Genomic DNA, 117,750 nt, shown 5'->3' with positions numbered 1-117,750 from the left:
GCGAGGCTTGTCACTGGCGCCCCGTTGGGGGAGAGAGGGGGATTATTGTGGATTACGACCCTCTCTTATCCTCCACTTTTCCTCGCCTCAGCACCTTCTCTCGCTCCCTATGAGTTGTCACAACAGGACAAGTTTTCATCCTGAAATCTCTACAACCGTGGTGGTGTGGTTATTAGGCAGATCAGTTAACTTCAACTCTGCCCCACTGGTAATGATTTTCACTCAGCTGTCTGACTGAAGTGTTTCTTTATCATGTAAATCTGGTTTGACTGGTTTTCTTAAACACAGCTGCATTCCTGGTGTGTGTTTGGTATCTGCAAAGCAATTTGTAATGAATACGAAACAACACGCACAGGCAGTGTTGACATTAATAAATGTCACGACATTTACTGCTTATTAGGGCCAGAGCCTGGCCAAAACCTAAGGCCCCCTTTATTTGAATATAAGAAATGGAAATAAAGAGAGGGAAATAAATAAAAGTGGCATTATGAAATAAAACTCCCCTGAAATAAGTAAAAGTTGTCATTTGAAAAATGTCCTTTTTTTAAAAATAAAAAAACTATTTATTCATTGAACCATATTGACTACTTACATTTAAGTCTTGATATTTTATGGGTCTCATGCTTGGATGAAACCAAATACTTGATAGTGCCCCCTACACGTTTCAAAAAAGTAGCCCTCACAGTACATTTCACCTAGATGTATGCTCCCAGTCTGGGTCCGGGGGGCAGGCACCGTCACCACATTTAAGAATAAACTTAAAACTCTCCTCTTTGATAAAGCTTACAGTTAGGGAGTGAGGAGTTGCAGCGTTCGCCTAGACCGGCGGGGGAGGGTGTATAGCTACAGACACGGCACCCCTTCTCTTCTCTGCTTCTCTTCATAGTCGTTAGACTCATCTACCATATAATCAATGATATAATCAAAGTAGAGGGAGACAGGCCAGTACAGCCCAATCCAGCAGGGGAGAGTTCTAGGCTGACCAGGCTCCTCTCCTTACCCTGTCTCTCTTAATTATGCTGTTATAGTTTTAGACTAGTTGCTGGGGGACTTCCTTTGACACACTGAGCTTCTCTCTGCTCTCTCTTTCCATCTGTGTGCTTCCATGTTCCAGAAATACTTGTTACTAACCTAGCTCTGGGGAGCTTATTCCCCGGAGTCCATATGTTTTCTTTTCACCCAGCATGTTTCCTTGGATTAGGGTGTCCCCTAAATCATGGTCGCAGCCTGTCGCCGTGGTCCTGCTTCGAGTCCTGCTATGCCCTGTTACACCTGCTACGCTCTGCAGTGCCCTGCTACATCCTGCTGCGTCCTACTACGTCCCGCTACGCCCTGAGAGGGATTTTTTTTCCTCGCCACTGTCACACTGAATGCTTGCTCTTTGGGGAGTTACTGGAATTGTGGGGTCTTTGTAAATTATAGAATGTGGTCTAGACCTACTCTATCTGTAAAGTGTCTTGAGATAACTCTTTGATACTACAAATAAATTTGAATTGAAATTGAACTGAATTGCATAATACACACAAAATAATTACCACTGTTCATCATGTCATTCCATTATACCCACTGCTATAATTATTACGAGTCATATTTCTGTGTCTCTGTCTCTGTCTCACTCTCCCTTGTTCCCTCTCCCCCAACCGGTCGAGGCAGACGGCCGCCAATTAGAATATAAATCTGAGCACTTTTGTGAAGGTAAATACAAGGTGGATAATTACCTTATTAACTTACATTGTAGCTTGTTTAGCTGCTGCCGACTGCAGCGATCTTGCTTAATACTGGACCAATGTCAAAGATTGTTGTTCCCATCAGTCACTTAGACACAAAAACATAGGTAGTTACCCTTTAAAGAGAAATGTTCCCTTGCCGCTGTTCCCAGACCTACTCTATCTGTAAAGTGTCCTGAGATAACTTAAGTTATGATTTATAAGGTCCAGCCAGCACCCTCGACTAGCAGGGAGATGCAAGGACCCGTTCATAGCATGCAACTTGGGGAATCTATATAAGCCTGGACATCGTAAAATGTGCATTTTTAGAACAAGACGAATATATCTAATTACTTGTGGCATGTGCTGCAAAATTATGAAGATAAAGGTAAGCTAGACAGACAGCAGGATCTGAACTATTTGTTTTGGCGGACATACAGGGAATGTGTGTCTGTGCAACCAGACAGTCATTATTACACCATTGTTGAACTGACACAGCAGGAGAGACAACAACAGGTCCGACGTTTACATAAAGAGCTTTTCTCTTAAGCAGGTTGTTAATGCAACACTGTTCCAGTTTAGAAGGACGCTTGAAGGACTTTATGGGCCATAGGTCTACAGTAAAGTATAGAGAATAACATGTCTGTCTGTTTTTTTTAGTTTGGGTTCTACAGGATAGACAGAGATTAAGTTGGTATGTTGCACAGAACTTTAGCCACTGAAATGTTCTGTTAACACATAATAAAAACCGAGTTAAAAGAGACTCCAGTAGCAATGTCACTCTTACAAAAATACATATTGTACTGTATAAACTAATTACAGGTTATACTGAAAACCGTGAACCATCACCTTATCGTGGTGGAGAGGTTTGTGTGTCTCTGTGAACCTGAGGGCTGTGTTGTCTGGAGCTTTGTGCTCCTGGTAGGGTCTCCCAAGGCAAAGTGGTCTCAGGTGAGGGGCCAGACAAAGAATGGTTCAAAAACCCCAATGAAGAAGCAAGGTAGAGATGGAGTGACCCTGCCCGGAGGAAGCCCGGGGCCCCCGTCTGGAGCCAGGCCCAGACGGCGGGCTCGTCGGCGAGCGCCTGGTGGCCGGGTTTGCCACGGAGCCCGGCCGGGCACAGCCCGAACAAGCTACGTGGCTCCCATCTCTCCAGCCCATGGGCCCACCACCCGTGGGAGGAACCGTTGGGGTCGGGTGCGATGCCACATGGGTGGCAGTGAAGGTCAGGGGCCTCGGACGGACCAGACCCGGGCGGCAGACGCTGGCTCTGGGGACGTGGAACGTCACCTCTCTGTGGGGAAGGAGCCGGAACTGGTGCGGGAGGTGGAGCGCCACCGGTTAGATCTGGTGGGGCTTACCTCACGCACAGTCTCGGTTCTGGAACCATACTCCTGGATAGGGGTTGGACTCTTTTCTTCTCCGGAGTTGCCCAGGGTGTGAGGCGCCGGGCGGGTGTGGGGATACTCACAAGCCCCGGCTGAGCGCCGCTGTGTTGGAGTTTACCCGGTGGACGAGAGGGTCGCCTCCCCACGCCTGCGGGTTGTGGGGAAAACTCTGACTGTTGTTTGTGCATATGCACCAAACAGGAGTTCGGAGTATTCGGCCTTCTTGAGACCTTGACTGGAGTCCTGCATGGGGCTCCAGTGGGGGACTCCATTGTTCTGCTGGGGGACTTCAACGCACACGTGGGCAATGATGGAGACACCTGAGAGGCGTGATTGGGAGGAACGGCCTCCTGATCTAAACCAGAGTGGTTGTTTGTTGTTGGACTTCTGTGCTAGTCATGGATTGTCTATAACGAACACCATGTTCGAACATAGGGATGCTCATAAGTGTACCTGGTACCAGAGCACCCTAGGCCGAAGGTCAATGATCGATTTCATAATCGTTTCATCTGATCTGAGGCCGTATGTTTTGGACACTCGGGTGAAGAGAGGGGCAGAGCTGTCAACCGATCACCATCTGGTGGTGAGTTGGGTCAGGGGGTGGGGGAAGACTCTGGACAGACCTGCTGAAGCTGCGGCGAGGAGCTGTGGTCTTAGGATCTTAGGTGCCTCAAGGGGCGGTAACCCACGAACACCGTGGTGGACACCAGTGGTCAGGGAAGCCGTCCGACTGAAGAAGGAGTCCTTCCGGGATATGTTATCTCGGAGGACTCCGGAGGCAGTTGCAGGGTACCGAAGGGCCCGAAGGGCTGCAGCCTCTGCCGTGAAAGAGGCAAAGCAGCGGGTGTGGGAGAAGTTTGGAGAAGACATGGAGAAGGACTTTCGGTCGGCACCAAAGTGTTTCTGGAAAACTGTTCGCCACCTCAGGAGGGGGAAGGGAACCATCCAAGCTGTGTACAGTAAGGATGGGACACTGTTGACCTCCACTGAGGAGGTAATAGGGCGGTGGAGGGAGCACTTTGAGGAACTCCTGAATCCGACTAATACGCCCTCTATGTTAGAGGCAGAGCTGGAGGATAACGGGGATTGTCGTCGATTTCCCAGGCGGAAGTCACTGATGTAGTCAAACAACTACACAGTGGCAAAGCCCGGGATTGATGAGATCCGTCCAGAAATGCTCAAGGCTCTGGGTGTGGAGGGGTTGTCCTGGTTGACACGCCTCTTCAACATTGCGTGGAAGTCTGGGACGGTGCCAAAGGAGTGGCAGACTGGGGTGGTGGTTCCTCTTTTTAAAAAGGGGGACCAGAGGGTGTGTGCCAATTATAGGGGTATCACACTTCTCAGCCTCCCTGGTAAAGTCTACTCCAAGGTGCTGGAAAGGAGGGTTCGGCCGATAGTCGAACCTCGGGTTGAGGAGGAACAATGCGGATTCCGTCCTGGTCGTGGAACAACGGACCAGCTCTTCACTCTCGCAAGGATCCTGGAGGGAGCCTGGGAGTATGCCCAACCGGTCTACATGTGTTTTGTGGATTTGGAGAAGGCGTATGACCGGGTCCCCGGGAGATACTGTGGGAGGTGCTGCGGGAGTATGGGGTGAGGGGGTCTCTACCAGGGCCATCCAATCTCTGTATGACCAAAGTGAGAGCTGTGTCCGGGTTCTCGGTAGTAAGTCGGACTCGTTTCAGGTGAGGGTTGGCCTCCGCCAGGGCTGCGCTTTGTCACCAATCCTGTTTGTAATATTTATGGACAGGATATCGAGGCGTAGTCGGGGTGGGGAGGGGTTGCAGTTTGGTGGGCTGGGGATCTCATCGCTGCTCTTTGCAGATGATGTGGTCCTGATGGCATCATCGGCCTGCGACCTTCAGCACTCACTGGATCGGTTCGCAACCGAGTGTGAAGCGGTTGGGATGAGGATCAGCACCTCTAAATCGGAGGCCATGGTTCTCAGCAGGAAACCGATGGAATGCCTTCTCCAGGTAGGGAATGAGTCCTTACCCCAAGTGAAGGAGTTCAAGTACCTTGGGGTTTTGTTCGCGAGTGAGGGGACAATGGAGCGGGAGATTGGTCGGAGAATCGGGCGCAGCGGGTGCGGTATTGCATTCAATCTATCGCACCGTTGGACGAAAAGAGAGCTGAGCCAGAAGGCAAAGCTCTCGATCTACCGGTCAGTTTTCGTTCCTACCCTCACCTATGGTCATGAAGGCTGGGTCATGACCGAAAGAACGAGATCCAGGGTACAAGCGGCGAAATGGGTTTCCTCAGGAGGGTGGCTGGCGTCTCCCTTAGAGATAGGGTGAGAAGCTCAGTCATCCGTGAGGAGCTCGGAGAGAGCCGCTGCTCCTTTGCGTCGAAAGGAGCCAGTTGAGGTGGTTCGGGCATCTGGTAAGGATGCCCCTGGGCGCCCCCTAGGGAGGTGTTCCAGGCACGCCCAGCTGGGAGGAGGCCTCGGGAAGACCCAGGACTAGGTGGAGGGATTATATCTCCAACCTGGCCTGGGAACGCCCGGGATCCCCAGTCGGAGCTGGTTAATGTTGCTCGGGAAAGGGAAGTTTGGGGTCCCCTGCTGGAGCTGCTCCCCCCGCGACCCGACACCGGATAAGCGGACGAAGATGGATGGATGGACTGAAAAAAGTTCACGATGAGCACTGCGTTGGAGCAGGTCCTGGATGCTATCAGAGTTTAGGCAAATGTTGGCAGCTCTGTTCTGCTCTTTATTGGGTTTAGGAAAGTTTAAACTTCAGCAATCCCAGCCAACACCATGACCTAGGTACAGTTTCTAACCAACTCATGGAGTTAAACATTAGCTTAATCTAGATAAGCTACCGCAACAGTTTTCATTTCAACTGTCAAAATCTACAGTTGCAAGCTAGACATGAGTGGCTTTGTTTGTCTACAACTCTAAAATCAAGGACCCATTGTTTCTAAAATGACGCCGAATTTTGAGTAAATCTTCCTCCGTTATCTTTGGTGCGGAAAGCTTAACAGAGGTGGACGGGGCTTAGCAAACAGATAAATGCCTCACACTGGGGCATCAATAGTACTTGATTTCCATCCTCACACGGGCTGACATCAACTGTTTCGTGAACTAATGTGGAGACAGCCTGTTCCACGCAGACAATGTGCTGATCAGCAACAATCAGTGGGTACGAGCGGCTGCCGGCTGTCACAATGCCAGCATGAGCATTTATATACGTCCTTCCTTTGCCTCCACATGGACACACTCAGCATTTACAGTTCAGACAGGAGGAAAGAGAAGTCTCGACCTTGTTTTACCCAGTAATGTGACCTAAAACCACAGCGATCTCAAAAATAGCTTGAACATGACCTGATTGAGAAAGGCCTGCGTTGACAATTTTTTAGGTCAAACCAATCCAGTGTTTGTATTATTAATGCTGTGTGTGCTAGAAATCATTTCTTTTCCTTTTAATGCAAAGTCTGAGGCCTCTTAACACAGTAGCAGCACAGATCTGGTATACCATAAACAGCCATTTTTTTTTACTGAGATAGATGGAGCAGATCTAGGTCAGTCAGGCACGAAGACTCTCTCTCTAATAGGTCTTCATTCATTTTCAGTGCTTCTGAAACTCTATGTCTGTGAATACTCTATGTCCTCAAATCCTCATTCAGCCAACATTTGGGTACATCGTGTTCCACCACACACACACACACACACACACACACACACGCACACACACAGCTATAAACATGCACTGTCTGAGGTCAGCTTCTATCACTGCAGTGTTTCCTGTTTGCTTCCTACTTTTGAGACAGGAAGAGAAATCAGTCGCCTTCAACTTCTTCCTCACGCCGTCCTTCACTTTTCACCTCAGTCTCGTTTCCACTACCTTTTTTTTTTTTTTTTTTTAAAGGGGAGTGGGAAGACAAGCAATTTCTGACAACCAAACCACCACTATCACCATCATTATGCATTTTTATACTTATTACACTGACCTGCAAATGTCATCTTCAGCATCTTTATTTTTTCTCCTTCCATATCTACTTTTGATAAATAAAGTTGGTTACGCATTAGGCTTTAGACAAAAATGGATTTTGCCTCAAATATGGTGATGTAGTTTCTTTATATACAGTCTAGGTTTTGTTTTTTTTGCATTTTAGTGTCATGTGAACGTTAAACGAGCAGACAACTAGATAAAATATGACAAAAAAGTACAGAAAGTCATTTTCACAGGCTCCCATATTTTTGAAAACGTCACAACTTGCAAACTGAGCTATATTTTCCCAAATATGAAGTCATAAATAATCGGTCAGATGTTCAAATTGCACACAGTAAACACGAAGGCACCAACTTTCATGTCCCTATAAATGATGAGAACATGGATATCAAAATTTTCACCTTTCATGCATGCACTTTAATCTTAAATCAGAATCAGACTTTTATTTTAAAGTTGCAATACAGTATGTCATGTATTTACTGTATTTAATAGAAAAATGACCCCAATGTGTCATCAGATATTAAGAAAACAAAAAAAAATTCCGTTCCGTGACGGAATGTGTGTTTGTGTATGGGCCTGTGTGTTGGTATCAACTGCCCAGTTTGACAGCCAGGCTGGTTTGCCAGATATTCCTGTAAAAACGCAAACCTGGAGCGCTACAGCTGTAGTACAGCCATGGAAGAAGCAAACAAACAAATGGGATCAACGGAGATAGATTAATTGCACCCGCACTAATAAAAAAACTCGCCATCTTTCTAAGGTTGCCTAACCAGAGACGAGGTAAAACACGGGAAAATATTGGAGATGCATTTAAAAGATGGAGACAGCTTAGAGCCTAGAAGGTCACCGAGTTGACTAATTTCCTTCTAAAGAGGTAAGCGTTGAGCTTCATTCATTTATATCACGGCTAACGCAGGGATTGTCATTTTCATTCATGTGCTCACATTAAATATTATATAGCGTAACATTACTTGAGTTAGTTACACAAGATCTCATTTCTCTCCTTCATCCAACCAACACTGACACAAATACTGTATTTGTAACTTTAGAAAATGTTGGAATTGAAGTTAGCACAACTCACACCAACTCGGACTGATAAATGTACACAAAGAAACGCGCGCGCACACCAGCGACAGTAGAGGCTTTGAGAGCAAACAGAAGCAGAGGAGAGGTCAGTGTTTCAGCTGCAGTCAGGATATATAGCAGAGCGTGGGCACAATGTGTAAAATACTGTAGATCTTAAAAAAAAGAAGAAAAAAAACACTTGCTTTTCAGGTTTGTACCTGCTCAGCATTGTCTGTTTGTAGCTGTATGTGATGTGTCAAAGCTAACGTGACATTAGCTGCCGTCACGGCTTACAAAGACGCTCCGAATAAGAAGAGAAAGATGTGACAATAGAGCTTGTAATGTGACACGTTTTGAAGGATTATTTCCTGAGGACTCTCTGTAGGTGCCAAGTGACTGACATGCCGGTATACATCACCTCAGCATTGTGATATAACAACAGAGCTTCTATGTTTACTGGAATGGATTTTCTGCAGTATTTTTGGCTCGTCTCTTCATGTAAACAAAATGATTTCTGGGGCCTGCAGCTGTTCAGACCTCTGATGCTCTTTTAAAAAAAAAAAAAAAAACACCAGCAGTAAAAAAGGCAAATATTGGCGTCTAAACACCCACGCACACCTGGTGTACGGTACCAAGTGGTAAACAAGCAGCCTCTTCACAAGCACGAGTTGAAGAAGGTTGGTGGGTCTGTTTGCATGATGTGTTTATATCGGTCTGGAAACCTTTTTAAAGTCGCCTGTAGCGAGAGGGATGTTGTAAATGTCCAATATTTAACCTCCATTTTCTAATGTTTGAAAAAGGGGTTTGTGGTAGTCCGGCTATCACCAGACCAAGCTCAATCTTTTAAGATTGAACATTAGTCTGGGGAGTCTGCTCTGTACCTTCTACTGCACAAGGGGCGGGATCAACGGGCACAATTCAAATGACTCTGTACGCAATTGGATAGTCCTTCAACCAATCAGACCAACGATCCGGGCGACGTAGCAGCGACAGCGGCATCAACGGGTTGCTGCGCTTCGGTGGCCGCCATGTTTGAATTTAAGCCAGTTTGTGATTGGTCCCCGCAAAAATTGTAACGGAAGCAGGATAAACAAACCAAGGGGGTAAGCTTCGCTTCAGAACTTGAACCTCCTATGGCGCCATTTTGATGCTACAAAACGATCACCTCCTGTTAGCATTCCATTGACTCCCATTCATTTTCACGTCACTTTGACAGTGAATAACTTTACATCTGAAGCGTTTAAAGAATCTATTTGTCCATTGTTTATTTCTAAAGAAACACGACAATGTATAAAAGGCTCCATTACCTTGTACCTCACGTTATGGCTCCGTAGCAGACGATTTGGTAAAAATAGGATTAACGATTGTGTCATAACCACGCAACTTACTGTCGCACAGTAGAGGAATTACCGTATAGTACAGGAGAAGCTCGCAGGCAGTTTCGACTTACATTAGCTGTTTAGGTTTAATTACTAATGTTAACTAGCATTTTAGTTAGCAATAATTAGCCTGTGTCTATGTTATCTCCTTACATATACCTACACTCTCCGTCTCTGCAAGATTGGGAATGATTGAGATTTCTCTTGGCACAGCTACCAGAAGACTTCACACTTTAAGACAGGTTGCTCACGTCACATCTACGTCGTCTCTCTCAGTTGGAGGCTGCGCAGTAACGCTCAGCGCTCACCGGAAAAGTGCTTCTAATATCCTTCACTGGTCTCCGTCCAGAGCAACGGGATCTGTTGGTCCAGTTTATATACTGTCTATAAGACAAACGTACAGGTTTCCAGCCTGAGCTGCAGGGCGAAATCAAATCACCGGCAGATCGGGCTGGTTTTACCCAGTCTAGGTTTGCGGGAGATAAAGTTGAGTCTTTTTTATTGATATACTGAAGGAGAAAACATCACTTTGTAGGAACTTCTTTTTGCCACATTTAGCTGAGCAGCTTGAATGAGTCTCGATAAAGTACGACACAAATATATTAATAGTTAATATACCAATATCCATGGAGGATAATAGCAATATGACAAGAAGTGTAGTCTAAGCCAGGAGCACTGCCATATCCATTAAGAGGACTAAAGCTATTCTAGCAGCTCTGTGAAGCGGTGCTTTGAGCTAAATGCTAACATCGAATAGAATAACTAGAATGAGAATAAGAATTTGCTAACTAGCTCTGAACACAAAACAAAGTCGAGGCTGATGGGAACGTCACATTTAAATACTGAAGAATGAAAAGCTTAATTCTGTCGGAACTTCCTTCTGATAGAAAAACATTTCCTCAGAAGTCATATAGGAACATTTAAGGAACGGAACAGGGCGGGTAAAGAGGAGGATGTTGTTCATGTTTTTCACTGCCGATGTTCAATGCCCTGTGAAAAAAAAAAAAAAAAAACTCACTGCAGAGTGATAAAACTGCAGCTGTGGTTTCTGCGTGCCTGCGCGAGCGGGAATAAATAAGGAACAGTATGTACAGGACAGCGCACAGCTTTTCCATCTGTATGTGTGTGAGAAAAAAAAAGTCACTGGGGGTGTGGGGAAGAGATGCTTGAGTTGTACTTTCTCCCCACCATTTCTTTCTTCTCAGTTTCATTCATAATTTACTGTCCCACTGTTCTATCTGCAATTAGGAAGCAGAGAGGAAACAAGCTGACGCGAGAGCCCCCCTCCTCCTGCTTAGCACGCACACTTCTGCTTATGATGTCATGCACGACCCGGGACTCCCTGCTGCTCCCCGTAACTGCCCTACTTTCTAGCTGCAGAGGAACTAAATGAGCCTCCTCATCTCTTGTGCCGCAGATTCAAAGGAGGCCAGAGCTTTTTACCGTCCTGCACACATTTAAGCATCTTGTGTCCTAAATTGTTTATTTACAACGCTATTTATAAGTAGCGTGCCAAAGATGTGCTGGCATACAACAATAAAGGCTATCTGACTTTGCGTTTACAACCTTGGATCAAAGGTAGTAAAAGTACAGACGCCAGGCTAATGTCAATTCAAGTCATTAAAGTTAGGACGTTTTTGGAAAAGGCACATTGGATCAGCCTGAAGATTAGCTGCATAGTAACCAGTGTTGTGGAGTATGTTGTTATAGGAACGTCATAGGATTTCCTTTATATGTTACACAATAATCAAAATATTTACTTCACTGTATGGAGGACGGGTGTAAAAATACCCAACGCGCAGCTGGTGGTCTGTGACCTAATGCAAACAGCTGGTTGTACAATACTCCTGCTGCAGTCTACTGAACATGCACAAGCAAATGAACAGCTTAATCAGAAGAAATACATAAATACACTGAATCACGTACATATGCTAAAGTGTGTACTTTCCTTGAGCATTTAAAATGTATTCTGCTTTATGGTCTTCACTACATTTAAGAGACATATCGTACTTGTAAAACAGATGTTATCTGCCATGGATACCATGAGTGTTTGCTCAGGTACATAGCAGGGTGGGGCTCTGTTACAGGTGTGTGTGTGTGTGTGTGTGTGTGTGTGTGTGTGTGTGGGTTAAAGGTTTTGTTTATTACATCTATTTTTGGGCTGGGTTATTTCCTGGAGTTAAGCGAAACCTTTTAGACACGTCATGCTCTTAAGTTCCCTCATCCCACATTCCCGACGTGGAGTCACACTAACGCTGTGGACCATTTCGTGCCTGTGCAAATCAATACATTCCTCGGACTCATGCCCAGCCACACCCTATAATAGCTTTGGAACACCTTTATCTGGTTTCTGTGTGCAGTTAAAAGGGCACACCTTTGTGACCCACCCAGTGGGCTTAAATTGAACGAATTAAGGAGAAGCTTTTGGTCATCACTGAATCTCATACTGACAATTATTACTGCAGATTAAAGCAACGTGAAAATAAGGTTTAGAAATGAGCAAGTTTATTTTGTTCATAGCAAGCTGGTGTTGTTTAGTCTAACAAGAACCAATGGGAGCAATTAGAGGCCAGCAGAATCCCAGTGGTTTCGCCTGTGTGTTCAGCTCTGACTGCTGAGGGATATTCCCTCCTCTCTTCTTTTTAATTTGGTTTTACACACACAAACTACTCCCCCCCCTCCCCTCTGCACAAACACACACCAGGGAACTATTTTTAAGTCAGGATTAGTCAGCTTTGTGAGACAGTAGCTTCTCTGTGAGTTGTCTGGATAACTTTACAGAGACAGTAATTACTTGTACGAACAAAAGGAAGGTAAATACACTCTCTCAGGTCTCTGGAGGTAAAGCCATACTCAAGTTGACTGAGCAATTGCCTGAGGGGCACTAAGCTTCTTAAAGCCGCAGCAAACAATTACCGGTAGCATTGAAACATAAGTTTCTCTGGGGACTTGATCAGCCTCTGAAACAAAGTTCATCAGTCTGAGATCAAGAGCAAACAAATCCTGTGTTCTCTCCTGACTGCTACGACATGGAAAGGACAAGGGATGGTCCTTTGGGGGGCGAATTTCCCCGTATCGGGTGTGACTGAACTGCTGAAGTCACGGAGGAAAACTTTCCTCGGTGTGTTAAAAGAACACAACAGCTCAGCTGACTGTGTACACACTTGAGTCAGCTGTGCCACCCACCACTCACCAGCTGCTGGTTGGGAGTCCGATGTTAATGACCATAAGATATCAGCAAGGTGTCTGTTTTGATAAGAGTTGGAAGCAGAGCTAAAATGATTATTCCATAAGCTAAAAAAAGTCAAGTTTGTCTCTGTTATAATAGCAAATTTGAATTGAATCTCTTTAAGTATAGTTAGTATCATTTCTGAATGACTTTGCTGATAAAAAACTGGAAGCATCTCAAATCTGGAACCTGGGGCTCATAAAAAACAAGTGTTTTTCTCAGAAAGGATTCCAGTTGCCCTGTTTCTTGGAACAGTCCCCAGATGTACTTTGCTGCGAGAGGGCATACGCCCAAAAAGTTAAATAGCAGGCGGTGTTGCTACAGCAGCCGATGCAGATGAGTGACAACACATAAATAAGACATATTTTCTTAAGAGGATTATCTTTAGAGTGTGTCAGTCACAGGAGTCAGAGAAAATGTTCCACTAGCCACCTGCACACACACAAACACGTACTACACACAGATTGTTCAGTTGAGATAGAATCAGTAAAGCTCTAACAGATAAAGGTGCGCATGAAAACATACATACATTTTGAAGACCGAATGAGATTTTCCTGCAGTTCGGATAATAATTGTTTTACACCTCTACTGTTATGTTGGCCGCTCTGCCGAACTCTGCAGTAAATACACCTCAGCCTACAGTAGTTAGAAGTTCAGGAATTTATTACACAAAACCCTCGAGGCATGCACATAACAATTTCTCATACAATCCAAGTCGGCTGTGTTTGCCTCCACGCAACACACATGGGCAGCGAGCCACAGGAGGTGCAAGCAAACATAAATTCACGAGTCACGAGATGGAGCACAACCTTAATGGGAGGTATGCAGAGCTGCGACTGTGTGAAACAAAATGCAGCGGAGAAATTACAGGCTGTCATTCTGCTTACATGACAAGGGTAAAGATTTAAAGCCTGGCATCTAGTACAAACATGCGACCATTAATCAAGGATGGAGAAAGCATGCTTTCTGCGAATGTACAGTACGTTTACAGTTATGATCTGTTATTCTGTGAAGCAGAATTGTAATGTCATGTTACATGTAACAAGATATATTCTTGTCTGTATTAAGTATTTGTGGTATCTTAAAAGCTCATGCGGGCATGACACAATAACTAACCAACATTACTAACTCAATTATCTTGTGGATGCCAATGGATGGGAATCTTTTGATGGTATTCTCAGTGAGAAAATTAAATGCAAGAATACAATTGGTGAATGGATGTCAAATTTCTGTAATAACAATCAGAATTTGTATATAATTTAGTAGTATAGTAAATATTATAGTGTAGCAGTTTGGTATTTGTACCTTTTTGCTCCAAGTCAGTCTAAATGTTGCTTTTTAATAAACTTTATGTTTCATTTAACATCACACATATCTGGTTATAATGTTGACTCACTGAAATACATTATACATACGACAACTAATTAAACAGTGGTTTTATCTGTACTGAGTTATTGCAATCTATAGATATTCTTACCTCACCTTCCACTACTTTCTCTATGGACCCAATATTGTTGAAGAGGCAAAATGATTAAACGGTGCACTGCATCAACTCAATATGACACAGTTGCACAGAGAAATAAATAAATAAATGCGCTCAGCCCTCTTGCAGAGAGCTTCTCAGTCGATGTGAAAGCTTGCCGAGCATGTTTTATTGGCATACTCATTTATCAAAGAGGGAGCACAAAGTGAAAGAGATGTTTCTTGTAGAGAGGCAGGCCAAGTTTAAAATAAGAAAAACTACAATTCGTAATACATTTTTTTTATGGGAATGGTAAAAAAACTCTCTTAAAGTTGCAAAAATGATAATATACATGATATATATAATGACATACCTAATTAAAGATGACAAAAACAACAACTCCCCCCCTCTATGTTCTCTATTTCAGCAGCCAAGTGACGGCTGATGCCAGAGTGGAGTAGACAAATGTGTCACAGCCGAATAAATAAAACCAGCATGTGGTTGAGGGCTGGTGTTAAATTAATTTCATAATCAGCTAGGCCTAATGTGCTTGGACTGGGAGGATGTGACTGGCAATTTCTTACAAAGGAACTCGCTGCAGGAACCGCTCTTCAGAGTGGGAACCTCCTGATATGTTGAAACAATTAATGCACACTGAATTTTAATTTATCAGCTCCCCACTATGGCATACTGGAACCTTATTTCTGACTACTATATGAGTATAAAGGTTATATGTGACAACAACAAAAAACAAAAAAAAAGTGACATTGCAGTATGTTTCTTTCTATATATACTGTCCATCCACTTTCTAAGAGGATGTTTTGGGCAGTTTGATGCACATTGGACTTTAAGCGTGTAATATTGGGATTGCGTGTTTCAACAGCTTGAGTGGAGGGGCCCGGGGACTAAGCAGCGCCAACAGGACAGAGCAGAGTGCTGTCAGGCTGAGCACATGCTAATAAGGTCAGCCAGACAGAGCAGTACTGCGGTAAAGCAGGCAGCCAGACTGGCTGGATAGATTGCCCAAGGGCACCTTTAAGGAAATGGCCCACTAAACTATAATTTGTGGTTGTGAGTGGGTAATGAAAACACTCCTAACTATTGGGTAAATCATCACATGTTGTCCTTCACCTCCCACACATTCAACCAGACTCCCTAATAGTATATTAAAGCTGTAGGTACTGTGGGTTAGTACACGCACAGTTTGGTGCTCAATACCTACCGCAAATATGTTATAGATTCATTGTTTTTAGATGTCAAATACTGTAGTTGCATGCATTTGTCTTGAAATTGGTCATTTTGCTATTTAATGGTTGACTTATTATGCCAGGTAAGATTTGGAAAGCTGACACACACATCATCTCAACACAAATCTGCACAAAAAAAGTACCCGCGCAATGTTATCTCATTCATGACATGACATGACAACAATTTTCTGAAAAAGGCAGTTCCATTGTTTTATTAGTTTCGAGTTATGGTTGAAGTGGCAGAGTCACGCCCTTGTTAGCCGGCAGTGGGACTGTCACCTCGCAGACCATCAAGCGACCCAGTGAAGCAGAAGCTGGAACAGCGTGTACCAAAACAACAGCATCACACTGACAGTTAGAGTAGACACTTGGCTTCTGTTCTGCATGGGTCATTGTTGTGGACACTGACTGGACAAACCGATTAACTGTCACAACCCGACCTAAGAGCCCATCCCACACCAGGCTGATGTTGCCCGCAATTCAATAGTCTCAGAACAGCCGCCCTGTTATCAAAGGAAATTCAAAAAAATTGTAAAACATTTTAATACTTCTACTGTTATCTCTCTGACAAAACGTTGTGCATTTTAAAGGAACACATTTCGGCAATAAATGTTATTATCAAATCAAATTAACAGTCAAGGTGAGGGTTTTGTGATGAAATAAAACAGATAGATAGACAGTTAGTTAACAGTAAGATTTCTAGTTGACGCTGCTGCCCCCAGCTGTTCATTTGTAGTAACAGCAACCTGTTACTTCCTGTAACACACAGGCCCATAATAACTACAGGCTTACATTCAACCTGATAAAAAATCAATCCAGATAAGATGTTATCATAAACCATGTTTATCCGATTTAGACAAGCCTGACACTGCATGTTTAATGACCACTGACCGCTGAGTCCTGAGATGACACCAGTTGCCCTTTGAGCTGGGCGAGCTCTCTCTCCATGTGGTAGACATCTTCAGACATTTGCCTAAAAGTAAAGTAGGCACAGTTTAGCAGCGTTTACAATGTGGAACGTTTTTGCACTTGGGGCAATTTTCCTCCAAATAGCCTCCCAAATGACAACAATTGAAAAGGCACAATGAAATGAGATGCATATCATTAACAATAAACCCCTGGGTGGTAAAGTGAATTGTTTTCTTCACTCATTAATATGATGTTTTGAACATTCCCATTCTAAAAAAAATAAAAAATGTCTGCTGGCTTTTAGAGCTGTAGCGTGTCATTTTGCTATCTTTACTTTACTTTTGGTTTATTGTCAATACATTTAGAATTATCATCTGTACAAAACGCTAAAAAAAATAAAGTATAAATAACATGCATTTATTTTTACCTGTGGGCAGCCTGGGCCCTGCTCAGTTGGCAGCGGAGGCGCTTCACGATGGCTTCATAGCGCCTGTTCTGGATCTGAAAGAAACACACAGTAACAATTCAGTTTGATGAGATCATTTGGGATAAAACAGGAACTCAAACTATGAACTTGTTCTCAAGTCCTGAGATCTTTGTACTTCGAAAAATCTGTAGATTCATAGATGATGAAAATCAGTGTTTCCTCTATGTTGATTTGACCCCGGCGGCCCCCCACGGCAACATTTCTGCCACCCACGGTATCAGAAATAGGGCTGCATTGTTAGAGTGCATGTCGAACGTTTGTATTTGACGTGCATTATTTACATATTGAAGTAGTGACACTGCATTAAGATAATGTCATTAATAGTGGGTTTATTGTTATTTGCTACAGAATGCTTAGCCTATATGTCAAGATCAAAGTTGGCCTATATAGTAACTCAAAAACTACAGTTCAATCACAACTGAGAATATGCCTCATTGTGTGTGAATAGAGGTGAATAAATATATTTGTGTTGCAGCGAAGTGTCAGTTCCGTTTAATGGGGGGGGGGGTCGGACCTGCCCCCACTGCTAAAAAAAATCCTAAAGGAAACACTGAAAATAATTGTTAGTTTTAGGCAATAAATTCTCCACTTCTCTTTGCCATACCTCTATGTCTTTCTTTATCTGGGTATGAGTATCAAGCTCTTTTTGCACTTTCTCTCTCGTTTTAGCTATAGTTTCCCTCATCAAAGAGATCTCCCCCTTCAGAGCATCAATCTCACTCTGCGGAAAAGAAGATTTATGTCAGATTAACAATAAACATGACATGTAACGTTTAAAATGTCAATATACATTTAGTATCATTCAGTTCATTTTCTCCACCTTTGCCATTTGCACTGTGTTTCCATTTGGATCCTCCAAATCTACCTTCAGCTCCTCTTTCTTCTGTGTCAGCATCCTGACCAGTGCTCTTTTCTCCTCCAGCTCTTTATGGGCCTCCGTCTGGCTCGCCGCATGCAAAACAGCTGCTCTGTGAACCTCCATCTTGTTTCGGTAAGCGTTGAACCCTGCCAGTGCCTTGCGAGCGTTCTCCTCCTCCTCGCTTATACCAATCTGGAGTTCTGTATTTTCTTTGCGGATGGATGCACAGCGGTCATGCAGTACTCTTGTCTGCCGCTCCAGGTGCTCCATCTCACCCTCAAGCATTAGGAATTCCCTCACTTTAGATCTCAGCTCCTGTTCTGCCATCCCACCTTTCTTCTCAACCTCTGAAAGAGTTGCCTGACAAAAGGAGGCAAGACAAAATGTTCAAATCAATGTTTACTCCCCTTGTGAGACCTTTGAAATAGGCAGGTAGATGACACTCTCCCAGCTTTTTAAGAGAGAGTAGTCAGCTTGTCTATTCCTTATAATTTTATTGCATGGATATATGCATATTCCTTAATAATAAACTATATGTATTTGCAAGAAACACAAATAAAGTTGGACATTTTATTACAATAAACCCTATTTTTTTAATGACTGCAGTGGCATTGGTACACACTCCCTTCTTTTTCTTGCAAATTGCATTGCACACCTAATGATCAATTTCTGAAAATATGGCTACAATGGCTATATCGTGAGCTTAGAATTATAAGGTTCTATCTCCACTTTTGGCCAAAATTGAGTTTGTGACATAATCTGATCCCTTAGGTGTTTATTAATGCCTGTGTGGTGTTATTTTTGTAAAAAAATATTTTCTTAGTTAGTTATTAATAAAATAAAAAGGTTCCATCTCACAAAATAGCTGGGATGTAAAAACTTTGATGCTCAATATCTCAGAACTACCCTAAACGGAGATAGAACCTTATAATTCTAAGCTCACGATATGTTAAATAAGACCAGCATATTTGTATTAATTATTTAATTGCCATCTATTATGTATCTATTAAGGCAGCACTTCCACTGTGGTACCCACTACTTCTATCTCTGTTACAACTTCTGCTGTCACTGCCAAAAGGTAATGTGAACACTTTGTTAAAAAGTGTATAATGGAAAGAATACTTAATAATTAATTTGAATAGTTAGTTTAATAGTTAATTGTCAGAGTTAGCTGATATTAGTTGTATGGTGAACCTGCAGGGAGATGAGTGTCTTCTGTTTCTCTTTCAGGGCCTCAGTCTGGGCACAGCCGTGTTGGCTGACATCCTCCACTGCCTTGGTTAGTGAAAACCCAGACGTATCCTGTGTTCCTGAGAGACAGTTTTTAAAAACTGTTAATAAAAAGTGTAATTCCAAGTTTTTGTTCAACCAGCTGACTATGCAGTTAATCAGGAGTCACATTTATAAAGTATACGTTGTCAGCCTAAAAGTATAAAGTCTTGCTAGAAGTGTTTCCAAAAGTCATCTTTTAATTATGGTCACCCCTAAACACAAAATGTCAACGTTTTAAACATGTAGCTAGCTAGCTACTGGGCTACAGTTAAACCAGCACATAAAGGTTAATAGCGAGTTCAAAGCTTCAAAACAGTAAAATTATGCTAGCTAATAATTGGCTAACATAGTGATGCTAGTTAAGATTATTTTTTTTGCATAATTAAATCGACTTTCATGAGCTCAGTAATTAACGTTAGACAGACTTCAACATCATTTATTTTTTGTCAATAAGCACGCTAAACTATAGTTAGTCAATATCTTACCAATTTCACTTGCACTAAAGTTTGACATTTTGACATCAGTTGGCTATGAAATGCACTGTAATGAAGCTTTGTTAGCTGACTTTGTTAGCTTAGTTAAAGAATTGGTTTTGTCGATACGATTAAACTACAAATCCCAGAGTTCACGTTTTCTCCTCGACCTCGTTTCCCAAACTACATCCGGTCTCTGCTGCGTCCTATTTACCTCGGAAGACGGAGGAGTCACTGAACGGCGATTTGCCGTAGCAATGGCACTTGTGAACACTTGAACAACAGGTGTAGCGTTATATTATTGTTTTACTTCAGTTATTGCTCTCCAAATGTAGTCAAATGCTCGTCAATGGCTGGTCTCGACTGTGCTCTTTGTGTAGCCGTGTAGTCTACAGCAGCAGAGGGACAAGAGCAGGATGGAGGACACTAACAGGACACAGCAGAACACAGGTGCGACATTGGGGTACAGTGGCACCAAGACGCCTCTATCACAGGGATGTGGGGGACTTGTACAAGACAGACTCAGTTCAGAGGTATCTTCAGCAGCTCATGGAGGAGTTCAGAGACCTCAGGAAGAAGTTACAGCACGCATATCTCAGCGAATCTGACAGAAAAGTGCTTAGTAACAAACACACAGAGCTGCTGCCTCTGGCAAATGTGTTTGAGGAGATTAAACAAGCCCTCAAAGACCTTGAGGAAGTCCTTTCACTTCTGCATAGTGAGTATTTTGTTTGTTTATGTCAGTAACAATTGTCCAAATATACATATAATAGTATTTTTTTTTCTTTTAGTGACATAAGAAAATACAGTTCTATACATGCAATATATATATATATACACCTAATATTTAAACTCACTAACAGTGCCACAGAGATGCTTTAAATGTGTTCCCAGGTTGCACATGACAAATTTAAGGTCTTAAACTGTATTAGAATGTCTTACAGGTAAGTCTGTATTATTTAGCGCATTTGGTGTCCATGTTCTTGTTAAAATCATTTTCTCATACCCTTATTTTTTTATTATTATTATTAATATTATTATTATTATTATTATTGTGTCACAATATCCATCATATATTTCCAGCTGTTAATTAGCAGATTTTTCTTTAATAATATTAGTGAAAGTCACTCATAAATTGCAGATAGCATCAACATATCTTCCAATGCAAACGCCATGATCTTTGCTTTCCCTTCTCACTGCAGGTTCAGCTGCAACCAAAGATGAAGATGACCAGTTGACCCAGCTCTTAAAGGTGGAAGAAGAACAAATCTCCTGCAAGATTTTGGCCTTGAGAAAAGACGTAAGAACACGAAGGCATGATCAAATATGTGTAGAGATGTGTTTAAAGAACAGCTAATGAGTATCTTTGTCCTCTCCAGTTGATCAAAGCTCTTGTGCCCATCGACCCTCTCGACTCCAGTAATATTCTGCTGGAGGTTGTGTCAGGACGAACAACGGGAGGTATGGAAGAATGGATTTTTTTTTTTCACTTTCGGCTTATTTAAAGACAGCCACGGTTTACCAGGTAGCTGCTGGTAAATAATTATTGCATCAACAAGAACAACAACTTCTTCTTGTGGTTTCAGGTGACATCTGTCAGCAGTTCACCAGAGAAATGTTTGACATGTACCAGGGTTATGCTTCTTACAAGAATTGGGACTTTGAGCTTCTGAACTTCACGCCTGCTGAGTATGGTAATTAATATTTTTTTGCCTGTTGTACAGTACTGTGTCATTCATCCTTTGCAGCCATCGCTGAGGGGTGTACACGTGACGTGATGTAGCTAATAACAATATCAGCTGCAGCATTGCATTGCAATACTTACTGTAAAGGTGCCATTTCTTAATGTTATTAGTTCCACCTGTGCTTTTCTTGCTGTGACAAAAAAAAAAAAGTCACTTTCAAGGAGTGGCATGATAGAAAAAGTTTGGGAACACCTACATGAATTGCCTGTGTCTCTCAGGTGGTCTGCACCATGCAGCAGTAAGACTAGTTGGTGAGAACGTGTACAGACATCTGAAGCATGAAGGAGGAACACACCGGGTGCAGCGGATCCCTGAGGTGGGCCTCTCCTCCAGGATGCAGCGTATCCACACTGGAACCATGACTGTCATTATCCTGCCTCAGCCAGCGGAGGTACACTTTACACTCTGTTCTTTCAGTCTGTGTTTATTAGCACTAAAAAAAAGTAAAAACACATGTCTCTATTTTTGTCCTGTGCCTTTTTTGTTTTCACAGTTTGAGGTTCACATCGATCCAAAGGATCTTCGCATTGACACGTTCAGATCTCGCGGTGCTGGGGGCCAAAGTGTAAACACAACAGACAGCGCAGTGCGCATTGTTCATCTTCCCACCGGTAAAACATGCCCGTTCTCCTCGAACTACTCCAGAATAGAGAAAGTTTTACGTACGTGTCATCCAAGCGTCTGAACTTTCCATGCTTATCTTACCCTCCCAAACAGGTATAACAGCGGAGTGTCAGCAGACTCGCTCCCAGCTGCAAAACAGAGACACCGCCATGCGTGTGCTGAGGGCCCGGCTCTACCAGAGCATGATGGGTAAAGAGACTGAGCAGAGGCATACGGCACGAAAGCAACAGGTGAGTGAACCCCTCTTGCAAGAGTTCACGATTAACAGCCCATTTTGACCAGCCAAAGTGATGTGACATTCAAAGATGTCTGTCCTGTTTAACCACGCCTTCATTTTTATCTGTACCTTACCACAGGTGGGCACACGTTCTCAGTCCGAGAGGATTCGTACCTACAACTTTAGCCAGGATCGTGTCACAGACCACAGGACTGGATATGTTACTAGAGATATTAAGGTAAGCTATATATTAAGGGGGTGTCAGTGCGTCTCAAAATTCTGCAAAAATCACAAGACACTGTTTATATATGTAATTTTTTGTGAATTTCAACCAGCCAAACTGATGTTAATAGTTGAATCTTTGTAGCCTTTTTTTTGTAAATCAATGTCACATGTGTTCTGCTTCATGTTTAGGAGTTCATGAGAGGAGGGGAGGCTCTTGATGATCTGATCTCTGATGTACTTGAACATGCGGAGAGGGAGGCTCTTTTGGAGGCGGTGGAGAGCAGCAGCGTGAAACCACCAGAGTCTGCAGACTGACACCCACCACAACACCACAACAGTCTGCCAAGTGTTCTTAACAGACAGCATATCGTTTAATGGATACATCAGGTGTCTTTACAGTACTGTGACAGCACATCAGGGCAGACACACATATTATTTTCATATTAATTTATGCTTGTGCAAACAAGGGAATGTAAGACCAACTGCAGTTTACCCATCATTAAGGATTTTATTTTTGTAATAAAATATTAAATTACATATCACATGTCAATTTTTCTCAACCTGTTTTTTGTGGCGATGATACGTTCCGTGCCGAACCTTCGAAAGCGCGTGTCGAGAAATCCCGGGAAGTTGTCTGTGAAGTGCGTATCGAGGCTTGCGTCGTTTTAGACAAATGACATCATTGATGACATCCGAAGCCTCGCTGCCCGTCCGTACCACGTGACTGGTTTATGAAGTGGTTTCGAATTTACACGGTTTTATTACACATCCGTGATATACACAAGCACATTCAGCGCCCTCTGCCCAGATAAACCATTGCCACTTTCCAGTTTCAGAACAGCTTACTAATATTGCCACTCCTGCTATTATATTATGACCAAAAGGATCGATTTACACACGTTTGATAGCCGCATTCCTCTTAAAGGTCCAGTGTGTAACGCGTTTAGTTGTTCATTATCAAAATCTGTGTTGCCCGTTCACAAACTTGTCCTTTTTCATGAATATTTACCACCACCATCAATTCCAAGTATTCCTATTGGCTTGACATTTTACATTTGCATTTGCATGAACTGAGGGTAGACGCTCCATATTCATGCGCCATCTTGAAATACGTTAGCCGGTAAGAGACGTACAGGACATACTGCTCCGCCTTTTGGGTTTTTGCTGCTAATGGGTATCGTAGCTTCCCGTTTGCAGGGTGGTAGGGGAAGACTCATGAATATTCATTAGGGAACTCATCCCTCTTTGCGATATATGATCTCAACGTTAGATGGGAGAAATTCCTACACATTGGACCTTTTAAGGAAATCCGTTTCTTATAGAGTTATGTTGATTGTATTACACCAAAAGAAAATACACACTATATTGATATAAATGGATTAGGTGGGAATTGATTACTGGCACAAAACACAGTCAAAAACCATCTCTGATAGTGTAGGACAGATCACTAGATCATCTGTAATAGCCTATAACTGCCTGTTTGACACTCTTTGACAAACGGGTGGTTTTGTGAGCAAATGGAGCCTAGACAAATGAAGCCTTTTGCGTACCACTTTGCTGGAAAGCTTCAATGCTTGGTGAGGCTTCATCTTGCCATCACTAGATTTTGGCATTTGTGCTCCAAGTAGACATTTGGTTGTCCAAGTCATCAAACCTTTTGTCCTGTCAGTTTGTAACATCTGCCAAGTTTCCTAAATGAGCATGAGCTGGGAACTTCTACTACACAGCGGTGAAACCTTCATACTGAAGTACAGTAAAGCTGACTTTATACATTGACTACATTAAATGTAAACAGGCATCAGTACTGTTTGTCTGTAAATATTCTTCATGGTTCTTTGCCAATCAGGGTGCGGTAAAACCACCTATCAGCTTTATACACACTCGCCAAAAACACGTCACACCCTGCACGTGTGTGCCAACTGACTAGCAAATTTTCAAAATCATTTTGCTGACAAAGTTGCTTTCAGTATCTGGACAGTCATAATTTATTGAGATCATATCGTCCCATCTTTAATCGCTTCTATCCATACTGCTTTATGACTAGGAAACGTTGCAATGTTTAATAAAATAACTTTTCATTACTAATAATGGTAAACAAATTCAAATATGGAAAATACAAAAAAGTTATTTAAATTGCTCTGTATGGGTACATCTGCCCTTACCAGAATATAGGATGAAATGACAATATTGTATACATAAGACTATAAAAGTGTTGCACACCTTAATTATAATTTTTTTTAGGATTAAAAACATTTAATTTAAAGAAACAGCATTTTTTACTTTGTCTACAATTTTTCCCCAAACATTTTGTTCCTAAAAAAAAAAAAAACATCTGTGCATCTTATGTAAAAAAAAAAAACACTCCTAATACATTTACACTTCAAAAATCTAAAAGGTTCATCAATATGTCAAAAGTTCAGAGAGAGAGAGAGAGTTTTATTTGTGTAAAAGTCTTCTACTGCATAAAGTTTTTCTATGTGATCGGGTCAGTCGTCGTCGTTGTCTCTCTGTCGGAGGCTCCGGGATTTGCCGTTCTGTGTCTTGTTTTTCCTGAACGACGCAGGTCCGCCTTCCTCTCCAAGAGAAGTGATAATGCGTTCCCTGAACTTTGGTTGTGGCTCAGGCGGCAGGTCGACATGAGTGCTGACGGCGCTTCCCTCCACTTGAGGCAGCTGTAAGTCCACCTTGGAACTGAAAGAACGTAAGGAGAGAAAAAAAAAGAACGAAAAAGGAACAGTTAGAGCCTTTTTAGTAGCTACTGCCACAGGTATTTAGTCTGTACCATAGTCTGTAGGCTGCATATCAATCAGTGGATCGATCCATGGTCCTATCAATATCCTAATCAACCATTTTTTTTTTTTGGCTGCTTTAATGTCTTTTATAACCCTGTACGGTGTCTTTGAGTACCGAGAAAAGCGCCTTTAAATAAAATGTACTATTATTATATTATTATTTAACCCTTGTGTTGTCTTCCCGTCAACATGCAATTTGTTGTCCTCCCGGGTTAACCTTTTCTTAAGATGCTTTTTCAAGGTTTCTGTCGTTATTTTCTGTGCTTTTTTTTCCATTAGTACCACCGGATTCACCACTGACCAATCAACTTATTACTTATAGTTTTACACTAAATTCATCATCAATAAACCTCATTCACATGACATTATACCTCATTTTTGAATTAAAATAAAGCTGAAATGACAAATTATTTCGACAAATAGTGACGAGTGAGTGGATAATCACAGACTGTCAAAGTCAGGGTACTATTTAGAAACCATTTCATTGTTTCTTCAAATGCTATACAATGTAATAAAACACCCAATATTCTATGAAAGTAGAGATCTGATCCCTTCATTTTCTTTGCGAAGAGCATTGTATAGAACCATCCGTGTTATTTTTGGGTAATTTGTAAGAAACCCAAATTTCTGATGTAGGAACTTTAAAAATGGGTCACATTTGACTCTGAGGACGACAGGAGGGTTAAACAGCACTTACTATGGATCCTCCTCTTCCTGGATCTCTTCCCATGCCCCATATGGATTGGTGGCTTTCGGCCTTTTGGTTCGCATCTTCACTGGTGCCACCTCTTCCTCTTTCTTCTCTTTCTCAGGTTCAGCTGTCGTGCTTTGGACATCTTGCTCTTTTTTCATCTCCTCAGGCACTTCTTTAGGAGCATCGTCACTCATTTTATCTTCTCCCTCCTTTTCTGATGGCTCAGCTTCTGCTTTCCTTTTCTGAAAACAAAAAAAGCAAGGGAGTGTGAAGGTCTGGAATTAATTTTTTCTTATTTAATTTTTTTTTTTTTTTACACAGACTCTTGACAGGCAGAAGTTAGATTAGTTCTTTACTAATTCCCATTCATTGCCAGGACTCCTCTCACCCTGAAGCTGATCTTTGAGGCATTGGTCTGCTGGCTGGCTTGTTCAGGAACTTGAGCCTCCTGAGATGCCGGGGCCTCGCTGGAGCTCTCCTCTCCTCCTGAGGCGGGCTCTGCCTGAGGGGTTAATGGCTCCTCCTGACTCTCGCCCTCTTTGTTGGATCCAGATCCAGATGATTCCTTCGGAGAAAAGCCCACTGGCTTCTCCCAGCTGGTCTCTGTGAGGTGAGGAAGACAGAGCATGTGATTATCAGACAGTATCTCCCATGAAGATTAAGAAATGGAATCCAGAAATGACAAGTGGTATTTAAAATGATAATTTCAGATGAATAAAGAAATATTCCACCTCCAGTCTCAGAGTTGTAGTAATATGTATAACCATCAGGACTGACTGCTTCCATCCAAGGACAGCCCGAAGTGCTCTAAAGCCAAACACAATATTAACGCAAGTCCAACAGAGTTTGGAAAAAATAAAACCAAACGACTAAAAATGCACAGAATCTAAAAAAATATTAACCTCAGTGTGTCCAGGAAGTGCAGAGGCTGAGTTTTCTCCATGAAGACCATCTGGTTTTTCCCATGTAGATTCTGCAGTTAAAATACAAATGGCAAAACCATGTTGGAAATAGTCACTTTGACCATATACAAGTATAAAGATATTGTGGGAGTATGTTGGTGTACAGGACAATGTTTGTGTTGTCAGGTTCTCCCCACCTCCAGTTACTGTGTTGTAATAGTACGTGTGTCCATCGTCTGTCTGTCCTTCAACCCAAACCTGCGCTTCTCTTTGGCCTCTGGACTTCTCGCTCGCTTTCTCTTTCTTCTGCTGTCTTTTGGTCTGGGGTCTGGTCTGGGGCCATGCCTGAGGTTTTGGCTGAGGTTTTGCCTGTGGTTTTGCCTGAGGTTGTGGGGGTGGCTGTGTTGTTGTTTGGGCAGATGAACCGGATCCTAACACACAAAAACATCAATTAAAGTTAAGCTCCTCATGTAGCCCACGTGACACATCATTTCAATAAAATGTCAAAAAAATAAATAATAAAATTACCTTTTGATTCCCTTTCCATCCTCTTCAGATCCTCCTCATATGCCTTCAGTGCAGCCTCCTCCATTGCCTTAAATTCTTTAGACATACGTTCCTCCTGCTTCATCTTGTCAACACTCTTCTTTTTAATCTGCAGAAAGAAAGATAAAATGAGATGATTGGCAGCAGCTAGTAGCCAATAAAAAGAGAGCTTTAGAGTCAGATTGTTATGTCTGGACCTTATCTCTCCGGACAGTCCTGAGGAGGGTGCCAAGACGGGCATGTTTTTCTTGTGCTGTGTGCGTCACTGAGAACCCTCATTTGAGGTGTATAGATTATGGGCAGAGTTCATTCAGAATATGAAACTTAACTCATGTTGCATGACCTGAACATTACATTTTTTATTTAAAAAAAAGTGGTGGTCTTTGGATGCTTTTATATTGGCCTTACTGGTCCCCTAATACTGTATCGGAAGTCTCTTTCCCGAAATTCAGCCTTGGTGCAGAATTACAGACACTAGAGCCAGTCCCACAATGTGCTTCCCTTAGTATGTGCCATTTCTGTGTCTGTAGCCATTCAGGAGGAGAGAGGGGAGGGCAAGGTGGAGGGTGGGGGTGTGGCCTTGACCAACTGCCACTTTGCTTGTTTGAAAGCCATGATGTCTCTCTCTCATGGGCAGGCCAAATTCTCTGGGCGGGCAAAGCAGAGAAAGGGGAGGTAACCTTGCTCCTTATGACCTCATAAGGAGAAGATTCCAGATCGGCCCATCTGAGCTTTCATTTTCTCAAAGGCAGAGCAGGATACCCAGGGCTCGGTTTACACCTATCACCATTTCTAGCCACTGGGGGACCATAGGCAGGCTGGGGGAACTCATATTAATGTTAAAAAACCTCATGAAGTGAAATTTTCATGCCATGGGACCTTTAAATGTGGAACAAAATTTACATTTAACAAACTTTATTGTTTAGTCAGGTTGCGCAGAACTGCAGATACGTGTCACACCATTACTAAAAATCCAGTTATACAACTCATCATTTGAAGTAAAACACTTATTTTTTAAGTGTAATTGATTTCTGGAGATCATATAATGTACTAAATTAGAAGTGGGCAGCACTTTACGCCTATGTGGAGTGATTTCATCCTTGCTTAAGAAAAAAAAAGGGAATATACAGCCTATAGAAGAGTTAATACCTCAGAGATTTTTGCAGCCACATTTTCTTTGTGATTTTTCCCCCTTTCGTGGAACTCAACGCTCTGCAGAGGCAAAACACACATAAGGAGACATATGAGCATTATGTGGATAACTTTCTCAGCAACATGAACTGCATCTTTTGGCCTACTCACAGGCTTATTGTCCGCAATCCAGCACTTGCAGTACTGACAGAATTTCCTTGGTTGGGACTTCCAGTAGTCCGCCCTGAAAATGCACACAACAATCATTAGCTAACAAAATATTTATGAATTAGATCGCCTTTATAATATGGTTTATACAAACTCTTGATCTAGCGCAAATCACATTGTCCTTTTTTATGTTTGAACCTGTTTTCTCGGTTGTAGATGTTTGTTTGCTTACATTGTTTTTGTCTTTGTGAACGATAAGAACTTTAACTTACAGATCACGTATCTGAATGTACCTTGTTACTTACATTTTAAGTCTTGGTGGTTAAAGCACGACGAAAATCTTTTAAAAAGAACCAAATACAAAGACAGCCGCTTCCCACATTTCAGGAATGACAACACTGTCCGTTTATGATGACGTCATCGCCAGTCGCCGTAGAGACGAGCGCTCAAGCTGATATAAATAAATATGTTGTTAAAGACAAAGTAAATTATAGATTTAAAAAAAAAAAAATTTAAATAGATACATACATTGAAATATAAATATTTAAATCTCATGGAGAGTTACGGGGTTGATAAAACTGGGTTTAGTTTCGAAGGACGTCGAGCAGTAGCTCCACCGGCTTATTTTGATCTTTGATTGCCCCCTAGTGGAGTAATAGAGGGATGACACATGGCAGAAACGGATCCCTCACGCAATCAAAAATGCACCACAACTCCCTTTGGAAAAGGGCTTTGCAGCAATTTGCACCAATCTCCAGTTATATCTATCAATATGTGCTTTTTTGCAGAGCCCAAAATAAATATCATAAAAAGATGACTAATGTATTTTCAATTTCAGTTCTCATTATATGCATTCACTCATGCATTCATATCCCTACACTCATGTGTTAGGAAAAAAAGTGATAACATGTTGGTTAAAGGTTAGTAAAATAAATAATAATAAGTTTTTTTATTGGGCCCAGGTGCCAAATTGAGCTGTGGGTCGCTAATGATTCCCAGGTTCCTCCCATTCTCTGCACTATGCATGTATAGTTGTCTACATGCAACATGTAAGCATAATGTCAGCCTAAATAATAGAGGTATTTAAACTAAATGGGGACAAAGCGTGGTCTAAAAAACGAGGTAAAATGCAGGAACCGACCTCACTGTTTTAGGTGATATTGCGAATTAATATTAAGTAATGATAATCCCATACGTATATTAACCAAATTACCACACAAATGGCCAGGGGCCTTTTGGGTCCCTGAGGATCTCGGTCCCTCAGTTATCTTGCATTTATCCATCCAATATTACCAATATTTTTATAAATAAAATGATTCAACATATCTTCCCATATGGTCTAGCGGTTAGGATTCCTGGTTTTCACCCAGGCGGCCCGGGTTCGACTCCCGGTATGGGAACTACTTCTTTTTGTTTATATAAAAAACTCTTCTAGTTGTCATTGGCCATATATATATATATATATATATATATATATATATATATATATATATATATATATATACATAAACTTTTTAATTTAAGTGAAAATTGTGCCACCAATCAATATACACAGCCTACTACTGCAAGAGGAATAAATTATGTCACATTAAGTGTGTTGGTATGTCATGAAAATGTTATTTTATTATCCAGTTTGACAGTCAGTTATAACGGAAAAAGAACAAATAAACTACTTCAACGTAGATTTTCTTTAGCGCTTTAACTCCAGTACTTCCCGATACCGATACCAGCGTTTTAGGCTTTAGAACATCTCTAGTCTGAATGTGACGAACACAAGAAAAAACGAAGACGGTAAATTCTCCCCAATGACAGGTAGCCTACAGAGCTTAATTATTGGCATGCTACTGGAAATGCTTGTGAGAAGATTACTACGGTGGCCCTGATTAGAGACTTTTGCACTTTGTTTATTATCTTTTTTTCTTCTTCATTTTTTGACAAAAAACATGGTAGCCTAAACACCATACAAAACAGAAAATGCCCGGGGATAAGAATGTTGATAAAAATTTGGTTGTGAGGTTGTGAGACGTATAATGGTTGCGTCATCACTGAGCGCCAGGACGACCCATACGTCGGTAGTCCGCGACTGATTAGCTTGAGCCCCCTGAGCATGCCCCTGAGCCGCTTTGCCGGTGTTGATAATTGGTTTCCCGTCCCTGCCAAAAGCTCTTGGGCTGCTGCATATGAACGACACCATGGCCGCGTCCTCACACCGGATAATGTTGGGGCCGCTGGTTGCTGCCATCGACCAGGGAACGAGCTCCACTCGATTTTTGGTAAGACAAACCGCAGCGGGACAGGGTATTAAATATTCTAGCTGTGTTATATATTTAATGTCCGGCTCATAAGCTTGTCAATCATGCGGTGTCCTTGGGTGTATTTTTCGCCGGCTTTTGTTTTTTTTTATAATGGAGAGTGTTGTCTTGCTACCACAGTGACAGTTTGTAGTCAGTGTGCGGTCTCGTTTAACGCTAATAATTATTATTTATGTTTTGACCGTTGCGGTACTTTGCTTTATTGTTTGTTCTCTTTTCATATGTTTATTGCACACCAAGGCAACTTCCATGCAAGGGAAAACTTAAACTTAAACCTAGCTGTAAATCTCATTCTGATAAATTAGCCTTGTTGTTGGTTAAAAAGCTGTTAATTAGCTAATAGCTCCAAATGATGCTGCCTTTCAGTGCACCAGAGAAGCTCATAGGAGCAGGGAAAGGTGTGGGAGTCACCCTCTGGTTGTAGCTTTTTTACATTCACAATAACAGAATCCCATTTACACATTACATATATTAATATTACATAATAACCTTTGGTGTCGTGAAAGGCGCCCTAAAATAAAATGTAAAATGATATATATATTGCAATATTAACGAATCAAAGCCACTAACATTTCTGTATTTATTTATAGTGTATTGATATTGTTTACTGCATGACACGCATAGCAAAACACAAGTGTCACTCTAACTAAAAGGAACAGATGTTTTGATTTAAATGTTAGAGCCAAGAGTTCTTTTATTGATATGAGTCACCTCAAACTGTCAGAAACCTAAAACAAGACACATAGCAACCTATCTCTCAACTGTAGATTACAACATTTTAGAGAAGTAAATATTTGAATTTGAGTTTTAACTTACTGTGACTTCTTATTTGAGTTTGGTAAATGCCACTTGACATGTGCAGAGATTTTTTTGGGCTCTTGTACCATGAAAAGGTGATTATTGGTTATGCATTGTTACAATTGCCTACGAAACCTCCGAGTATACTAACGACTGTTCAGTTAGTTCTTCAAAGAGCTGTAGCCTGGAGTCAAGAAAGCAGGTTTAGGAAACAATGGATGCCAGTTTGGATCCCTTCACTGCTAGGGACATCTAAATAAGAAAGGGACATCAGAAATCCACAATGAATCACCAAAAAGGAGTTTTTTTAGCAGGGTTAGAGTGACTGCATGCTCAGTCAGCTTTCCCTCGATGAATGGAGAATAAGGTGATGTGTTGTTGGCTGAAGCTACATTCTTTCTCTGCTATTTTCTCTCTTTGAAGGTGTTTAATGCGAAGACAGCAGAGCTCCTCAGCCATCATCAGGTAGAAATCAAACAGAGCTTCCCTAAAGAAGGGTAAGTGAAAAGATCCGATACAATTCCTTAAAGATGCGTGCGCAATTTAGTAGATCTTGTTTGTTGTGATTTTTCTTTCCAATTTTCAGATGGGTGGAAGAAGACCCCAAAGAAATTCTGCAGTCGGTGTTCGAGTGCATGGAGCGGACTTGTGAAAAACTCACCCAGCTCAACATAGACATCTCAAACATTAAAGGTATTCACACATGGATGTTTATGCTACCACCTGCTCTCTTGAGGTAGTGTTCTTTTATTTCAAAGAAGCGTTCACGATCAAAAATCTTTAGAAATTCTTTCGTTTGAATCTGTCTAGCTATTGGAGTGACCAACCAAAGAGAGACTACGCTCGTTTGGGACAAAGAGACAGGGGAGCCCCTCTACAATGCAATCGGTGAAGTTGTTTCCTTTTATTATGTATACACATCATTTGCATTTACCCTGGCACATATTTGACATTCTGCACTAGTGTAAGCAGTCTAAATGTAAACCCAGTCCAAAAGCAGATGTTGGATTGGAAAGATTTCTGGTTGCTATGAAATAACTGCAGTGTTTTTTCTTCAGTTTGGCTGGACCTGCGGACTCAGTCAACAGTTGAACGTCTAATTAACAAAACTCCAGGAAGGAATAAGAACCACTTGAAGGTGAGTCTCGTTCTGTTCTCTCTTGTATGGTGACCTGCAAACCTGACTGATTTTTATTGCTGGTACAGGGTTTTTCCGGACTCAAAATGGGCCTTTGGGGGGGTTACTACGCACAACAGCAAGCATGATCGGTTTGCGAAGAGTAAGGGCCCTATCTTGCGCCCGGCACAGTCCGACGCAAGTGTCTTTGCTAGTTTAAGACAGACGCAGTTGTCAATTTCCCATCCAGTGCTCACGCCGTTTAAATAGCAAATGCGCCTGCGCCCATCTTTGCACCCAGGGAGGTGTGTTGCTATCTTGAGGCAGAGGAAAGTGATCACGCCATTGACCAACAAAAACCTGGTCTAAAGTCAATAGTGCAGCATGTCATTGTTATTTTAACAGCGAATTAGTAAAATGCGCCTAGGCACGAGCCTAGGCGCAAGCATAATGTGTGTGCGCTGTGCACGAGCACAGCGCACACACATTATGCTTGTTACACACACACAGGGAAGTGCAGCAGCACACAAACATGCAAAAGCATTGTTTCCCACAGATTAGATAGCAATTTGCAGGGGGGGGATGAGGGAATGAGGGTAGGGTAGGGTGTCGCCCTGTGACAGAAATCTATGCATTTTCCTGTTATTTCTGATAATTTGATAAACAAAAATGACTATTATGCTTGAGTAAATGAAACCCCAATCAACAAAACTGCTTTAAAAAATAATATTGATATTTAAATACTACTGTTAAAATTCCCGGGAGAGTTCGACACAACCAGACTCTGGACTGTAAAACTGAGATTAGCGCTCCCATTCACATTTTATGTTCTGCTTGTTCAACAGTTTTTGGGTAAATTGCTGATAAACACACTTGGAGAAGATTTGAAGTGCTATTTCTTTTCTCAATTATTATCATTTAAGCACTGATGGTCCTTTGGGGCTGGCTAAAACGCCCTGCTATGCCCTTCAGTGCCCTGCTACGCCATGAACTACTACAACTACTATTTCTAGTCATATTTCCATTATCTTTATTGGGACTATCATTGCCACTGTTCATCACGCCCCCAATCAGCACCGTCAGACACCGCCTGCCAAGAGCCTGGTTCTGTCCGTAAAAGTCCTCCATGCAGGAAAAACCCTGCTGGTAGTACTGTTGATATTAATTGAAGCACCTTGCAATTTAAAAACAAAACGCAGACGTTTGATGGCACTAGTAGTTTATGTCATTGTCATCCTGCAGCATAAAACGGGGCTCCCGATCAGCACTTACTTTAGCGCCGTGAAACTTCGCTGGCTGATGGACAACGTGGACGAGGTCCATGAAGCCGTCGTGTCTCACCGCGCCATGTTCGGCACCGTTGACTCCTGGCTTATTTGGGTGAGTAGCAGTTGTATGTCATTGAAATGTTGTTGCGCAGGGATAGTGACAATTTGGAGCTTTTGTTTCACATTTTGTGAAAAACATAGATAGATGATGATGATGATGATGATGATGATGATTTTTTTTCTCTCATGGCTGTCCAAAAGTGTTTGACAGGAGGCAAGTCAGGCGGAGTCCACTGCACAGATGTGACCAACGCCAGCAGAACCATGCTGTTTAACATTCACACCTTGGAATGGGACCCAGAACTATGCAAGTATGACAGCCGTCTTTCATTGTCGTTTAATCCCATCGTGGTGCCTGTTGTTTGAAAAATATCATGTTGAAATTCATCACATAGTCATTTATACATTTTATTTATTTATTTTTTTATATATCACAGAAAAGTGGGAAGAAACATTGATAATTGCATTATTTGTAAATCGTAACTGTGAAAAATGCCTCTGTTGGCCTTTTTGTGTCATGTTTACATTAATATGAATATGTTAAAGCCACATAATATATTCAGAATATCTTTTTATTGCAATGAATACTACAAATTAGTAGCAAAAGAAATAAATTGTGTGGAAAGCAGAATTGGCGTTAATGATTCATTCCTCTAATTCCGGTCAGATATTTTGGTATTCCCATGGAGATCTTGCCCAGAGTGAGGAGTTCTTCAGAAATCTATGGTCTCATGGTGAGCATGCATAAATATAAAGTCTAGCCTACTTACAATTTCACTTTAATGATTGTATATATATTAACTTTTTAACAATTTCTTTGCTGTGTCTGGTGTGACATCAGTGCAACAGGCCTCTAATAAGATAATAGAGGGGTTGTTTTTTGGTTAGTGTGTTTTCTGACTGTTCTAAGTGCATTTTAGGCATTTTTTGTTTGCCATTGTCTCTCTTTTTCTCACTGGTAGAAAATATGTTCTAGCCTGGTAAGTAATACTCGCCATCACTATTTTCCTCCTCCCATGCAAAGTAACCCATTCTGCTTCTCCGTGGCCAAGGTGAATACGCCATCACACAGTGCATTTCCAAGATTCATATTGAACACTAATGTTTCAGCAGCTGAGCTGTTAATGTAGTTTGCTTAATTGCTGACTGGAGGAAAGAAGTATTAAATGGGTCCAACCAGCTGTCATTTTCTGCCACATTGGTGTGACTAACTCTTAACTAACAGCATACAATTTGCTTTTGTATATCTTTGCCACTGACAAAATAACATTTGAGCAAATTTGCCCAATATACACATTTGGATAGAAGAAGAAGTTTAAAATGTCATAATTTACCCAAACCAGCTAAAGTTGTTATTGCAGCGTTTTCACCCTGTGCCTTCAGACACAACTTGAGCTGCTGCAACAAACAAAACAATAACTAAATATTCAAATGAAAAGCTGTCCTATAACCAATAACTAGAAGTGGCTCCACATATCAAACTAACAAAATTAGTGACTAGAATGTAAACCCAGCAAAAGCGCACACATACACACACACACACACACACACACACACACACACACACACACACACACACACACACACACACACACACACACACACACACACACACACACACACACACACACACACACACACACACACACACACACACACACACAACGCTCTTTTGGAAATGTACTGGATGCTCCCCATTCCTCAATGCTTCTGTTGTGGCATGCCACTCGGCTGGTTGTTTACTGCTCTACTGACAGGCTATTTGCCTCCACAATGTTCCTAAATCTCTTCACTCTTGGGCACAGTTCTATTTTACCAACTTTATCTCTCTGTCTTTAAACATCACACCAAAACAACAGCCTCATGTGGAGGAGTGAAGACATTTTATTTTATACAGGTTCACACTTGCTCTTGATGTCCTCTTATTGTTACAGTACACTTAATGAAAAAAAGGGTAGAATTAGAGTCAGTTTATTTTTGTTATTTGGCTTAATGTAGTCAAATAATGAGTAATTAACTTCTGTTATCAGTGTTGTTGTCAGGGATGATTGATTTATATTTGGAATTTCTGTTTATTGCTTTGATATTTTAGCTACGAATATGTATGTAGAATTACAAATGTTTTTAATCTGTCAATTATTTCTGAAAAATACACTTAATTTCATGTCCCTTAATTCACAAATTTCCTTTACAAAAGGATCAGATATTAGAACAGTCATTAATATAAAAAGAAGAAACAAAACATTCAACGTTAAAATACACAGTTCACTTATTAAACAAGTTATTACTTTCCTTTGGCAGAAATCTGGAGCTCTTTCAGGTATCCCCATTTCAGGGGTAAGTTTATCTCTATTTTTACTTTTCAACATTGTCTCCGTGTACTTGCTTTGAAGTCTTTTGAGGCATTTGCAATGGTTCCACCTGATTTGATTTTTGGGTTATTTAATAACAGTGTCTTGGGGATCAGTCGGCAGCTCTTGTTGGACAGATGTGTTTTCAGGATGGGCAGGCTAAAAACACGTAAGCGACTTTGTGTGTTTTAAGTTTACGTGTTGTGGCCTTTCTATGTACGTATTTTCAAATGTATGTGTTGTTTGTCTTTGTCAGAAACTCAACTAATACTTTTAGTATGTGTTTCAGGTATGGAACTGGCTGCTTTCTCTTGCGAAACACTGGAGCTAAGGTACAATCATTAATATTTGTATGTTAATGGTGAAATCCCTGCACACATTTCACACAGAGGCATTTTTCTTGTTTCTGCTGTTTTGCAGCCTTTAATGTCAGACCATGGTCTTCTGACCACTGTGGCGTACAAACTTGGTCGGGACAAACCTGCCTGTTACGCACTAGAGGTACAGTACAGCATCTTAAATACAGCATCTATTCCCACACCTGTACCTCCTTTCATAATATACTGTATACTTCTAATTATAACTTTATTTTTACACCACTTTTCATACAATTAAATGCAACTCAAAGTGCTTTACAGTAGGGTTTTGACATTTGCCCAAAGCTTGTTGGTTTATTAATATTAATATTCAAATATATTCAAATATTTATTAATAATAGTTTGACTATTAAATGCCTGCAGTAAGACCTCTATTGGTATCAAACTTAAGTTGTATATGTTCTGTCCACCAGAGGGCAGTGTATCAGTCAATGCCAATAGGCAGGCAATGATGTTGTCAGAAGAAAAACCCACTTCCACGACTGGTTTTAAAAAAAAAAAATTAAAAGACAGACCCTGGATTGAACACAAACGGTATGCTTTCGACAGGAGTGCAAGCCACGGCCGAGTGACGTGCGTCGCCGCGACATGTAGTTATTACATTTTGAAATGCGTGAAAAAGCCTTGTAATCTGAATTGAAAACAATGTCTACAAGCAAACACATTTACAAAAAAGAATGCCCATAACAGATTTGAATATTAAGGGCTGCCTCGAATATGTTTGAATATTATTATTATTTTTTTTAAATATTCAAATTATATTCGAATAACGAAGTTCGGAGTCAAAGCCCTACTTTACAGCCCTGCTATACCCTGCAGTGCCCTGCTACGCCATGAACTACTACAACTATTTCCAGTCACAGTTCCATTATCTTTATTGTGACTATTATTGCCACTGTTCATCACACCCCCAACCGGCATCGTCAGACACCGCCTACCAAGAGCCTGGGTCTGTCCGAAGTTTCTCCCTAAAAGTACTGTCGCATTAATGCTTGCTCTTGCGGGAATAACCGTACTGAAATTGTAGGTCTAGAGTGTGGTTTAGACCTACTCTATCTGTAAAGTGTCTCGAGATAACTCCTATGATTTGATACTATAAATAAAATTGAATTGGTATTAAAAGAAAACGCTTTAATTAAAGAAAAAAACAATATACATAGAAATGACAACATAGGATAAATAAGTTCATAAGAGGCGAATAAAAAAGCACAGAGCTAAAAGTAGACAAAGTGGCATTGTAATCATTCAGTACTTTTTAATCTCAGATTTGTTTTTGTTGCCAGGGCTCTGTGGCCATTGCAGGAGCTGTGGTTCGTTGGCTGCAAGACAATCTCGGGATCATCGGATCATCTGAAGAGCTCGGTATGTGCTACTGCTGGTTCAGGACTGTGCTGTTATTTCATCCATGTCTAATAATCTATAAAGGGACAGTAGAAGCACGCAATTAAAGACGCTAAAACTACATGGTTATACCCCCAAAATTGGTGGGATATAAAAGCAGAGGTGGAAAGGAACAAAATACATGTACTCCCGTTTATAGTTTTGTGTAGTTTTTAAAATGTACTTGATTAAGTTTTGAGTGAAGTATTGTATTTCGCTACATTACAAATCCTATCCGTTACTGAGTTAAAATTAATGAGCTGTTATCCCTCAAAAATGTCAGCTCATGGGAAAGAGAGGTCGATACGGAGTGCCGAGTTTTTAACCAAACGTGGACTTCTATGTATTTATTTACTGAAGTCAAAGGTAAAGCCGTGTGCTTAGTTTGCAGAGAACAGATTGCTGTGTTAAAGGATTATAATTTATAATTTGACACTACACTAAACACGCAGAGAAATACAACGACTTGACTGATGCAGAGCAGGCACGGACATCTGAAGCTTTACTAGTTACGCTGCAAACGCAACAAGGCTTTTTCTTACCAAGCGTCAAGACCAGCTTTGTGACAAAATCGCCAAAAACAGTAAGCCATTTTCTGAAGGGGAGTTTATTAAAGAGTGTTTGGTGGACTCTGCTGCGCTAATATGCCCAGAGAAAAAAAAGAGACGTTTGAGAACGTGCCGGCTGACATAAAATTAATATTGGTCCGGCCCTCCACAATAGTCCCTTGTTTCTCATGTGGCCCCTTGGGAAAATTAATTGCCCACCCCTTCCGTAGGACGATGTATGTAGGAGACTGGCTAAAATAAATTCACATACATCTAATTAGCTGATATGGGCTACTTACAGCCCTTCACTTTTTTCCACATTTCATTATGTTACAGCCTTATTCCAAAATGGATTAAATTACTTTTTTTCGTCAAAATTCTACACACAATACCCCATAATGACAACATGAAAAAAGTTTTTTTTTTTAATGTTTGCAAATTTATTTGAAACAAAGAACGAAAATATAATATGTACATAAGTATTCACAGACTTTAATCAATACTTTGTACAGCAATGCTTTGGCTGCAATTACAGCCTCAAGTCTTTTGGCACACCTATCTTTGGCAGGGATGGTATTGGCCAGGTGATGAGCGGTGCCTGGTGTCCTCCAAACATAACACTTGGCATTCACGCCAAAAAGTTCAATCTCTGTCTCATCAGACCAGAGATTTTTGTTTCTCATGGTCTGAGAGTCTTTCAGGTGCCTTTTGGCAAACTCCAAGCGGGTTGCCATGTGCCTTTTACTAAGGAGTGGCTTCTGTCTGGCTTGGTGGTCTTGGATTGGTGGAGTGCTGCAGCAATGGTCGTCCTTCTGGAAGGTTCTCCTCTCTCCACAGAGGAACCCTGGAGCTCTGTCAGAGTGACCATCGGGTTATTGGTCATCTCCCTAACTAAAGCCCTTCTCCCCCGATCACTCAGTTTAGAGGGATGGCCAACTCTAGGAAGACTCCTGGTGGTTCCAAACTTCTTCCATTTACGGATGATGGAGGCCACTGTGCTCATTGGGACATTTCTAAGCATCAGACATTTTTCTGTACCCTTCCCCAGATCTGTGCATCGAGACAATCCTGTCTCGGAGGTCTACAGACAATTCCTTCGACTTCATGCTTGTTTTGTGGTCTGAAGTGCACTGTTAACTGTGGGCCCTTATATAGACAGGTGTGGGCCTTTCCAAATCATATCCAATCAACTGAATTTACCACAGTTGGACTCCCAATTAAGCTTTAGAAACATCTCAAGGATGATCCGTGGACACAAAATGCACCTGAGCTCAATTTTGAGCTTGATCGCAAAGGCTGTGAATACTTATTTTATTATTTTATTATTTTATTTTTAATAAATTAGCAAAAATCTCAAACAAACTTTTTATAAGTTGTCATCATGGGGAATTATGTGTAGAATTTTGAGGAAAAAATTTAATTTAATCAATTTTGGAATAAGGCTATAACATAACAAAATGTTGAAAAAGTGAAGCGCTGTGAATACTTTCCGTATGCACTGTAGGTGTGTAGAAGCTAGCTTTTCGTCTGGGCTGTGAACATTAGGGTCTAACCCTTTTATGGAGTCGAAACACATGATTTGGCCTTGATTTGCATTATAACTGTTGTATATGATTGTAAAGAAAAGAAGGATGGCCCTCAGAACTAAGAATGTATGGTACTTTCACTTTCAATTGATTGTTTGTTTGAAAACGTTTTATGGGATGAACTAAAATTGCACATTATACCTTTCTAAGGGTCTTAAATGTCATGTGTGACATGTGTTATGTTATTACGTGTGTATACATTTGTATAGATGTTTATACATTTGTGTACTTTTACTTTAAGTACATTTTATTGAACTGCGTAATAGGTATTTTTACTTGAGTAATATTTCATCAAAGTATTGGTACTGTGACTTGAGTACAATATTTTAGTACTTTTTCCACCTCTGTATAAAAGCGGTCTGATGATGCTTTACTGATTACTTGACTCTTCATATTTAGAGAAACGCAGGTAGAGATTTCGTGTCTGTAATGGCTTGTAATATACTTTCCCTTCATTCCAATTCCTTTTTTCTGTTTCTGTTGTGGTGCAGAGAAGTTGGCCGCGTCAGTTGGTACATCCTACGGCTGTTACTTTGTTCCTGCATTCTCGGGTCTTTATGCACCATACTGGGAGCCCAGTGCCAGAGGGTAAAGAGCTACTCTGTAGTGTAGTAATAAACCACAACAAAGCAAACTACTCTCTGATTCACTCTATCTTCCTCTGATTCACAGGATCATTTGTGGGTTAACTCAGTTTACTAATAAGAGCCACGTCGCATTTGCTGCACTGGAAGCCGTGTGTTTCCAGACCCGAGAGGTAAGCGCTCTCTCCTTCTCTTAAAGGAATACGCCACCGTTTGTTGAAATAGTTCTTATCACGGTCTACCCTGGCTGTAGATAGGTGGGCCAACGCATTTTTTGTCTCAGTGCAAGTAATTAGGTTGTTTTCTTGTCTTTTGTTGGCTGACTTTTACTCACAACATGCTAACCGGCAACATAGGCTTCCATTCACAACGCTAAGCTAACTAGCGGTGGCGCTGCCGGTGTTGCACCGGACTAAAACAATGCATGCACAAAAAATGCGTTGGCCCAACGATCTACAGCCGGGGGAGACCGTGAAAAGCCCGATTTCAACAAACGGTGGTGTATCCCTTTAATTGGTCATTGGAGAAGAGCACTGGAGTGTGGCACGGGCTGCACAAGCTCAGTAGAGTCTAACTTTTGAAACTCCTCCTCCTTAAGCGTGATTTTATGCTTCTGCGTGAAATCTACGCCGTGGCGACATACATAGGTACGTGGAGACACGGACCTACGCCAGACCCTACGCCGTAGCCTGACGCGCACCTCCCGAAAAATGTTACCACATGTCGCGGCGACGCGCGTCAGGGTTTGGTAGCGATGCATTTGCCCCGACTGATTTCTGGGTTCTTCTTCTCCAACAACATGAAATCAAGGAGAGGGCTAACGTTTCCTTCTCCAGATTTCCCACCGTGGTCAGAAAGAACAGGGGAGACACTTTGTTTCTCCCACCATGACTCTAGAGTCGCTACTCACGCCGAAGCTAATCACCGTCGCTCTCTCACTTCTCCCTCGCTCTACCACACACTCCCCACACACACACACACACACACACACACACACACACATAAACTCGACGCCAGCGCACAAGTATAAACTTCAGGCCACTTATGTAGGCTACGGCGAAAGCTCTGCGTGGAGCCCCCGCACCACCATAAATCACGCTTTACTACCATCTCATATAATACTCAGTTTTTGCTGAAAAACATTTCGAATTTCATTTAAAAGTTGTGTGAAAATCCCCCCTCCTAATTTTATTTACAAAACTGCTTATTTACATTATTGTATTATTTATTCGATTAGATGCAGGTATTTGCGTATTAATTGGGATATTTTTGGAATGCAGATTCTGGATGCCATGAATCAGGACAGTGGCATCCCGCTAACTCAGCTCCAGGTGGACGGAGGAATGACGTCCAACAGGCTGCTGATGCAGCTGCAGGCAGACATTCTTTGTATCCCTGTTGGTAAGATGTTCATTAATTTCTAATCTTATGTTTTTAGGTATTCAGTGAGTCAAAAGGGATCAGTGTGATTCCAGAGGGAAACTGTTGACAGCCACGTGGGTACGTAATACAAACAAACAAACTGACGGGTCACCCTGATGTCCAGTGCAAAACTGCACACACTAGCAGCCCAAACATAGTGGATGTTTACAAGTGGAGGCATAATTTGTCCTTGCATATGACAACATGTTTTTATAGCACAAGGAATGTCCTTTTTTAGACAACTGTTATATCAAACTGTTATGGTGCTACATTGGAAGCATTACAGCCCCCAATTCAATTTTATTTATACTATCAAATCATAACAAGAGTTATCCCAAGACCCTTTGCAGATAGAGTAGGTCTAGACCACACTCTATAGTTTACAAAGACCCAACTATTCCCCCAAGAGCAAGCATTTTAGTGCAACAATCGTGGAATAAATGATAACACACTGAATATGCATTTTAGTTGTTTTAACAATGTAAAAGTCTTGTTAATGGCCACAAATATTTGGAAACGTATGGTTTAAAATGAATTGTTAATGTGCCAATATGCATTACAAATACACATTATTTCATTTCTTTACAAAGTTGTCCCTAAATATGTCCATTAAAAAATGCATTGTTGTTATGACTACTACTAGTATTTGGTAACCTGGGTATTGAGTGGTAGAGTTTCCTAAACAAAGTAACAATTATCACTACATGATTTGTTATTCATTTCGTCGTTACTACCAGTAAAGATTGTATTCATCGTTATTTCCAGTGAAGCCGTCCATGCCCGAGACCACTGCTCTCGGAGCAGCGATGGCAGCGGGAGCAGCAGAGGGGGTGAGTGTGTGGAGTCTGAGCCCAGAGGACCTGAGTGAAGTCACCTCCGAGAAGTTCGAGCCTCAGATCAACCCTGAAGGTACAGTGAGCTGCTGTTGCCGTCTCTACGCAACTGGAAAATAAATCTCTCTCTCTCTCTCTCTCTCTCTCTCTCTCTCTCTCTCTCTCTCTCTCTCTCTCTCTCTCTCTCTCTCTCTCTCTCTCTCTCTCTCTCTCTCTCTCTCTCAGTAGCTCTTATGTGCTTAAAATGTAAAGGTGTTTCTGTACATTTGCAGAGAGCGAGTTTCGGTACGCTCGATGGAAGAAGGCGGTTCAGAAATCCATGAACTGGGAGACGACAGAGCCCGTTGGTAATGGAAACGGTAGGCAGTACCGCACTCACATATCAGCCAAATTCAGTCTCACATGCGTGTCTGTTCATTGTTTTTGTAGACCACATTGTGTGTGTGTGTGTGTGTGTGTGTGTGTGTGTGTGTGTGTGTGTGTGTTAGGCAAGCATAGTGTGCGTGTGCTGTGCACGAGCCTAGGCGCATTTTACTAATGCGCTGTTAAAATAACAATGAAATGCTGTGTTAACTAAAACAAAGAATCATGTACCTTTTGCGAAATGTATATTGCGGCAGTTGATATTGTGATGACGGTAAAAACAAACCTATATCGTGCAGCCCTAGCACTGATTGTCTTTTCCTTCCGGTGGGTGTGGTTTTCAGAGTATGACGCAATGAGCTCTATCTCTGTACTGGCCATTAAAAGACCCCTTTCCCAAAGTGCTTTTTAATGCGAGTGATAAGGGACAAAACCACAGTCCTATTAGCACCAAATTCCTCTTTGTGTCACTATCATTTTGCTGCATTTAAATCGATTATGCTGCGGATCATACTTGAGCGTGTTTGGGGCGTGACCTGCAAGTATGGGACATTTCTAATCCTTGTGGTGTTTTGTAAATTTTTGATTTCATGTGTGACAAAATCTGAAAGTCACTTAGTTTTCTTTTGGTCCAATTAAAACCAAACCAAATAGCGCTGATGGTTTCAGTTAATATTGATACACAATATATATATATATATATATATATATCTCTCTCTCTAGGCCAAAAGTTTGGACACACCTTCTCATTCAATGCGTTTCCTTTTTATTTTCCTGACTATTTACATTGTAGATTCTCACTGAAGGCATCAAAACTATGAATGAACGCATATGGAATTATGTACTTAACAAAAAAGTGTGAAATAACTGAAAACATGTCTTATATTTTAGATTCTTCAAAGTAGCCTCCCTTTGCTTTTTTATTAATAAGTGAAAAAATTCCACTAATTAACCCTGACAAAGCACACCTGTGAAGTGAAAACCATTTCAGGTGACTACCTCATGAAGCTCATTAAGAGAACACCAAGGGTTTGCAGAGTTACCAAAATATGTACTACACTACTCAGGCTTATGCATTGTCAGTACCACTATAAGCATGTGGTTGATGTTACACGTTCTGTCTACTAGAGGGACATCAGCCTGGCCTTGAAGGGGATCTACGTCATGGCGAGTTGCATTTCTGGCACGCCACTCTGTTTACATTATTTACATATTAGTGACAAACACAAATCAACAGAGAACTCTGTAATGAAATAACAATATATAACAATTGTATTAAAGCGTTACTCAGTACATAACGTTAGCTCACAATGCCTTGTGTTTCTCACTCTCGTACTTACGGTTCATCAGACGTGACCTGAGAAGAGGGAGATTAGCTAACGTTAGCCAACCTATAGTATTTACAAAAAAAATCACATTCAAATAGTATGGATTTTTTTACTTTTCGAATTAGATTCAACTTGCGTAATTCGTTCCAACAGCCCAATAGTTGACAATATCCATCAACTACAGACAGAGTAGGTAGGTTTCTTTTGAATTCAGACTTTTTAATAGTTTATTTTATTACGTTAGCATTGTTGTGTAATTACTCTTCTCTCTTTCCCCTCTGTGTTACCCTTATTTATACTGATGACCAAAAGGTGAAAGTAGTATCTTCAGCAGCGTCCCCCTGGGCTTTTACATCATGGGCAGCATGTTGATGTTAATTGGTGCAAATTACCTCGCAGGTCAGTGTCTACTTCAGTATGTGTATGAAGCATATTCTTCATTTTTTTTTGTGCACAAATATCCATGTATTTTTTACTTTTTTGGTAAATAACAAAGCAAATACATTTGAGTTACTCCTATTTCATTTCTTTGTATTGTATGGTTTATGTATTCACTAAATTTCTGGTTTATGGATTGCTGTTTTTCTGTCTACATCAGGCCATGACTAGGCTCAGACTTCTGGAGGCATTAAAGCAAAAAAGGGAAGTGGAAACAAACACTCTTCATGCCGGACCACCGCTTGTACTCGGTTACTTGGTTGCACTTTTTTTTTTTTTTTTTTTTCTTCTCTTTGCCAAAAAGGCATTCCAGGAGAAAGGCACTCCTGCTGAAGCTTACCGAAAAAACCAGGACAAGTTTGAACTGACTAATGGGATGGTTTTTCTGCAGCAGGCTTTAATACATTTTAGCAGGAGTGTGCATGCAGTATTTAATTTTTCATTATGTCGATATGGTGTGAATTTCTGCGCTAGAAACTACCAATGGTAGTTTACATTATTGTAATCTTTCCACATTTGTATGAAGTGAAGTGAAGCTCTCTAATTTGCATTACTTGTTTGTTTTGTTCTTCCCGACCCTCCACTATGAGCTACAGGGGATGTTTAAGAGCACTTTAGATTTTTTTTTTTGTCTTGTGGGAGCTGTGTACTAACAGAGTCTAATATATTATTTTTCTAACATTGGGGATTAAGACACAGAAAGCTTTAGTTTGTAGTGAAAGGAAAAGAAGAGCGGATTAATGAACTGACAAGGTTGCTTTTTTGTGACGTTCTTTTCCATACTATCATGTTTTTGAACTGTAAAAATATGTATTATGTAGAGGGAAAACATGCATTGATGGGCAATGATGAATCCGCAGCAGCAGCAGCTTTTTGGATTATATGAAGACGTAAGAATATACATATATTTGTATATTTCTCTGTGACACATAAACAATTCTCCCAAAGCTAGAACTATGTAGATCATTAAAGGAGAAAGGAGAAGAAGTGATTATTTATCAAGGAAGCTTTTTTGTTGTTGTTGCATTCTATCATGGTTCAGATTCAACTTTTGTCTTTATAGAGTCATGATGAAAATGGCAAAAACACTACTTTCCACAGAACTTGTACAAGTTTATGTGATCATTTTTCATAATTTATCAGGAGAAACCTTACACTGTAGCTGCTTTAGATTTTAGCATAAACATGTTCCAAAAAAAATTAACTTCCACGGCATGCAAAATGTTCAAATGCAAACATTTTATATGCACCCTTAAAGTTAACTCTAAATGAAGAAGCTGTATTGCACTGGACTGTTTGGCATTTTTGTCTGATTAAATAATTTTCATTCAAAGGGAGATTTATAAAAACCATAGAAACACATTCTTAAACTAGTCCCCTTTGCTGTAAAGTCATGGTTTGAAGAGTAAACTTTGAGGAAGTAGAAGTGAATTAAAGGTCCCATGGCATGCATATTTCACATTATGAGGTTTTTTAAGATTAATATGCGTTCCCCCAGCCTGCCTATGGTCCCCCAGTGGCTAGAAATGGTGATAGGTGTAAACCGAGCCCTGGGTATCCTGCTCTGCCTTTGAGAAAATGAAAGCTCAGATGGGCCGATCTGGAATCTTCCCTTTATGACGTCACAAGGGGAAAGGTTACCTCCCCTTTCTCTGCTTTGCCCACCCAGAGAATTTGGCCCGCCCATGAGAAAAAGAGAGACCTCATGGCTTGCAAACAAGCGAAGCATAGCAGTTGGTCAAGGCCTCACCCCCCCACTCTCTACCTTGCCCCCCCCTCCTCCTCGATAGCATTTAAAGACAGAAATGGCACATCCTAAGGAAAGCTCATTGTGGGACTGGCTCTAGTGGCTCTAGTTCAGATACAGTATTAGGGGACCACTAAGGCCTATATAAAAGTATCCGAAAAGCAGCATGTCCTAGGACCTTTAATGAATGTCTGTTTATTCTGTTGCCCAACATTTGTCATGTTTTGTCCTGTGTGGATCTGATTTGATACTTGATGAAAGGTGGAGGCAGAACTGGTATTCTGTTTCAGAAAATGATTTAGGGTTTGCTGTGTATACTCATGCAGTCATTTGTTGAACTGAAGGTATGAAATGAATGGGTTCATAGTGCTCTTTTGGGATATAAACACAAATTTACTAATGGATGTGAATTAATTGAATATAAGGGAAATGTCATTTTGAGTAAAGAAGCTGTTAAGTGTTTCTCACTGAAAAATGAAGGCAAGCATGAAAGCAAAGTGTGCTATCAATTCAAATGCAAATGTGAGACCTTTTAACTGAAATTGTTGGTTTTGATGAATTGTTTCCTATCAAAAAGTTAATGTCTCCACTTGCTACTTACATCGCGCTCTCATTCCCTTCAAGTCATTTACAATGGAATCAATCTATCTACACCAGGTACGGCTCAGTTTGAAATGTTAAGAGTTTAAAATGAGGAAACAATGTGTGCTTATGTCATCACCTTTCATGTGTGGAAACATGTTCTACGGGAGAGTAAATGTGAAAAATAAACTTTAGTTCTGAATTTTACTGTTTCACTTTGGTTTTATATGGTGCAAACTGATCAAACTAAAAGCACTCAAATTCAGAGATATTGTTGACATTAAAACTGCACAAATGATGTATAAAGTAAATAATCAACAGCTATCGAACCGTATCCGAGGGTTGTTTAAAATGAGAGAGAGCAGACATCGCTTAAGAGGAACTTTTGTATTTCAAAAGAAACTTATAAGAACAAATGCTAAATATCACTGCATCACAACCAAAAGGAGTTCATTTATGGAACAGCTGCAGTGACGAGATGAAATCATGTACAACAATGAGCAATTTTAAGAGGCTATTTAAAATGAATATATTGAATGGATACGAAAAGGACTCGAGGTGTTAGTATTGTATACTGACTGTGTGGTCACAACAACATAAATGGAACTAAGCTCCGATTCCTGCAAATCTATTTGTCTGTTCAGTGTCTCACTTCCTCTGCTATCATGATGACCAACATCACACACTCAAACAAGCATTCACTGCATTTGGACCAAAGCCAAGCACAGCACAGCCAGCCTTTCTTTTGGGGGGAAATCCCAACACATAGCTGCTGTTAACAGGGGGAGGGGTTTGTGCCAACAACAAATGCAAGATGCAAATTCAATACCTGCACTTTCACTTCTGAGACACTGAGGCTTCATCCTGCAGATGTTCCGATGGCTGCAAAAACTGCTTGAGCTGACAGTCCTTTACAGGTGTGTACCACTATTGATTGATTTAACAACCTTACTTACATCTACATCTTATAACTTATTCCCTGTTATATATTGTTCCTAATGTATTTTTTTTTCTTGTTTGTCATGCAATTCTAATTCTATTATGTTTACATTCTTGTCTTTTCATAGTCGTAGTTAATATTTAATAATAAGCTATTGCACTGTTCAGTCCCTGCGCTGTTCTCTTTTGCACTACCACCATTGCACACGTCTACCATAGCACCTTTAACTCTAAATTTCTGTGAGTGATTTTTAGAACTCTTTAAATTTCTATCCATCTATCTATCTATCTATCTATCTATCTATCTATCTATCTATCTATCTATCTATCTATCTATATGTGTATTTGTAAACAAAATTTCACTCATAAATACAAAGATAGTACAGGTTAACAACTACTTTCTGTTAGTTATCCATATAGCAGCAGACTTAAAACTTAAGAAAACAATTCTTAAGTTTTTAGTCTGCTGCTACATATATGGATCACTAACAGAAAGTAGTTGTTTAATAACATAAAACTGTTCTTTCTTTGCTATATGAGTATTTCACGTTTGCTCTGCCGTTGAGTTAAAGATTAACTTATAAAGGCTGTATTGCACAGTTGTTTTGCTTATGAATGCAGCACATTAAGCTCATTTGCATATTAACTGACCCCCCCCCCCCCCCCCTCCCCAACACCTTGTTTCTAAGTTCAAGTGGTGGACTTCAAACTGACTGGATCTTTTATTTGTCTTTTTATTATGAACAAACTCTTTACTACACTCGTTTTTCCTTAAAAGAGCTGGGAATTTAATGGAAACTATCTGCAATTTAAAAAGTGATAAAGTGTAAATTCACCGACTAGGATTAGTTCCAGGATTCACTTTGAGTAGTGAAAAGTTTATACAAACCTTACTGTTGAAAATGACACGACACGCACCTATTTAGTAACCTGTCAACCAGGAAGTTGAGCAAGGTGCGTGTGGGGGTGTTTAGTTTGGCATTTGCTTTGAATTTCTTGAAGACAGGTGAGTGAGTCATTTTATTATCGCACCGTGTTTTTGACACTTGATGAGTCTGTGTTGACAGCCACTCTGGCGCTACATTTCAGGTGTCTGAAAGAAGAAAACTATTAGTTCCAAGTGGAGCGGTGTGTTCATAAATGACTTCCTTAAACATGTTGGATTCAAGAGGGAACGACACCAGAGGAAGAGAAAATCTACCAATGTTGACCAACTTCAAACAGAACAATAACGGTCAGTTTGTTTAAACATTTTTTTATGATTATGGTAATTGCATATGCACATTCACCGCTTTGTGAAGTATGAAATTAAAACCACACACATGCGCTGTAATCTTCTTGTTCCTGAACATTTGATTCCACTTGTATTGTTTGCAAGACACAGGGGGAATGAGGAAGTCCACGTTAGAATGGTTGTGTGTTGAATTAGTACACTACTGACATTAGGAGAAAACTTCAACACGATTTTAACCTAACCAACATCGTGTGCAGGGCAGCCTTTAGTAATTATGGACAGGGGTACAAATGTTTCCAAATTCTACCAAAGTACAATGTTGAACACAGGACTTTTACTACTAATGGCATACTTTTACAGCGTATTGGTATTGATTTGGTACTTTCACTTAAGTAAAGAATGTGAATACTTCTCCCAATGTATGTATGATGTCCACTCATGATCATTTCCCCCCCTCAGGCTTTCTTATCACTGATCCCAGGCCCCCAGAATACATACACGCTGTGCACAAGAAGACTGTGAAAGAACTGCTCATGATGAGACGCAAGGTAAGTCACAGAACAGGTAATTCTACAAGCACAAGCACATGAACATGACAAAACAAGTTTAAGATAAGTTTAAGACAAGTTTTATTGTAGAGTTTGGTTTTCCCAGAAAATGCCATCAAGTTCATTATTCATGTTTTATCTGTTATCTATTATATATTACATTTCTTCATAAATGCGTTTGCCTATTTAGTTTTGTTTATGAGGTGAAACATCTACGAGGAAGAAGTTGAACATTCCTCCACTTCACTGATGTAACCGAATGCAAAGTACAAGTTCTTAGTATGCAAATCATTTACAGGCTGCGCCAAATGTTGGTTTGTTACAAAAATAGACGCAAAAATACATTCACATGCTTGCATGAAATTACTCGGGATTTAATTACAGCTTGGAAATTCGTTTTTTGTTTTTAGAAACTGAACTGCTCACAGGACGACAACAACTTGGAGCATACATTTAAATGTACAAAATCCGAAGCTTTTCCCAATGACCTGAGTCCTCACCTGTTGGGCCCTTCAGGATCGGTTAACTCCAATATGACGAATAATGTCCCCCATGCTCCTCCTGAAAATGGTCATATTGCCCCACAAGAACATCTGCAAAATCCGCCTCTGCAGGGACAAGTGGCTCCGACTGCTGAAGTAAAAATGACTTTATTTCACTGGCAAGTACAGCGAGAGGCACAGAGGATTGACAGAGTTTCTCCTGAGCTGCTGAACATGCAAGATGCGGATGGTGACACGTATGTATTAATGAAGAAAGTCGCCAGCTGAAATAGATGGCTAAAAGTAATGGATAATAATGACTGAAATCCAGCTTCTGCCACTCCAAGTGTTAGTAGTAACACAAAATATTTAGGTCAGTCATTGGTTTAAAAAAAGATGATTCTAGGGAAAAGAATTGATTACAAATACAATACACTATACAGACGATTTTTAATTTTTTTTTCTCCCACCCACCCCTAGTGGATATACATTGTAATTGTCCATTTTCTTTTCCAATTTCCAGTTGTCTTCACATAGCTGTGGCACAAGGTAGACGGGCTGTGGCTTATGTGCTTGCTACAAAAATGGCTCAATGTGGCTCTCTGGACACGAAGGAACACAATGGGCAGGTACAAACACTTAACAAGGTTGTATGTTCATCTCAATTTATAGTACACATCTAAAAAAAAACTATAAACCTTACCCAACTTTGCACACAGACAGCTCTTCAGATAGCAGCTGCCACTAACCAGCAGCTCATAGTTCACGATCTGCTGGCACATGGAGCACAAATCAACACTCGAAACGTCTGGGGCCGATCTCCTTTACACGTGTGTGCTGAGAAAGGCCATTTGTCCAGTCTTCAGGTAAGAATGAACTGTAATGCATCAACACAAAGTCATGTGCAAATGTCACTGAATCAACATCAATTTAGCACCCAACAAAATGTTGCTGAATCATTCTTTTTGACTCCCTTGGTGAAGGCTTTCAAGATCCATTCCAGGATTTCAAATGGGTTTAGTTTTATAAATATTTATAACACAATAGGAATACCTCAAATTAAGTTTAATTTTGACAACCCCTAACGTTTGGTTGAAGTTTTATGACCTAAAATGAAGATGCCGTTAATTCTGGCTAAGCAGAATAAGCGCATAAACAACTACATACTCTTTGAGGTTTCTTTGTCAGTGGGCAGTATTTTCTTAATTGTTTGAGATATTGCTTAAAGTGTATTCAGGAGTTTTTAGGATGTGGGTTTGAACCATATACTGTAGGTTTGTAGGTGTGCTGCTTACATTCATAGTTCAGGGGAATGTGGATTAAGGTTTCTGATGACATTTTTAATACATCCATGGTGAACTGCCGCTTTGAAGCCTTGAGTTAGGCGATACGGGCGTTGCCATCTTGGGTTCTTGCATCCAGATGTGACGATTTTTGACGAGAGGGTGGAGCTGAGGAGGATGACGTGGCACAGCCAGTGTAGTTTATGTTTGAAATGGCGCTACGCTAAACTAAATGCTTAAGGGGTAAGTTGCCTATTTTTAAGCTAGTCATACAGTGGAGATTTACTGGCGTTTTCTTTTTATTTTGTTTCTGTCGATGTTGCACCCTGATGTTGTCAGACACTTAGAATAATAATCTGAGCATACAGTATCAGTGGCTAAACAAGCACTTTTAGTGGACGTAAATTCAAGGTACCCAATTGCTCATTATTGTTACATTGCTGCTTATTTCGCCAATGCAGACTGAAGCTGTCTTGTTTAATACTGGACCAATATCAAAAAATGTTCCCATTAAACACAAAAACATGGGAAAATAGGGTCCAGGTAGAAAAATACAGAAGTTACGAAAACAAAACTGACATGTACATTGACTGACATTGAGTGCACGTGGAGAACATGCAAACTCCACCCAGAACACCCCTGCGCGGACCCGGGGCCAGGACCCGGGGCCAGGACCCGGGATCTGACTTTGCAATTCCGACTTGCTGTGAGGCAGCAGTGCTAACCACTGAGCCACCTTGCCGCCATCTTGCAGAGCTGTTGCTGCTCTTCTGTAACTGTATATTAGGGATTTTAATGTAAGACGCCACAAATGTTGTTAGTTTATCCAATGTTTCTTTGACCTTTGTCTCATCACGTGGCAAGGGAAATAAAAAGAAAATCTTGGCCTTTAACCCATATCTTTGCTCTATCTTTTATAACTCTTTACGATCAACAAATTAGGATGGCAATACCTTTTTTTTTTTGTCACACCTATGTATGACATGTTAAAAGGTTGATAAAAAGTTGTAATAACAATTTATTCAAGGTTGTTCTTTGTATTACTTGCTCTTGGGGGGAATTGTGGGGTCTCTGGAGCTACTCTATCTGGGAAGTGTCCTGAGATAACTTCTGTTATAATTTGACACTATAAATAAAGTAGAATTGTTATACATTTTTCTAAACTATCTTGATATCTTTCATACACACTTATTTCCGCAGAGCATCTGGAGGACCCTTATGGGGAGTGGGCAGCCGATTGATATTGAAATGTTCAATTATGATGGTGAGTATGTTTGATTTAACTTAAAACCTGGTATTTATGAAGCTTACGTAAAGTGTCTTTGTGATGAAATACTACTGTTCTCTGTCTTGAGGTTTTACGCCGCTACATGCAGCAGTCTTGTCTCACAACGCTGTTGTTAAAGACATGAGGAGTCTGGACAATATTTGTTCATTTATGGCAAAGGAGCTGGAGCAGAGGACACAGAAGTATGTTGAGTGTATTAAGACTCTGCTGCTCATGGGTGCCTCCTGTGGGACAAAGGTAACTATTACAACTACTGGAGAGAATTTGACTTTGGTCCATATAAACACTTCGCTGCTCGTGTTTCCTTTATTTTCTGATTTGGTGAAATACATTTCCGGTTCCTTTCAGAGTTACCTGCAGTCACATTTAAAATGATATTCCTTGTTGTCCTTGCTCAACGATACTGAAGCAGAAACACATAGCAGTGACAGTTTGTCCTACACATGCTTACGGAAGAGGATTAGGACCACATGTGAAAAAATGTATTTGAGTTCTGAGTTTAGGCAGAGTCAGAATTCTGAGAAAAAGTCAGAATTCTGAGTAAAGAGTCAGACCCTTCTCAGAATTCTGACGTTAAGCTCAGAACTTAATACTATTTTTTCACATGTTGCCCTAATCCTCTACCGTATACACACACATGTTAAACGTCCCACCTGCTTTTTTTTTTTTTAGGATTAAAAAAGTGATAAATGTTAGTAATATTGCTTCACTTTTTTAAGAACCAACTTTGACGAAAATGCCCTTGTTTTCATGCAGTATGTTTATTTTTCATTCCTGCAGGATCAAAAAAGTGGAAGGACGTGTCTTCACATGGCTTCTGAGGAGGCAAATGTGGAGCTGTTGAACATTTTCCTTGACCAGCCATCTTCACTGTATGTTGTAAATGTTAAGGTAAGTTGGTGCGTTGTAGTGAAATTAAAGTAACAACATGTGCGCAACTGTGTGTAACAATGTGCAACTCTGTGTCCGTACGTTTCAGACATTCAGTGGAAACACAGCCCTGCACGTTGTCAGCGCTTTGCAAAATCATAAAACTCAAGTAGAAGCAGTGAAGCTGCTGATGAGAAAAGGCGCAGACCCGGGGAGCAGGAACTTTGAAAATGACCTGCCATCTCAGATGGTGCCTGAAGGACCCGTTGGTTTAAAGGTAGGCATGGGCGTAGGAAGCACTGAAAAAGTGGGTGGGGCAATCTGATGGGGTTGTTTTTGAACAGAGTAGAAGTAGTCTCGCATTGCCAGACCTTCCTTCACAGCGCTGCGGAGGAGGGTCTGGCTAGTCCACAGGCATTACGTGATGGGAGAAAAACGTGCTCTGGTTTATTGGCATTTTTTTAAACCAATCACAATCGTCTTGGGCGGTGGCTAAGTGCCATACGGAGCACGTGTACGTTCAAAAGTAGTTTTAGTCGTGCGACAGAAAACTCAGAATGGACAGATAGTCTAGCTAGCTGTCTGGATTTACCCTGCAGAGATCTGAGGAGCAGTTAACCATAGTCCTCAGAAATCCACCGGAGGTTAGAATGCCAACCCAAATAAAGCCCAAGGTATCCGGCCTAAATCAGTGAAATCCGGCTGAATTTCTGTTGGCAACGGATCAATCCCGGAAGTGGAACGTTGTGTATATAGACTAAAGTAGAAGTAGTCGTAGATGTCATTTCCTAGTGCCGTTCAACGGGTGGTTTGATACTTTAATATGGCTAAAAAGTATGGGTACATTTTGCCCAGAGGAAGTAGTTGGCAAAAGATCACATATTTGAAAAAATTAAAGAGTGAGGCATTTGAAAACATACTCTAATGAGAAATGTTGTAACACAATAAGATGTTTTGATAGAATGAGTGATGATTTCTTTCGTATGTTTTAGGTGCGGCAGATCCTGAAAGGGAAACATTTTCATGCTTAAGTGAAGCTCAAAATCACTGTCAGTCAGACAGTCCAATCTATCATATTTATTATTTGCCAAACAAGGCAGATGCTAGTTGTTTCAGTGAAACATGCCAAATGGTTCATTACTATGTAATGCTCACAGAGAAAGTAAAGATATGATTTGTATTTTTTTTGTTTATTAACCTTTATTGTTTTAGGCATGAAGCCAATACTTTTAAGATTGCCATACAATGAGCACACATGCTCTGTAAATCTGTATGTGTTGTGTTTTGGATAATGATTTGGGATAATTGATGACAAGTTGTTCCATAGTTATGGAGGATTTAATCATGGGTTTTCTTTATTAGAATGTAGGAATATTATGCTTCATATCATTGTTTTTGGAAATGCATGAACAGTTAACATGTGGTTCTTATTCTTTAAAGCATTCTATTTTGGTGTCTATAAAGTCAGCTGTTTGTATAAAAATGTAAATGCATTTTCTCAAAGGTTTAATATTGTAGTTTGTGTAGACAATGTACACACTGACCACACTGGACATTTTATTGCGTGATGTTTTATCATGAATTTTCAACCTGAAATAGTCAGGATATTTTAATAGTCCATATTTTGTGTGCATTTTGAAAATGTTTAGTTAATTTAGAAATGTTATGCAACACATATTTTGAAGTAATCTACATAAAGTTAAATTAATGTAGATAGATTACATAAAACATTTAATATATATTGTGATGACACTTGTTTTTCTTTAACAATGTATACTTTCCTACATGTGTATGCTTGTTTTAATCTGAATGGTCACAATACAATAACAATGTTCCTGCTGGGGATCAATAAAGGTTTATCTCACCTTATTTTAAATGTGTAAGTTTATTTCAAACAAGATCTATATATCATCTTTCAAAAACAACAGACATCTGTGAACATGTACAATTTATTATTTTAAATGCCAGGAGGATTGATGTACAGAGTGATGGCAGCAGTCACAAGCAATCCAGGGAATGATTTTTCTGCTAACAATTGAACAATGATGTTATTATTGTCAAATATAAATATAGAAAACAATGATGAAGGACCACAATAGTTTTGAGAGTCTCTTCTCTTGGTCTTGGCTGGCTTAATCCACCAGTTCTGTGTCTGGTTTCCAAACGCCTCAGCTCCGAGATTCTCTTGTCCACACGGGCTCAGCGCTAAACCTGCTTTATTTAGGCGGACTCATTTCTTCTTCTTCTCCTGTGTGCTGGTGAACCACTGGTCGAGCAGCTTCTTGCTGTAGTAGATCTGCCAGGCGTGCACCTGCACAGCGATGACGATCACCAGGTACATAACCGTCACGGCAGAGAAGCCAAAGATGAATCGGTAGGCTTTGCCGTGCCGATACAGCTGCTGTGCCACGGGGAACATTTCCATGCTGCCATAGATCAGCGGGGCCACACAGAACAGGCCGGCACTGATCATGGAGATGACCAAGTAGCTGATGTTGTTGCGGGGCAACGCCAAGAAGCTGAAGACTGAGGGAATTATGCTCAGGAGGTAAGGGTACTCCCACTGGTACGGAGAGGCAACAACCTTGTGCGACACCAGGCTCAGCTGGCTGACTGTCACCTAAGAAAATATTGACAACACAAGGGTCACAACGAGCTCAAAATACTTGTTTTTTTTTTTTTTTTTTTTTAAGTTTGTCATTACCTGAGCTGCCATTAGCACCCAAATCAGCACATGAACAATGTTGAGTTTACGGATTTCAGACTTCAGGGCAACGCTGTGCAAATGAGACAGATGGGTACAGTCACACACAAAACAAGTCGTTTTAAGAGTTAACTGAACTCATCGATGCATTGATGATAAATCCTCTGGATCAAATTATTACAGATTTATTTTTAAAGGTGCCCTGCGTTACAAAACCGTTTTTACTTGCATTTTTTGAAATATTTTAGGTCCATATGTGTTTGTGTTATGTTGTGAATGTGAAAATGAACTGCTACCTCCTCTGTCAGCTCTAGCCACTGAAAAGAAATAGAGAGATATCAGGCCAAAAAGCTGGTCAGTCTGACATTATACTGCCTGAGCTCATTACTATTCATTAGCTCGCCCAGTTTGGCTGGGTAAAAGATTCTGACAGCCAGGCTCTCATTGGCTAGCTGTTAGCCAATCAGATTCAAACAGCTTAGCTTGTTGAATATTAATGAGAACTGGCAGAAATCGAGTTGAGTCTTCCTGCAGGCTTTCTATACCACGCTAGAATGGCTTGAAACAAGGTAACCAAGGCATTTTTTCCACAAAAAGAGTCCATGGTAGAACTTCAGACATGAAATACGTGTGGCAGGGCACCTTTAAGTAATATCTTATTTTAGTACTTTAATTACAATTTTTAGTAGTAGTTAGTTTAAGTACAACAGGCAAACGGAGCAATGAAACAGCACATTCTTTCAGCACTTTGGCTTGTGAATATTATGTTAAGCACTTGTCTGGATGTTATGGTTTACACTCAAGAGCTAATTAGTAAAACTCTTGAATTGGAATTTAAACTTAAAGGTGCAACATGTAATACATGTACTGTATTTAATCACACAATGAGTCATCAGATATTAAGGAAACATGCTGAGTTGAAATACTATGTTTTCTGACAACAATGCTAAATGCAGTATTTCCTTGAAATTTCCATTCCGTGACAGAATGTCTGTTTGTGTTTTGGCCTGTGTGTTGATATCAACTGCCTATTTTGACAGCTGGGCCGGGTTGCCAGACATACCTGTAAAAAACGAAAATCCAGCACGCTACAGATTCATTATACCTGCACTAAAAAAAAATAAAAAATAACTTGCAATCTTTCTATGGTTGCATAACCACAGTAAATACAATATTAGAGATGCATTTAAAAGATGGAGACAGCTTAGAGCTTTAAAAGGACACTGAGTTGACTAATGACCTCCTAAACAGGTTTGCGTTGAATTTCATCATTTATATCAAGGCTAGGGATAGTAATTTTTTGTCATTTCAACATTTATGTGCTCGCCTCGCCATAAATTACATAGAGTGCTCGTGTTAGTTACTCGCAACATTTTTTTTGACACAGCCGGTGAAGGGAATCTGACTGGTGCTAATGCCGCCATGCTAATACACGCTAACTGCTAATGTAGGATCCATGACATATGCCAGAAACCGCGAGTTTGACTTCCTCGTAATGGAAACATGCAATGTAAATTTGGCAAAACACCCCGTGCCTGAGTTGTTAGATTGGGACACAGTGTTCTCTACAGGTCCCTTTGCAATGTTTGTACTGCTGTTATGTTATGTTATTGTGACCAACGTTACCATCGCCAGCTTCAAGGTTATGATATGTTGGAAAGTAAGACGATTCCTACTTTCTTACAAACTGGCATGAAACCATAATGTGTAGTGTACTGACTGTACAGTGTATAGACAAGCTGTATAACGTACTGGAAGTAGTAGTACCGACAATCACCCCCCCCCGGCCAAAACTATTCCCCTGCTTCTGTCCAGCGGGCGTAGCCGACAGACAGTGACTGTGCCCTGGGCACAAAGCTCCGCAAGGTCTCGGCCTTTTTAGCTCCCGTTGTTGTTACGGTTAGTCAATAAAAGGTGACTGTCAGCCGGGTAAAGAGCTCCGTGAGAGCACAGGCTTTTATAACCGTCAACATAGCATCATCTAGCAACTCCGCTGCGCTGTGGATTAACGTCTGACATCGCGAGACTAGCATCAAGCTAACATTGACGTTGGATTTAGCATTCTCGACACCTGGCAACTCCCGTAAACTTTAACGCCAAAGAGGAGGGGCCGGGGGAGACGACTCTTTTCAGTATTTTAAATTTGGACTGCACTGACCATTTTAAATGCTAGCTGTCAGTATTACATATTGGACCTTTAAAACTCAAATGTCTCCTTTATTCATTTTCATTTCACTGAAACAGAGGTAGTCCTTAAGAGGTAGTTGGGATCCATGGCTCTGATGTTTCTTACCACTCGATAGGCCTCTGACAGATGACAAATACAATTACTTAAATGGTTAAAGAACCAACCTCATCTGGTAGTGTGCGGCAACCCGCTCCCGGTGCTGAAAGTCACTACCATCTGTGCCTGCTGCCCTCGGACCTGCTCGAGAAGCCATAACGGATATCTGGAAGCGAAACATAACACATTTAAACATCATTTCTTCATTGTCAAATTCACTAAGAAAACTATTTCAGAGAATGAGGTGGTTAAATGGGCTGGGTATTGTCAATGATTTTCCCAATCAATTCGATTGCGATTCACAAAGTCCCAAACCGATTTTATTCCAGATTCAATATCAATTAGGTTAGGAACATTTCAGTTATAATAAAAAATAAAAAAGTAGCTTGAATATGAAAGAGAATTTACAATTGAACAAGGTTCCCTCTAACCTGCTGCATTCTTAAAAGTATCAATGTTTACATTAAGAACTGACCCCGATGCAGTTACATTAATGTACTTTTTATTTAACATGAACACACAATAAAGTGCAGCTCTACAGTCAGTGAGTATTGAGTGATATTTCATTAGGATATATTGAGGTGACAGAGGGACCCCTTTGAAAATGGCCATGCCAGTTTTTCCCTCACCAAAATGTAGCCTAACTTTGGAGATTTTTTAATCCCCCTTGTAACTTGGTTTTGAAAAGTGCCATACAAATAAAGTTATTATGTGACACAGACAAACAGAGAGACATAGAGACATACAAAGATCGATTCTTGGATTTTGGTAATCGACTTAGGATCATTAAAATTAAAATAGATTTAAATCGGAAAATTGATTTTTTTTATAACCACCACATAGCACAAAGAGATACATTAACAGCCTACAACTATGAGCTTCATAGCTGCAGCAATACTGTGACTTGAATGTTAAGTTACGTTAAGCAGATGACTTGCCACTCAGTCCAAAATATATTAGCAAAAGCTTCATTTCACTTCAAGCGCCATCATAAATGTGGGCAGGTTAGGTTAAATGGTTGGTTAGCGAAGTAACGTTAATGTTAGCTTAAGAAACATGGCATGCTAAGCCTCCAAACTGTTACGTAACGTTAGTCGAAACATATGCGAGATTAGTCATAGCACTTACTTTTTATTTGCTGTTGTTCATTAAAAGAATTAAACCATAAATGTGCTGGTTGAAACAGGCAGACCTGTGCTAGCTGAGCTGACAAGCCCGAATAGGTCCATAAACAGGAGACGAGTGTTTTCTTCCTAGGATGGCGAAGGAATGTCCCATCCTACTCTGCCTTACCCTACCTCTGATTGGCTTATCCTGACATTCTTACCCTAACCCTAACCAATTACACTTATATTGCCTAAATCTAACCAATCCAACCAACAAAGGCAATGAGTACTAGCCAATCAGAGGAAGTGTAAGGCGGGTCATGCCTTCACCATCCTAGGAAACGCAAATTTGACATAAATATGACGTTTCAAACTCTGATTAGCCAGATTGTTCTTCGTGTGTTTTGGCGTATTGCAATAACACATTTAGTTGCATACCTCCACCTACCGTATCAGACTATGTAGCACAGGATCTAGTTTGCATTACTCTGCAAAAATAGAATACAACAAAACAAAAAACAAAAAACAATTATATTTTCATATATACTTTTCATGCAACCAGCATGAGTTGCAGAACATTTCCTCTCACATTGTCAGACATCTGTCTATTTTATATACCTGTCTATTTTATATACCTTTTATATACCTGTAAAAACGCAAACCTAGCGCGCTACAGCCATGGAAGCAGCAAACAAACTAACAGGATCAACTGAGATAGGTTCTACCCAACCTCTAGAACCTTGGCATGTTTCTAATCAGTTGCATAACCAGAGATGTAATAAAACGCGGGTAAATATTAGAGATGTATTTGAAAGATGGAGACTGCTCGGAGACCAAAAGGACGCAGAGTTGGCTAATTTCCTCCTGAACAGGTAAGCATTAAGCTTAAGGCTAATTTATCACGGCTACTAGGGACGGGCATTTAATGTCATATTAACATTTGTGTACTCACATTGAATTATATGGAGTACTCAAGTTAGTTACTCGCAAAAACAATTGAGACACAGCCAGTGAAGTGATCCTGACTGTTCCTGGCTAACGGCGCCCCGCTAACACGCGACAACTGCTAACGTTACCGGAGGACCAGGCAAGCGGGCCACGGCTGTTTACAATCACAACAGACCTATATGACAGAAACTGCAAGTTTGACTTCCTCATAATGGAAAAATGCAATTTAGCTTTGGAAAAACAACCGTGTAGCCTGTTCAGCGGCCGTAGCCGACAAATGGTGGGTAATTTTAAGTTTTAGCGGTTGTTGCAGTAGTTTTAAGCCAAGATAGGGTGGCTGTCAGTCGGGTACAGAGCTCCGTGTGAGCACAGGCTTTTATGACTGTCAACATAGCCAGCATGTAATGTTAGCTACTGCTGCGCTGTGGAGTAATGTCTGGCTACGTGAGACTAGCGTCTAGCAACATTGTGGAATGCTGCATTCTCAACCAAGTTGAACCTGAACTTCGTGTGTAGGTAGGAGGGGCCGGGGAGATGACTCTCTCCAGTGTTTTGAATTTGGACTGCAGTAACTATTTTAAACGTTAGCTGCCAGTATTACATATTGCACCTTTAACCCTTGTGTTTTCTTCGGGTCAAATTTGATCCGTTTTCAAAGTTATCATAAATATGGGTTTCTTTCAACCAATATATATATATATATATATATATATATATATATATATATATATATATATTGGTTCCAAATTAAATCCAGAGCCTATATATATATATATATATATACTGTGTCAGAGGCTCTGGATTTAATTTGGAATCCTGTTGAGGAGGAGAGAGACAAGGAGGAATCTGAAGAAGAGCAACAAACTTGCTGCTCTCCGTGACATCTGGGACAAGTGGGTGTATCGCCTGCAGTTTATGTACAATCCAGGAGTTGACGTGACTGTGGATGTGCGCCTGGTCCCCTTCAGAGGTCGCTGTGTGATGCTGAGTAGTACATGCTGAGTAAACCTGGCAAGTATGGCATGAAGATCTGGGTAGCATGCGATGCCAGGACCAGCTATGCTTACAACATGCATGTTGTACAGCCAGATAAACAACAGGGCAAGCGTGTGGTTCTTGACATGGCAGAAGGTCTCCGGGGACAAACCATCACATGTTATATTTTCTTCACACCATATGCACTTGGCCAGGAGCTGCTCAAAAGAAAGCTATTCATGGTGCGAGCAGTTAGGAAGAACAAACTTGAGCTTCCATCTGCACTGATTGCAACAAAAGACAGGGCCAGATATTCTTCGAATATAGTTTGTGTTCTCTGAGACACATACTCTTGTGTCCTATTGTCCCAAAAAGAGAACAAAATTTGCTTCTAATGAGCACGCTTCATCGGGATGCTGCTGTCAGTGCCAGGGAAGACAAAAAGCCCAAAATCATTCTGGAGTACAACATCAACAAAGGGGGAGTGGACAACCTCGACAAGGACTTTTTTCATTGAATATTTATCGTCATTCATGGATTTCATTTTTGTGTAATAAAATATAATAGTGTCAGTTTTGAATGATTTATTGTTTGTTTCTTTTTTTGCAGCTTACGAGTTTGTACACATGTAAGAGAAAGACAGTCCGTTGGTCCCTGGTGATCTTCTGTAACATACTGGACATGTTCGCCTACAATTCATTTGTACTGTGGACTGAGATCAGCCCAGCATACCATCAGTGGAAGTGCCACGGGAGGTTGTGGATGTCCAGAAGGATGCACCCTCTGCCTCTGCAGCAGCTCGTACTGGCCCAGCTGCTCCTCCTGACCAACTAGCCATAAGGAAAAGGTACCGATGATTGCTCTTGCCAGGGCATCATGTGCCAAAAATGCCATGCAAACATTTGCAAAAAACACGCCATTACCACCATAAACTGCCACTCATGCAAATGAAGGCACATTCACACAGACACACACACCCGCACGCACAAACAAGCACACACTGTTTTTCTGTGTTTTTGAATTCACTATCCAAATGAATTGAAATAGTTATGACATTTTGAAATGTTGAAACTTTAGGAAATAAATGTAAACTGCTCTATGATAATGAAATTGTTTTGCTCTTTGTTTGCTCTGATATTGGTGAATAAAATTGCATAACATTTTTACCTGGGGATATTTTTGCATTTGGCATATACCAGTCTGTTATAATCCAAAATAATAATTTCTGCTTATTTTACTCAAAAATGAGGGGTAGAATAAATGTAAGTGAGGTTTATTGACCATAAATTCCATAAATGAGTGTAAAATGAGTTGGTTATGAATTTTAATGAAGTTGGCTAGAAGGTTTAACACAGAATTGGGTGATAATTTATACTTTATGGTTTATAAACAGGCAAACCAGACCAGGTCAATTTTGACCCAGGAGGGCAAAAGGTGATACTGACCAAACTTTGACATATACCTCTCTGTGATTGTCAATCAACATTAATCATGTGATATTAACTATACTCAAAATAATTAATAATTTCTGCTTTTTAAAAAAAATTGGTATAGTTTCACATAAATTAGCTTTATTGACCATGAATTCCACCAAGAAATGTAAAACTGGTGGTAATGAGTTGTGATGAAATTGGTTAAGAATGTTTAACACATAATTGGGTGATAATTTATACTGGATGCTTTATAAACAGGCAAACCAGACCGGGTCAAGGACAAAAGGTGCATGGTTGACGGGAAGAAAACACAAAGGTTAAAATGAATGTTACACATAAGTGCATACATAATTATAATCCAGTTATAGGATATATACAGTATTATTCTGAAATGGGCCATTCTGCATAATAAGCACTTTTAGTTTTACTCAAGTCAAATCCGAATGCATGACTTTTACTTGTGACAGTGTACTGTATTTCTACCCTGTATTTACTTTTTGTAAGAGTACTTCTTCCACCACAACATGTAGCTCACACTCAGATGTCACAGACTAGGCCTTTGATGGCATCCCTGCAGTCAAGGCTGATTTTTGTTACTGTAAGCAAAGCACTTTTATCCAAGATTCTTGAACCATAAAATACGTGGCCTAATATAAATGAAAGGTGAAAAACATTGAATAGAAACAGATTGAGTAGAACATTTTGGAAATTTTTATTTTCAGTTTTGTTTATCACCACTAAACTGGTAAAAGTTATTTTTGATAAAATAATGTCCATTATATGCAGCACATATGTGAGAATAACGAAAATCAAGTCAAGTAAAATGTTTTTTTCTTTATTAAACCAATATGTAACCAATTAAAGCAACAACATTCACATACTTTAGGCACAGTTTCCAATGTAATGCTGTGCACAGTCCAAAGAAAAGAAAGAAAAGAATATCATTCCAAAATGGCACATCCACAGTTTAAAGAAATAAAGTACAAAATGAAGAGAAACTGACACATGGTGGTATGAAAGGGTATGAACATATTTTTGATTATTTTTATGTTTTTGGCCACAGAACATGTAAGTTCTGCATTTTGGAATAATTTTGGCCATTTACTGTCAACACACAGACACAATAGCAAATAATCAGTAGTCAAACAAATAAATTACAGAGAATACTGACAAACTGACAAAAACCTTTTAAATAATTCATGTCTATTACAAAAACAAATCATAACATTAATGGTCAAAGGCAAAGAATCCCAAACTAGTTCAACTGCTAAATTGTGGACAAATCTGTTTCATTGTGGACTGAGATATGATATGAAATTGGATTTAAAACTCACCCAAAAACTTATTTTACTGTCAGATGATAATGTAAGAATTAATTAAGATTCTGTTGTATTAAAAGCTGCATTTTCAAAATAATGTTAAAAGTCATACAATGACTTAACTGTATGATGACCCATACTACATAACCCAGCATTATGTACTGATAGCTGTGAGTAAATGCATTGTACAATGAAACCAATATGTTCTTATGTGCCCAGAATACAGTACATAGCTGTGAAGAAAATATAAAATTGAATTGAATTAAAGCTAAATTGAACTGAATTAAAGCAAGTGAAAAGTGAATACAATTGAAAGTGAATACAATGAAAAAACATAAAGCCTCATTGTTTTAGGAATTATTCCAGCTATGACATGAATACTGATATATTGTGTGGGGATGGATATAGGAGTAAATGCACAATGTAATGTAATGTAAAAGAATTATGACCTCCCCTCTACATATGAAACCTTGCTTTTTCCATATCATAGCCAATGGCCAGGTATGTTTATACAATGTATATACTCTGCCCATTATTTCATAACTGACTAACCCCATTGATGTACAGTATGTGATGCATGTAATGCAAAGAATAATTCAATGAAGTATGTTGCTACTATATATATAAAAAAGATTATTCAATTCCACTCATTGTAAACCATTTAACTTGACCAACAATGTACCTTTGAGACTGCCGTAGTTTTACCATAAATATGGTAAACAAAAATACCATCAATGTGTCATTACTATTGCCTTTGTTTATACATTTCTTACATTGGGTACAATAAGTATCCAGAAAATGTGGAGTGGACATATTGACCAGCATAAAGTCCTGCAGCCTGGTCAGATGGCAGCTGTATATGCACAGTTTCTCCTTGTCGTAACGGGAGTACAGCACTCCCTGATGCCTGATCCAGTAAGCCCTTTGTGTATTCATCATATGTGTACATTACTGGCTCATTGTTCTTCATCAGGGCCACCCACACATTACCCCCTTTGCAGTGGACGTGGTAAGCAAAGTAGTAGACCCCTGGTATGCTACAGGTGAAAACACCATTTTGGGGATTGTAGTCCTGATTGCCATTGTGCAGGAGTTTGTCAAAGATGACAGGAGAGCCAACAGGAGGGAATGGATTTGCAAGCTTAGCTGTGAAGGCAGGCATCTCCACGCCATTTCCACCAATGTCGCCTCCATTCTTTGGCTTCTTATAACCTTGTTTTTGGCCAGTGTATGGGCCGGTCACAGGGAGGATCTGTCCAAGGTCAGGAGATACAGCAGGAAGTCCTGGAGGACCAGGGGGTCCAGGTTGTCCTGGTTGCCCTGGAAGTCCGGCAGGGCCAATTGGCCCAGGGTTACCTTGAGGACCAATTTGACCAGCTGGTCCTAGCTTTCCCTCACCAGGATAGCCAGGTTTACCAGGTTGGCCTGTTTCGCCTTTATGCCCTGGCAGCCCAGGAGGTCCAAGTGGTCCCCCTGGTCCTGTAAGTCCTGGGATACCTTGTAGTCCCTGGTAGCCTCTGTCTCCAGGTTGTCCCCCCTCTCCTCTTGGTCCAGTTAATCCCACAGCACCAGGGGAACCAGGTGAACCCCTAATACCAGGTTCACCTTTAGGGCCAATGGGGCCTTGTAACCCTCTTGGTCCTGGTTGTCCACCCCCACCTGACAAACCTGGCTCTCCTGGAAGACCTGGGGGCCCTAAGTCACCCTTCATTCCTGGATTTCCTTTTGGTCCCCCAACACCATCCTCTCCCTTTTGCCCTGGGAAGCCAAGACTACCAGGGAGCCCTATTGGTCCTGGTGGGCCAGGCATACCACTAGGACCAGTGGAACCAATGACCCCTGGAAGACCTCCATGACCTTTATCCCCTTTTAGGCCTGGAGGTCCAGGAAGACCAGCATGTCCTTTATGACCCTTATGTCCTGGGAACCCTGGTTTACCATAACCTGGCAAGCCTGGACCCCCTGGTAAACCAGGAAGGCCTGTTTCCCCTTTCGCCCCAGGGATCCCTGGTTGCCCTCTGAAACCATCTTTTCCTGGTTTTCCAATTCCAGGCAAGCCTGGTGGTCCTGGTTGGCCTCTTTCACCAGGTGGCCCAGCTGGTCCTGAATCACCGGGAGGACCAAGTTTTCCTGGTATTCCTGGTTGTCCAGGGAGACCATTCAAGCCGGGTTTGCCAAACCCAGGGATACCCACATTTCCAGGTGTACCTGGTGGTCCACTCGGTCCTTTCAAACCTGGCAAACCAGGTTGACCATGTCCTTTGTCTCCCTTGGGGCCTGGAGGACCAGGTAACCCAGGTGGGCCTTTTTGGCCAGGCTCCCCTAGAGGACCCAACTGGCCGGGCAGCCCCTGACCTCCTGGTTTTGAAAATCCTGGGAGTCCAGGGGGACCTGGGAGCCCTGGAGGCCCAGGAAGTCCAGTTGGTCCTTCTCCACCATTAGGCCCAAGGTCACCTTTTGGTCCTAATAATCCAGGTCCTCCAGGTTTTCCTGGCACTCCTGGCATGCCAGGTTTTCCGATTCCTGGGTAGCCTTGAGGACCAGGAGGCCCTGGTTTTCCTGGTAGACCTGGCAATCCCTGGCCTGGTAGTCCAGGGGGGCCTTGTGGTCCTGGTGGTCCTGTTGGTCCCGGGGGCCCCTGAAATCCTTGTGGTCCCTCTCTTAGACCTTCTCCACCAGGACCAGGGGGAGGTGGACCTTTAGCCCCTCTGGGAAATGTTTGTCCTGTAAACAAAAGGGAACATTTGGTGGATAACAGAATAAAGAAGAATGATAACTTATAAATGTATTTTCCACTATCTAGTTGGCTGCACCTTTGCCTTCAGTCAGTGGCCTCTCTTTGCCTTTTTGGAGAGGCAGCTGAGGAAGCTCTTTTCCGTACTGAGGAAGTAATGGCATCTCGTTCCCCAAAAACTGCTGCTGAGGATACCCATCATTGTACTGTGGCAGGGGCTGGTGGTGTTGAGGTGGCTGTTTATGTCCATAATATGCCCCACCGTGGGCCAAGTGTAATAAACACAGCCGGAAAATTGTGATGAGTAGATAGAAAGAGTGGAGGGGTACAGTTGCCATTTTCTGCAGTGGAGAAGAAAATAAGTAAATATTTAACACAAATAGTTGTATATGTATACAACTAGGTCTCTTTGCAACTCAAAGAGAAAAAAACATTAATATAACAGATTATAACATAACAAATGCATATGATTGTGCAGCCTTATGGTTATTTTAAGATATCCTGACTTTAAGTATATTGTATTTGGCAAGTTAAAAAACCCACTACATCCTACACTTCCCATAATGCAACAGGATAGTGTGTCCAGACAGGTTTTTTGAATACATTTGTAGTATCCAAAAGTCAAAGCCAACATATCCCATATGACTGGGTTGTTTTCTCCCTTCAGAGCATAGACTTGAAAAAATAATGGACATAGCAGCAGTGAAGTCACCCATTGGTTTGTGGACTAACGATTTAATAGCGGCAATTTGGCTGTCACAATCTTGCTTTCATTCAATCTGGACGTGACAATTTTGTGGAGGTTGGGAGGATGATGCGGCTAAGCCTGTGTCGTGTATGGTTTCAATGGCACTGTGCTAAGATAAACGCTAAAGTTGCAGATTTGCAACTGGCTGAAACAAGTCATCTGGCAGAGTTTTACTGGCGGGTAAACACAGACCCCAGGGAACTGGCGCTGTTCGCTTGCATGTACGGCAGCTGGTTGAAAATCGTCAAACTTTCCTTAAAGTTACAGTACCAGCTAACATTAGCATTAGCTTTGTTGGCAAGGTGCTACCGAACGCTGAACAAGACATTTTTCGATGACCAAAATGTTCCAAATAACTTTCATGAAGTGAAAACACAACACAGGGTCAAAGTTAAAGACGAAAACATGGACAGCACCCCAAAACAAGTTCAGGTCAATTTTAATGTGTGCTAACGCACTTTGGCATTAGCACTAATAGCTAATCCTCTATCTTGAATGAATGCTTTATATCGTCGCTCAAGTTTACATTTACTTTCCAGCAAAGAAGTTTGTAATATGCTGCTTACACCACTGGGATACATAACTGGACACACACCATTTCCCTTAACAGCATGTTAGTCCATTCCAATAGGCTGTGCTCTTCAATCTTGCAGCTGAATCAAGAAATCATAAAAACCTACTGCAGCAAAACAAAAAACTTTGGTCCTTCTTTCCTGTTGTTTACACATATATTCAAACACACTGTGTCAAAGCCTCAGAGTCTCATATCCTTGACATGAATTACACAAAGCACATGCTCCTAGAACATATCGTAATTAAGAGGCCCCAAAGGGGACGTGGTCAGTTTTGAACATGCCAGGAGCACAGTGTAAAAACAGTAAAACAGTGATGGGTGAATGTATGTTTTTCTTAGCTGTGGGGTTTTTGGAAATAAGACTTGCACACATTTTTCTGGGCAATTACTAAAATAGCAACCTAAGGAGTGTCAGGCTGAATATGTCTACTGTACAATATTTTTAGCATGCACTCGCTAATCTGTGTAGTTCATCTGCACAAGAGTTACAGATGCAAATAGGTATCAGAGTACGCAACAAAGGTTAAGGTTGATTTTGACAATATTAAGTGTAATTTGGCTGCAATGTCTGGTTTACCATTATAAATCAATACATTTAAGTCTAAAAACAACAATATGTCCCTTAGTCATTGCAGCTAAAATATCCAAATTGTTCACTGAAGTCAGTAATGTACAGTATGTTGCTGCTATATACATCAACATAAATTCAGGTGACATGTTTTTGTACAAAGTTTTAAATACTATATCCAGGGTTCAAAATTGCTGGTAAAATACACAAATGGCTGGTAGGTTTGTTTTACTCACCAGCAAAAAAAACAATGGAAATCTTATTGAGTGGCTGGTGAAATTCGAAACTTCACTAGCCAATTTGGCTGGCGGACAAAAAAGTTAATTTTGAACCCTGCATATATATGTATAAATAGTAGAAATCAAAAGACATGTACCAAACACTGTTTGACACGTGATCCACCTTTTTATTTGATTTAAATTAATATGTTATGGTCAAACAGACACAGGTCCCACCATGCAAAACGACAAATTCTCTTACTTTGAGATTTTTCCTCCTCTCAAACTGAAGGTTGTCGCTCCCTCTGGCTGGTGTCTGGTTTCTCTTCTACTTCCCCTCACTTTAAGTCGCGTTTCTGTGTCTTTTCCAAGACATGAGTGGGACGGTGGTCATGCACAGGATCCAGCCAGGTGTTTGCTGCAATCCAGCTGGGCCCTGTGAAAATATTCAGGTTCAATGAATGTCAAGCAGTGACCTTTCGCAGAAACCTGGGGTTTATAACACTAAGCTGCCATCTCCACTTGGTAGACATATTTTAGCCTCGATACCGTTATGCTGATACACACCTCTTCCTTGAAGAATGTAAGGACAGAGGTTTAAAAAAATAAATGTAACAACTGTAAAGTAATAAAACTGTTTCTTTGCAGGAAGCTAGGAGCTAGATATAAAGCCTGGTATAAGGCTTTGTAAGGGAAGTGAGAAGTCTCAGGCTGCAATCTTTTTATATGAAAATAAAATGAAAAATAGCTGTGGGAATGGGAATGCACAAAGATAAATAGAAAAGAACAAAAAAATGTAAGGGGACATCTTAGTCATACACGATTTTTTCCATAGTAACATAGTAACATAGTCATATATTCATAACAATGTACAATAAATAACATCTCATACACATTTTTTTGGTCATCACAGCAATCTGACTGAATTCAGAGGATTTTCAAAATCGTGCACCATGGACAGAGCCTGCACACCCTGTCCACCTGTGAGACTGAAATCCCTTTCAAGTAAAGTCTGTAACTGACCTTTGATCTGTTTCACTTTCAATTTAATAACCACAGCAGAAGAATACTATTTATATTATATCATGTATATTATATCGTATTATATAATACAATACATGACAGCTATTTAAATACAGTATTAGTCCCAACATCTTAGTTTGGACCGTTTCACCACAATTGAAAATAAATGAACTTGTTGTACAACAAAATCTGAAATGAAGTACCCATTAACAAGATCATGTAATCAATCAAGTCTAGAGTACTAACTGGCAAGACCTTTTCAACCTTGGAATTGAACTGGCATTGTAAGAAAGCCAAAGAAAGCCAAAACGACTAAATGTGTGCTTTTAAATTCCCAAAATTGTTTTGTAGAGAAAATGGGGCAAATACAAAGTTTAATGGAATTTAAATTGAAAACTGCTTGGTCTGTTTCAATGCCACATACAGCTATTATGACCAGACTAAATAGCTTTTTTTGTATGTTTCCTCAAATCCCAGTGCTGGAACAAATCATTTGTTAAACATCAACACCAGCAACTGATGAAGTATTATTCCTCTAAATTGAACGCAATTTCCTACATGAGGATTTTAAACTGCTGAACACTCTAGTCAAAACCCCTTGTATTCCTGGCCTATAGCTCACCTGGTAGAGTGCGCACCCCATGTAGGCTCAGTCCTTGCCAGCGGCCCGGGTTCGTATCTGGCCCTTTGTTGCATGTCATCCCCCTCTCTCTCCCCCGTTTCCTGTCTCTCTTCAGCTGTTCTAAATAAAGGAAAAATCCTAAAAAAAACCTTTGCAAACTTTTCCCTGCACTCAAAGAAGGGAACATGTGCTTGGCGAGGGAAGGAGACTACCTCCGTAAAAACAAGAAGTCAGCATAACAAGGGAGGACAGAGCGGTGCTTTGAAACACACGTTCCCTCCTATCTCCAAGGATACGTCAAGTCTACATGGCTTACAGAGAAGAAGCAGAAAAAAAACACATCCTGTTCAATTTAGTGGAGCAGTTCTAGACTTTTTGCTGTATTGTATGACAATGTTTGCACTTTTGGCTTTAAGTTTATCTATATAATAAAAAAACTGTACTATACGATATTTACTGCAGAAACACTGTGCAGGTCTCTTCAACATCTAATTTCAACAAACAGTTTACAACAGTTTACACACTAAATCTTTACATGTCACATGATTTTTGAAACCTCGCACTCAAAGAGCAAAACTACACACCAAATCTCCAAAACCATAATCTATTTCTAAGCAATTCACTCCGTTTTCAATTGCATGAAACACTTTTTTCAAACACTACACACAATTCTCTACCTAGGACACAAAAATCTAACAGGAAGTGACTTGCCTTCCTTTTCCAAACACATCCAATCAAAATGCTACACTTATTCACCATGTTAACACCCATATGCAAACACTAACTGCCAAACTAATCACTAACCAATCACTGCTTTAGTATAGGCCGATAAATAGGTCAAAGGTCAGATTACCAGATCAGATTTGTTTTAATCAATGGATGCCAACAATAGACCGAGAGCAAGGGGAGTAGGACGGAGAGGCAGGGGGACGACAACGAGGGACGAGTTCAAAGAGGAAGGGTTGGAAGAAGAGGATGAGGAGGAAGAAGAAGAGGACGTGTTTGAAGACGATGAGGGCAAAGAAGAGGAGAGATCAGGGCCACACTTATTGATAACCCAACTCACAATATTCTTCAACAAATCATATGAATACATGAAGTAATACAGTAAAACATAAACGATAACAGTCATATATTCAAAAACAATTCCATCTCTTGATAATATAACATTCAGTTACATGACACAAGATAAACATGTTTTAAAAACACACAAATTTGTTCTTTATTCTAAATATGATAGAAATGATTCTTGTATGCTGTGTAACACTGTGCTACGGCTACAACAGTAATGTTTTGCCAAATAAATATTTTCTGTTTCAACATTGCATTGGTGTTTACAGTTTGCTTTTCAACCCCTCTCAGCAGAGTACTTTCACTCTAGAACATTGTATGGAAATGTAGTTATTAGCCTATGAAAGACAAGAGCTTTCGATTTAGAACAACAGTGTGTACATGGTATATCCAAAAATATACTATTACAGTAATAAAAAACATCCATTTGATCCACATGCTTAATTTAAGATGTGTTTATAGTATTTTGAATGCAGTGTTTCATTTTGAAAGAGATACAATGCATTTTGCATTTTATTTGTGCAGTTTGGGGAATTGCGTGTGGAGTTTTGAAAACGTGTGTAAGCAGTTATAAATAACTGTAAGTGATTTCACAATTTAGAATTAGGGGTAGATCATTTTGGATTTAGAGTTTTTGCACACTGAATCTTGTAAAAGCTGAGTCAAAGCAAATCATAACAGCACCGCTACCTGTCTAAAAGATAAGAGTCCTTTTTTGGTTTTATTTCTTTATTTGATTTGAACACTTAGAGAGAAGAGAGAGTGCTTTTCTTGTCAAAATGTCTGCTGTGAAAAAGTTCTATTGAAGTGACCATGTCTGTACCACAGGATTATGATTGCATTATGAAAACATTACACTTACTCGGAATATTACAATTTCTGATTACCCAGTATGGAAAATGTTTCAACACAACAAAATAAAATATTTTCCTTAATCACCCCAACTTCCAGAAACTACTTTCTCCAGCACAACATGAGCCTTCAATTATAACTGATTGATCAGCAAATAGCAGTGTGTAGTGATTTGTCGAGCTATTCAAAAGCACAGTGGAGCTGAAATTCCATGTCTTATCTTTCACTGTACAGCCAATATTTCTAACAAAATAACTCTTTCCGGAATTTGCTGGAGAGTTTTTGCCCGCGATATCACCAAGGGACTAGATTAGATGATCATGCATTCATATGGTGTTTGAGGCTAACCAGAGAGGGGGGGAGGAGGGGAGTGTATAATCTAAGTGTATCATGATGACTTTGATCTTTCAGATCTGACAAAAATTGCAAATGAGAAGCGAATCCTCTCAGATGTATAACATTAGAACATTGATTGAAGATGGCTCAGTTCCATTAAGTGTCCCAGTGAGCCAGTGTGCACGATACCGGGACCTCCCCGAAGTGGAACGCAGCCATCATAAATGTAATTAAATTCACCTGTGCTTTTCTACTATGACAGGTCAAAATGTCTGTTGTGAAAAAGGTGTATTGGGTCAGTTTCACCAGACAGTGTCCGCACCTTTTTCTATTTTTAGCTACTGAACTACTTTTCCTACAGTTGACAACACCAGCGTGTTTCCCAACAAGCAGCCCTTTCGTGAAATGCGCTTAACGTTCTTGCCGAGAGTTAGATGAGAAGATTGATAGGCTGTGTTCACACTTGCCGTCATTTTTTGACAAGAAAAAAGTTGACTCGCGCGCGTTGGTTGGTTCACACAATCCACACAACATTTTCAACCCGTTTGTCACCTCAACCTGGCAACCCATAACCCAGTTGCGCAGTTGATGTCTACACAAGCTTTGTGGAAAGTTCAGACCCGAAAGCGAGCTGATAAAAATGGCAGGTGAAGGCGGTGTTCCCGCAAAGAAATGGAAATATAGCTTTGAATTTCAACAGTGTTGGGCGCAACAATTTACATGCATCTTAACGAGTCATATCGACAACCTCCACGCTTTTTGTAAGGTGTGTTGCATTGATTTTAATGTAGCGCACGGCGGGAAAAATCACATTAACTAGCACATTAAAACACAGCGGGTCTTACTGTTAAGTGAACAGTAGCCCAAATCTCCTGGATTTTTGAAAACCAAATGTTGGCAGGTATGGCTCCAACAAAATCTTTTCTTGTTGTTATGAAAATGACAGGTCTGGCAACTCCGCTTGTCATTGGTTGGCTGTCAAAAAAGCGTATGACGTAGGGCGTTTGGTTTTTCCAGAACAGTTGAACTTTTTTCAACTTCAAGAAGACGCTCTGAGCTGCAAAAAAGAAGTCGGTGGTGGCATTTCAAAAAGCACTCAAGACTTTTTTGAAACCACAGTTTACTCCATAGGATTATAATGTCAAACAGGCATTGGCAGCGTAAAAAAAGACGCCAAGTGTGAACATAGCCTAATGTCTGTACAGTAGAAATGGTGCTAGCACCATCTTAGCTTAGCACAAAGACTGGAAACAAGGGGAAACACCACCTGTCTACCAGCACCTCTAAAGCTCACTAATACACTTTGTATCTTGTTTCTTTCATCTGTCATCTTGTTGTGTAAGGTGTGTTCAGGTGCTGTCACTTCCTGGAGCCATACCTATTTTGTAGAGTGTGTATGGACCAGATAAAATACGTTCTTGTCATCTGGCTAGAGAAGATTCTAAAGGGTGATGCATACTTACAGAACTAGTATATACCCAATGCCTTCTTATCGATGAGCCTATAAGGGAATTACGTTTATATTGAACCATCCAAAAAAAATAACACATTGTACAAAGTCTGGCAACTATTAGACAAGACAGCTAGGGTTCACGTGCTAAAATATATATTTATTTTGCATTGGCTGCTACAAAATGCATCATACTCACTGGATAATTACCATTGCATATTTGCACGTTGTGTAGTCCTTTGTACTTTTTTCATGCTTTATGTTATTGTTGCAACACTTTACTCAAAGAACGAAATTTCATCCCACTGTATATATGTATACAGATGGTTCGATATTAACTATCTCCTTGACTTGACATCCTTAAATCTCAACAACAAAGACCAAACAGGATCCATTTTTCAAACAACTTTCTTGCTTATTTTATTTTATTTTTTTAAATCTTTCATCTTGTACACACCATTTGATGAGGACTCTTTAGACACCTCCTCACCCCTTGCTTGATGACAATCCCATGCAACAGAGATAGTCTGCCCCAGAATAAATGCTGGTTCCTTTGAACCTCTTTGCCAACACTTACAACCACAGCCGGCCCCGCTTGGTGATGAGCCACACGTCTTTTATCACCTCCAGCTTGGCTTTGAAAATAATCAAATTTCCATTTCTCCTTTGTGTTCCTCTCCTGACCGATTCCAGATGGGGGGACTCTACCGCTCGATAAACAAACGATGAGGAAGAGAGGCATGTCATTGCTTACAGATACGGGTGCCAATCTTAATTGCTTGTGGTCGGGCCTGGCTTTTGTGTTTTAAACTGATTGCAGAGAGGCTCTCTTTTCCAATGAAAGCGGGCAGCTAAAAACAAACTGTCATCATACCTAAATGAAGACACCTTGGAGACACCCAATTATTTAGGGTCATATGTGAATGTAGAAGAATGTGAAATGGAAAACAAACACATGCTTACAAATTGTATCTTATTTATGATTTCCAAATAACCCTAGGAGAATATAAGCCTTGTATATATTTGTCTTTCTGAAAAATAAGCCAAACAGCAGTGTTTTTGAAATAATGCAAAATACGTGCACGTACTCTGTCAGTGCAGTATGAAAACGTTTATTTACACACACACACACACACACACACACACACACACACACACACACACACACACACACACACGCACACACACACACGCACACAAGAATGCAATGATCAGCTGACAGACGTAGCATAAGCGCCAAGACAACATCTGGGGAATGCACCTGTTTGTGTGTGTGTGTGTGTGTGTGTGACTTTTTCCATGCACGTGTGTGTGAGTTGTTGCCGTTATTACCTAACCTTTGTAAGAAAAACACTGTCCACCTCTACTTTGATTCTGTGGGCGAAGATCTGCAGTAGTTTGTGCAGGCAAGAGTCACAAGAGATTACTCCAACAACAGAAAATGTACTGGCAATTTTGATTAAAAACTATTTTTAAGCAAAAATGCCACTAATTTCCTGGTCACAGTTTTTCAAATTGTCTTTGAATTATATGATAACAAGTTAAACCTTCTGGTGTTTGGACTGTCGCTTGCACAAAACAAGCAACTTTTAGACATCACCTGGTTCTCTGGGTAATGATCATGGGCAGTTTTTATTTTCTTCTGACATTTCACAGACCAAACGATCAGCTGCAGCCTTGCTTGTATACAGTATAACATGGCTTACTGTATGCATCTTTATACAGTTAAAAGGAATCACTTTTATAAATAATAAAATGTAGATTTCAGATAAAGAGATGATGTGTCTCACTGCAAACAAAGCCAGCAGTGAGGATGGTGCTTCAATAGAGGGCGCCAAACTCTATCACTGAATTACGTCTTCAATCCATCAATACTTGTATCAGTCTGCCTTGTTTACTGGTGTTTTCCACAGACTGGGTGGAGAACTAAATGTGCTAGCTTGACACAGACTGTCTGCAGGCTGGTTTAAACACTTTTGTACAATCACATATTTTTGTTGTTGTTGTAATTAATACTGGACGTTGGTTATGTGCACCATGCCTGCCTTTTTCCATCCACAACAGTCTCTACTCTCACAAACCACAAGTCATATTCGGAGCATATTCTGGACCTGAAGCTGTTTTTCTTTTCGGCATCCATTGACCTTTCTGTCTCCAAGCAGGTGATTTATCCCGCCTCAATTTATCCCGCCGTTTTCTTTGTCTGCTCCAGTTCCTCTCCAACCTATTTTGCTCTTTTACAGCATTCCTTCACACCTACTCGATCTCTTTGCAGGGCGAAGGACGCAGTCGCCTTTTCGGAGACGCCTACAGCCTCAAACTCGACAAGGCCGACGAGGGGTTAGCTGACCTTTAGGTGGATTGAGAGGCCTCGTTTTAAGGTGGTAACCCATTTCAAACTGATGTTCCAAATAACCACGAGGGGAAGTAGCATCCGGATGAGTTTCAAATTGGCAACAGCAGTGTTTGCTTACTGCTCCTCTAACCTTTGACATACACGTACGTACATGCACATAATTGCACATACACCTCCCTCACACTCACAGTCTGTCCGACCTCTTCACCCATCTCATTGACAGATTTCCCCTCTCCTACAGCTCTGGGAACCACAAGTCACCCAATGTCTGGCCACAATTTTCATTTCAGACAAAATTCGGAGGAGAATTATTTTCCTATTAGCTTTGAGTTCCGTCAAAACAGAGTATCTAGTGTCAGTGGACGGCATTTAATAGCAGAACTAAGAAGCACTTCAAGTCTTTAGATACTTTAACAAAAAAAATCATATGCTTAGAGAGAAGGAAGGCAATGGGAATCAAGGAAGGGAAGACATGTTCCACTATCTTGCACAGCAGGAAGAAACACTTGTGAGGTTATCAGACTTTCAGACTGAGTTTTTGCCTGAACTTCATGCAATTTTGCCAAATTTTTTTTCTTGCTCTCTCATATGTTTGCACTGGCTCTCAAAGGGACACCCCACTAGTGAATGATTATTTTCATAGGCAATAACAATGTTTGGCCAATAATCAGATCTGATCACTTATACTCTGCTAAGACCACAGACTCCAGTGGGGAATTCTGCAGTTTGCAGCTGCATAAATATATTTTATGTACTGTGCAAATGGGAATGAAACAGCCCACACTGTGCAAGAGGCCACATGTTGTCTCCCTTCTGTTTCATTCCAACGAACAGTGGAAAGTAACTACATAGATTTACTCAAGTGCTGAACATCATTTCAAAAGTACTATTTTATACTTCTACTTACTGCATTTGAGAGTGAAATGTTGTGCTTTTTACCCCACAATAGTTAGCCACGATAGATAGCTTACTCATTACTTTTCAGATTACGACTTTACATAAAAACACACAACATATGATAAGCTTATAAAATACTGCAGATTGTTAGTAGTTCCACCAAAGAGACATTCCCCCTCTTAGCTTCTCGAATGGTTTTTATTAAAATCATTGTTTGAAGCCCAAAAAGGTCAAATTACCCAATATTTCACATAAAAATCTAAATGTTAGCGAAAAGTCCAGACAATAAATTAAGTTTGTGTTGTAGAACTTTTATTTTTATGTTTTTTAGACGCCATTAATTACATCATGACACCTCAGATTTATCTTGTGATCCTTTGGACAGGGCTTGGCGTCTGGTTTGAGAACTCCTGGTCAACTTAACTATATAGAAAATTAGTTCAAACTAGCTTCAACTCCACCAGCGACAACAGTAAAATGCTGCTTTCACATTAATGCAACAGTGTTAATGTCATATATGATAATACATCTGGCCATTTTACTGCAAAATTAATTATTTATATATGTGATGTTTTAAGTACATTTTGCTGCTATTACTTCTGTACTATACTTTTATGTAAATAAAGGATCAGAATAATTTCTCTGCCGCTGCCAATGAATCTGATAAGGCTAAAAAATGCCAAAATAAAAAAAAAAATAATCACAAGTTGACCACAAATAACTTTAAAGATTTCAAACATCCTTAGATGGATGCTTTTGCGATTCAAACACACAGCACATCAAAAATATAGTACAAGTGGGTATATGAAACCTTCCAGAGGAGTAGTAATTTGTGAACGTTGGAGGGTGAGAGCAGTCTAATGGTAATAAAAAAAAAAGGACTGGGTGGTGATCTTATGTTGCTTTGAGAAATGGTTTCTTAGTTTATTGCTGACAGTTTCCCATTGATGTTGGGTATCTGTAACTCTACGACTGCAAGTGATCAGTCATCATCGGGGTTTCCGCTTGTCTGCATTTACAGACTTTCTACTTTCTTACACACATATCAATTTATTGGGATCATAAAATGGCCCGGGATCATTTAGATCTTGCTGCAACATGCATGCGTCGTCTCACCGGTGACAGTAATGGGATATGATTACAGGCCCGGGAAGCTTAACGCATTATACAGTCACACCGTAAAATATGCCAGTCAGAGAAAAAATATGATCCTCCCTTTCCCTACTGTCCAGATGTTTTTGCAGTGCAGTATTTACGAGGGACAATAAGAACTCAGTCTACTACAGTTTAGATAAGAGATACTTTGCAGTAAATCTGCAAGATTTAAAGCTGTAATTCCAGATTGGTGTTTTTAAACTAAGGTGCCACACGGATCACTGTGGCAGCTAATGTGAGAGATGAGCAGAAACATGCGTGATTACCAATGCAAAATCGCCACAACTGCAGTTTGAAAGCGATTTATATTTCATATTTTGAGACATTTCTAAGGCCGCAGTGCTCTGCACGGTAGCAGGAGTGTTTGGAGACATGGCCTCGAGTCACAGAGGCTGCAGCTGCGGGATCAAGAGACACATTCCCTCTGAGCTACATAAACACTTCCCGTTCAGTAGGTGAGAACTGTGAGGGAGTCTGAGTGCGAGACTGAGTGGGAAAATACTGTCAAGAGACATTAACAGAGTGACAAATATATAAAGTCACAGCGTGCTTACAGGAGCATTTGATTCATTTCCTGCACATATTTAGCTACACAGTCTGGGGATTCAAACTTTGACACAGGTTTGCTTCTGCAACCTTCTCCGTTTCTACAGCTTCTGCTCAGTATCTCAACAATAACAAACTTTTATCTTATGAAAATAACAAACTTCATCAGATACATTCACATCCTTTGAAACAAAGGAATACAACCTTAATGGAATACTTACATTTTGGGAAATAAGCTTAATCCCTTCCATGATGAGAGTTAGATGAGATTGATATACTGTCATATCTGTACACTACATATAAAGCTACAGCCAGGAGACAGTTAGCTTAGCTTAGCATAAAGACTGGAAACAAGGGGAAACAGCTAGCCTTGCTCTATCCAAAGGTCACAAAATCCAGCAGTAATGCCCTGCTGCAACTTAATTTTTTGCCTTGAAGTGATGATTTACATTATCAACATGCCATTAAGGCCCTTGGACACAAAACAACACAATTGTACTGCAATGACCATGTTTGTTAGGACCTGCTTCGAAACGTTAATCCTGAACCAAACATCTTTAGGTAACTTCAACCTAATTTAGTGATTGAGCTAAGCTTCATATCATGTAAATGTACACTCAGACCCCTAACCCTAAACTGTTTGCTGAAGTAAGGAATCCTTTTTTCTTTTTTTTTTCTTCAATTTTCCTCTTTCTAATATGGAAAATACCTGCAGTCCAAAACAAACACTACCAATAAATGCATCTTGGTTGGTCCCTATAAGATACCACGGCGGATAAATGGCCCATAACCTCTTCCATAACAACCAAGCAAACACTTATGCATTGCCCAAAATTGCCTAAACTCTAGATTGTCTTGATTTGGGCTTTCATGACCTCCTCAATCTGTAAAACAGTGTTTTGTGTGTTTCCACGGTGCTGCTACAACATTTTGCTGATGCCAACAGTCCTTTCAGAGCACCAAGGATTACGCGACTGAGTGTTACGGTAATTAAAAACCATCAGCAACTTAATTGTGCAACCTTGTTTAGGCGCAACTATGTGAGCTTACCGCATTTCCCCCTAATTAAGAGTTCTCTCTACAATGAAGGCAAAGCATGATCATTTTAAATGGCAATAAAGGGCTAAAAGTTAGAATCAGCTGCAGAAAAATCTACATAGTTTCTCCCAGATCCTTTGCGGTATCTTACATTTTATTAAGACACTTGTCAAATCAACTCATCAGGCAGGCCTGTGAAGCTCATTAGCTGGAAGCACATTTCCACTAAAACTTGTCTGCTTTCATGCCATTGCGAGATATCTGGCACGGCAGGGATTAGAAAACATTTCCACCCACTTGCAGCAGAAAACAGAATCAACAGCTTCACCTTGGACATGGGTGTGAAACAGGGATTCCCAACTGTTTCCTGGCAGGTCCACACTCACACATATTCCATGATCATGTTATAGAAAGGATAGAGAGGCAGAAAATCTGGAAGCTTTTGAAGCTTCTGGTCAGTTTGCATCGATACAAGTTTGCCATTTTGAACTGACATGTTATCAAAAGCCATTTTAAGTTTGATTGGATTGGTCTGTGGTTAATCATTTTCTTTTAGCAAGGGACACAAATGGGATCTAAAACCTGACTCACGGTATATAATAAGAACACCAAAGACTGAAAACACACAGTTCTGCATGTTTTAGGTAGGAAGAAAGTTGCCTAAAAGAATTCCTGATCCCCAAAGATTCCATCTCTGACTCATTTCTCAGAAGCGAGGCTGGCAGAAAGCCCTTTTTTCTAAAACTGAGTTTAATCCTGTTTTCTCTTATTCATGTGGGACGGTTAAAACTACAATAACCTCAACACTGAATCATTTTCTTTCTCAAACGTTGCATGACAAAGTGCCTACACTTCTCCTCTGTTGAAAGACATGCAACTAAAATCTCCAAAATGTCAAGACATTCCACTAACTGGTGCTAAATCCTGTCAAGATGCTGCACCGTGCATTTATTTTAACAAGCTTATGCCTGAGTTATTCTTCCCAGGTGTCTCTTTTGGATGTTCTTTGCATTTGGAAAACTGTCAAATGTTATCTGCAGAAACTTCTGTCAGCAGAGGCTTCAGCGCAGTGGGCTTTTGTGAAGCAGGATGTCTAATGAAACATTTTGGAAGTTTCTGATGTTCTTTTCCTCACGTGCCATCCCAAACCTTACTTGTGTATTGTTCCAAGAATTCAAAGGGGACGTGCCTTGGCACTTTTTTTTTTTTTTTTTTCCAAGAGAAAAGGGAAAATGATCCAGTCAAGGCATTGCAATCGGACAACCATGCAAGAAAAACACATACGTTTCAAATCAAACCATAAGCTAATGAGGGCTCGCTGGATGTTACTGCTGCACCAAAAGACCTAAACATGGTGGCCATGCCAACCAAAACATCATCAAATCCTGTTGTGCCAGTGGTGACGCATCACTTACCTTTTTGTGTGTGTGTGTGTGCTGCTGCTGCTGCTGCTGCTGCTGCTGCTGCAGGGTGGAAGTATCACAAAGCTTTGAGGAGTTTGGGACAGACGCTGAACAGCAGCTCTGGCGAGAGTTTGGCTTTTATCTGCAGGTGGGAGGAGCTGCACGAGCTGAGAGAAGAGAAGCACTGGGTCTGTGCATGAGAAGGAGGTAGGAAAACAGAGAAGAGGATAACAGGATCTGTGTAAGAGAGAAACCGCTACCCAAACTGCATGTTTACAGCATTAGAAGTTATTAGAGACCGAAGCCCAATCAGCTGCACAACTACAGTATAGCTATATCACAAGGATGAAGATTCTCGTTTGACTTGGACTTTTCGCTGCATTCTTTGCATGCAGAAAGATTTAAAGGCATGGTCTCACTTTGGTTAGCCAACGTTGGCTTACGTCAAAATCTAGTTGTTTTTTTATCAACAGTAGTTGATAAAACTGTCTAACCACAAGGCCCATTTAGAAGCTATGTTCTGGAGCTTTCGAATGCATATTCCTCAGGAGTTGTCATGGATTTGTAAGTAGATGTGTACATTTCCACTTACAGGACAGTTTGGACGAGAATGGACATTGTTATTTCTCCCACTCTCAGTATTATGGTAATAATTTTCTCTTGTACCGTTTCCCTTCATTTGAGCATTAAAAAAAACAACAAGACAGACAAGGCTAGGATAAATCCCTTCTGCCAGTATATTCATGACATTAACGCCAGCATGCTAACATGTTGGTATAATGTTTACCTTGTTCACCATCTTAGAGCGATAACATGTATTAGCTGATTAGCACCAAACACAAAGTACAGCTGATGATGATGAATGTCATTAGTTTTGCAGGTATTTAATGAACAAAAATATTGGACAAATTAAAATTTTGGACCGGAATACTTTGAGCTGCTGGTGGCACGGGAGGAACCTTCAGGGGATCAAGATAGTCATTAAGATCTACCCTTCGGGGGGAATATGAATATCTGCACAAAATGTCATGGCAATTGTTAGGTCCCCGTTTTTTGAAACGGAGACAATAACACGACAATCAATTATTTGACAGAGTTGGAGTAGAAATAGTAGAAGTGTTTCATTTGCAGCTTTTCTAAATGTAATAAAAAGGCTCACAAAAGGTGGAGGATGATGGGATATAGACGTGCATAACAGATTAGATTATCATAACAAAACTAGGCCTAACTACTACTGTCGAGACAGTAGATGAATATAAATATTTAGGAACCATCATTGACAGTATATTATCTTTTGAGAGCAACACAGACGCTGCCTGTAAAAAGGCAGGATTATGATGACTTTGTTCTACCAGTGTTTAATTGAATCAGTCTTGACATTTGGTATTGTGTGGTGTGGTACAGTGGTCTTCCAATGACCAATAAGCGTAAGCTAACAAAGCTGGTAAATGTAGCGTCTAAGGTGGTTGGGGTACAGTTATCAAAGCTGCAACATATATATCATAAACAGGTCAGGGGTAAGGCTAACCAAATTTTAAACTGCCCTCATCACCCTCTCTTTGGGGAGTTTAATCTGCTCTCCTCAGGTCGCCGTTTTAGGCTGCCTATGTTAAGAACTAAACGTGCCAGGGATTCTTTTATTCCTGTGGCTATTAGGAACCTGAATTCACTTGAGTGACATCTTTTGAAATTTTATATACGGTAAATGTTTATTTATTAATTTATTCCCATCATTGTTCATTATGACATATTGACCTGTGTACGGTCCGACTGGATTCTGTCATTGGTTTTGGGGAAAGGAGTGTCTCTATTGAAGGTGTTGATGTGTGTCCTGTATTGTGTTTATAATGTTGCTGACATGTGTATGTGTTTTTCAGATATCCTGCTGCTCACCAAATTTCCTTTTCTAAGGATAAATAAAGTGGAACTTGGACCCTGTTTACGCGTACGTGGTTTTTTTTTTACAAACGGAGACATTTCCCTTCGTTTGTGACCTTTGTTTACACGCAAACGGAGAATTCTCCTCTGAAACCGAATCTTTCTAAAAACTCCGGCCAGAGTGCAGATTTAGGAAATCTTCGTTTGCACGTTTGCATGTAAACTGAGACAAACGGAGGTTTAGGCAGCCGAGAGAGAGAAAGAGGACGTGATTGGTTGCTGTTGTTGCTATTGTCGGGATTCTGATTGGCTAACGTGGGTTTGAGCTTCTCGTTAAACCGCCACCTACAGGTTTGGTATGCTTTTGACGGCATTGACGGCACATATACACTGGTACATATAAACTAACACTTTTCTGAAAACGGAGAGGTTGAAATGTCCGTTTATGAAACTAGCCGGCCACGTGTAAACGTAGCATTGAACTAACTAAAAGGGAACTAATGATCTGCATGACTGGGCTGCACAGGTGGAAACCAATCAACTTCTTAGCACCTGGCGAGAAAAACAGCGGAGGTAAAAAGAAAGAAAAGCACAGGGGAAGACAAACACATGCAACAGGCCATTTTGCCACCCTGCCTGGCACGTTAACAGGATTTGGTTTGCACGTACGTGTAGCCCTGCATGCGACTCTTCCCGCGAGCTTTGGGTGTAAAATGTGGAAAACATTCAGCTTTTGTCCAAATTCTTCACTGTGTCGAAGCAACAAGCAGAGGCAGAGGGGAGAACATTCACACTCTGAACAGCTGGTTCACATTTGAGGAATTATTTTCCGTGTTTTTGTTTGTGTTGCTATTTCATTTTTTTTTTTTTTTTTACATGTTCTCCCAGTGCAAGAACTGATTATAAAGAAAACATTTTGGTACCCCCCCCCCCCCCTCCGTCTGACTTTACCGTCAGTGCTGAAATTCAACCTGCTAATTTGTGCTTGTTAAAGTAATTTGCAATGCAAATAATCATGCCTTCACTCGCTGTTCATTTAACATGGTCACACACTTATTTGTACAAACCCCCTTCAGTCACATATACCTACTTTTTAAATCCAATCGATGAACCCGTTCTTCATTTTCCATTGTCTGTTTTGCAGCCATCACTTTCAATTTTCCAGAGCTGCTTCTCAACATACACCAGAGAGAAACAACAAGCACTCAGCTGCGTGGAAATACTGACCTCATACCTGTCTGCATGCAGACTTCCTATTCATGTAATTATTAACCTATCGACTTAGATCTCAAGGCCAAGTTGCCGCAGCAACGTGAATAGTTCAGAAAACCCTGGCAATGGCTCTTGTTACTCCCTGTTTCCTGTTTCCCCAATCAGCTTTCTTTCATCTTTGGATTGGGAGCTCGTAGTCGTGGGTAATGCTAACAGGTGGATGCTCTGTTGCAATAACATTAGTTTGGTTTGTGTGCTGAAGTCTTAAACAGAATGGCACTATTCATGGGCCTCACACACTAACTCTTTCCTAATGCATGTGTGATTGACTGAAATGTGATTAATGTAGTCATCATGAATATAATTTGTTGGTGGGCACGGGTTTCATCAACCATTTGGCAAAAACTAGAAATATTTTAATGCTTCAAAACCAACCAACCAAATACTGAAGTGAAGTGAAGTGGACTTTGTAAAAAAAAAGAAAAAATCAACTCTTCATGGGCACTCTTTTTATTTCTTTTCCTGGCACCTCTCTCTGACATGATCGTTCAAGGGTAACTGGAACATAGAACATGTACTTTATCCTCCATCACCTTGTTTCTCTTAATGGTGACTCCGAAAAGCTTAGTTTAGAAAGTTTTACTCTACAATATAGTATATAGATATTATATTTTAGAGTAAAACTTTCTAAACTAAGGCCCAAACTATGGTTTCTTTTACATGTGACATTTATACACTCATTTATGATATAAGACATTTTTGTTTGCTCAGTGTGCATTTCTCAAAGAAATAAAAAGACCCAGAAGCAGAAAAAGGGAAGAAAAGTTGACAGTGTACTCCAGTTCTGTAACCACGGATTTGAGTAGCAGTCTTAGCCCGACTTTTTTTTTTTTTTTTTTTTCCATTTAGCAGAACCACAGCCATCGATTTTGGCTGTCGATTTTGGCTGTCGACCCGTCTGTAAGAACATCTTATAAAGCCACCTAACGGAGACCTTTCTGCAGACCATCCCCTTCCGCCAGTGCGACTCGTGGTTATTTGAAAGATAAACTAAAATAATTGGGCATTTAGGAGTGAGGAAAGTTAAATAGGATCGGCTGTGAAAGATGTTAAAACTTTTCAATTGAAGTTTTGTGCTGATAGACTTGTGGCTGACATTTCAGACTGGAAAAGTGTGAGAATTCAAACTGGAGCCAATGGCCTATTTCACAAGCATTACAATCTTCACATCAGTCGGGTTCTGTAAAATGTGACCACTGACTTGGCAAAAAAAAAGAGAAGAAAATTAAGAAAAGGTCTTTTTCTTTTTTGCATTTGAGTGAGTCGGCCAACTCTAGTGACTCATTTTTGCTTTTGCAAATAATGACAATGTCATCTTTCTTTTCTTGCTTGATTTATCTGATTTAATGCAAGCTGCAAACATTAGCATCAGGGATGGAAATTAGCACCCGCCACCAGCCAAATGCGGGTGATTTTGTGTTGTGGCGGGTAAACTCGCTTCACCTACCGGCCACCGTGGCGGGTAAATAAATAAAAAAGACACTTTAGAGGCGGCGCACTTTAAAAAAAAATGTGGCGTTACATCGCAGGCGTTGAGGTCCGCTGAGAAAACATCTCAGGAGGAGCCAGTGGACAAAGAGGCGAAAGTCAAATAACGTTTTTTTAAAGAACGATGGAGAAAAGCAGACAATGGGGAATCCCGCGATTGGTTAGTTTACGACGAGACAAATCTGATAATGTACTGCTCTGTATGTCGTCAACACGCTTCAGAAGATGCCAAAACTAATAGTTTCATTGTTGGGACTAAAAACCTAAAACTGGAAGCCATAAAAGACCACGAATCGTCCAAATGCCACATCCAGGTAAAAAAGAGAGCACAGGGAAAAGCAGCCCCGGAGAATACAGCTGCCATGAAGGCACCTACCAGCCTGAAGACGGCCCAGTTGGATAAGATGAAAATCCTGTTTAGGAACTCCCACGCAATCGCGAAAAAAGGAAGGCCATTTCAAGATTACGAATGGCAATGCAAGTGTTTTTTTTGTCTATGAAATGTTGAATTGTAGATTAAATGCTGAATAAGGTCAGAAGAATAGAGCGCCCATGTAACTAATGTCAGTAGCTAGGCTAGTTTATATGCATAAAGTAGCCTATAACGTGAGTGCTATGGTACAATATTTACTTCTAACTGTACTTTTCATTGTTTATTTTTCCATTTTCATTTTATAGATTAGATGAGAAAAAGGGAATCAGCACAGGTAGCACATACGTGAATCGGAAGCAAGCCAGGGTGTTTATTAAGCACATAGCTGCAGCTGAGAGGAAGACCCTTCAGTCAAAGATAGCAGCAGCGAAATTCCTCTCCATTATGTCTGACGGGTCTACTGACACTGCCGTGATGGAACAAGAAATGTATACGCGCTTGTGCAACCGAGGCAAGGTGGAGGTCCACTTTGTAGGGATACAGGATGTGGAGAAAGCAGACGGTGAGAACATCGCTCAGGCAATAGACAACATGATGAGGGAGGTCAGTGGAGAAGAGTGGCAGGCCAAGTTGGTGGCATGTGCAACTGATGGTGCGTCGGTGATGACAGGGACACGTAAAGGAGTAGTGAGCAGGCTGAGAGGAAGTAACATGCACGTCCTGGGTATTCACTGTATGGCACACCGCCTGGAACTAGCTTTCAAGGATGCCATTAAGAGCTGCTCTATGGCAAAACGGATTGAAGATGTGCAGTCAGGGCTGCATACATTCTATTGTAAAAGTGCTCTCAACAGGGCAAACCTAAAGCACAGCTTCAAGATTCTGGGCCAGAATCCCCTTGTACCAACTAGGGTTGGAGGCACCAGGTGGGTTTCTCACCTCTTCAGGGCCATTGACCATTTTTTGAGGGGTTACCAGGGACTTACCCAGCACCTAGACCAGGTAAGCTAAATAACAGTGTAGAGAACTCGAATGTTAAGTTAAAAGGTTAGGTCCGTTTACTGTCAGGAATTTGTTCAGTGTAATTTAATAAATTGAACTAACTTACTCTTATAAAACACTTATATAAAAATGTTAAATTGACTAATAGACTTTTCTTTATTAATTTGACTGATTTTGTATAAAGATTCAGTCACCAGATGCTGAAGGGGTGAATGCAGTGCAGAAGAGCAAAGCACGCCACTACTTCCAAACCTGCCGGGATCCAGCATTTTTCATGTTTTGCAACTTCATGCATGATTGCCTGACTCACCTCAGCAGCCTCTCTCTGACTCTTCAAACCTCAGCTATCACAGTGGCTGAAGTACACACCTGCCTGACAGCCACCCAAACAGTGCTCACAAAATACAAAACCAGGTGAGTGTCAGAGAACTGTTTGCTGCTTAGCTGAATATCTTAAATAAACTTACTAATGTAAATGTACCACAGACAAGCTGAAAGCCTGTATGAAGGAGCACGAGACTGATGACAGCGTCGTTTCACCGACATGACCATAGGGATTCTCCAAGCTACAAAGTTAGTGAATCTGAACAGTTGGCCTGACGCAGATTGCTCTAAAGGTATGTATGTGGTTTAGGTTCATACATAACATTTCATCTACAAAGTCATGAAAGTATATAACTCAATGTTGTTTCATTATGTCCGTCTCTTTTTCAGAATTGAAAATCAGAAGTGGAGGAATTAACTACACACTTCCAGAGCATCCTGACATCCTCGGGGGTCGCTGTTGAGCTCATCCCAAATCAGTGGACCATACTCAAGACCAGACTGTATGAGACGGGAGAGAGTCTCCACATGAAGACCTGGCCAGAAATCAACAGGTCTTTGCAACCGCAGTGCCCCGACTGATCAAATGAAGTTAATGAAAAATGACTGGAGGTCCCGTCTTACATCAAGAAGCCTCTGTGACCTACTGACTGTCCAGCTATCCAGTCCCTCTATTGAGAATTATGACCCCACCCCTGCTATCCAGCTCTGGCATCAGGCTAGCATCCGGCCCAGAAGGCCAGAGTTCATCGAGGGGAAGAAGAACGCTCGGGAAAGCACCTCTGAAACTTCAGAATCGGATTCTGATGAGCAGGAGTGAATTGTACTGGGAGGGGGGAGGATGGGTGGAGGAATGTTAGTTTTTTTTTAATCTGCCCTACTCATTTAATGAAATGTATATAAGTTTGTGTATGTATAAGAGAGAAAGAGAAAGTGTCAGTGTTTCATTGAGACTTGAGATTAAATAAACTGCTTAAGTATTGTAGATCTTGTAGTATTAATTTTCACATGCAGTTACACATTGTCGGTTAAAAACCAGAAAGTGGCTGGTAAAAACATTGAGTGGCTGGTAGATTTTGAAATCCACCAGCCACAGTGGCCGGTGGACAAAAAATGTAATTTCCATCCCTGGTTCATGACAGTGTCATCATGTCACTCTTATGTAGATACCTTCAAGTAAAGTGTTACCGAACTTTTTTTAGGTTATGGTTTTTCTAGCTGACGAAGAACTTTGGCTGACAACCAAATGTGGGCGACCAGAACGTGCATCAGGCACACAACCACTCTGTGTGACGGCAATAGCTTAGTATTCTATGCACTAAAAAGTTATGTATAAAGGCTTTAGGCTTTTATTGTAGGCCCAGTTAAATATGCAACTTCATTTTATAAATTATGTAGTAGGGGGTCCCTTCTCCGTCTTTCTTTCAGATAAGGGGTCCTTGGCTTGACGACCCCTGTTTTAGAGAGTCCCGTATCTGTTAGTCAACAAAAAACAAACATCTTTGCATTTATACAACCTTTAAAGTGTTTACCTCTGCTTACTAAAATGCTAAAAGAAATAAATATGAGAAACTCAGCAGCATAAACATATCAATACTACATCTCTGTGTCCTCATACATCCTGCAGGCCCTCAGCTACAATTAATCCAAACGTTTTGTGGAAAGATTTAGGAGCTCTCTCTGGATTCCCTGTTCATACATCAAGCTTATATAGAGGGATTTTCTTTTGCAGCATGTGGCATCTTCAAACGTTCCCACAACACATTTTCTAAAAGGTTAAAAAAAGTCTCCCAGGTTTGATGTGTGCACATACACTCGTTTGTAAATGGCTAACAGAGCTCTGTCTTACATTCTGCATCTGTTTTTTGTCTTTTGCGGAGAGCTTTTGTAAGATTCTGGCTCAAAGAGACTTTACAGATGCGAGTCCTGACTGTAGCTGCATGATGTCATCACATGAAACGATGCAAATTAAATAGCTGTGGGGCAAGAAGCTTCATGGTCCTAATGCGATGAGGCAGAACTGTATATACGTTCCCAGTCACAACATACATATGTTGAACAAAGTAAAGGTTATACATCAGTCAACACTGTCTGCGCTACTTCCTCATAGTGAAAGACGCAAACCCGCTGATTCCTGCTGGAACCAGTTACTCAATGCGGTGACTCTCTCTCTCTCTCTCTCTCTCTCTCTCTCTCTCTCTCTTATGACCACCTCTGAATTTTTCTGTCTGGCTGTTAATCCGGTCGTCTCAGAGCCTGCTTTGAGTCGGGGCTGCAACTCCAAGGTTCCTCTCCATCTTTGGTGGATGGTTTGAGAGTTTGGCAGCCAGATACAAAGGTTGTTGAGACGACAGATTGTCTTCATCCCTTCATTAAAGCCAGCAAGCGGTTCTGACACAACGTTTTCTAAGAAAATCCTTTAGCCCTCTCACTTTTCCTTTAAGGTCTTGACTGTGTCTTACTGACGGATAGTAGTGAAGTGAAATCACAGGACAGCTTAATTGGCTGAACTTCTCAGATTAACCCAAGAATGTACAGTACATCTCTAAACCTTTAGTTCAGTATGAAACCTGTGCAAGTTCCCAAACTTACTTTGAAAACTAAGGGATGAGTGAAGCGATAAGAACTGTTTAGCTTCTTACAGCTAGCTCCATCACGTACCTATTGGGATGAATGTCGACAAATCAGCCCGTCCTCACTCAGAAAACGACCGTATTGGTCAATTATGCACAAGGCTTATACCGACCCACAATTACGTTTCTTGCAGCAACCTCTCGTTGCTGTAGTAGTTATCGTGAGAGCAAACGAGGCAGTGAAGTGACAAAGAAAATCAGGTAACATGGGACTTTCCCTCAGAAGACGTGTCCATGTGAAACCAAAAGTCAACTGTCATTTTAAAAATGTAAGCGAGTTTTAAGGATCTTAGTCCGTGACGCAATGACGTCACAATGATTAAAGCGCTCATATTATGCTCATTTTCAGGTTCCTAATTGTATTTACAGGTTGTACCAGAATAGGTTTACATGGTTTTATTTTCAAAAAACACCATATTTTTGTTGTACTGCACATTGCTGCAGCTCCTCTTTTCACCCTGTGTGTTGAGCTCTCTGTTTTAGCTACAGAGTGAGGCATCTCACTTCTGTACCATCTTTGTTGGGAGTCGCATATGCGTAGTAGCTAGGTAAGGATCACATCAGCTAGCTTGCTGTTTCTCTAACTTCAGTCAGTACAACGCAAGATTAGCCGGGAGTCTTCTTCTAAACGAGGGCGCACTTCCAACTTTGCGTGGAATACCTGCAGAACAGGGACATGTAAGTAGTTCTTTTGTAGATCATGGTGAACTTGTGTGTGTTGTAGCAGTGTTTTGCCATTGAGAACGAGCCAAGCGGTTAGCCCACTCGTTTCGGCCAAAGCCCTGCAGATTTTGAACAGCTCAACCAGAGACTGAAGGCAGGATACATTCAGACACCCGTATCTCACTCAAAACAGCATGGATGGTTTTTCCCCCAAGTTTGTATGCGTGTGGAAGCACTAGAGACACAAAATAATAATAATAATATGGGCACTTTAAGGTCACATGATTAAACTGCCACCGTGCAGCAGTAATTAGAATGGTAGTATGTGCCTTTTTTGGGAGTTCTTGAAAATCAACCTATAAGGTTGTGTTACGATAAATATGAGTGGATGTGAGCTTGAGCCACCATTTTCAATGTGAGAACTATTTCTCTTCACTTTTGTGACTGGTAGCCTATATTCCTTTTTTTGATTTCAATTCCAACCTTGGTAATGAAGTAATATCTTTCACTGGGTTTTTCCACGTTTATATTAACCTGATGCGCCAGATGGTTTGTTACACACAGAAGTGGTCATTGGAAACTTTTTGGGAAAAGGGCAGACTCTTACCTGGCATGTGATTGGATAAACAATCTTTCTATCAGGTCCACCATTGTTGTTTTGAATGAACCGTCGTGGCTGTCACACACACTTAAACCACACCCGTAGCTGCCAGTAGGTCCTCAGGACGTATATAAGTCGAACAGCTGGTTGTTCGGACACAAACCTATTACTTGAAGCCTGACAAGATGGGTTTTCCTGTGATATGTGATTCCGCGATTCCCGCATGGTATCGCAAGAATCCAGCTGCCATGCAAGGTAACGTTTTTTTCAAGCATGTATCTAAGATGCGCTTTTAGTAGTACATCTTCGGAACATTGTAGCTTCACCATGGCAGACCTACGCTCACCTAAAGGATTATTAGGAACACCTGTAAGTTTCTCGTTAATGCAATTATCTAATCAACCAATCACACGGCAGCTGCTAAATGCATTTAGGGGTGTGGTCCAGGTCTAGACAATCTCCTGAACTCCAAACTGAATATCAGAATGGGAAAGAAAGGTTATCCAAGCAACTTTGAGCGTGGCATGGTTGTTGGTGCCAGATGGGCTGGTTTGAGTATTTCACAATCTGCTCAGTTACTGTGATTTTCACGCACAACCATTTCTAGGGTTTACAAAGAATGCTCTGAAAAAGGAAAAACATCCAGTGTGCTGCAGTCATGTGGGTGAAAATGTCTTGTTGATGCCAGAGGTCAGAGGAGAATGGGCCGACTGATTCCAGCTGATAGAAGATCAAATTTGATTCAAATAACCACTCGTTACAACCGAGGTATGCAGTAAAGCATTTGTGAAGCCACAACACAAACAACCTTGAGGTGGATGGGCTACACCAGCAGAAGACCCCACCGGGTACCACTCTTCTCCACTAAAAATAGGAAAACGAGGCTACAATTTGCACGAGCTCACCAAGATTGGACAGTAGAAGTAAAAATGTTGCCTGGTCTGAGGAGTCTCGATTTCTGTTGAGACATTCAGATGGTAGAGTCAGAATTTGGCGTAAACAGAATAAGAACATGGATCCGTCATATCCCCTTTGTGATCCTTAATTCCAACCTCTTAGGGCAATCTGGAGAGTGACACCAACATTTTGGTGTAATGGTGTGGGGAATGTTTTCTTGGCACATTTTAGGCCCCTTAGTAGTGAAACGGGAGCTTCGTGCCCTGGATGAGCATCCCACAAATCTCCATCAACTGCAAGATGCTATCTTATCAATATGGGCCAACCATTCTAAAGAATGCTTCCAGCACCTTGTTGAATCAATGCCACGAAGAATTAAGGCAGTTCTGAAGGCAAAAGGGGGTCAAACACGATATTAGTGGGGTCTTCCTAATAATCCTTTAGGTGAGTGTAAGTGCAGTCGGAGAATCTCTTAGCACCTTGGTTGTCTTTTTCTTAGTCCTCATAACATTTCCTTGACATCTTTTCTTGACCTCATTACGTTTTCCATCAAGGTCAAGTGAAGGAATGCAATTTATTTATCTATTTGACCGCAGTCCGAGTGAAACTAAGAACCACCTGTGTGCTAGAGTATCTTCAACAATCCAAAAACCAGAGTTCAGAGACAGTGTCACAGCTGTTTTACTGCTCTGACAAACTTTCCAAAAACATGCATTTAATTAAATCACAACAAATCTGTATCCGATTAACCATAACTATGCTACACATGTGCTTGCTTGTACTATCAAAATGGATTTCTATGCTGGCACAAGAACTTGGAGAATTCTGTTGTCATTTTAAAGTGACTATACTGTATGTAACTTTTTAATGTTTCTGAAACTGTGTAACGTTCCATCTGATCATCATAAATTGACTTGTAACAGCAAACGAGACTAACAGTGAAAAGAACGCTATGTTTATATAGCTTTTATTAATGCCTTTGCCAGGGTCAGATTTTTCCTGCAAAGTCACAAAATGATTTAGGGAAGGTAGATGCCGCTGCCAAGCATGGGTCACAGATTTTGGTGTAACACCGGAAAAACCTGTGTTATTGTATCCAGCCAGGTAAAAGGTAGCAGGAAATTTCTTCATATAGGCCTAATTTTTATATTATTTTAGAAGTTATCTGCTGTAGGTATGGCTGATACTGTGGCAGGGCTATCACAGAAAAGAAGGAAATTAAACAAAGAACTAAAAGCTAAAAGGGAAAGTAAAAGACAAGGGGCGAAATCTGAGGCACACTTGGTTACAGGATTGTAAATAATTGAAAACCGACCCTGAATTTGACTTCAGGTATGTCATATGTCTATTTCATTCATAAAATTCAAATTACCTTTTAGTGCGGACATTTTATTCCTTGTATTGTATTGGCCTACTATTTTCTTTTCACTTGTCCCACTGTACTTGTATAACGCATCCTTGGGTTTCATGAAATCTGCTATGTAAGGTATTATTACGTTAGTTGCTACAACAATGTCTTAATGCTTTGGTCCTGACACAGTCACAGTGGTAACGTTACCCGGTTTAGCTCACAATACATCCAAAGTAGGCTAAGTTACTGCATACAGCACTTGAAATGCAACGATGCATCTGTAACGTATTCTCTTATTGTAAATGAATGATTATCTGTCCGAGCTAAATATTCATCGCGACTATATGACCTCCCGGTAACGCTAACTCAGTAATCTACAGTGGGCAATAAAGCAAAGTAAAGAAAAGATCTTTACGACAGCAGGTGAGGTAAAAAAAAAAACTACGCTTTTGTCCAAAGCGGCTGCTAGAATCAACACAAACTGAAAGTTACATATAGCAACTTTAAAATAAGATTAACTACTTAATGCAGACAGATACTGTGCACCACCTTACTGTTTAGATCCAAAACTACAGACATAAAATGGCAAATTTGAGAGCTTGACCAACCTTGTTGTAGCTCCATAAGACGTAGAACAATTTCAAAGCACTTAAAGCAGAATCTAAGATGCCTGTTTTTAACTGAGTTTGCTATAAAATAATTGTAAAATAGTGCCACTGGAGCTTTAATTTACAGTGGTGTATGTTCTTTTTGAGAAAATAAAGAATCCTCACAAACACTAAACACTTTGGTTTAAAAAATCTCAATTGCGCAGATAAAATATTATCTTTAACATCTTGCAGCGAGTAAGCCATTCACTGTAGCATGCAATGTGGGACAGCTTGTGAAAACATAATAACACATAACAGTGGTTGTGCCACTTACAGTTCGAAAGGCAGCAGAATACTGTTTATTCATTTTGTCACCGTATGTTTTCCTTTTGGTGAAGTCAGGCCAATTACAGAGCAGACCGAAGCACGCCAGTTCCACACGATATCACAGGAAAAGGATCATTAGACGCTAACCGCCTTTACCAACATTTCCTGTAGTCATTAAGTCTGATGTGAAGATAGAAACAGCAGGGTTGTACGGGGGCAAATCACCTCCACTCTGTGCTGCAAGGCCCCTTTCTTTCTTCGTCTTTGTCACTTCACCGGAAAAATGTTGACGTGTGGAATGTGTATGAATCCCAGTGTGGCTGTTTTCCTAAGTATGATGCAATCGTCTACTGTAAGTTCAGCAGACCAGGAATAATTAATCATTCTACACCAATTTGCTGGCTGAAGTAAATGGTTTTGGCTTTGTGAGTACTGCAGTGTAATATGACATACTGGTTACTCCACTTGATCAGTTTGTAATGGAAATGTTTCCAGAAGTGTCCTTATTAACTTTAATTCCTTATGTAACAATGACATTATTGATTTCCTACATTTCCCATGATGCAGTTCCCAAATGCAGCCCCAAAGACTTTCTTGTTTTATTACAAATATGGCCATATGGAGGTACATATATATATATATATATATATATATATATATATATATATATATATATATATATATATATATATATATATATATAATTAGCCACCTATCCTGTTAACAGAGCGCTACTGATGCTACTAGTGGAGGTACACATTTGTCAGGTAATCAATAATTTGTGCCAAATAAGAGTGGGAATAAAAAAAAAGAATATACTGTACAACAGCAAAACAGGTGCAGAAATGCAAAGTCTAAAATTATACTTTTTGTGAAAGAGTTAAACATCAGCGATTTACCATTTTCCATGAAGTTGCCATAGACAGATTTTAGAAATAGTCAAAGAAAAGCTACAGAGGCTGATATATCTTGACTTTTAGTCCCTAGACCAAGCTCCAGTGATCCAGCATCCTACACTTCCCATGATGCAACTCAATGGACTGTTTTGTCCACAAAGACTTCATAAAGAGACACAGTTCATTGAAAAAGTTTCCATCAATAGAGCTATTGTGCAGTTTTATGGCTTTATATCCCTGTGTTTCTACAGCATGATTAGAGTAATAACATTATGAAAAATGGATAATATGATCCAAAAATGTGTGGTCTACTTTTCTGCATTCTGTCAGTTACCAACTCCTACACACAGCCTGGCTGCTGCCTGATGCTCATATATCCACTCACAAAAAAGCAAATACACACCTGAACACACGCCTGCCAAAAACACTTTATGAATGAAGTTGACTGTACTAGACGGTAATTACATTAAAAGTACTGGACAAATACTTTGGTATTACTCCTATTAAAAAAGAATTTAGACTTAGACTTTAAGACTGCATACTTAATTTTGTCAATTTGTCAATACTGTCTTTTTATTGGATAAGATACAATGAAATTAATGGTCCACATTACTGCATATTTTACATATTCTGGAAGTTAATAAACATTTCCTATAACTATATGAAATTAATATAATCGCAGAATAAGCACATTTAGTCACAATAGTGTATTTTCTTGCCACAATACCAATAATTTATGACGGATTAAAATCTAATGTTCCAATCAGTTTCCTCTCTTTAATTTTGGAATAACATGGGTCATTCATGGTCTCTCATAATATCTATACTGAAGATAAAACAGTGTATCTTTTCCATGGCATATGCACAGAATTATACTTTCATCGACATTATGTCAACTATGTTGTCATCTGACTCGGAGCACTCTTCATCGGCCTTGGGCATGAAGGTAAACCCCTTTCCATCAAGATTACTGCATGTATAGGGGAGAATACCACAGCTTTAGGAGAGCCTCCCTCTCAAATGTTCTATTTATTTGGCTGTAAGTTTGAGCCAAACGCTTTGGTTTGAATTTCATTCCTCTGCTGCCCTTGGATCAGGAGCCAAATATGTGTGGACTTGAAACTCCCGGTGCTTGATGGTGGGAAGTAAATGAATCAATTCTAGGTGGAACCGGAAAAAAAGAGCTTGCTGACAGCTTGAAAAGCCGCTGAGTCATTGTCTGTTCATGTAGTCTGCAGTCTGGCCAAAGTCTGGGCCCACAGGGTTTGAGGAAAATGTTTGAGTTTCCCCTCAAGAGCTCAAAGTGAAGCTTGTTGCAGCCCCTTCTTCTTTGACAGGGTGACGTTAGCTATATACATACACAAATGTATGAATATATTGGTTCCAGAGTGGAAGCCTTGACTTCTAGTCGTTCCGAGAAGGCTCAACATGTCAGCATTTTTAATGTCATATTTAAAATATTTCAATTAATGATAATTCTCTCTTTTAATTCTAATTTTAACTTGATTTGCTTCAGAAATGAAAGTATTAGTGTCCTAAAACCTTAGAAATGGAGTTATCCAATCATATTTAGTTGTTGTTGTCTCTAGGCAGAAAAAGGGTTGCAGCTCGGTCCCTTATTGGTTAGGACTTGACTGGGACAGAAGTGTGGAGTCTGCCTGTTAGATTAGTAATTGACGGGTGAATCAGCCAATCACATTTCACTATTGTATTGGGCGGGACGAAAAACAGCTTCCAGAAGGCCGCAGCCCCTAGTAACTCATTTTTAATGAGGTGAGCAGGCAGGTAGGGGGGCGAGGGGAATCTGACAGGCGGAGCGACTAGCGAATTCCTACGTGAGCACAGTACTAATCAATGGACGAGACACTTCGCTCTCTGTGAGTTCCCTAAAATATAAAACTCTGAGATTTTTACATTGTGCTGCTGATGATAAATGTGTGTGTGTGTGTGTTCACCTTAGCTAGCTGAGGTCCTATAGCTATCATATAGCATTATGTGTACTATGTGTCAGTTTTGGGTTGTCTTTGCATGCAGCCATTCAGACAGACAATGCTGTTTGACTAAGACTGGACAGATGTCTTGACACAAACTCCCCCACACCCACTTAGCAGCCCACACTGCACATTCAGCCCTGTGGGAAAATATGTATTAAATATTCCATTTTTTTCATTCATTTATCACGATCGTAGCATGCAAGACTGCAGGGTCGTTAATTGGCGTAGCTTGGGTTTATATGCAAAGTGTACTAAGCTAATCAATTTGCCTATACTGTTAAATAGAGCAAGGGATTTTAACATATTGACATAAAGGAGCAGGAGACCAGAAAGGTTTCGACATAAAGATGTGATTATTTCACCCTCCTACTAGTGTTTACTTTGCAATGCACTTATAAGGATTCAGACAGCACGAAGCAGTACATAAATATGAGTTTAATAGCAGGCAGTTCCTTTGAGAGTGGTGGCAGAGCAGTGCAATGTGGACTCAGGAATTAGCCTTCAACAAGAAGTCATGTCCAGGGGATTGAATAAATGTTTGCTTTGAATTCTAGTGTTATACTCTGCATTCCCACACTCTAATAAATTCATGCCTAAAAATAAGACTAATAACATGTTATAAGCACATTTGTCTCAAAGAGGCTTTGTCGTTACATGCATTCTGGGTATGTTAAGGCCTTGTTTCTCCCACAACTTCTACCAAAGCACAACAAGTTGTAGTTTGACTTGAGTCAACTCAGTTAGCACTAACAAACCCATTGTTGCCTGCATCTAAAATAATGTACCTTCCATATATACAGTACTTGGTACCAAAACAGATATTTCTATGATAATAACTATGACTAATATAGATAATATCAGCCCTGCAGATTTATCGATACGTACAGTATATTTTGACACTTTACAATAAGATACACAAAAAAAGTTACCCTTTTTCAGAAGGGTAGTTACCCTTTTTGAAAAGGGTAGTTACCCTTTTTGAGAAGGGTAGTTACCCTTTTTGAGAAGGGTAGTTACCCTTTTTCAGAAGGGTAGTTACCCTTTTTGAAAAGAGTAGTTAACCTTTTTCAGAAGGGTAGTTACCCTTTTTGAAAAGAGTAGTTAACCTTTTTCAAAAGGGTAGTTACCCTTTTTCAGAAGGGTAGTTACCCTTTTCAAAAGGGTAGTTACCCTTTTCAGAAGGGTAGTTACCCTTTTTGAAAAGGGTAGTTACCCTTTTTCAGAAGGGAGGGTAGTTACCCTTTTTGAAAAGGGTAGTTACCCTTTTTCAGAAGGGTAGTTACCCTTTTTCAAAAGGGTAGTTACCCTTTTTCAGAAGGGAGGGTAGTTACCCTTTTTGAAAAGGGTAGTTACCCTTTTTCAGAAGGGTAGTTACCCTTTTTGAAAAGAGTAGTTAACCTTTTTCAAAAGGGTAGTTACCCTTTTTCAGAAGGGTAGTTACCCTTTTTCAAAAGGGTAGTTACCCTTTTTCAGAAGGGTAGTTACCCTTTTTGAAAAGGGTAGTTACCCTTTTTCAGAAGGGCGGGTAGTTACCCTTTTTGAAAAGGGTAGTTACCCTTTTTCAGAAGGGTAGTTACCCTTTTTCAAAAGGGTAGTTACCCTTTTTCAGAAGGGAGGGTAGTTACCCTTTTTGAAAAGGGTAGTTACCCTTTTTCAGAACGGTAGTTACCCCTTTTGAAAAGGGTAGTTACCCTTTTTCAGAAGGGTAGTTACCCTTTTTCAGAAGGGTAACGAATGGTTAGTTACCCTTTTTGAAAAGGGTAGTTACCCTTTTTCAGAAGGGTAACGAATGGTTAGTTACCCTTTTTGAAAAGGGTAGTTACCCTTTTTCAGAAGGGTAGTTACCCTTTTTGAAAAGAGTAGTTAACCTTTTTCAAAAGGGTAGTTACCCTTTTTCAGAAGGGTAGTTACCCTTTTTCAAAAGGGTAGTTACCCTTTTTCAGAAGGGAGGGTAGTTACCCTTTTTGAAAAGGGTAGTTACCCTTTTTCAGAACGGTAGTTACCCTTTTTCAGAAGGGTAACGAATGGTTAGTTACCCTTTTTGAAAAGGGTAGTTACCCTTTTTCAGAACGGTAGTTACCCTTTTTCAGAAGGGTAACGAATGGTTAGTTACCCTTTTTGAAAAGGGTAGTTACCCTTTTTCAGAACGGTAGTTACCCTTTTCGAAATGTGGATTTATTATTTCCAACTCGTCCTCTGAACACCACAGGATGGCGCTAAAACATACAGGCTGCAAGAAGTAAGTTATACTGCCCATCTGGACTGACTTTGCGTCACAGCGAATAACGTTATCTCACATCCCGTTCACTGTTCAGGTCGCTGCTTCAGTTTGCGCTGCTGCAGCTCAAAGTAACAACATAACACAACGTTTTGATTGTAAAAATAATTAAAGCTGCAAGCAGCAATGGACGGGCCCTCGCGCATCTGCGTGCGTCGGGGTTACTGGCGGACGCCGCTCCTTGTGGCCGTGCATTTGCGCAGCACTCAGACACTGCAAATTGTTACCAATGGAAAGGGGACTCTGCTAAGTTCAGTGACACCTCACACAATATTGTACAGGAAAATGTTGCAGTGGTACGGAATTAAAGGACCCAATCGCAGAGACGAGGCGGGCAGGAGATGGTTGGGGCTCAGGGATTTATTAATCAAACACAAAATCAACCAAGATGAGCCAACATGAGGCTTCAAAATGCAAAAACACAAAGTCCAGAAAGATCCAAAGAAATCCAAAAAAACAGAGGGAAGTACAAAAAACAGGAAACACTGAAACTAACAGGGGCTGACGCAGACACATACAAACTGACACAGACTAGCGGGGTAAGGATGCAAAACGATCTAACAAAAGACAAAGGGAACACAAAGGCTAAATACATGAGGTGATGAGTAAATCAGGAACAGGTGAGACAACAGGTGAAACACATCAGGGCAGGACAATCAGACAGGCTGGAAAACACATAAACTAAAAACAGACAAAACAGAAAACAGACTACCAAAATAAAACAGGAAACGGAACAGGGAACACAACAAGATATACACAGACCGCAGAATAAAATACAGGATAAGTTTACAAGACAGATAACAGAAAACTACAGAATACACATACAAAAACAGGAAACACACAGAAAACTACAAAGAGGCAACAGAAATAGCACAAAACACAAGGCAAAATACTGAAACCATAACAGAAACAGGTCATTAGTTATTAAAGAGGGCGTGACTTAAGATTAATATGCAGGGCAAACTGTCACCAATTAAATAGGAACTCTTTGCTGAGTTCAATGATACCTCTCACAAGAGTCTAACTTAACGTTTCACAAGTTATGAAAGGGGTGTGGTCTGTGTAGATTGGTGTGACTAGAGTATGTGGTGGCTCAATATCACATGTAGACCACACATTCTAAGTTTCATGTAAATCGGAATAATGGCTAATAAGTCTGACTGTATGTTACGCCCACAAAACCATCTGATTAGCTAGATGTTACAGGATTCATAGCCGATCAACATTCAACCCGCTGTTAATATTATTAACTTTTTTTCCCCATTCATCAAAATCCTGACTTTACCCCTCTCTATATCAAATTAATCAAAAGTGTCAGCCATTTATAAAAGTAGTGTCTTCATGATTTTTACTCTACATTTTGTGTTCTTTTAAAAGCAAAAACGTTGTATAAAGCTAACTGACTTGTGTGCATTGATACATTCACAAGCAAAATAAATTAAGGCAAAAATGCAGGAAATCATTTTCTATAACATCAAATGCCAACCTGAACATTCTTTGTACTGTTTTCCGCAAAACTGGCAAATGGGAATGCGATACATTAAAGACATTTCCTGGCGGTAGGACTTTGAATGATTGGACCAATTTCTGTCCATACCTGAATCACAAAAAAAACAAATGAGGAAAATTGAAAATTTTGTTAAATTTAAAAGAAAAGAAAATAAATAAGCAGGTTTCTTAATTGATTTAAGTAATATATATATATATATATATATATATATATATATATATATATATATATATATATATATATATATATATATATATATATATATATATATATATATATATATTCCTTACTCAATATCCACATGAAGTGTGCCTTTTCCCGAAAACTGTCCTGACTCACGATATGCCAGAACTTCCGGCAAACCAGGGAAAGGGTCAAATATGATTTGTCTCCAGTAAGTACTGCCTCTAACAATATCATCTGGAGTAACTCTTGTGGTAACTGTGGACAAATTTTCAACAACCGGGTTCACCAAAAAACATAATTTCCCAAGTAAATCTTTGTGTATAAATATGTATTATATTACTTCTTCATAACTAACCAATATTAATGTATACCTTGATAATCCAGCAACATGGTTTTCTTGTGTCCTCCGTATTTGGTGGAGGAACAGCTGATTTATGGATTCCAACTAGTTAAAAATACAAAAACAAAGGTGTTGGTAGTGTTATGTCCTTAAAATGAACTGCAGTATCAGTTATAGGTCCCTATGATTTCCGCGATCCGTAAAACACGGACGGAATTTACAGGTAAAAATGGAATTCTGTAATACACGCGTAATCACACGGAATTTGCATATATTTTGTTGACATATTAAATAAACAATTTTTTTTACTTCCTTCTCCTTTTTCAGTTTAAAACAACAAGCGTAGAACGGTCTCTCCAACAAGCACAGACAGGTCTCTACCTAAACCGTGGCCAAATGGCACAGCCTGTTGCCTAGTAACCATATGTCATCACGTTCACGTTGAGTTTGTAGCGAGGAAAAGAAAGAACTAACCAAACAGTGGCAAAAAAATGAAGAAACTCTGAGTGAACTGCGAAATACCGTGTTGAACAATACCCCAACAACTACTATGAGTCTGGACAACTACTGATTTGTAAGTTTTGTCAACATACTGTTGACTGGACCCGCAAAGACACACGTAACAACCATTTGAAATCAAAAGCTCATCTCAAGAAAAAAGTTAAATGTACAGCGGGAAAATCCCTCCAGGTTACCATTGAGGCAACGACAAAATCAATAGAAGCAAGGCGTGAGTTTGTGGAAGATTTTGTTGTAATGTGTGCTGAAGCTGACATACTGCTAGAAAAAATGAAGAGGATACGTCCGTTTCTTGTTAAACATGCAAAAAACGCAAATTGTATGTATTTTAAATTTTTTGTCAAGTTTTATGTTTTTTTTTTACATCGATTGACCGAAATATTTTCTGTATGTACAGTAAACTTGACAGCGACTTTATCATATAATTTTCCTGCAAAACAAGCAAATGGATGAAATGCACGTTATGTACTTATTTAAAAATAATATAATGACAGACTTTTTCGAAAACAATTTGTTGGAATAAGTTCACATTATAATTTTTTTTTTGTTAAAGAAGGAAAAGATAATCGCAATACTCAATACTATTGAATTGCAATCCTTCTATTATCAGCACAAATAGAAATGACCCATGTGTCGTGAACAGTGATGGGGAAGTTACTTTTAAAAAGTAGTGTTTGCTCGTTACTTTTTAACTTCTTAAAAAAGTAATCTGTTACTTTACTTAGTTACCTTCTTTGGAAAGTAACTTTTTATGTTACGGTAGGTTTCCACACAGCGAAATTTCACTTTGCTCTCATTCAGGTTGAATGGAGACGAAATTCGCCACGATTGAGCGAAATGAGAGCGAATCGCAGAGGGGAGCAAAATAAAGTTGACGAAAGTTTAACTTTATTCAAATGTGGACCACTCGAGAGCCAATCAGGTCTGCGTGTTTGTGTTTGGAGGCGGGTTATCAGAAAGTTTTTATGTGATTAAAATGTTTCTACACAAACATTGGTACTTTCATAAATACGAATTGTGATTTATACGACACACGAACTTAGTCAGGGCACATACACCACTGTATATGTTAGTTTAAACAATCAAACTTTTCAGCAAGCCGACAGGCGAATCGCTAGCATGTTTGGACATTGGATTTCATTGTAAAGCCTAGCCAGGCAGCTAGCTAGCTAGACTATTTCTGCATTTGTTTGATTACATGTTTTGTTGTCGAACATTGATGCTTGTAGCAACACGGATTGTTGTTTATATGTCACACGAACTTAAACAGGGCAAACACACCACCAAATAGACCACTGTAGATTTAAACACTCAAAATAATTCAGATAGCCGACAGGTCAACTGCTAGCACCGTTGGGTGTAAGGCGTTACACCCAACAATGGTCGTGAAATAATCGAATCTCGTCCCAGCCCTATGATTAGGGGTCCAAGCACAAGTCTGGAAGAATTGGTGGTAGCGAAGCTACGCTGTTCGCACAGCAGGGCTGTGAAACCAAACTGCTTTTCTAAGGTTTCTTATTAGGGCCCAAGCACGAAAGTGCGAAGGTACCTTTTGTTTTTCGTCAGATTATTATTTTTCAAAGTCCTTAGTCGCATTTTTAAGGGGGTTAGCATGGCCGAAAACTCAATTGCACACTTGTCACAAGTGGTGAAAATTGCAAAGGTCTGTAGTGATTGGGCTCGGGCGTTGCCAGTGCGCCTTGATTCCGAAAAAAGTAGTAAGTTAATATACCAACTTTTGAGAGAACATAGGTCTCATCTTGAACTCCATGGAGCTATTTTTAGAAAAAATTACAACATTTCCGAAATCTTTGTTTTCGTGGAAAAATCTTCATTTTACGAACACGTTTGAGGACTTTAGGATTCACAAAAACGGTGGCCCGAGCGCCGACAGCGGCGAAGGCCCTATTGAAACTGAAGGAATTATTATTATTTTCCCGTCAAATGAATTGGCTTTTTGAGGGGCTTAATATATTCAAAAACTCACCAAATTTGGCGGTCGCATCAAGTCTGGTGAAAAGTTACGTATTTTAAGGGATTCGGGAATAGGCGCACAAAAATGGCTCGCTAGCGCCCCCTAGAAAGTTAAGAAAGTTGAGCCCCTGCAGTGCGTTTAACGTAGACTCACGAAACTTGGTACACATATGTAACATGTCAAGATGTACAAAAAACTTCATTAGAGCCATACCCTAAACCCAACAGGAAGTCCGCCATTTTTAATTAAATGTTTGAAATTAGTGCGATTTTGGCCATTTCCACATTAGTACTCCGTAACCACTCAGTTAATCTAAGTGCATGTGTTTAGTACATTTACAAAATTTTAAATTAACAATGAATTACCTGTTTCCACTTCCACAGTTTGTCTTCTGTTTTGCTCTGATTCTTCAGAACCTTCTGTGGCTGCTGGAAAATGTTTGGAAACAGAAACAGTTGTTTTTTGTATAATTCAGAAAACTAGATGAAAGTAAGTCTATGAATTAATACAGAATGTACTTTTGGTTAATTTGAAAATGTTATGGATACTTACAAATCAGTAAGTAAGTAAGTTAATGACAGAGTCAAGAGTTTTTATTTTAATTCGGGCAATAACATTAACGTTACCCATTGTTTGTTATGTTATTACAGGTTATAGTAACATGTATCATCATATATAATGGCGAGAGAGAATTCTTCATCATCTCATTTGTAGCTAACTGAAAGGTACCTTTTCAAACCTGTTTTCACTATTGTCATCACATAGCTAGCTATGTATTCAAATAAAAATCGATAAAATGTTAAAACGTTGTAAATTGTCATTTTGAAGAGAAGCTATATGTTTACTGTTTGACTAACAATTTACTTGCCGTGAAATGCTGATTTACTTGCCGTGAAATGAACACAGCCCCTCAACTCTAAATATGTGGCATTCTCACGGAATTCTGTGATTGGCTTTCAACCTTAAAAAACATAGCTAGCTAGCTAACGTTCTGTAGCTAACAATTACTTAGTCAGTAGATTAACGTTAGCCAAGTTATCAAGCAAATAACAATATTTGTCAAAAAGCACATGGTATAATGTCAAGTTAGCTACTTTTGTGAAGCAATGTAACCCACTTTTAATATTAAAATTGTAAATATGTACTTACGAACTGACACAACCTCGTTATCTAAAAGACGCCGGTTAGGCATCTTTTTTCTTCTGCTTTTTCTCGCAGGCTCCATTACAGGTTAATGTGTTGAGGCAGTAGCTACTGCTAAGTATGGGATGCCAACTTCCATAAAACACAAATGAACAGTAGCTAATTTTAACGTGATGGTTACGGCAATACAGTGAAATGATAGAAATACAAAAAAATAACAACAAAGTATCTCTCCTAACAGATTTAGTTTATCTAGTGTATACATTTACTTCAATTAAATGAATGTTGAGTTTCTGCTGTTTTCTTGTTTAGACTCAAGTTCTCTTATTTTAGTGTCAAAAAAGGTTGCTTTAACCAAACTTTTATCAACCGAGATGCTATTTCTATGATTTTCCTCTTTTTTTATCATTTTATCACACTCACATCTGAAAGAAGTGACACATGAAGTCTACAATATTTGAATTAAAATGTATTATCCATATGTATTTTTGGCACGAATTATCACTTTTACTGCACTGAATGCACCTTGCACAATAGGTTCATCCTATCATTAATAGTGAAACAATTGTACATTTTTATTCCCCAACTTGCACAATAAGTGTATCTATATGTAGTGAAACAGTTGTACATTTTATTTCCAATTTGTATATATTTTGAATATTTGCTCTTGTAGTATTATATTATTACTTAATGTATATTATTTCCTATTATTTAATGTATATTCTATATGTGCAGTGTGTGTCTGATATTTTGCTGCTGAAACACCGTTATTTCCCATTTTTTGGGATAGATAAAAATCTGTCTATCTTTTTATCTGTGTCTATGCCACAGTGTAGGACTTTGTGCATATGAAAGTAAGTAACTTTACCTTGCAAAAATTATTCATATTTTTAATTGAACATATTCAATGGCCAGAGGAGCATTACTATCTCAACTGTGCAAACAGAATATTCTTTGACTTTTAGATTTTTATTATTATTATTATGTTATTAATAATGTCATAATTTCATCCTTTTTCTTTTTATTGTTTAATAAAGTATGGTAGGGGTAGATTTGGTGAAGAGGAGAAAATGGGTGTTTGGAATCCTGGGAATCAAAGGAAGTCAGAGAAGACCTATCCTCAGGCTGGTTAAGAAGCGTTCAAGGCAACACTTGATTCCAATTGTCATGAAATATGTACGCCAAGGTACAAAGGTTGTCACAGACAGGTGGAGGGTAACTACCCTTCTGAAAAAGGGTAACTGCTCTTTTCAAAAAGGGTAACTACACTTCTGAAAAAGGGTAACTACCCTTTTGAAAAAGGGTAACTACTCTTTTCAAAAAGGGTAACTACTCTTTTCAAAAAGGGTAACTAAGGGTAAACAGTAACTAATCATTAACTACCTACACCACAACCACTTATGTGAGAGTAGTTGCTTGGTCACACTAACAACAGCTACAGTACATTTGTGATTGAAATGAATTAATTTCAATAAATTGAAGAAATCCACCACGATCAGTGGATTTACTGCCAGAGCTGAGGTAAATAATGCTGTCACATGGATTAATAATATATATAAGATATAAGATTGTTTATAGTCTTGCATTGCCAGACCTTCCTTCACAGCGTTGTGGAGGAGGGTCTGGCTAGTCCACACAGCATTCCGGCATGGGAGAGGAACGTGCTCTGGTTTATTGGTATGGCTTTAAAACCAATCACAATCGTCTTGGCCGGTGCTAACCACCGCATAGAGCCCCAGTGCAGCTGCAAAATAGCCTCGGAACATGTGAACATGTGTACGTTCAAAAGTAGTTTTAGTCGTCAACAGAAAATTCAGATTGGAGGCAAAGGTATGAAATATAATATCCTGAAAAACTAGACAATGAGCCAATACCTTGTCTCTTTTCCATGAAATGTGTCCGTCAGAGCTGGTCAGACTAATTAAGGGATTCCTTTTCCTCCACCTATTCTGTAGGTCGCCCTGTGATGGGTGAGCATTTACAGCCACCTCCTCCATGAGTATGTTGAGGAGCACCAGACCACAGGTATTTCGGCCCCGTGTTGTGTAACAGTTGAAAGTATCATTAGAGAGTCTTGACAAATGATGCCGAAACACATGACAAGTGGTGGAGCGTGATCTTGAACAGAAAACGAAAAAAGCTGAATTCCTTCCTGCTTGTGTGTCAGATGAAGCCACAAAGCCCTGTTTTATTTCTACACTTGGTAAAATATTTGCATTAATATCCTCAAACAGGCTCACTTTTACGCCTCGCCAACCAGACCGCGACGCTGCTTTCGCCAGCATGAGAGAGCGAATGCTAATCCTGAGTCTGTCCATTACGGGTTCGAAGGCACACACTCAAAACTTGATACAGAGACGCGCACAATCCAACTCTAATTCCATCCAAAGCTTCTCAGACACCATTAAGACAAACAGGCTGCAGCCATAACACCTAAGCCACTGTGCTCTTTACAGGGTGCAACATAAAACACAAATATGTTGACATGCAAAATAAAGGAATTTATGCATGTGTGTGGTGTGTGGTGTGTGTGTGTGTGTGCGCGCGTGTGTGTGTATGTGTATCCAGAAACAGCGAAACTAAGAAGCAGCCAAAGTTGAAGCAGACAGTGCAAACAATTCCCAGCATTCCTCTGTGGAGCAGTGTAAACTGACCGTGGCCTTCTTCTGCCACAGGCTGAGACACTGATGCCCAAGAGTGGATGTTGTTGAGTGTTATGATGGCCTCCAAATAAAAAGCCTGAGAAATTTCTTAATTAGTTCTTTAATTGATGTTGCTTTATAATTGCTCTACTACTTATGAAACCATGTTGCTCATTATATGGCTTTTAAGACATAGTTTTTGTCCTGATTTCATCGCTTAAAAACAGGTAATAAGTACAATTTTCCTTCCTTAGTAGTGAAAATGCTGGCAACTGGATATCTGCAGAGCAACAACTCCTCCCAATAAAACGTCAAAATACACCACTGGGCAAAATGACATATTCTTATTGCCTTCCAAAGTAGTCAAGGTTTGCTACGCACAAAAACAACTTGAGCATGGTTTGGGTTAACATACGTACTAAGCTCAGGGAACGATTGTGGTCATGGTAAAAAGAGACAACTGTTGACTTTCGGTAGGAAACGGGAAACTAGTCGGATGTTTTATTAACTATCCACTCCGACCAATCCATATTTAGACTCACTGGCTCTATAACAACGTCACACTCCTTCCTCATTGGCTCCCGACAGAAGAAAAGTCATAATTTCTACCACAAATGACAAATCAGTATTATTTGGAAGTTTGATTCTATGCTGTAATTGAACTATGGGGTGCCTGAGCTAATCGTGTGTGTATTAAGAGATAATTAAGCGGCGTTGAAATCCCACTGGATGCCAAATGTCCTTTAAATACGAAGGAATGTACGTATCCCTAAAGGTTTCACTGACATTTCACGGTTCTTTATAATCCAGCGAAATGACTTCCAGACATGGAAACCACAGAAACAGCTGGAGTCAGCCATCTCTGGGAGACTTTATCAACTCCATTAGGTCTCACAACTCAATGCTCCAGAGTTGATGTATTAATCTCTAACGTGCCTCACATTATATTGATGTTGAGAGTATTCAGAGGGTCTGAGCGTCATTTCAAAGACCAGGAAGAGAGATGAGACTGTAGACAGAGTGTGAGAGAAAGACAAGAGTCAAAACAGAGACAGGAGTAATAATAATAAGAACGCACTCAGACCAGAAAAGGAAAGGCAGAAGACTACTGTTGGTCTCCGCAGTGGGTCGGTCCCTCCTCAGCAGCTCGGCTCTGGACCCTGTTTGTCCAGCTTCGCACTCTCTTCATCTGCCAGGAGAACAAGTTTGTATTGGCTCGATTGAGTCGTATGCAGAGAGATTACACACAGACTGTGTTGACTGAGAAAGAAGTCCCGACTGAGAACCTACCATGGTTGTTTTTCAAACTTCACTGACGCTAAGTCCAAAGGGTCACAAGTTCGTTAGGCTGTCGTCTGGCTGTAACATGGACAGTATACCACTGCTGTATACATTATTGACCCATTACTATTAACGTCTTTCAAACTCAAGTCACACACACACACACACACACACATGCACTGAAATGATGTCCGATAGTCCATAACTATAGTACAAAATAACACATTGACCTAAACGGATTAAAACGCGACATCAAAGTTGCCAACAGCTGCTATCTGATGCGTTTGGTGAAATTTGTTTGCAATATTTTTCCGATATCAAGTTCAAATTAATTCCAAAACTGCCTCAATTGAGAGTATTCACCCTTCCTCTTGCTGGGTTTCAGTTGTCATTTTATTGATAAATCACATCTGATACGAATGATTAATTGAAATTAGTTAGTATAAGTAGTTATAAATGAATTAAGATACAGTACAAATGAGACACATCGCATGCCTGGCATGATAACAATAATACATACAATTTATATAGCGCTTTGTACTCAAAGTCGCTTTACAGAGAAGGAAAAAAAAGAATAACATAGTCAGGAGCCTGGGCTAGCTGGCATGATTAAGTAAGTAATCCCGCGTGTGGGAATTCACGCTGAGCCGATTGAAGTGAACTTGATTCTGTTACATGAGATACAGCAAGCGGAGGGACTAATTGACTACAGGTGTGTGTTGAGGTGGTTCGCCTCCTTATTTGGGCTACTGGCATTTATAGCACTTATCATATGAGCTGTTCAAAAAGTGCTGGCCTATTGTGGAAAGCATAATGTCTGTCAGGGTACAGTACGCGCCTCGTGCAGACCAGCAGGGTCGTTGGCATTTAAGTGCAGACTTTCCTGACCAATGAAGCTGTGATGAGTATCAGTGAACGGTCTCCATCATCCTACACTTTGTTCTTTCACTCTTAAATGAATAATTCAGACATTTTGAGAAAACAGATAGATAAGAAGAGCAATACCGCTCTCATATTGAATGGTAAACATGAAGCAGCCAGTTAGCTTATAGCCTTGCACAAAGACTGGAAACAGGGGGAAGGAGCTAGCTGTGTCAAAGAGTGCATCCATCCTGAAGATTGCGATCTCTTGTGAATACAAAATTCTACTTTTTCCAGGTAAAATCATGAGCCTTCAAAGGAATAAGAAATTAGTGCGTGAGAAACCTTAATGTCAGTTTTAATGGCTCCGAAAAGTCACCAAATTCCTCTGTTAAAGGAGAATTCCGGTCGATTTCAACACGTAGCTATGTTGTTTGTTGTCACGTAGTGCTGTCAGTAGCGAGAAAAGCGATAATGATCGGTGTTGCCTACACCGAGTTATGATACTGCTAGCTTTTGCACCGAGGCGGCCATGTTCGAGATGTCATTACAAGTGCCTTGCCATGTGAACGGATTCCTTCCGAGTAAACACAGTGAACATAGCTGCAGTAGATGTGAAAGAAATGCATAAAAGTTGTGCTAATTCATACCTCCGTTTAGTTCCGGTGTTCCGGTGGTGAGGTGGCAAGACAGGTAATTAGGGACCATCTACAAACTACAACACCGAAAAGCAATACAAAAATATTTTCAAAAATAGGCATAAGCTTAATTTTTTAAAAGTGCTATAGTACAACTAGCAGGAGACAAGTTATAATTTAGTTTTTTTATTTATTTAATCATTAAATTAATACATATTTTTGTATCTCTTTTCGGTGTAGTTTGTAGACGGTACCTAAGTACTCGTCTTACTGCCGTCTCAACACCGGAACTAAACAGAGGTATGAATTAGCACAACTTTTATGCATTTCTTTCACATCTGCTGCAGCCATATTCACTGTGTTCACTCAGAAGGAATCAGTTCACATGGCAAGGCACTTGTAATGACGTTTAAAAGCATGTTTAAAACCTGCCCCGTTTCAGCCACGTGGGTGCAAAAGCTAGCAGTTGCATAACTCGGTTTAGGCAACACCGAATATTTTCGTTTTTCTCGCTACTGACAGCACTATGTGACAACAAACAACATAGCTACGTGTTGAAATCGACCGGAATTCTCCTTTAAGAGTTTTAATTGAATATACACCTTGTTATTGCCAATACTTGACTCACTAACAACACCTTGGTTGTGCACACTCCACCTCTCTCTCTCGATCGCTAACGTGCACTGGTCAAAACTAGTCACATTATTAAAACGCTTCACACAGTCAGCGAAACAGAAGTCTATGTGGACCAAACTGTTATTCATTTCTCATTGGTTTCACACAAAATACATTCAATGACCACATTCACCAAAATCCATGAACTCTTTTCTCATTCATACTCCACCACCTGCAAAACAACAAACGTATATATATCCGCAGCACATTGTTCAAATGCAAACACACTGTTTTCAAAACAGTTAAAAACACATTTAAAGCAGAATGATGGCATGATGTGCATTTCTGCTGTCACCATATTGAAATATATAGAAAACCTTAGCAGAGTATTTACAATAAAATGAAGTAATAATAATTCCAAACAGCTCATTGCAGCTAAAAGAGAAGACATAAGATGTGATGTTGATGAGAACTTAAAATGCAGGAGAGAGGGAGGAAACCCTACGGTACTGCACATATGGGTGATTATACTACACATTGTTTCTTGTAATTACTATTTCAGCCGGGTCCAAGACCGAGTCCAAAGAGGTTTGAGTCCAAGTCAAGACCAAGTCCAGGACAGAAAAAAAAGTCTGGTTATCAGGTGGCCAGTGTTTCACTTTCCCTCCAGACCATAGAAAAACCGTCTCAAGTCCAAGACCAGACTCGAGTACTACAGCTCTGCATCACTGAGGTGATTGTTTTTGGAGCAAAAGAAGAGAAACTGAAAGACAGTGCACAGCTTCAAATGGCCCTGTTAAAAACAACAGACAAAGCAAAAAATCTTGGTGTTGTCATGGACTCTGACTTGAATTTTAACAGTCATATTAAGACAATAATAAAATCAGCCTATTACCATCTAAAGAATATATCAAGAATTAGAGGACTTATGTCTCAGCAGAATTTGGAAAAACTTGTCCATGCTTTTATTTTTAGTAGACTTGACTACTGTAACGGCGTCCTTACAGGACTGCCTAAAAAACTAATTAGACAGCTGCAGCTGATTCAAAATTCTGCAGCAAGAGTTCTCACTAGGACAAAAAAAAGTGGATCATATCACTCCAGTTCTAAAGTCTTTACATTGGCTTCCTGTGCCTCAGAGAATTGATTTCAAAATACTTATGCTGGTTTATAAATCCCTAAATGGCTTAGGACCAGAGGTGTCAAAAGTATTCACATTCATTACTCAAGTAGAAGTATCGATACTAGGGTTTGAAAAGACTTTTGTAGAAGTTGAAGTATCAACTCAAGCTTTTTACTTAAGTAAAAGTGTAAAAGTACTGGTTTCAAAACTACTTAAAGTATAAAAGTAAAAGTAATGTAAGGCAGAGATTTTCAACAAGGGATCCTCAAAGTCATTGCAGGGGCCCTCCAAATTATTGTAAATTTTTGAGTCTTTTTATTATCTTTGAGTCTTTTAAAATTAAAATGCCTTAACATAATTCCAACATATTATTAGCAAACATAAATTCCCACTGATGATAAGCTTACTGGCCTATAGGTAAGGTAGTCCCTAAGATATCAGCCCACAGATACAGTTAATCCTAGATTTACTGTGCCACATAGAGTATGTCACATACAGTATGTAACATTAAAATATGATTTATAAAATCATGCCAACAATTAATATTTTAATAGCTTATGAAAAAAGGGTATGTAAGAAGGCTTTAGGTTGCCCTAACAGTTATTGTAGGCCCAGTTTAATATGCAACTTAATTTCATACAATATGTAGTAGGGGGTCCCTGCTAAGGGGGAAACAATGCCATGGACAACAGCTTAACCCCAAAACGTTAGGACAAAATCATATGACTATAATAATGTTATATTAAAATCATACCTGCAAACTCAGAAGGGCTGAAAAAGGTGACACATCTCTTCTGTGTTTATCAGACAACGGCAGCTACAGTCTGGTGTTACAATCCTCTCCAGTGAAATACAGACACACTTTACACCGTTTAGCTGTCCGTTTTAACCGTGTTTACTCCCGCTGCTAGCTAACCGTAGGCTAACGTTAGCTGCTGCCAACTGTAGTGTTAACTAGCGTCCCGTGCGGCGATGTTTCAGTTCCCTCTAACGTCCGTTTTCGGAGCATCAGAGAGAAGCGCCGGCATTTAAGTGACACCTAAATAAGGCACCGAAATCCACGTTGCTATTCGGTCCGGTAGATAACGGTCGTTAAAGCACCGGGTCTGTGCAGGTTTGATGGATCGCGTACAAACCAATAGGGTGTCGGAATGACTATGTTTATACTTCTCATCCAACCACAATCACATTCACTCTCTCCGGATGGAGCGATCTGGATAGGGTTTTTTGTGTGTTTTTTTTGAACGATGACGAGCCGGAATGAAAACAAGCCGAACTGAAATATGAGTAACGAGGCTATTTTTAAAATGTAAGGAGTAGAAAGTACAGATAATTCCGTGAAAATGTAAGGAGTAGAAGTAAAAAGTATGCTGTAAAATAATTACTCCAGTAAAGTATAGATACCCAAAATTTCTACTTAAGTAAGGTAACGAAGTATTTGTACTTCGTTACTTGACACCTCTGCTTAGGACCAAAATATATCTCTGATCTATTAGTGCTTTATGAACCACCCAGACCTCTCAGGTCGTCTGGAACAGGTTTGCTCGTGGTCCCCAGAGTCAGAACTAAACAGGGATAAGCAGCATTTAGTTTTTATGCTCCGCATATCTGGAACAAAATACCAGAAAACTGCAGGTCTGCCCCAACACTCAGCTCTTTTAAATCAAGGCTGAAGACCTTACTTTTTGATAATGCCTTTTTTTTTAAATTCTTTTATCGAACAGTGATTTTTATTCTTGTATTGTATTTTGTATACAATTTTAATACGGATTTTTTTTTTTTTTTTTTTTTTTTTTTGTATCTTAAATGGTTTTAAATTTGTATTCATTACTATTTTATTATTATTATTATTTTTTTGTTATTTGTTCTTTAATGATTGATGATTTGTGTGAAGCACTTTGAGTTGCCTTGTGCTGAAATGTGCTATATAAATAAAATTGCCTTGCCTTGCCTTGCCTTTAGTAATCCAGACTGTGTGAAGAGTTTAGAAAAAGTGGTTCTGGTATTGCCTAATGCTTGTTAGCAATCGAAAAATAAAATATAATAATGCTACTGCATTGCCTGTTAAGAACTTCCTTGAAAGCTGAAGAATGTTTTCTTCCCACAGGTTGACTATCTACAAATTGCATGTGCCTTGTGCAGGCATTGTCCAAATGTTTAGTCTATTGCATTGTGGTTTTCATTTTGCTTTCCACACCTACAAGACTTCCTTCCAGGCTTGTCCTTTCCTAGTGACAAAACAAAAGACTTCAGTAACAAGTGATTTATAGATTTCTGCTATCGCCTGTGCTCTTCCATGGAAATCACAAGTTTTAAAAACCAAGGTTCAGACATGTCACTCTCATAGTTAAACCAAAGCTCCTTTGTGTCTACAGCCATCTTTGGTGTTTTGAAACCACGTGAAAGAGAGGTATCCTCTCGTGAAGCGCTCTCTTGATTTGGGATGGCTCCAGACCTAAGCAGCAGGATTCACACTTTGCCGCCACACTGAGATTTGGATGCATTTGGTGGGCACAAATGTGTTCCTGCCTTGCTAACCTTGGCATGGCTGCTCATACATGTGTCACTGGCCTCACCTCCTCTGGTCTCAGCCCTCGCTCTCACTAATATCATTTTACAGGGTTTTCCTTGGCTGGGGATTGGGGGACCGTCTTGCCTCAGTGTCCAAGCTAAACAAAGAAGTGTTACAGGGAGGACAGCTGGTTCGGGACGGCATGGAAAGAGTCTGAAACTGAAGAACGTTGTCACACCAAAGACATTCTGCTTCTGGACGGCGCTCTCTAAGCTTGACTAGTGTTTTAACAGATGTGAGCCTTCTATTGTTCCAGTTATACTTTTTTTTGTGTGCACGATTTGCATCTTTTGATAATTTATCAATCAAATAATCCATAATATTCCAATTGAACTTCAGAACATGTGACCTATTTAGCTGGACTGTGGCCACCTGTCGGGCACACAGGATTGGTGCCAGGATATATTTTAGCAAGTTTCTCAGGTGAATAATGCAATCGATGCACAACACTTGCGAATTCTATTGGATCAGAGTACTGTCACTTGGCGGCCTGTTCGGCTGATTTTCCCAGCCCTTTTTGGCCCAATTAATGGTTCCATGATGACTATCCAAAATTCTGATACCATGGAACCAGCACTGGAATTTATTTTATTTTAAAGCGGCAGACTGAGCCTATAGAAAATGTGTATTGTATCTGGATATACAATTTGTTGTAAAATGAAAACAAGTGAAACTAATAATAAATGTGATGTTTTATTTAACAGAATTGCATTGTCCTATCCTATCCTTCCTATATTCTAAGCAGATTTTCTATACTGTATTATATAATAAAATATTTTATGAACCTTGTTTTTCATTTCTGGTTTCTCATTCTGTGTGAAATATAAAGTTGCAATGCAGTAAAAAGTACAGTAGTTCCCTCTGACATCAGCATAGGATGACAAAATACTCAAGTACTAACACATCAAATTTCTTCTTCAGAGATTCATGCGCATGCTTTTATTTCTTTCAAAAAGTTGAAAGCTAGACATTAAAGGTGTTAAGAAGTCTAATTGTGGCTCTGCTTTCTAAAATTGGGCTCCGACCCCAAAATGCAACCCCTCAACCCCAGCAGAAACATGTCATCACATATTACAATGTGTAAGAATTTTATATATAATATATAAATAGGAGGGTAAGAGGGTCAATGAGACTTTGTGTGTAGTATGAGCAATGTTCATAGCACTGCTCTCTAGTGGGGACTTGCACTAAATGCACCCATGCAAAC

The 117,750-nt window shown here is 40.1% G+C and overlaps 7 protein-coding genes and 1 non-coding gene across 12 annotated transcripts; 4 read left to right on the top strand and 4 right to left on the bottom strand.

The window, feature by feature from the left end:
* Positions 1–15,239: 15,239 nt before the first annotated feature.
* ccdc122 (coiled-coil domain containing 122) lies at positions 15,240–19,934 on the bottom strand. Of its 3 annotated transcripts, none has more exons than XM_028571914.1 (7): positions 19,442–19,934; positions 18,879–18,994; positions 17,691–18,044; positions 17,430–17,546; positions 16,766–16,839; positions 16,321–16,402; positions 15,240–15,932 (listed from the first exon to the last, which is right to left on the bottom strand). In XM_028571914.1, exons 1-7 carry the CDS (start codon positions 19,467–19,469, stop codon positions 15,870–15,872), a joined length of 834 nt encoding a protein of 277 aa, XP_028427715.1. In that variant the 5' UTR covers positions 19,470–19,934; the 3' UTR covers positions 15,240–15,869. The 3 variants fall into 3 exon arrangements, with proteins under 3 accessions (XP_028427715.1, XP_028427714.1, XP_028427713.1); XM_028571913.1 differs by having other exon boundaries at positions 15,240–16,185; positions 17,646–18,044; positions 19,442–19,931; XM_028571912.1 differs by having other exon boundaries at positions 17,646–18,044; positions 19,442–19,931.
* mtrf1 (mitochondrial translational release factor 1) lies at positions 19,569–22,790 on the top strand. Its single transcript, XM_028571910.1, has 9 exons — positions 19,569–20,147; positions 20,632–20,729; positions 20,809–20,890; positions 21,016–21,123; positions 21,393–21,565; positions 21,668–21,785; positions 21,892–22,028; positions 22,155–22,253; positions 22,430–22,790. Exons 1-9 carry the CDS (start codon positions 19,769–19,771, stop codon positions 22,553–22,555), a joined length of 1,320 nt encoding a protein of 439 aa, XP_028427711.1. The 5' UTR covers positions 19,569–19,768; the 3' UTR covers positions 22,556–22,790.
* Positions 22,791–24,625: 1,835 nt separating this feature from the next.
* wbp4 (WW domain binding protein 4) lies at positions 24,626–28,910 on the bottom strand. The gene is made up of 10 exons (XM_028572166.1): positions 28,779–28,910; positions 28,477–28,549; positions 28,324–28,386; positions 27,157–27,283; positions 26,826–27,059; positions 26,629–26,699; positions 26,458–26,533; positions 26,115–26,329; positions 25,730–25,968; positions 24,626–24,931 (listed from the first exon to the last, which is right to left on the bottom strand). Coding segments are annotated over exons 1-10 (1,305 nt in total). The 5' UTR covers positions 28,781–28,910; the 3' UTR covers positions 24,626–24,726.
* An 891-nt stretch (positions 28,911–29,801) lies between these two features.
* On the top strand, positions 29,802–29,873 carry trnae-uuc (transfer RNA glutamic acid (anticodon UUC)). Its single transcript has one exon. It is a non-coding gene; the product is annotated as a tRNA-Glu (tRNA).
* A 659-nt stretch (positions 29,874–30,532) lies between these two features.
* LOC114551188 (glycerol kinase) lies at positions 30,533–46,742 on the top strand. Of its 3 annotated transcripts, XM_028572354.1 has the most exons (21): positions 30,533–30,746; positions 32,007–32,080; positions 32,170–32,276; positions 32,394–32,471; positions 32,642–32,721; positions 33,943–34,080; positions 34,230–34,339; positions 34,696–34,762; positions 34,991–35,008; positions 36,330–36,365; positions 36,481–36,548; positions 36,669–36,711; positions 36,800–36,880; positions 38,040–38,118; positions 40,762–40,858; positions 40,943–41,027; positions 42,135–42,255; positions 43,042–43,185; positions 43,382–43,468; positions 45,113–45,199; positions 45,399–46,742. In XM_028572354.1, the coding sequence occupies exons 1-21, from the start codon at positions 30,654–30,656 to the stop codon at positions 45,407–45,409; spliced, it is 1,704 nt and encodes a 567-aa protein (XP_028428155.1). In that variant the 5' UTR covers positions 30,533–30,653; the 3' UTR covers positions 45,410–46,742. The 3 variants fall into 3 exon arrangements, with proteins under 3 accessions (XP_028428155.1, XP_028428156.1, XP_028428157.1); XM_028572355.1 differs by lacking the exon at positions 34,991–35,008; XM_028572356.1 differs by lacking the exons at positions 45,113–45,199; positions 45,399–46,742 and adding an exon at positions 44,954–44,986.
* A 2,526-nt stretch (positions 46,743–49,268) lies between these two features.
* nfkbiz (nuclear factor of kappa light polypeptide gene enhancer in B-cells inhibitor, zeta) lies at positions 49,269–56,080 on the top strand. The gene is made up of 11 exons (XM_028571935.1): positions 49,269–49,512; positions 49,596–49,740; positions 50,200–50,288; positions 50,699–51,027; positions 51,294–51,399; positions 51,490–51,636; positions 53,254–53,317; positions 53,409–53,578; positions 54,122–54,232; positions 54,321–54,488; positions 55,204–56,080. The coding sequence occupies exons 2-11, from the start codon at positions 49,647–49,649 to the stop codon at positions 55,240–55,242; spliced, it is 1,317 nt and encodes a 438-aa protein (XP_028427736.1). The 5' UTR covers positions 49,269–49,512; positions 49,596–49,646; the 3' UTR covers positions 55,243–56,080.
* A 64-nt stretch (positions 56,081–56,144) lies between these two features.
* jagn1b (jagunal homolog 1b) lies at positions 56,145–60,505 on the bottom strand. The gene is made up of 4 exons (XM_028571936.1): positions 60,328–60,505; positions 59,268–59,365; positions 56,916–56,988; positions 56,145–56,831 (listed from the first exon to the last, which is right to left on the bottom strand). Exons 2-4 carry the CDS (start codon positions 59,354–59,356, stop codon positions 56,442–56,444), a joined length of 552 nt encoding a protein of 183 aa, XP_028427737.1. The 5' UTR covers positions 59,357–59,365; positions 60,328–60,505; the 3' UTR covers positions 56,145–56,441.
* Positions 60,506–64,475: 3,970 nt separating this feature from the next.
* On the bottom strand, positions 64,476–114,747 carry col8a1b (collagen, type VIII, alpha 1b). Its single transcript, XM_028572295.1, has 7 exons — positions 114,726–114,747; positions 106,034–106,096; positions 103,206–103,279; positions 82,584–82,761; positions 70,085–70,258; positions 67,794–68,055; positions 64,476–67,704 (listed from the first exon to the last, which is right to left on the bottom strand). The coding sequence occupies exons 6-7, from the start codon at positions 68,050–68,052 to the stop codon at positions 65,750–65,752; spliced, it is 2,214 nt and encodes a 737-aa protein (XP_028428096.1). The 5' UTR covers positions 68,053–68,055; positions 70,085–70,258; positions 82,584–82,761; positions 103,206–103,279; positions 106,034–106,096; positions 114,726–114,747; the 3' UTR covers positions 64,476–65,749.
* Positions 114,748–117,750: the final 3,003 nt, after the last annotated feature.

Source organism: Perca flavescens, chromosome 24, assembly GCF_004354835.1.
Source record: "Perca flavescens isolate YP-PL-M2 chromosome 24, PFLA_1.0, whole genome shotgun sequence".
Taxonomy (NCBI): domain Eukaryota; kingdom Metazoa; phylum Chordata; class Actinopteri; order Perciformes; family Percidae; genus Perca; species Perca flavescens.
The sequence above is the reverse complement of the archived record's forward strand: the minus strand, read 5'-3'. Positions and strand labels throughout refer to the sequence as shown.

Bases quoted from the DNA above. Each gene is read 5' to 3' on its own strand.
- ccdc122 (XM_028571912.1), bottom strand. From the start codon at position 19,469: ATGTCAAACTTTAGTGCAAGTGAAATTG. The intron at 18,995-19,441 runs GTAAGATATTGA...ACTGTCTCTCAG, and splicing joins CTTTAGTGCAAGTGAAATTG to GAACACAGGATACGTCTGGG. The intron at 17,547-17,645 runs GTGGAGAAAATG...TCTTTTCCGCAG, and splicing joins ACACAGTGCAAATGGCAAAG to AGTGAGATTGATGCTCTGAA.
- mtrf1 (XM_028571910.1), top strand. From the start codon at position 19,769: ATGCTCGTCAATGGCTGGTCTCGACTGTGCTCTTTGTGTAGCCGTGTA. The intron at 20,148-20,631 runs GTGAGTATTTTG...TTCTCACTGCAG, and splicing joins AGTCCTTTCACTTCTGCATA to GTTCAGCTGCAACCAAAGAT. The intron at 21,566-21,667 runs GTACACTTTACA...TTGTTTTCACAG, and splicing joins TCCTGCCTCAGCCAGCGGAG to TTTGAGGTTCACATCGATCC.
- wbp4 (XM_028572166.1), bottom strand. The intron at 27,284-28,323 runs GTATTAACTCTT...TTCTTTCTGCAG, and splicing joins TGGCTGCAAAAATCTCTGAG to ATTAAAAAGAAGAGTGTTGA. The intron at 27,060-27,156 runs GTAATTTTATTA...TTTGTGTGTTAG, and splicing joins GATGGAAAGGGAATCAAAAG to GATCCGGTTCATCTGCCCAA.
- LOC114551188 (XM_028572354.1), top strand. From the start codon at position 30,654: ATGAACGACACCATGGCCGCGTCCTCACACCGGATAATGTTGGGGCCG. The intron at 40,859-40,942 runs GTAAAGAGCTAC...TCTGATTCACAG, and splicing joins TGGGAGCCCAGTGCCAGAGG to GATCATTTGTGGGTTAACTC. The intron at 41,028-42,134 runs GTAAGCGCTCTC...TTTGGAATGCAG, and splicing joins TGTGTTTCCAGACCCGAGAG to ATTCTGGATGCCATGAATCA.
- nfkbiz (XM_028571935.1), top strand. From the start codon at position 49,647: ATGACTTCCTTAAACATGTTGGATTCAAGAGGGAACGACACCAGAGGA. The intron at 51,637-53,253 runs GTAAGAATGAAC...TTATTTCCGCAG, and splicing joins GCCATTTGTCCAGTCTTCAG to AGCATCTGGAGGACCCTTAT. The intron at 54,489-55,203 runs GTAGGCATGGGC...CGTATGTTTTAG, and splicing joins AAGGACCCGTTGGTTTAAAG to GTGCGGCAGATCCTGAAAGG.
- jagn1b (XM_028571936.1), bottom strand. From the start codon at position 59,356: ATGGCTTCTCGAGCAGGTCCGAGGGCAGCAGGCACAGATGGTAGTGAC. The intron at 56,989-59,267 runs GTTGGTTCTTTA...TCATTTGCACAG, and splicing joins GCCGCACACTACCAGATGAG to CGTTGCCCTGAAGTCTGAAA. The intron at 56,832-56,915 runs GTAATGACAAAC...ATATTTTCTTAG, and splicing joins GGGTGCTAATGGCAGCTCAG to GTGACAGTCAGCCAGCTGAG.
- col8a1b (XM_028572295.1), bottom strand. From the start codon at position 68,052: ATGGCAACTGTACCCCTCCACTCTTTCTATCTACTCATCACAATTTTC. The intron at 67,705-67,793 runs GTGCAGCCAACT...TTTTGTTTACAG, and splicing joins GCCACTGACTGAAGGCAAAG to GACAAACATTTCCCAGAGGG.